The following is a 136,378-nucleotide window of genomic DNA, read 5'->3' on the forward strand; positions in this document are numbered from 1 at the left end:
TCCCTAAACAATGTTTTATTTATTTATTTACTTACAAATTTCATTGTGTATGGGCTATACTTATTTTCATTATAGATGTATTTATTGTTTTGTCTACCTTTCTCTGTTTCTACACACAAAATGTAAATTTATATATATTTTCTTAAACATTAAGAAAAATTAAGACCAAAAACATAAGAGGTAAAAAAAAAAACAATAACTCGGGGCTCATATCAAAGTCCCTTTCTTTGCTCATATGGGTTTTTATTTTGAAATCGTTTGCGCCGGTCCGCCATTTCGTGTTTTTTTTGGTTGATGCAGTTTTCACACTATGGAGTGGGAATAGCTTCAGAGAGAGAGAGAGAGAAAGGTAGAGAGAGACACGGTAGTATTTACAATGTTTCTTATTTTTTTCCCTCATAGGTCTTATTTGTATTTGTACTACATTTCCATATTGTTGTCATGCAAGAACCCCCATACTTCCTGCATATAATCTGCACTTTATAAATAGATTCATATTTAGCTTTTGCCAACCAGTAATAACGCCTCTGTTTTGATCTGTAACATTCTGTTATCATAGCTTGTTGACTGTTTGTATGATTTAGTCGTGCAACCTGTTCCGTTTTAATTAAGTAAACATTAATGCACCAAAAGTGACAAGGATTGCCATCATCTAGTGCTTATCGCGCCTTAATAAGAATATTTGAAGTGTTGGTGGATATTACTTGGTAAAAGAGAGCGAATGGAGATTAATGTGTGGTATGTGCAATGCATCGATCGTAGTTTGCTGTTGGTTTTGTCCGATCTGGGCTTTGTTTTCAAATAATTGCTTTGGTCCGTGTCTAAACATGAACTATCATACATGTGCCATACTGAACTCTAGAGCTGGAGTCTCAAACACTAACGATACTCTCGAATGGGGCCACCATCGAGCATTTTACATCCAGCCCTAGTTAGACGCACCATAATCATGTTTTCTAAATCTCTGGGGTTGTTTGAAAAAGTAAACATAAGAGTAACGTTAAACTCTGCTGCACAGTGGCCAGAAGCAGGATTTCACACTCTCCGCTCCAGTTCTTTTTGAATTGTGCTAGTTGTTCTTGCACTTTAGTACATTAAGATATTAAAACTGTTCAACTGTAATTGTTTTTTTTCTGACAGATAATACACAAGATGAATTCTCAGCAGTTTCCCAGAGCTGCGCTGCCTCCTTCTGGAGCTGGACCGGGTCAGACATCTACTGACAGCAGCGTCCTAGCCACACAACCAGGTAGGAGTCCAGACCATTGAGCTACAGATAGGGTCGTCACTATCAAAATCAAAGTTCCTGTGGTTGATGCCATAGCAAAAACAACTAACAAACAACAACTAAAATGAACTAATGCTGTTGACCAAACCCGCTTGTTACAAGAAATCCATAGCATCATCAGTTACTATATATATATATATATATAATAAATCTCTGAACAAAATTGCTGTTGTGATAATAAATAAATAAAATAAAATAAATCCAGGTTTGCTGTTCTTGTTTGTAGGGCTGTGCAGTTTGGCCAGAATTGTGAGCTTGTATATCAATATGGCTTTAAAATAATAAATTGTTATTACTAAATAAAAATAAAAATTCTATACAAAACGAGAAGTAGTAATATTGTAGTATTTCACTGTAAAATGAAAATAATTTTTAAATGATTTAAGAAAAATAATAATTGTATTTTACATTACAACTGAAAAATTACAATAAATACTATTTACCATGAACTTATAAATAATGTTTTGCAGTAGGCAGTGAGGACAGCAGCCGTGAAGTGGATCACTCTCAGGATCCTCCGCCTGGCAGCAGCAGTGGCAGTGCAGGTGGAATTGCATCGTTTCGTGACGATAAGCAGGAGACGGTGGTGGTCAGGCCCTACCCACAGGTCCAAGCTCAAAGCCAGCCTCCTGCTCTGCCCCAGCATGTGCCTATCCAGCCCAGCCCTCCTGTAACTGTGGCCGCCCCATCAGTGCAACTACTGCAGGGCCAGCAGTCCAATGTCAGCGAGGGATCAGTGAAGGTAACTTCATTTCACTTTCTTTGCTACTTTGATTTTGTTGAAATATTATGTGCTTATTTCAAATTATCAGTGACATCAAAATTTGTTTTACATCAACTTCATTCTGACATTTTGTTCAGAGAGATGGGGACAAAGCTAATTCTACTTATTAAATCACAATCCACATACTGTACATATTTTCACATTTATGAATTATATTGTGATATTGTGATACGAATTATGATCTATCTTTCTATCTACACACACACACACACACACACACACACACTTTTTTGGGATACTTTAAATGCTAGTTGTGAATCACCTTAATATTTAGGCAACTTGAACCCACAAATGATTTTTTGTTAATTCTGCAGGCTGCCCTGAAGTCTTCTATGCCCAGTCGTCTTATAGCACCTGCTCCGGCCGTTAGCCAAGGTCATATACCTGTTCCAGCCAAAGTGTCTGGACATATCGCAGTTCCCCTTGAGAGCAGCATTGCTCCAGCCTCTATACCAGTGGCAACCATCAGCAGTCAGCAGGTATGTGCTACTGGTATCACAACCAGTAGACGGCTCCTGACCGTAAATTTAGGTGGGGCAGATTATTTTGTAAACTTTATATTCTAATCTCTGAACACAAAATTTTGGCAGAGATGTCCTTGCGTTATCCTGTGGCTGGCGCGCTAATGTTGATTGACAGGCTCGAAGTAATGTTACACGCATAAAATGCTGTATAATAATTGCCTTAATATAGTATTTGTAACCTCCAAATGTTGATTTAGAATGTTACAAGTTGTGGAGCAATTCAGGTGAGAAAAGAAGATCATATGTCTATTCTCAGAATAAACATATATATATATATATATATATATATACTGCTTACTTTAAAATAGTATAGAAAATCTGAAAAATATTTGTTGCAGAATGCTGAACACATTTACAATTTATTATTGATTCAGTTTATATAGAGGTATATGCTTTGGATGAATATTTTATATATAGAAGAGCCGCGCCTGATCACAACTATGAACTACTTGTGGAGAGGTTTCTTTAGATTACACCGTGTGCTGATTCCAACAAACATTTTGCGATTAATTAATGTTTCTCCAGGGACAGAGTAACCTGCATCAACTAATGGCCACTAACGTGCAGATCTTCAGGGGCAGTGCACCTGCGCTACAGATCGCATCTCCTGCTCCTCCCCACACTTTCACATCCCATCTGCCCAGAGGTCAGCAATTTCATTCATACAAAACTGACGTTATTGCATAAAGGGATAGTTCATCCAAAATGAAACTCTGTTCATCATTTACTCTCCCTCTTGTCGTTCCAAACCTGTATAACTGTATAACACAAAAGAAGATATTTTAAGAAACGTATTGGTGTTTATTTATTTATTTTTTTAATGTAAAATGGAAGTCAAAGGTCACCAAAACTGTTCGTTTACCAGCGGTCAAAATATATTTTGTATTCTGCAGGAGAAAGTAAGCCTTACACAAAGGTGAGTAAATGATGACAGAATTTTATGAAAGAATGTCTTTTGTTATTTGTTTTTTAAAATGTCACTTGCTCATTTTTATAATTTTTCAAGATCTAGAATCCAGCAGGATGAACGTGATTTCACCAAGTGCAACATGTTCCTGGATCAACATCCTTGTTGATCCTGGAACAACAGTCAACAGACCAGTCAACCAATGAGAATTGAGGGATACGTTTATAGGAAATGTCAATTTTAGCCTTACAACCAGAGTTAGAAGCACCTTACTACACCCTTGTTATTCAACTATCATTTCCCTCTGATTTTAAATAAATATAAATTATGATAAATTATGGGTAGGATTAGGTTTAGGGGTAGGGATAGGGCAATGTAGGGCAGGTCTATGTTTTTGGGCAATAATGTTGATCCAGGATCAACAAAAAATATTTCTTTTTTTTATACAACATTTTTATGCTCAAATCATAAAATAAAATCTATTATTAGTTTAAGCAATACAGTTACTAAATATTAAAAACATATTCAATTCACTCACCAAGAGAGAAAGAGAGTGAAGACACATGGAACATTTTACAATGTAAAGATCATAATTGTAAAATGAAAATTAGATATGCTAGGATTAAATTATGTTCCTCCTTGTTGAGCTGACTTTGCATGTGCTTGTCATATTTTATGCAAAAGTTTAATGTACAATGATCAGAATGCATGGCAAACAAGTATATGACCTGTTTTTCAACTGTATTTAGCACTGAATTTGGCTTTTGGAATAACATTGTGCATTTACACACTGGATTTGTTACTTTTACAGTAGTTAGCTAGTCTATTACAAAATTTCCTTTTAAACATCAATGAAATTAGGTGTTAATTTACATCCCTGTGCTGAATTGTGTAATAATGTCACAAGTAGCTTCACGCTAAAATAGATTCTGAATGCTATTTTTGCACTCGTTTGATGCTATAAATGACACAAGTCACCTTAATGTGATGAAGGTGAATTTTCTGGTGTGTTTGTGTTTGTTTGACATGAACTGTATCCTACTGTAATAGTGTAATATTTGTGCTTGTGTTGCAGGCGCAGCTGCTGCAGCTGTCATGTCTAGCACTAAAGGCCCTACTGTTCTCAGACCAGCCGGAGGAGGAAACACAGGCCCTAGCCAACCTGCAGCTGTGCAGCACATTATACATCAGCCTATTCAGGTGCAGAGGCTTCGAAACTTACTGATCACATACAACTAGACACAACAGTCTGCTCGGATCTAAACAGCACTTAAAGTAAATGTCATGTAGGGATGTAACGGTATGAAAATTTCTTATCACGGTTATAGTGACCAAAATTATCACGGTTATCAGTATTATCACGGTATTGTTAAAATGTGCTGGAGATGTTCAAAAAGTACCGACACACAAATCACTTCACCAAGTCTTATATTTAAAAATCAACAAACAACAAATAAAATGACTTTTTGTTTGCATAATCACTAAAACAATAACGTTACCAATGATATTCGGATTTTAAATGACAATTTGACTGACAACAGTTTAATAGCATGTTCAAATATCTAATGTAAATGTTCAAAGAAAGCTTTGAAAAAATTTCATAAGATAAACCTCACATTTCAGCCTTTAAATAAAGAAAAGGGTTTAGTCAAAATGATAATTGATTAATAAATGATTATATGTATTTTATCTGCTCCATAAATAATTCTAGATAACTTATGTGAATTGTTTAAATGTGTAGATTATCCACATAAGCTTGTTTTTCATCAACCGGTCAAAATTTACAGCAGGGCATGCAAATTCGGTCCGTTTTTGTCCAGACAGAAACTGCAAACAGGCTGAATGTAAATATAAGTCTCTGTAAATCCACTCTCTGACACTAGGAGGCACTCATGGAAAAGCTGAATTACAGCTGTTTACGTTAAACTCTGTGGACAAAGCAGCACTGCGATTAAACAATTCTTTAGGAATTACATGGAGCGAAGATGAAAACAAAATGCCATCGAATCGTTTCTGAAGACAGTCAGAACCTTCAGAGGTACATTCATATAAATAATTCATTCATATATTCATTTGTATAATTCCCTCAGCACTTTTTTAAAACCTCCCAGCTTTTCCGCCATGTTTTCTCTCAAAACGAAACTACTCTGTTTCTGAAAACTGTGCTTTATGCTGGCAGTGGCGCCTCCCCTAAAATGACACTGGCCACCCCATTGGCCCCCCCCAAACAGAAAGAGTGGATTTTTTTTAGAATATTTTTTTAATATAAATTAACACGGACATTGATGAAACACGACATTAAAAATAAATATAATAAACTTGTATTATGTGTACCGTAGAATTCGCTCTCAACCCCTCCCCCTCTTTACCTGCGTTGTGGCGAGAGACTTCGCGCACTCACACAGCCGCATTATCGAAGCATACTGCAGCACATGGTCTGTTCAAGTTCGAGAGAAGCAATCAACGCGAGAGAGGAAACTTACAAGTAAAACTATTCTGTCAAACTCACATAATACAATACTGTTTGGCTATAGATTAGGTGTCACTAAGGCATTAATTAGGAACTGATCTATTGCTGTTTCTCACATGTGGAACACTTTAAGTTTTTATTAGATTAATATTACTCAGGGCTCTACAGTGCGACCATTTCAGTTGCATTTGAGACTGAAAACTAGGCTACTGCATGCGACTATGAAAAAAATATTTAGGAGAAACGTGCGACTGACCCAATCAGCATATTTGAGTTTGCGCTGAAGGAGCTTCAAAGGTTTCTAACAAAGGTTTCTGACTACAACAGTATTGCCTTATTTTGCTCTATTTCGGCAACGAAAATATTTTCCGACAAAGTAACAGCTGAGCCGCTGTGCATCTCCATTTAAACACAGCGGTGTTTTGCTTATGCATGAGCTGTGTTTTTAAACGAATCTAGTGTCAATATAGACAGAACTTCAAGTACTTCGTTCCTGAATGAATCAGCCGTTCAAAGGAATCAAATAAATGAATGATTCAGTGCTAAAATCAGTGACATGCCGCCACCTGCTGGCAGTTTTAGTTTAATTTTTAAAGTGCATTTCCTCTTATTTAAATAATTTAATATTTCTATATTCAAAAATGTATATTTAAAACATTAACCTCAACATGAATTTATGAATTTAATTGCACTCTCAGCCTCATTAAACATTTGAAAATACACCTACAAGCCACTTCTTCGGTGCCACCTCTGTAGTACAAATTTATTCCTTAAATACTGATTTCATTTGATTGATAACTTATTCTTATTATACTTTTTATTCTGTTGTTTTAATTAGAAATTTTAAAAAGCTTATACATTTTTGAACTGATAAATAAAAGATGACATACTTTTAATAAAGTTAGAAAAATGCCATTATAAAGGTAAAAAAAAAATTCCCTGTAAATCACTTTAAGGAGTCAAATATCACCTCGTAATGGGAAGGTTAATTTTTTATCAGAATTTTAAATTATTGATTAGAAGGTGATCCTAAATTTTTGACCGTGCTCCTAAAAAGAAAAGCAAGCGTAGAGCCCTGTTACTCCATCAGTTGATCTGTAAATTATTGCAGATTTGGGCAACATTTAATGCATCTTTGGCTCTTAAAGTCACATATGCAGAACAGTTTTTGTTACCCAGACAGACGAGTAGTATTTTATTAATTTATGTCTGACAACAGAAACAGAACATTTTTAAATTAAGCACTGACAGTATATTTCCACACAAATGTAGGGTTTATGATAAATAATCGAAATGAAGAGGAAAGCAGTCAACATCCACCTTCTTCAGCAAAAGGTCTGTAAATTCTGAGAACATTTAGGGCTTAATTTACTGCAACAGTCAGTGTACCAATTGTTTTGATGAAGTGATGGGTTAAACATCTATGCTTCTTGTTTACTTTTACTCTCATTTGAAATGAATTGCACTCCAAATAAATATGAGGGTACTTGCAGTTGAATTACAGAGCGACTTTTTTCTATTTTGCTCTATACAGCATTTTTATATTTTGCTCTGTATAGTAATAGCCTACTGAACTTTATATGCTCCCAGAATGAATGGTAACACCAAAAATTATTGTTTGCCATTAGATTTAGGCATGCAACACTTTTTTGTACTGTGCCACCCTAACATTTTATACTGGCCCCTTTCAGCCACCCTATTAAAAAAATTCTGGAGGCGCCACTGTATGCTGGACAGTATTTATTTATCGTGAGTTGTTCAAATCACGGTAATCTAATATGGTTTTAATGATAATTAAAATATGAAACTGTAATACTAACCGTGGGGAATTTTATCATGATTTATTCAAACCGGTAATCGTTACCTCCCTAATGTCATGTTTAGAGCCTTGACCTTTTTGACTCCAAGGCCCCCTCATTGTCCACAAAGATAATCATAGGCCACTATGACTTTTCCAGTTGTTCATGATTTACTGGATAAGGATAAAAAAAGTATATTTTTACTCACAATTTCTGCCCCATAAAATGTTCAAGAGCTTGCTATAACTTAAAAAATATATAAAAATAAAATATAAAAATGCTCATGTAATTTTGTGATTTTATTAATTTGCATACTGTTACGCACGTTAAAAGGGGGTCATATGTGATTTCAAGTTTTCATTAATCTTTGGAGTATTACAAACTGTTAACTGTTATATAAGATCCGTAAAGTTGCTAAGATAAAGGTCCCAAACCCAAAGAGGGGGTTTGGGACCTCATTTAAATAAATCTACATCACTGTGTTGGAATATTTGCATAACACCGCCCAAATGTTTACAGAAAGAAAGAAGGCGTAACTTTTATTCTCGCTGTAGTATCGTTACCGCTGCCATGTCGTGGAGATGTTGCTTGTTTCCAAATATGGTAAGGGGCGTAACATTTCCATCACACACTAGAGGTATTCGGCCAATCACAATGCACTGGATAGCTGGCCAATCAGAGCACACCTCACTTTTCAGAACGATGAGCTTTGTAAAAGAGAGGAACAGCAATAATGTACGGTACGTGGAAAATAATGTGTTTTTTTAACCTTAAACCATATAAACACATTGAATTACACCAAATACCCCAAATAATGTTATTTTTAGCATCATCATATGACCCCTTTAATCATAAGAATTTGCAACAACAATGTTCAGTACAAAAGAAAACCATACGTATATATTTGCAAGCCATAAAAAAACATGCACAAGCAGGTTCTGTTTAGTAGATTTGCTGTTGCTGCCTGTTTGCACAGTTGTGAAAGGGATATTCAAAAACTCTGCTTCATAGATCTGCAGCATCTTTCTTTAGTTTTTGAAAGTTCTTTATATTTACCCATAGTGTCTATATTCACAGTCTCGACCTTTAGGAACCACCTCGACTGCTGTTCTGCCCACTATGGTGGCTCCCATCCCAGCTGCTAGAACCCAGTCCCCAGTCATCAACACCCCTGTCACACATGCTGCAGAGATGGTTCATGGGTAAATTATTGTATCTCTTTGCTCTTTTGACTGATAACATCATTATACTGTCAAAATATTGTTTGGTGTTATTCCAATAAAATTTTGAATTTGCATTTTTAGGCGACCAGTAACCATTCACCCTCCACCAACCACCATCAACATCCAGCGTCCCCCCACTCCCCGGGACACTGCCACGCGCATCACCCTTCCCTCCCACCCAGCTATTGGAGCCCAGAAGGCCCAGCCGCCACACACCGTCACACAGGTCAGTCTTACTATGAGCCTATAGATCTAAAGTTATTTGTTTAAAACAAGGGTTTTCAAACTTTTTAAAGCGAAGGATTCCAAATTTTATGATCCTCTTCAAGGCAACCTCTTCCTAAAAAAAAAAGGCAGCTACTTTTTGGACCATGTATATAGAAGCTTTTATGCTGTATTAGAAAAAATATAAGGCATGATATTATGACAGCATGTTCTTTATAAAATTGTAAAAAAAAAATTTTTTTAATATTATTTTTGGTTACACTTTAGGTGTCTTTGTTGTAGTGTAATTATACATTTAAGTACTGAATAATATTAATTAACTACATATACTTACTATATGGTTAGGCTTAGGGTTGCATGTAATTATGCAACATTATTTGTTGTTATAATAGTAAGTACTTGCAGGGTTGCCAGGTTTTCACAGCAAAACCTGCCCAATTGCGTTCGGGGGCTAAAATGCACGTTATTGGGGTTGGCTTCAACCCACGGACATGAGTATATGTAACGTGTGTAACAAATACACCTTAAAATAAAGTGTTACCAAATTTTTTTTGTTTGAAAATTAAATATCATTATTGTTAGAGTAATATTTGTTATATAAATCTTTAAATTAATAAAAACAGATAGGATAAAATTTCTTCCTGGAAAACAAAATGTGATTACACAGTCACAATTTCTGAGTAAGAATGAAATTGTAATAATATAAAATTTGGTACATGTTTTTAAAAATGATTTAACATTTTAATTAGCATCTAGCATCCCTAAACTCTTTTCATCCCTAAACAACACATTTTGTACATTTCTTTTCTTTAAAATGTTGCGTGAACCCTCTTGTTGGCCACTTGGAGGTCCGTTGACCCTATTTTGACCCTATTTTCTCCTGTCTTAAAATATTTATACAATCATTTAGCTCTGCATGTCCAGATTGTATTTTAGCAGGATATTCAATGCTTTTGCATTAGAAGGTTATAGGGTGTTCTTGCTTTAACATAACACCACTAACTCGTTTATGAACTTTGAGGGCTTTGTTTTGTCTGCAGAAACCGATCTTCAACACTGTGACCCCTGTTGCCGCCGCCACTGTAGCTCCTATCTTAGCTACCAATACTGCTTCGTCAGCCACCACTACAGGTTACTTTTTTCCCCAAAGGTTATTCACAGACAAAATGTTTCCGTGCGGTTCATAACTTTGTGTAAACTCTGTGTACCCCAAAATAGGCTCTTCACCACATACTCAAATGACCAGTAGCACAATTGTCACCATGACAATGGCTTCTCACTCCTCCCATACAGCTGTGACCACCTCTGCCATCCCTGTCGGTAAGCACAACCCATTCACGTGTTTATAGCATTCAAGATTGTTGCTACTCTGTTTAAAGATTCTGAATCAAATCAGAAAAAGGCTTGAGGTTCAGGGCTGAGAAAGAATGTTTAATGTAACCCTGTATCTACACCAGATGCGAGCAGCGTGACAAAAATCTGTAGAACCCATTATAATCAGCAATGCAAATCAATCCAAATTTAGTCGACCAAGCCTCTTCTCATTGACTAACATTTGGTCGACTATTAGGGGCATCCCCTAATTGCATTGAGGCAGCAAACAGGAAAATTCAGCAGGCAGCAAAAATTCATAGTTGATAAGTTGATAGTTTGTTTGATAAATGGACTGATAGTTTGCTTGATGGAGGGGTAGGTAGTTTGTTTAGATAGATAGATAGATAGATAGATAGATAGATATTCATTCTAGGATTAGAATCTTAGGTAGGTTAGAACTGACTTAATGTTTCTGGCCTCTCCAGCTAAAGTGGTTCCTCAACCGATTGCCCACACTTCCCCACGCATCCAGCCAGAGTACCCTGGGGAAAGAACCAACCTGATTCCCATCCCAGGTCATCGCTCTTCTCCAAACCCTGTCACCATGGAGACTCGCAGCGATAACAGGTGAAACTTCTCTAAAAACTCTTCTTGTGATGGTTAAGCTCTGGCAGTTAATCGTGAATGAATCGGGAGTGGTGTCCAATCCTGCCCCTGGAGGACCACTGTTCTGAGTTTAGCTCCAACCCCGATTAAATGCACTTGCACCAAGGTAATCAAGGTCTGCAGGAAAAATCTGCAGGATGTAACACCTTCAGGAGTAAGATTGGACACCCCTGAATTAATTCAACTAAACCAAAGCAATCAGTTATCAATTATCAGTTAATTGTGTCATGAAGCTTGTGTCATGTTAACCGTTTGTGTTCTTCTGCAGGCCGTCAGTGCCAGTGCAGTTTCAGTACTTCTTACCCACATACCCCTCATCCCCGTATCCTCTGACCCACACCTACACCCCCATTACCAGCTCGGTCTCCACCATCCGCCCTTACCCAGGTAAACACAACATACCAGGACCTCTGTGCTAATATCTAAGGGCCTGTTTACACCTGGTCACTTCATGCATTTTCTCTGATCGGATAGCTATCCGATTGTGAAAAGATTAGGTGTAAATGCCCTTTGAAACACTTTCGAGGCGGATTTCCATCCGATGGCTCAAACCACTTCAGAAGGTGGTCTGGGCCGCATTCCAGACGAAATTGGACAAGTGTAAATGCATCTGGTTGTTGAAACCACATATGTAGATTTGTTAAAATAATGAATGTGTGAGTGTGTTTAAGCCTATATGATATGTTGTAGTGAGATATGACAGCGCTAATGCAACACGCATTGCTGTGGATGAGAAGCTTAGTATCTGTTCAAAAAGCCGATGCGCAAATTGCTGCAAATGAAACTGAAAGACGCAGACACTTATGTAGGGGAATTACGGGGAACCACAGTCCACAGTTTCACTCAACACACAATCACCTTCATTAAAAGTAGTGAGACAAACTTATCTTTACAGTGCCGACACCACACTCTCTCCTATTGCGGTTTTTGAGCTTGAAATTAGCTGATAATGAATAAAATGCTTTCGTTGATGTGAACTCTGTTTAATTTGCATATAGCGTGGGAATTGAAGATCGGATTTATATCCGTTTTGCAAAGACAAATTTATGTAGCCAAGTGTAAATGTTTTAACAAATCGTATAGATATTCGATCTGCAAAAACGCATGAAGTGACCAGGTGTAAACAGGCCATAAATGTTTCTTAGACCTCCAAACAAGACTCTGTGCTTTATTCCTCAGTCACGGCTCCAGCTCAGAGCTCAGCTCTTCCTGCTCAGGCAGGTGTTGGTGTGGCCACCACTGTGCACTTGAACCCCATGCAGCTGATGGCAGTGGATCGCATCGGCCTACAGTCTGCCCAGATCAGCACTCAGAACATCCAGCCAGCCTCTATGACTGCTCAGGGCATTCAACCTGCACCAATAGGAGTTCAGGGACTGCATGCCACTGCACCAATCAGCACCCAGAGCATACAGCAGGCTCCAGTCTCCACACAACAGCCACAGTCAGAAGCAAAACCACCAGGTAAGTTTAGCGAAGCCCTGTTCCTTTCAAATATATTCAGAAACTTTGATTGGAAAATTATTCTTTTTTAAATTGAAATTAAATACATTTTAGGTAATGTCAAAATGGATTATATAAGAGGAAATTTTGACTTGCTCACTTATTGTGCTTTATGAAATCTGTTTTGTTATACAGGTGTTGTTTTGGCTGAAAGTCCTGCTTTTGTCACAAATCCAATTGGGAGCACTTTTAGTGGCACGCAACCTGTCACTACGATGGTCCAGACACACCCCCAGGGGGCGGCTACAGGTGCACCCACACTTGTCTCCTCCCCTCGACCTAGCATCCTTCGCAAAAAACCTGTGAATGAGGGGTGAGTCAACTTTACTGAGTCAATTACTGTTTCATAGCATATGTATGGTAACTACTGAGGGGCCAATCTATCCATCAAATATAAACGGATTCTTTCATTCACCCCCTCATTACTGGCATCCTGAGAAGTAATCCAGTATCATGTGTTTACGTCTTTAAAGAACAGAGATGATGTTGATAAAATAGTGTAAGACTGTTTTGGGGTGTATTTCTAGGGCAGTGCGTAAAAGTCTGATCCCAGCGCAGCCAAGTGAGCATAACACTGGCCGAGTGGATAGTGGGATAAGGCTCTCGGGATCCCCTCGCCCAGCGGGGTAAGCCCTGCCTGAAGATCCTTCATTATCCTAATAAAAATAGGACAAAAGATGTTCCTAACACAGGGTTCCCACAGTCCTGGATGAGTGTGATTTCTAGCCCTGAGAATGAAAATTCACCCTATTTATTTTCCACATGCATGTTATGATCTTATTGTTAATGATTAATCTATGTATATTTTTATTCATAACATTTTTTGACTTTTTGATCATTTTTAATCAAAATGTCATAACCTTCCAGTAAAATTAATCACTCTCTAGTGGAATATACAGGATGTTCCCAATTATTTAGTCTGCTTAAACCTTGTCCTTGCAAATAAGCATTAATTTGCCTACATTTTCGTGCAACAACCCACACCAATGAAAAATCCAAAAAGTACCCACCTACGTTTTTTCCCCCTCTTTTTCATTAAAGCTGCCAGCCCGTAACTGTTTTTGGTTAAAAATAATCTGAAATAAATTTTTGAGTAAGTGCATAACCAGCCAGTGTTCAAAACTATTGCCTTACCTTAACCCGATTCACAACAGTAAGCTTATAAAAATGTTTTTTATTTTGAGTGGTACTGGTAGGTTTTTGTGGGAAATTCGAGCATGTCGCTGCGTGACTGAAACTAGAATATATTCCAATTAGAGATTAGACTGTACAGAAATTGAAGCCTACATGTAACGCTAATACACACTATATACACACAGTCACGCAGTGCTGATTGTTTATAACAATAACAATTTGTATAACAATAATAATAATTTGAACGTTTTTTATGTGATATGAGCTAAGCGATCGTTAGATTTAATCTATCTTTGGTAGCACGATTAATGCTTTTTTCCTCAGTTGGTCAGAACAAAAGTGGCAGACTTGTTACTTACTTTGTTCAGATGACAATATCCGGTGAAAATTCTTATTTAGGTCATATATTCCAAGACGTAGGCTAGGTTCTGTGATTTCAAAGTACAGTATCCACACCGGTGCAGTGACTGACAGCCACACATACACCTCCTCAAAACATTAGATTCATCCGTGCCGATGCACAACACACGTAAAGAAAATAATTCTGCAAATAACTGCACTTGCAGTTTTCAAACAGAGATGGCAACAAAGAGGCAAAACCTAGGGACTGCAGCTTTAATAATTTACACTCAGATGTACTGAAGAAATGATATTTCGCTATTTCTGTTTTATCACGTCCACTCCAAGCAAGGATATGAAACAGCTGTGGAAATTTCTTCTTAGTTCAGTTCTGCAGTATTTCCTCTGCTGGAAATGACAAGAAATTGGGTGTGATTGCTATAAAATGATTTTTAAAATTCCTGTTGGAAAAATAAAATGTGGGAATCCTGTTAACAGTGCATGTGATCTGATTGTCTAAAACTGGTTTTATGCATGCAGATCTGAATGTGTAATGTGGTTCCACTCTTTCTGTAATTAGAGTGAAGCCCAAATCGGATGTTCATGTTGCAATGGCGCCCCCAGTCATGGCAACCGTGGAGGCTCTTCCGAGTCACGGAGGTGAGCAGAAGACGCTGTCCACTCCTACCCAGCATCACTCACAAGTCATTCCCACCCTTCTGGCTCCACCAGCTCCAACACCTCCCTCTCAGCCCACTGCCGTTCTTTCAGCCCTGCCTGCAGCCATGGCTGTCACTCCCCCTGTGCCTGCCTCCATGGCCAATGCAGTGGCTTCTCCCACCCAGCCAGCGGCCACCAGCACTGCTTCCCTGAGCTCCACCCTTCCAGAGGTTAAAGTGAAACAGGAAACTGAGCCAATGGAGACTTCACAAGCAGGTAGGAGTGCTTGTCAAAAAAGGAGTCCAAATATTCCTATACAGTCATAAAAGCTATAAACAATTGATATTGGTTAAAGGGGTGGTTGACTCGTTTTATTCTAGGCTTGATTGTTTTTATGGGGTGCAGTCTAACATATGTTAATGCTTAGTTTTATAAAAAACACACTATTTTTCACATAATTGACCTTTATTCCACACTGCTCTGTCCCTTCTTCTTTGAACACTCCGATTATTTCCTGTTTTTATGAAGCCCCTCCCTCAGAAATACGCGATGGGCTCAGATTGGTTAGCTGGCCCAGTGTGTTGTGATTGGCTAAACCGCCTCTAGTACGCGTCTAAACGTCACTCCCAAACGGAGGTCAGAGCCAGCTCCAAATGAGTGGGACTTGTTAATATCCCCTACACCAAACCCAACCCTAAACCTACCCTCTCTTTTGGAGGTCTCAACCTACTTAAGGCGCAAGTCCCTCCCACTTGAAGGTCTCCGGGCTGCAGCGATACATAATGGCTGCATGCGCTCCGGTGTTGTAAATAGTGGTGCAACGGATCACAAAACTCACGGATCGGATCATTTTTCGGATCAGCAAAAAAAAATTTGCTTTTCATTAATTACTAAAAGCTACTAAAATTAGCCTACTTCTATACCCCAGCAGAAACTACTAGCTTAACTACTAAAGTCAGTAATAAAACAAGAACAATTACACAAATTACAGGCATATAGATAAACAGCCTACAACATAAAATTATAAATAAAGACAGTAACAGTAGTATTCAGGTGCAGAAATGTAAAAATTAAGTGTAGAACAACACAATAATGCTTACTGCATAAGTTAAATATAGATTAATCTTTGTTAAAGCTGTGGTGTTGTTTGATTAGCAGACAGAAGCAGGTATTATAGGCTGCTGTCTCTTTAAGACTAAATGCATGGACCTAATACTGACACACATCCGGTTTCTTTCTTGGCTGTATACATTAACTTAAGACATAACCGACTGTGTTTACCAGAATACTGGCCAAAACGGGTATTTTAACATAACTTTGTGTTTATGTATCCATTCGTTGAGGCGTTGTCTGAAAAGCGGTATCTGAATCGCCCTCTCTCTCTCTCTAGCCGGGTTTCCATACAAAGTTGCGAATTTAACTTATGCGCAAATTTGGAATATCGCATAAAACATTTGCGAACGAGCACCGTTTCCATCCAACAAGTCAAAGAGAACAAAATCGTCACTTCCTGGTAAACTGGCACTAAATAACCTATAGGAAACTAGGATAAGCTACTGAATATAATAATTTTCATATACGAAAAATTAATTGTGCCTCAGAGTGAGCAGACGAAACACAATAAATGCTGTCATTGCTTTCGGAGGTGAATGCTGCTGTTTGGGAACACAGTCGTGTAAGACAAAATTTGATTACAGACTGCTCAGGCATTTCAGAAAGACCATAACAACATTTCAGATGCTGTGGAACGAGATCAGTCCGCTGCTAGTCAGTTATCCCATCTCATAGCGCAAAGTCACATGACTTTCATGAGGAATTTATTCACAAAATGCATTTCCATCTCCCATTATTCGCATTAACCCTTTTTCGCACAAGTCAAAAACCACTTCAAGTGAGCGTAAAAACTTTTTTTTGCTAATTAAGGGATTTTTTTCGAAATTTGGCGTTTCCATCTCTCGTTTCTCATGCGATATTTCAAAATGCTCATTAAAACAGGGTGATGGAAACCCAGCTTCTCTCTCTGCGTGTGCGTGCTTCAGTGTGTGCGGCAGCGGCTGAGCACAGAAAACGGTGCGCGAGTACCAATTCAACTTCTCTTTCATCTGAATGGTTTAAAATTGCTTGAATGTGTAAATTGGCAAGACAAAACACGTGCAAATTATAAACTTTCACTCTATGATGGTTAAACTTAACAGTTAATCCGCGAATCACATGCGTGCCGAACCGTGGGGACTGGTCCGTATGGATCACGGATCATCTACGATCTGTTGCACCCCTAATTGTAAACAATGGCGTCATCAATATTGCTTATCAATTTGAGCCCGAATGAGACGCAGAGAATATTAGTGAAGAGGATCGCGCAGAACCTGTGCAAGCACGGCTATTATTGGTATGTTTTTTTGTAGAGGTCGACCGATTCATGGATTTTGCCGATTAATCGGCACCGATAGTTGATTGCCACCAACTATCGGTTATCGGCAAAAATCCATGCCGATAGTTTTCCGGTTTGCAACCGTTGCTAGAGTGGCTGAGAAGGGTCCAGTACAAGAAATTATACAGGACTGGAATTATACAGTACAAGAGCGGCCTCTAGAGGCGGAAATCACTGACAGCACGTGTTGTTTATTTTGACACGTGACACTGCGCGCTGCACAGTGCGGGAAACTCCAGACTCGCATTTAAATACAGCCGACAGAAAAGCCTTCCACGGAACAGAGCGCCATTCACATAGTTTTCTATTAAATTGCATTATATTTGTCCCAAATCGTTGTGAATGTACATAATGACTTCACCCTAGGCTATAAATTATGTATTGTGCATTTTTCAGCAAAACGTTTCTCTTTCTGTGGCTCTAATAATGTCTGTATGCTTCATGTAGAGAGCTGTAATACAGATCGCGTGTTCTCTTTCCGCTTGCTCTGTTTTTTGTTTTTTTTAAACACCGAACTTCAAACTCATTTATGCCACATTGTTCGTTCTTGAAGCAAACTTATGTCCATTTGGTTATTAAATAAATTGTTTTAGACCGCCACTTGATTTGAATGCAAAGCGTCTGGTGTGTGTGTGTGATACCTCTGAGTTCTCCTAGACGCAGCGCTGCGCTTTAGTGTGTGACTAATTTTTATTTATTTTTTTTCTTGATTAGATAATTATCAAGTGTTAAAAAATAAAGTGTGTGAGTACACATACAATATCCATATGTATGTAATTTTAATGCTATGGCCTTGTGTAGGTATTTAAAGATGGCCATCTTTAAGCATGACTGTTGAAATTAAATGGTAATACTTAACAATAAGAGTCCATTCCTAGCATTAATGAAAACTGTAGAAGTATGGTTCCTTGTTAGAGTATGTTCATTTCAACATTCACTATTAGCTACTAATAGGCTACATTTTTAAATTTTAAAGTTTCTTCTTTTAACATTAGCAAACTATAAAATAACTTTAATGATCAATATAGTAAATAATATTAATATTTGTATTCATTTACAAAGTATGGTTCAGTACTGTTGCTGCTTTTTTTTAAATAGTAAAGCACTAGCTCTCTTTCAGTATCCATTTTGAAAACTATCGGTTGATTAATCGGTATCGGCCAGTGTGGTCCAACCTAGCTATCGGTATCGGTAAAATCCACTATCGGTCGACCTCTATTTTTTTGTTTGTTGTTTTCTCATACTTTTAGATACACTGTTATTTGTAAATGCTACTGCTTATGTTAGCTTTTAAAATATGGTTTTATCCTGATTAAAGCTTTAATACAGCGTGACAACCGCATGTTTAACGTAAAAATATCTGTCTGTCTACGCAGAAAATGTATAATTGGAAAAGTTTATTGGAGCTGATGATCAGGGGCCTCATTTATAAAGCGTAAGTATGCTCAGATTTGATCGTAGAGTGTGCGTACGCTTAAATCCACGTCAACGTTCATATTTGTAAAAACTGGCTTTGACATGGAAAAGTGCTTAGCGTCACGTCAGGGTCTGAGCAAACATACGCACTTTTTCGGAGTACTGCAGGTTTTTGAAAGTGTAAGCTGTTCTTGCAGCTCGCTGTTCTAAATTAAATAAATTGGATGATGACTTGTGATCTTCTACATGTTAATGACATTAATTACGAGTCGTTTGCAAGGCAGAGAGCTGAAACCATTCATTTGCGCGCAAGTTCAAGATCATTTGCAATTCATAGATTTCACATCTGAAAGAGTGAAAGAGTATGTGTGTTTTCTGTACGTACGTTCATTTTATGAATCACACACGCATATTTGAGAAATGATCGTAAGATAAATTTTAGGATGGTTTCTGCGCAACATTTTATAAATGAGGCCCCAGGTGAGAGAGAGAGATGCAGAGCAAGAGGACTCGAGAAACGGGATTAGAACATTGATTTTGAATCTTGTGAATCCGTTAGAATCGTTAGAAGACAGAATCGTGATTCATATATGAATAGATTTTTTCATGCACCCCTAGTTTTGATGGCATGGCAACAACTCTCTTCTCTAAAGCAGCATGGCCTCGCCCCCTTCGTTGCATGTTCCCGGGGGCGGTGTTTATCACGGTTTGTGATAGAGATGCACCGATTGACCTGCCAGTGATCGGATTTGGCTGATTTTTCGCATGACCGGCCTGGATCGGTCAGTCTCACAATATATTTATGAGTTCTCTTTTTTTGCAGTGCCCATGGCTCCTTCTTCAACAGGTCCAGCTCCATCCCTCTCCTCCCAGGCCTCCACCCTGGCCATATCTTCCCTACCCGGAGACCTCCTGCCCGGGGCCTCTCCAAGAAAAAAACCCCGCAAACAGCAGCATGTGATCTCCACTGAGGAGACGGAGATGGTGGAGACCAACAGCACAGACGAAGAGAGAGCTAGCAGCCGAGCTCCAGGAAACAGACCTGAAAGACATGAGACTCCACCTAGGGAATATGTTGGTGAGATGATCCATGCACATATATATACCTTTTGGAAATCATTAAACAAATATTTGATAGATGCAGTCTGCACCATGCAACAAAAGTCACAAAACTGATTGTCATTAATGTCAGGAACATTCAAATTGCTGATTATGTAAAATTCCATTAAATGGGTAATTCTTTCTGATAAATGAAATAAATTGTTAATTGTTTAAAAATAAATAAATAATTAATTACACCAGTGTAAGTAATCGTGATTAATTGCACCTAACAGTAAAATAATTTTGAAAATAGCAGTATAAAGACAATATTATAAATATTTGTTTAGTTACCTTTTTTAAGTGCTATGACTGAATTCCAGTTTCACTGATACTGATGCCTCCATTACTGTAAATTGTACATTTTTTTGAACAGAACATTAAAAACATAATAGCAACTTTTAATTAAGTAAACGTGAAAATTCACATAAATTCATTAGAATAAATTATAATATATTCATACACATATATTTTTTAACAAAGCTTTCAACATGAACGTGATTTAATTTTGATCTACCTGCTTTAGCATTAGAAATGGCTTATAAATATGAACAATTTGGACCAATGTCAAAAATCATAAATAGGACCCATTGTTTCCTTCGAAAAGTTTACTTGCACTAAATATTATTTTGTATATTGAATGTTATTTTTATTCTTTTTTCAATTTCCATTTGATATTGTTTAGCAGTGTAAATTTGTAATACCCTCCAAAATGGGTGTACACTTGTTCAGTTGTAACCTTGGTTGTATTAATGCAGATGAGGACGGTGTTCGTTATGTACCAGTCCGCCCCAGACCTCCCCTCACTCTGTTGCGCCAATACCGAAACCCGTGGAAGGCTGCCTATCACCACTTCCAGAGGTACAGTGACATCAAAGTCAAAGGTAAGTACCTTTTGAACATTGTCTGCTTGCTCAGTTTTTCCTTGCTCTTTTTGATTATTGTATTGACTATTGTTATATTATATGAATCAAAACCATCTTGCTACTGTCTCCTCAGAGGAGAAGAAAGGAAGCCTTCAGGACATGGCCAATCAGAGAGGAGTAGCATGTCGAGCTCAGGGTTGGAAAGTGCACCTGTGTGCTGCACAGCTGCTACAGCTGGTGGGTTCTGCAGCTGATGGTGTCATTTCCACCAGAAGTCTCTATAGTGGCTTAATTAGAGTTTCACTGTGTTTTTATTTATATATATATATATATATATATATATATATATATATATATATATAAATAAATAAAAAACACAGTATATATATATTATGCTAACTGTCTGTTGTTGATGCAGTTAATGCTGCATATAGATAACATTTTAATGAATTTCTTTCTTGTTTGATCACAGACTAACTTGGAACATGACGTCTACAGCCGGCTGACCACCCTGCAGGAAGGCCTCATCCCAAAGAAGAGAGCTGGAGCTGACGATGACCTGCACCGCATTAATGAGCTCATACAGGTTAGTATCTCAACATTACCTACCTATGGTGGCCCAGTAGTGCACAACACAACAAAATTAGCACAACACAACGGAAACAAGCCACAACACAACTGATTTAGCACAACACAACGCTGCTATACAACAAAATTAGCACAACACAACGGAAACAAGCCACAACACAATGAATTTAGCACAACACAACGCTGCAACACAACAAAATTAGCACAACACAACGGAAACAAGCCACAACACAACTGATTTAGCACAACACAACGCTGCTGTACAACAAAATTAGCACAACACAACGGAAACAAGCTACAACACAATGAATTTAGCACAACACAACGCTGCAACACAACAAAATTAGCACAACACAACGGAAACAAGCCACAACACAACTGATTTAGCACAACACAACGCTGCTATACAACAAAATTAGCACAACACAACGGAAACAAGCCACAACACAATGAATTTAGCGCAACACAACAAAATTAGCACAACACAACGGAAACAAGCCACAACACAACTGATTTGGCACAACACAACGCTGCTATACAACAAAATTAGCACAACACAACGGAAACAAGCCACAACACAACTGATTTAGCACAACACAACGCTGCTATACAACAAAATTAGCACAACACAACGGAAACAAGCCACAACACAATGAATTTAGCGCAACACAACAAAATTAGCACAACACAACGGAAACAAGCCACAACACAACTGATTTAGCACAACACAATTCTGCTATACAACAAAATTAGCACAACACAACGGAAACAAGCCACAACAACTAGCCCAAAACCCGTAACAACTTTGCTGTAAATGCATTCATGACCTTTTGACCTGACTCTGTCTAGGGCAACATGCAGCGCTGCAAGCTTGTGATGGATCAGGTGGCTGAAGCTCGCGACACCATGATGAAAGTACTGGACCATAAGGACAGAGTCCTGAAGCTGCTCAACAAGAACGGAACTCCCAAGAAGAGCTCCAAATTAAAGCGCAAGGAGCGGGCATAGATGCCACTCCATGGTATCAGTCTTTGTCCTTCAGCATAGTCGAACACAGGAATGCTCTTCAAAAGCTGGACCTGTCATGGTTTATCAGGTTGCTATGCACAATCATCTACTTACATTTACAGTCTCAAAGAGAGAGAAAGACGCTCGTAAACCATCAAACTGTTTTTACAGGAACTGCTGCTTACTGTGGACTGTCAGACTGTCCATTGGGTATGAGGCAGCCTGGTTAACCAATGCTCTTTGTTTTTCCCGTTAAGTATTTCATTTTAGAAGAAACATTTTGTCTTTTTTTTTAAAATTTTTTAGTAGAGGCAATTCTTTTTCTGTAATGGACTTTAAAGATCAGAAAGGTCATGTTTTCTAGATGTATCTTTTGTATTTCGTTTGAATCACACCAAGTACACACTGCGCACATTCTCACCGGAGTGTGCTAGCTTTCCATGTTTTGGTGCCTTGTAACATGGGTGAAACTGTGGGATTTTTTTTTTTGTGTGTTAAATACAAAAGTTGAAGTTAATCGCTCCCAGATTAGCCAGAAATTAAGTCCACAATTAAAATATAATAGTCTTGTACTAACCAGATATGATGCCCTCTAACCCTTCTAAGTTTTCTTTTTTCATCACTGTAAACATTCAAGCGCTATAGTGACTGATGATAGTACAAAGCAGTGAAATGTGTACTTGAAAGAATCAGTATAATTATGTGAATTTATATTATATGAATGTGTGGATTGTTTTATGTTTCAGTGTAAGAAAATTGTTCTTAATGGAAGTGACGTGGTTTTCACTGAGTCTTTTTTTTTTTTTGTGCTGTTTTACAGATATAATGTTGTTCGGGGTTTGAATAATAATTTTGGATGTTTTGTACATTATTTTCAGTCTTTTATTTTCCTGTGTGTACTCTATTATGTGCTACTGCAGTAAAACTGGATACATTTACAAAGAATCTTTAGTAAGTACGTTTGGTACTAAATGCACTTCACCAGACTTCATAAATAAAATAACTTAAGAAGTTAGATTTTAGATTTTGAATATAGTCACAGCTGTAGATGCTTTTATCCAAAGTGACTTGCGTTGCTTTCAAAGTATATTTTATCAGTTCTTGCTTTCCCTGAGAATCAAACCCATCACCTTAGTGTCGTTAGTGCCATGATGTACAATTTGAGCTACAGGAAGTTGTTGGGGATCTTTTATTTATTTTTTATTTTTTCAACGGAAGCAATGAAACTTCAGATATACAGCAGGAAATCTGGCCTGCTCTTTCACTAGTACTCTTTTCATTATTGTTAGAATATTTTCCACATTGATCAAATATGTTTCTAATACTGTGAAGATCATCATTCAAAAATTACTAAGTAGTCTTTATGAATTACACTTAATCAAGGATGTTACTAGACAGATTTGATGTTTCAAACTATCTTAAAAATAGCTTAGTGTTATTTGAATTTTGTTATTAGTATTTCCTACAATGTGTAACAAATTTAATGAACTTCATGGTGTAAAAAAAAATATATATATATATATATATATATATTACAGTAAGCATTCATGCGTTGATTGTGAGAGTCCAATTTTATCTCATCTTATTTCTTTCTGTAGATTAATGTCAAATATGTTTTCAGCTGATAAGGATATATACATTTCTATAAGGTTTATTCTTTATACTGTACGTGGTTCATTCTATTGACTCTGTTGAAAGAACCTACTGCCTGTGACCTGAAAACACCACACCACATGAACTCTAATCACTGAGTTCTCGCAAAGTTTAGTATTGCCTGATGGAAATATGACTTTCCAGAATGGCTCCACCCTGGGTAACTATGACATTATGCTATTTACAACTTGATTGCCCTCTTATGATCAGAGCTCAGCCCTCCATATGTTGTCACACGGGTGCAAAGGTTCAGCACTTTACTGTTAAAAAGAAAAAAGCATTACATAAAACTGAAAATGTTCAGATTAGTAATATTGTATTTATTTCTTTATCTGTCTTAATTTTGTTCTGTAATTTGATATTTACATCACTAGTGTGTCTGTGCAGGTCTACACTGACTTTCTGTTGCAATTTTACTAACATTTACTGTAAAAGACACTTTCTCTTGAAGCTTTATTTTCTTAATATTCTCTCGTGTGCTTTGTGGTATTTATACCATCTTCCAATAACAGCTTTATTCTTTTTTGTTCTGATTTGGAGGACAGAGCTTCCTTGTGTTTATCATTATGGATGTGTTAGTCAGGGTGCAAAGTCAAAGTATCATAAACACCTGTTGTTCCCGTGCAGACACCTTAGGTCATTTCTTTTGGCTGAACACTCACACTGTGGGGATCTGTTCTGGCTTCAAAGAAGAGCGACAAAAAATACTCATAGATCAGGAGACTTCATCAAATATCCACCGGTAAAGGTAGCTCACATGGGATTTCTTATGGTTTCAGTGGTTTGGTTTAGTTATTTTGTTATACATAAATAGATGAAACTATTGTGTTGTGCTTCAGGTAATGTGTACGTGTATGTTAGACGCCATTTTGCCTTTGTTCATAATCTCCACTAATGAATTTTTCTTGGTGATATTTGACTCTAAAATGTATCCTTTGTTCTATTATTTAGGGTGGGGGACAAAAGGACTCAGTCATGGTGGTTTTAAGGAAGGTAAATTATTTGAAGTATCTCGATACGGAAATTACCATGATACTTTTTATTCTAGGTTAATTTTTATATTAAATGATAGTTAATGTAACAATAATACAAATGAATAATCAAAATTGTATTCAGTAAACATACAGGCCTGTAATTTAGATTAGAGATGATTAGATGTGATTTATTTGTATTTAATATATAAACTTGGACTGTATGAACTATAATGCCATAGATTTATCTAATCATGATTTGTCCTTTAGTTTAGGATTGAGCAGGTACAGGTACACACAATGCTGATTGTACCAATACCACGATTGTTTGATATATATGTGTAATTAAAATGGTACAGCATAATTACTGTAATCATACCATGGTACTCCAAGTTAGGATAATATTGTATTACCATGGTCCATGTTCAGAAAAGTCGGCATAGTATGAACATTTTGTCTTAAAGAAGATTTAAAGTATACTATCATCAGTTCCTTTGTCTTTATAGCATACACAGTTATTAATGTTAACGATTTAATTTAAAATATGGATCAACCACTTTAGGGAGACTATGTGTGGGTGGACTGCAGTGATGGGGTCCAAATCGGAGCTGAAGTCAGACTTTCAGACGCTGGGCAACTTCAGCTCATCGATGATGAGGGAAAGGTAATAAATATATGCAACCAGTTTTGGTTAACTGCTGCTCTTCACTGTAGAAGTGTAGCTGATGTCATCTATGGCATGATTTCCAGGAGCACAAGATTAAAAAGGACAACTCCCTGAAGCCCATGCATCCCACCTCAGTGAACGGTGTGGATGATATGATAAGGCTGGGTGACCTAAATGAGGCTGGACTGTTACGGAACCTTCTAGTGCGCTACAAAGAAGGAGCAATCTATGTGAGTTTTTAACCGCCACTATGGATTAATCATGTATACATTTAAACATATGATTTGAAATACTAGTTTTCAAGATCTGTGAACCTAAAATGACCAAAATAGGGATTAAATTGTCCACGCAATTCACCAACTTCAGTTCATTCACCAACTGTTCTTTGCGCTTCCTGTTTAACAACAAGATTGTTTCTATACAAACAGCCAGTTCCAAGTCTGATGAGTGGATCATATTGTTATACAACATTGACGTACCCGTAATATAGTAAATCTAACATTCCGCCCTGAAGTCCAGCGATATTAAAGGACTGTTTATGCACTGGGCAATAACATACTGTAGATCTCATTATAAATGTATTATACTTCTAACTGCAAAAGCTTAATAGATTTTCAACGCAGGGACTTTTTTGTAATCTTTTTTAAAGACCTTGAAACAACTTTTTTGTTTGTTTGTTTTGACAGACATACACAGGGTCGATTCTGGTGGCAGTGAACCCTTACCAGCTGCTGCCAATCTACACTCCAGAGCAGGTGGAGATGTACACAGACCGGCGGTTGGGTGATCTCCCCCCGCATGTCTTTGCCATCGCAGACAGCTGTTTCTTCAACATGCGACGGAACCGCAAAGACCAGTGCTGCATCATTAGGTCTTTCAGTCATTCATACTTGGGAGAAACTGACATTTTGTAGTTAGGGTTAAGTTAAGATTTTCTAAGTTTTAAACTTTTGGTTGTGAAAAAAAATGGACATGTCGTTGCAAACCCATTTAACTTTTCTTTTTTTTTTTTTTTTTATCCTTGTCTTAATCTAACTATTTATTTATGTTAATGGTTTAATTCACATCTTAAAATGTTGATCAACCATTTTTAGGCTCCTTCATACTTGGCCGAAACTGACATTTTGTAGTTTGATTTGAAAACTTTTTGTTTTTTGTACAAAAATCTGACACCATTTACTCATGTCATTGCAAACCCATTGACTTTCTTTATACACATCTTGATTTGACATAATTTATTAATGTTAATGGTTTAATTCACAACAGTAAAATGTTGTTTATCTGATGAAGGATATTGTGTATAAAGTATCACAAATGATAGAAAAGTAGTATAAAATTATCATACATTGGTCCATATGACTTGTATACTATAGTCATGGCCAAAAATAGGTCAGAAAATGCAACACTTCTCTCAGAAAATTGTTCCAATTGCAAATGTTTTGGTATTCACGTGTTTATTGTTTTTGTTTGCACTGCAACAACACAAAAAAAAATGGACTGGACAAAATTATTGGCACCTTGTCAAAATTGAAAGAAATAATTGCTTTTCAAGCATGTGATGCTCCTGTAATTTGTATTTAGACACACCTGTGGCAAGTAACAGGTGTGGGCAATATGGTAATCACACTTGCAACCAGTTAAAATGGAGAAAAGTTGACTCAACCTTTGTGTTTTGTGTTACACTGAGCATGGAGAAAAGAAAGAAGTGTAATGAGTTGTCTGTGGATTTGAGAGAAAAAATTGTGGAAAAACATGGACAATCTCAAGGCTATAAGTCCGTCTCCAGAGATCTTAATGTTCCTGTGTCCACTGTGCACAATATCATCAAGAGGTGTACAGCCCATGGCACTGTAGCTAACCTCCCTGGACGTGGACGGAAAAGCAAAATTAATGAAAAATTACAACGAAGGATTGTTCAAATGGTGGATAAAGAACCCCGATTGACTTCCAAACAAATCCAAGCTGATCTGCAGACACAGGGTACAACAGTGTCCGCTTGCATTATCCGTCGCCATCTGAATAAAAAGGGACACTATGGTAGGAGACCCAGGAGGACACCACTGCTGACACAAAGGCATAAAAAAGCAAGACTGGAGTTTGCCAAAACTTATGTGACAAAATCACAATCCTTCTGGGAGAACGTACTGTGGACAGATGAGAAAAAAAGTAGAGCTTTTTGGTAAAGGACATCATGGTACTGTTTACAGAAAAAGAAATGAGGCCTTCAAAGAAAAGAACACAGTCCCTACAGTCAAATATGGTGGAGGTTCAAAGATGTTTTGGGGTTGCTTTGCTGCTTCTGGCACTGGATGCCTTGACTGTGTGAACGGTATCATGAAATCTGATGATTACCAAAGAATTTTGGGGCACAACGTAGTGGCCAGTGTCAGAAAGCTGCGTCTCCACCAGAGGTCATGGGTCTTCCAGCAGGACAGTGACCTGAAACACACTTCAAAAAGCACTCAGAAATGGTTACAAACAAAGCGCTGGAGAGTTCTGAAATGGCCAGCAATGAGTCTAGATCTGAATCCCATAGAACACCTGTGAAGAGATCTCAAAACAGCAGACCTAGAGCAGTTTGCAAAAGAAGAAATGGTCCAAAATTCCAGTGGAGAGGTGTAAGAAACTCATTCATGGTTACAGGAAGCGATTTGATTTCAGTTATTTTTTCCAAAGGGGGCGCTACCAAATATTAAGTTAAGGGTGCCAATAATTTTGTCCCGTGCATTTTTTTTTTTTTTTTTTTTTTTGGGGTTCTGTGAGGAATTGTATCAGATTTGACTTTTCTTCTGTTTTTTTTTTTTTGGTGGTGTTCCAATGCAAGCAAACAAACAAACAAAAAAATAAACACATGAGTACTAAAACATTTGCAACTGCAACAATTTTCTGAGAGAAGGGTTGCATTCTCTGACAGAATTGCAAGGGTGCCGATATTTTTGGCTATGACTGTATACCCTTTTATAGCCCATTTCAAAGCATCTGTAGATGCAAACGTTATCAGTGAATAACCACCTATATTTTTCTTTCTTTACATTTCAAATACTTTGACACTTATTTTGCTCTTTGTCCCATTTTTGATGTCCTCAATTTCATTATATTGAAAAAGTGGCCTGAATATTCTTAAAAAGAGTACCTTTTTGAAGGGTTTGAAATTAACTGTTTCAGTTCATAGCAATATTGTACTGTAAATTGCAGGTTTTATGTGTTATAGGCAGCTGTACAAACACCCTGAACAAACTGGACCTGTATATCGGCAACTCCAAACATCTGTCATACATTCTGTCAGCATTATCTGTTTGATGTGTTCTGAGAGTGTCTATATGTGTTGTGTTTGTCAGTGGGGAGTCCGGAGCAGGAAAAACAGAGAGTACCAAACTCATGCTGCAGTTTCTTGCGGCAGTGAGTGGGCAGCGCTCCTGGATTGAGCAGCAGATTCTAGAAGCTAACCCTATCTTAGAAGGTAAAGATGTTTATAAAGAAACATAGAGGATGCTCCTGCATCACTCAACTTTGTAATTCCTCAGATAAGCAATTCAGTATTTACATCAAGTCTTATTTTGTAGCTTTTGGTAATGCAAAGACCGTCCGCAATGACAACTCCAGCCGCTTTGGAAAATATATTGACATCCACTTCAATAAAAATGGAGCAATCGAGGGGGCCCGCTTTGAACAGTACCTACTCGAGAAATCACGTGTTTGTCAACAGGTAAACCATCCTTATATGAGACTGTATAATGTGAAATCAAAATAAATGTCGAACTGCTTATTTGCCAAATAAATAATGGCATATTTTTGGCACAGGCCTCACAAGAGAGAAACTACCACATCTTTTACTGCATGCTCATGGGAATGCCTCCTGACCAAAAGAAGATCCTGTCTTTGGGACATGCTGCAGAATACAACTATCTCACCATGGTACTGATCATCATGAAGTCCATGCTCCCACGTTCTATGTGTATTTTACATTTGTTACAATAAAGTCATTTTGGAGTGAGAATGAACAGGTTGGATAAATTGAGATTAAAGTGATAGTTGTGCAACACAAAAGAAGATATTTTGAAATATGCTTCAGTGCTGATGTAAATGAAAATCAGTGTGGTTTGGACCCTCAAAGTTCTTTTGTGTTCCTTAAAAGAAACTCCGGTGTGGAATGAAATGATGATGAATAAATTAAACATTTTCTTTTTCATTTTTGGGTGAACTATCCTTCTAAGCATCATTACATTAAACATGATTATGTTGGCTTATAGGGTCAGTGCACTACATGCGAAGGACGGGATGACATAAAAGAGTACGCCAGCTTCCGTTCAGCAATGAAAATCCTGACATTCACAGAGAATGACACATGGGAAATTAACAAGCTTCTTGCTGCCATCCTACACCTGGGGAATATAGACTTTGAAGGTGAGTAGTAATAAAGAGACATAAACTAGAGCAAACCTTTCTGTTTTTTTTTAGAGGGAATGCTTATTTGAGCTTTATTTCCATTTTCATTATTTAAGAAACCATTATGAACAACCTTGAGAGCTGTGATGTTCTCTCCTCTACACATTTCAAAATGGCTGCACAGTTACTAGAGGTAATAATAATAATAATAAAAAAAAAATTTAGAAACCAATTTTGTCTGCGAGCAGCATGCTCAAGCCGATAGATCTGATTTTTTTGCAGGTGGCCCCAAATACCCTGGATGTGAGCTTGACACAACGCTCTTTGATGACCAACAGGGAGAGTGTGTCTAAACCTCTGACCTCAGCACAAGCAGTGGATGGCAGAAATGCCTTTGTAAAGGTTGTTCAACTGAATGTAGTTTCAAATACGGTTTAATTTCAGAACTAATACACTCCAGCATAGAGTTTTCATCATCTCTCTGTGTGCAGGCCATCTACGGAAGGCTGTTTTTGTGGATTGTGGAGAAAGTCAACAGTGCCATTTACAAACCTCCTCCTGATGACCCCAAACACGTCCGACTTTCGATTGGTTTGTTGGACATTTTCGGCTTTGAAAACTTCAACAGCAACAGGTTTGTCTTATGCATGTCGTCTTTCATGTCATAACAAAACATCTGTGGAACACAAAACATGGATTTTTGAAGAATATATAACCTGCTCTTTTCCTTTTAATTAAAGCAGAGGTGTAAAGTATTGGAGTAATTGTAACTAATTACTGTACTTGAGTATCTTTTTGGATACTTTGTAATTGTACTGAGTATCAAAGATATTAACAGCTTCTACTCTCGGTACTTCACTACATTTTTGAATGAGTATCTGTACTCTTTACTCCACTACATTTTAAATGAGTGTTGCAGTTACACATTACATTTTGCATGGTACCTAGCTTTTCTGCAGCAGTTTATTTCTGCTACAAAAGATGTGATATCGCCAACTACAGGGCACTGAAAGTACTATATCTTGTGCGTTTTGCCCTTACTCACTCAAACTCGTCAACAAGGCTACTTTACATGAATGCGAGCGCCTTAGCAAGTAGTTGTGAATCACAGGTGTTTTAGATATAAGGACATGACTGCAGTTGGAAATGAGGCTGAAACCAGCACATCCAGTGCAAGAAGACTTTGACTTTTTAATTTCATTTTTTAATTTTAATTTCTTTCTTTCTTTATTTTATTTTTTGCAATTTTGAGGTGTTCAGTTTTATATTGGTTTTAGAAAATAAATGTGATTGCTCTCTTCACAAATCAGCTCTTTCTTGTTTTTGTTGCATGTTCTCTATGCCTTGTCTTGGACTTTGTGACTTCCTGTCTCCTGTGGTGTTTGTATCTTATCTTGTTAAGCTTGTTAGCCTCCTATATATATATATGTGTGTGTGTGTGTGTGTGTGTGTGTGTGTGTGTGTGTGTGTGTGTGTGTGTATATATATATATATATATATATATATATATATAGCCCTAGTGTTTCTTTAGTTTTTTGTGAGTTGTTGAATTTAATGGTTGTCTGTTTGCCCGTCATTCTGTTCTTTGTTCCCTTTGGTTTTGGCTTATTGTTTGTTCTAGTTTTTCCATGAAATCCTTGCCTCTGCCTGTTTTCCCCAGCTTAATCAGAATACTCTAAGACTTTTACTCAGTTTGTTTTGGAATTGGTGACTTGTAACTTGTAGTGGAGTCATTTTCACTGTACTTTTACTCAAGTATGATTTTCAAGTACTCTTTACACCTCTGAATGAAAGTGAATGGAGACTGGGGCTGTTATACTCAAAAAACAAAAACACATCATAAACGTATAAAAAAAAGTTGTTTGCAGTCTTCAGTTGCCATATGATAGTGGTGTGACGAACAGACCAAAATAAGTTGTTGTTCTGTGAAAATTTTACTCCCTCTCACTGTAGATCTCATGATAAATATTACCCCATAACATGTGTCACGTCAAGTTTGAAATGTTAGTTACAATTGGTCACAAGATATGCGAGAACCAATAACGTTTGATGCTATTGACGCCCAACCAACTGATTTTAGGGCTGTAAAATAAACAAGTTTCAATAGATAAAATATATTAATGTAGCACATGACTCCACTTTCATTATAAATTCACTTTCATTAAATGGAAATGACTACAAGGATATTTTTCAAAAATTCACAGGGTTTAGAACTACATGAGGTGAACTATCTTAATCTTGTTTGTGATTTCCTGCAGCTTTGAACAGCTCTGCATCAACTTTGCCAATGAGCAGCTTCAGCAGTTCTTTGTGAAACACGTCTTCAAGCTTGAACAACAGGAATATGCCCGTGAAGACATTGTTTGGAACAACATTGAATTTAACGACAACCAGCGTACACTTGATGTTCTGGCCATAAAGCCTCTCAACGTTCTCGCGCTTATTGATGAAGAGAGTCTCTTCCCTAAGGTTCTAAAATATATTTGCTTTTATTTACAAATATAGGCTTTCTTTGATAATTCATAATCATGCAATGTGTGACTATTGATGTCTCAAAACTGCATATCTGTAATTAGTCTATAAATATTTATATACAGTTGTGAACAATTTACATTTTCTCCAGGGCACAGATGCTACAATGCTTAACAAAATGAATCAGGTTCATGCGAAGGGTGAAATCTACATGCCTCCCAAAAACAATCACGACACACAGTTCGGAATCCGTCATTTTGCTGGAATTGTCTACTATGACTGCAAAGGTAATACAGGCTATCAAAGTTCCTCAAGATGTACTTTCACATTAGTTTTTGGCTTTAAAAATATCTAAAATGAAATTTTCTGTGCATATAGGTTTCCTTGAGAAGAACAGAGATACTCTGAGTAATGATGTCATCCAGCTGATACACTCATCGTCCAATAAGCTACTAAAGCAGATATTTCACAATGAGCTCAGCACCACAGAGGCAAAAACTAGTTCCAACCACACTATCGTCACCCCAAAAAACTCACTTCGGGTATGTTAACACCAGCTAAAGGCGAATGTTGTACACTGGCATTTAGGTCATAAATACTATTTAAAAACTTTTATAAGTTATATCTAGCTGATAAAAGGCTTTTAATTTGCATTACCTTTGATTTGCTATTCCTTCAGCAAACAACAGATACAAAGAAACGTGTGCCTACATTATGTGGGCAGTTTCGTCAGTCGCTGGACTCTTTAATGAAGACTCTAACTGCCTGCCAGCCTTTCTTTATTCGCTGTATTAAACCCAATGACTTCAAGAAGCCTATGGTAAGTTCAGTTCATTTTCTCTGCCCATTGACTCACTTTTCTCTGTGACTAACCTTTCTGTCTTTGTTTCAGCTCTTTGACAGGGAACTGTGCATCCGTCAACTTCGTTACTCTGGAATGATGGAGACTATCCGCATTAGGAAGGCCGGCTATCCCATTCGTCATACATTTAATGAGTTTCTAGAGCGCTACCGTGTGCTGCTCAAGTCCAGTGTTTGTGACCCCAGAACTGTGAGAGATGCTTCTGTGTTGTTTGACATGAATTTAAGTGTTGCAGTGGTTTCTCTAATATACATTGGAACAGGTTTTGAAGGTTCTATATGCAATTTTAGCCGTTTTGCTTATGTTTGACACAGTCTGAATAAGACCAACCACATCAATGGCCATCAAAACCTCATCCAATATATGCCAACAATATATCAGCAAACACCAGCATATAAAGAGCAGAGAGGCAAAGAGCGCCCTCTCGTTGGCTTAAAAAAGGATAGGCCACTCTTTTGTTGTTATCTGCAGAGTTTAGGGCTCATTTCTGTGATCACATTTTGGTAGTAAGATCATTTTATGTGGTACCTATTAGTATTTCTGTCTTGATTTTCAGTTTCCTTTCTGCCTTGTTAACATTTGCTGATTTTAGGTTGTTGACTTTTTGCCAGAGTTTTGTGGATATGGGTGAGCCAATTCAGTAAGGGTAGCGGAAGTTAGCAAAATGGCTAAAATCTATTAGAGCACATTTATAAGTGTGCCAGTGTATTTTGCCATAAGACAAAATATATTTGTATTAAATAATATTAAATATATGGTCTTCTAAATTAAGCCTAAATATGCTTCAAGTAAATTTATCTTGTTTCAGTATTTTTTAGATGGAAAATGAGTAAAAAATGCTAATTAAAGAAGTACTTTTTTGCATTATTGCACCCGTTAATATTAATATTAACTGTAATATTGAAGGAGAGTGCCAAGCAATGCAGTGAAAGCATCTGCAAGAATGTTCTGACTGAAGAGGACTGGAAGATCGGCAAGACTAAAGTGTTTCTCAAGGTACTGAGGTGAATTTTACAGGTACCATTACAGCATTTTTAAAGTAGATCCATACTAACGTGACTCTTTTTTTTGCATCAGGATTTCCATGATACTGTTTTGGAACTGGCACGAGACAGGGCTCTCAATGAGAAGGCACTTATTATTCAGAAAGTCATGAGAGGATATAAACACAGGTAAAAAACTGAGGATAATCTCCCACATTTGTAGAGAAAGTTTTCACACATTGGTTACCAATTTGTTTTCTTGCAGGAAAGTGTTCCTTAGAAAGAGAAGAGCAGCCGTGACTATACAGAAAACCTGGCGAGGACACAAAGTCAGAAAACTTTACAGAGTGGTACGTTGTCCTGTAACGGCAGACTAACAAATTCTAAAAGTTGATAGTCATTGCTTGTACATGTATGTAGAGTGTCACTTGTCTTTCTGCAGGTCCAGCTGGGTTATGCCCGTCTGCGGGCTCAGGTGCGCTCTCGTCAGATGGCCTGGCAGTATAAACGGAAGCGACAAGCAACTGTTCTGCTTCAGGCTCAGACTCGAGGCTACCTGACAAGGAAGGAGTGGAAACGAAAGAGAGCGGCAGTGATCCTTCTGCAGGCTTACACCAGAGGAACTCTAGCCAGAAAATCTGTCAATAAGATGAAGAGAGCTGTAGGAAGTTTTCTGATGGATAGAATCACCATGTTTAGAGGACAGTTTGCTAAATATCTCAGGCTACATGTCATCTTCATCTGTTGCTGTCTCTGTTGTTTGCAGGCTTCCCTCTCACTTCAGGAACGTAGAGCAGAAGAACTTGCTGTTCTAGAGAGGCAAAGGAGGCTTGATGAAATTCTGCGGCAGAAAAAAGAGAGAGAGGCTGCTGAACAGTTGGAATCCATCACAGACCAGGAAATGGTGGATGATATCTTTGGCTTCTTGCCTAACATGGTTGGCGGACAGGAGGGCCAGGCACCTGAGGGCTTTAAGGTAAGAGATCAAACTTCTCAAAAAAGCATAATGTTAATGTTTGGATAGCAATAACACTAAAACCAAAAACTGCCTGGAAACGTTGTGTTTTTAGGACTTGGAGGGAAAGCGAGTGGTGCTTGAAGAGGTGGATCTGGATAATGCTCCAATGATGGCGATTCCAGAGGAAGACTATGATGATTTGGATGAGTACTCGTTCTCCAAGTTTGCTTCTATGGACTTCCAGGGTGCTGCCACACCCACACACATTCGCCAGAGATTACGTCAGCCTCTGCTCTACCATGAGGACGAGAATGATGTCATGGTAAAGCCACCTTTGACTTTGACCAACTTTTGGTTGATTTATGACAATGTTCTGATGTGTCACATTAACAGTAGGTGCTTACTACTGCTCTTCTCTTCTTCTCCACAGGCTTCACTAACAGTTTGGTGGATGATCTTGAGATTTATGGGTGATCTTCCTGAACCAAAGGCTCAGGGGGTCTCCAGAAGTGGGCCAGCCTTTGTAGAAGGCTCTCTTCAGAAGGATGTGGCCTCCAGACAGGATAGACGCCTCAGCCATATGGTGGGCCTGGACCAGGTGAGGAAGCTCCTTTTTATTACATATTTTACAGCTGAAAAAAACAACGGGTCAGACTAGCTGGATGGCCAGCTAAAAACCAACTTGGACACGCTGGGAGACCAGCTAAGACCAGCAATACAGGTCTTTTAGCAACTCAAAAAAAAAAAGGAGAAATCCTGCAGTCTTTTCTGAAAGTGTTGATGTCTCATTATTTCAGAGAATGAGAAATACAAGAAACTCCCCGAACAGGAAACTCAGTACAGTTCCAGAAGATGCTTCCCGCAACAGAAAGTCTTCAACTTTTACAGACATACTGGCCCGGAACAAAAAATCTGTCCAAGATGATGGTGTTCCAAGCCGCAAACTATCTGCCATACCAGAGCAGGGTCCAAAAAACAGAAAGGCTTCAACTTTCACTGACAAAATGTCTCGAAACAGAAGGATCTCCACAGCTCCTGAGGGGCCTCAATCCAACAGAAGAACCAGTAGAAAACCATCTGTTATAGCAGAAGAGGTGAGACACATTGCAAATTGGTCAATGATGTGACACTCATTATCTGATTAATTAAATGAGTAGATAGGAAAAGTGTGTGTGTGTGTGTGTGTGTGTATATATATATATATATATATTGTTGTAACGGTACGCGTATTTGTACCGAACCCTTTCGGTTTGGTTTCGCATGTGAAATTATGTGCAGTTTGCATAAAATTTCTTTTAAAATTTAATGTTGATCATTATTTAAAAATAAATAGTAATTAAATTTAAGTTTGGGTTAAGTTGTTAGGCCTAATTGTAACCTTCTAATGTAAAAGGGCTCTCTATAGTTTTAAACATAAGCTGAGGTAAGAAAATTTAAACTATAACTGAATGTATTTAAAGAAAGAGAAACTTGTTCAGTAAACCACTGTTTGTTTAAAAAAGAAAAGAAAAAAAGTTTAGTTTTTCCCCCTGCTGTACCGAAATCATAATATACATACAATTTTGTGTGTATAATTTATATATTTTTTTTTTAATTATTAGTTTAGATTATTTCTTAAGGTCATTTATTCTTATATCAAGTAATTTGACCTGTTTAAGACAAGATGCGTTTAGTTCAGGTTGTAAAAAGTCAGGAATTTATATCAGTTGATAATTGTTAAAAAAAAAAAAAAGTTTTATCTTGAAAATAGAGTTATTAAAATATGTGCAGTCACATGTATTTGGTGAAATAAAAATGTTACTTTTTACTTGATGGGTTTTACCACATTTTTAGAGAATTGAGAATATTGAAGCTGTTCTGCAAAATGGTATAAAAGTTTTTCAGAACCATATGAAACCAACATGAATACATTTCTAAGAACATTTCACGTGTTTGAAATTAAATTTTCATGAGTCTTTATTCCTTTTCTTATTTGTCAAAATAAAAGCAACATTAAAACAATTATTAAAAGGCAATGCATTACTACATTATTACAGCATATCTTAAATGCAACAAACAGATGAATAATGTATAATCTTTATAATCCCATTAACTCTTCATGTAAAGGCAGAGGATGGGACTGAAGTTCCCAGACAACCCACTGTGCAAACTATTAGCGAAGAAGATGAAATGAACGCAGATGGACTCACCCTGGACCGGCCAATGACATCTCTTGAAAAGTTGCATATCATTGTTGGATATGCCATTGTCAGACGTGACCTCAGGTTGTTAATTATTTAAAACCATAAGTCATCTATTGCTTAGTGGTCTCATGTTTCTGCTTCTAAGTCCTTAATATCTTTCATTGTTAGAGATGAAATCTACTGCCAGATCTGTAAGCAGCTCCAAGAGAACTCAAACCGCGGTAGCTTCTTCCGTGGCTGGATCCTCCTGTGCATCTGTTTGGGCATTTTTCCTCCTTCCGAGCGCTTCATCAAGGTGAATAAAGGACAGTCTTCCTTATTAAACTCTTTGATTCATGATTTCAGTATTTCTTTATGAAGTGATTTGTTTAAAATTGTCTATATATCATGTAGTCCTGAATGTGTTGTCTCATCTCCTCACAGTACCTGCAAAGTTTTCTTCGTTTTGGTCCTGTGGGATACGCGCCTTACTGCGCTGACCGACTGAGGCGCACTGTTGCCAATGGAGTGCGTGCAGAGCCTCCCAGCTGGCTGGAGCTCCAGGTAAAGACAGTTATGCCCCATTCACAAATACAGTGTTTTTGGACTGAACAACCTGCCATAGCTTTTCAAAATCATTGCTGCTAAAAATTAGATGCAGTTTGGACAAGGAATCAGTTTTCTTGTTGTTTAAAATGAAAGGGAAAGAATGTGTAAATAATGCTTTCAGGACATGAATCGTGTGTTCCAATGTTTCCATTGCTACTGCTCATTTAGATAAAATTATACACTTCTGAATATCATCATAATGATGGCAGCTCATTGAAAGTAATGACATTGTTGCAGTAAATGTGAGTATGTGAGAAACCCCTTAGGTCTTTATTCTCCTATGGTCCAGTAACAAACATCTACCATAGATTTGAAACTATAATTCATGCCCTCACTCTTTAATCACAGGCCACCAAGTCCAAGAAACCCATTGGCATCTCAGTAACTATGATGGATGGCAGGACTATCAGTTTGCCTGTAGATTCTGCCTCTACATCTAAAGAGGTCTGCCAAATGCTCTCACAGAAAGTCAAACTTCAGGACACATTTGGCTTCTCACTTTACATAGCTTTATATGACAAGGTATGAAGCCCTCACGCTCAAATTAAGAGTTTGAGTCAGATTTTCAGTATTATTAGAATTTAAAACATGGTATTGTGCTCCCTCTCTTTAGGTGTGGTCCCTAGGTAGTGGCCGTGAGCATGTGATGGATGCCATCTCTCAGTGTGAGCAGGAAGTGAAGAGGAAGGGTGGGCAGGAGCAACATGCCCCTTGGCGTCTCTTCTTCCGTAAAGAGATCTTCACACCTTGGCATAACTGCAGCCAGGATAACGTCAGCACAGACATTATCTACAGACAGGTCATCAGAGGCCTGAAATCTGGAGAATACCAGTGTGAGAAGGTGTGCTTAAGACCATGTCTGGTATCAGTTGACCAAAAAATGAAAATTGTCATCATTTACTCCCCCCTCATGTCATTCAAAACTTATATGACTTTCTGTCTTCTGTGGAACACAAAAGAAGGTATTTTAAAGAATGTTGTCAACCAAACGGTTTTGAATCCCATTGACTTCAGTAGATTTATTGACTTAAGAGAAAAATTCTATGGAAGTCAATAGGACCCGAAACCACACCAACATTCTTCAAAATGCCTTCTTTTGTGTTCCACAGAAGAAAGTCGTACAGGTTTGGAATGACTTGTGGGATAGTAAATGATGACAGAATTTTCATTTTGGGTGGACTATGCCTTTAATTTATTTGTGTACTTATTTTTTGGCAGTTATCTCAAAGTTTTTTAAAGGTGCATTCAGTAAATTTTCATATTTTGTGCTGATTAAAACAGCAGTCGTCATGGACTTGGACTTTCTAGCAGTATGAATTCAGCATCAAGCCAATTCAGTAGTTTTCCGTTACCAGTGCCAATGTAGATTTGTTTTACTCATAGTCAGACACAATTACTTTATCCAGTGGGTGAAAGAGTCCAATAAAAGGCGTTATTGAGATAAAATGAGTCATTTTTTGCTGATCTTATCCCACGGTAGTGAACCACATCGTGTCATTCATTCTACGGCATTTCACCTTTGTGTTTGTATCAGGAGGAAGACACTGTTTTGCTTGCAGCAAAGCACTTCTATGTGCAGTTTGGATCAGACATGAGTATGGAGAATACTAGGACTGTAGTTAAGGAGTGCATTTACTCCAAACTACTGGAGGCCAAGTCAGAAGAAAAGTGGACCCAGATGGTCAACACAGCACATGCGCAGGTACAGATGTTTCTATTATTGCTTATGTTAAAATAAACGTAATAATGCTTTCCACCTGTTTGAAAGTCAAAGCATTTTACAAGAATATGTCTCTTTTTGTTAGGGCCCATTAATAAACTCTCAGACCAAGTCTGATAAAGTCAAAGCAGAGGTGGTTGACTATGCTCGTCAAAAGTGGCCAATGTTCTTCTCCAAGTTTTTTGAAGTTGCCAAGTTATCTGGTATGTACTACATACTAAGATGAGTATTACACTACTGTTCAAAAGTTTTGAAAGAAATTAGTACTTTAAATACTTTTAACTATAAAAAATGACAGAAAAGGCCATTACAAAATTGTTTGTACATCTCTAAATAAATGTTTGTTTGAACTTTCTATTCATCAAAGAATCCTGAAAAAATGGTTTCCACAAAGCAGCATATTTGTTTTCAGCATTTATAACAAAATGTTTCTTGAGCACCAAATGAGCACATTAGAATGATTTCTGAAGTGTCATGTGATACTGAAGACTGGAATAATGGCTGCTGAAAATCAGCTTTGCCATCACTGGAATAAATTACATTTTACAATAAATTAAAATATAATAGTATTATTTTAAAGGGTTAGTTCACCCAAAAATGAAAATTCTGTCATTAATTACTCACCCTCGTGATGTTCCAAACCCGTAAGACCTTCGTTCATCTTCAGAACACAAATTGTTGAACTGAACTGAAATCTGAGAGCTTTCTGACCCTCCATAGACAGGAATGCAACTGACATGTTCAAGGCCCAGAAAGGTAGTAGGCCATTGATAAAATAGTCCATGTGACATCAGTGGTTCAACCGTAACTGTATGAAGCTACGAGAATACTTTTTGTTCGTCAGCATACTCTTGTGAAAGCGTGTCGAACACTGACATAGAAGAGAAGAAATTGTTGAATGAGGTTATTTTTGTTTTCTTTGTGCACAAAAAGTATTCTTGTAGCTTCATAAAATTAAAGGGATAGCTCACCCAAAAATGAAAATTTGATGTTTATCTGCTTACCCCAAGGGCATCCAAGATGTAGGTGACTTTGTTTCTTCAGTAGAACACAAACAAATATTTTTAACTCAAACCGTTGCAGTCTGTCAGTCATATAATGTCCATCAATGGGACTCACGGCTTTGAGAGAAAAAAAAAACATACACAGACAAATCCAAATTAAACCCTGCGGCTCGTGACGATACACTGAGGTCTAAAGACACGAAACAATCATTCTGTGCAAGAAACTGAACAGTTTTTATATTGTTTTTTTACCTCTGATCCGCCGCACAGTCCAACTGTCCTGAGCTCGTTCACACAACAGCTGGTGCGTGACGCGTCTTCTTCTTATATACTTAGATAGGTGGCAGCAATGCACTTATAAGTCTGCGATCCGCCATAAAGCAAGAAGACGCGTCACGTGCTGACTGTTGTGTGAACGAGCTCAGGACAGTTGAACCATGCGGCGGATCAGAGGTAAAAAACTATATAAATACTGTTCAGTTTCTTGCGCAGACCGAACGTTTAGTGTCTTTAGACCTCAGTGTATTGTCACGAGCCACAGGATTTAATTTGGATTTGTCTGTGTATATATATATATATTTTTTTTTTTCTCTCAAAGCTGTGAGTACCACTGACTGACAGACTGCAACGGTTTGAGTTCTACTGAAGAAATAAAGTCACCTACATCTTTAATGCCCTTGGGGTAAGCAGATAAACATCAATTTTTCATTTGTGGGTGTACTATCCCTTTAAGGCTGAACCACTGATGTCACAGACTATTTTAATGATGTTCTTACTACCTTTCTGGGCCTTGAACGTAGTAGTTGGAGTGACATGAGGGTGAGTAATTAATGACAGAATTTAAATTTTTGGGTGAACTGTCCCTATAAATTGTACTAATATTTCACAATGTTACTGTCAAATCAAATGCAGGCTTGATGAGAAAAACAGACTTCTTACCAACCCCAAATTTTCTGAACAGTAATTGTACATTGCAAATGACATAATTTCCACAACTAATGCAGAATAATGAGCAAAAACTTGATAAATGAGATTAAATTTGTCATTTCAATATTCAGGTCCTCCTCTACCAAAGAGCAAGTTCATCTTTGCCATTAATTCAAGGGGAATAACATTCCTAGATGAACGAGAAAAGACTCTCTTGGTGCTGTCTTACCCAGAGCTCACCGGGGTCAACGCTATCAGGTGAGTTGGACACCATCATTCAAAAGGTTAAAATATGATATTTTTGAATTGAATAAATACATGATACCTTCCCAAAAATATGTAAATTCCCTATATTCTCCCTGCATCGTCTCCTCCAGAGAAAGGAAATGTGTGTGTTTGCTGACTCTGAAAGGAGACTTCACACTGAATGCAATCACGGCCACCGACATCTCAGATCTGGTAGCCTTGTTCCTGGCAGGCCTGATACAACGTTCACAATATGCCGTGACCCTACAGGAGGTTAACAGACAAGGTCAGAAGAGGAAATATGCTGTATACATTTTTTATTTGATTGTTCATGATCTATGATTTGACTTGTTTTTGTCTAATGAAAAATGGTTTGGATGTTTTCAAGATGATAAAACATTTCTCAGCTTCAAGAAGGCGGAGCTCATCTACCTCATTAAGGATGATGAGTATTCTGTTGACCGCGGCTGGTTGAAGGGTAAGAATGAGCGGACAGGAGAAATTGGTGCAGTCCCAGCAGATGCTGTCTTGATTCTTCCAACTCTTACGAAGCCGACAAATGAAGTCCTGGTGAGAACTTGAATATGTTTTTTCTATGGAGTTCTAAGTTCTTTAGATCTGTAAAGGTCTATATATTATGGGATATTTGTCATAGTTGTGTTGGTAGCTAATGCATTCTGACTTTTTGCTCTGTTTTTAAAGAGCCTGATCAGCTTGTCTCCAGATCAAAAAAAGACCATCATAGACAACACTGTAAAAGGAACCATGACTGAAAGAGTGGCTCCTTCAACTCTAAAAGATTTCTCTGTTGAATATTTCAGGTACTTGCAGCAAATGTTTGACTAAATTCTTAAGCGTTTCAGAAGCAAACATGAATGACCTGTTGTTTTTGTCATTGTCACAGGCAGCCCATCAAAGATGTCCACAGACAGGTGATCTCTAAGAATGCAGCACCTGAGAGGCTGTGGGCCAACTCCAGGGAACCCATCAGACAGCCCCTGCTGAAGAGACTGGTGGGCAATCCAGATTTAAGCCCACTAGCCTGCAATGCCTTCACTGATATCCTTTGCCACACATATTTAAGCCTTTATCATTTATTGCACTCATATCTTTGAACATTGCTTATTGCCACAGTAGCAGTTGAGCCCTTATATTTACCAAATACATTATCTAAATGTAATAATGCGTAAAGCTGTAGAACATGGCAGCTGTTGTAGTTTGATATAGGGTTACATAAGCATTGATCCATAAGTGAAACTTACCAGCTAACCTGGTTATCCAGGTAGGATACGACCAAGGATAGTGCTGATTCCTTGACTAAATGGTGTGCACCTATTCTGAAGTACATGGGTGACTACCCCACGAGACAGATCCAGAGCCCCATGGAACTCACAGACCAAATCTTTGGCTCACCTACAGAAAATGAGGAGCTCAGAGATGAGATCTACTGTCAGATCATGAAACAAATGACCAGCAATAACAACCGGTAAACAGCATTACATGCTCAAAGTCAACACTGCATTGTCTGTTGAATGCCTGTACACTACCACACAAGTTTGGGGTCTGTAAAGAAGTCTCTTATGCTCACCGAGACTGCATTTATTTAACAGAAATCCAGTTAAAAAAACAGTAATAATGTAAAATATTAATGTTACTCCAGTCTTCAGTGTCACATGATTCTTCAGAATTATGTGCTGATTTGGTTTTCAAAAAACATACTTTTTTATAAGAGACTGTGATGCAGTTTTCAGGATTCTTCGATGAATAGGAAGTTAAAAAAACAGCGTTTATTTGAAATGGTAATCTTTTCTAACCTTAACATTATATACTATGTAAGATGTATTTTATTCATATTTTATTAACATTATAGATTCTTTACTGTCACTTTTGACCAATTTTATGCATTTTTGTGGAATAGAAGTATTAATTTTTTTTTTTTTTTTAGATGTTTCTGACCCCAGACTTTTGAATGGTAATGCACATTCAAGCAATAAATAAGAGTAATATCTAGTGCTGTCAAATGATTAATTGCAATTAATTTTATCCAAAATAAGTGTTTACATAATGTGTGTACTGTCTATTTATTATGTATATATAAATACACACACATACAGCATATATTGAAAAACATATGAAAATATTTACGTGTATTTACATGTATATATTTATATTCATATAATTTATATCATATATATATATATATATATATATATATATATATATATATATATAAACGTAACATTTTTCTTAAACATGCATGCATGTGTGTGTATTTAAATATTCATAATAAATATATGCAGTACACACATGCGATTGGATGCGATTAATCATTTGACAGCACTATAATATCTGTTGAAATCATAATCACTTGTGAACTTAATACAAAGATGAGTCAGAGGCACGGTTTCTCAATAGCTCTGTATAGTTTTCCTTTTGGGATTGTAGTTGCACCTAAGTCAGCTTGCCCTTAATAACGGTGAGGGGAACTATGCAAACTTTAACCTCTTTATCCTTCAGTCTTTTTTCTTTTAATAAGCTGCTGCTTTTTTAAAGGGGTCCTATTATGCTCTTTTACAAAGCCTTGATTTTGATTAGGGGGTGTACTAGAACATGCTCTCATGCTTGGTGGTTCGAAAATTGCATTATTTTTCACATAATTTACATTATTAAAATACCTTACTCCCCCGCCTGGCACAAACAGCTCGATCAGTTCCGGGTTTGATGAAGGCCCGCCTTCCAAAAAACAAAATGTGTTGTGATTGGTTAGCTGTCCCAGTGCGTTATGATTGGCGAACAGCTTTGTTTCAGTAGTTTCAGTACTGCCCCGCCCCTTGCCAAAACAGCAAGTTCGTCAATGTTGCCATATCAATTCAGACCCCCGAGAATATTGAACAAGAGGATGGCGCAGAACCTTTGCACGCGCGGATATTGCAAGACATATTAAAGTGGTAAAGTTGTTGTTTTTTGGCTAAATCACGTTTTAGATAGGATGTCAACAACAGCTTAAAAATAACTACATTTACTACAGATAAGTGCAAAATATAATATGCTTATTGTTCTTTAATTCTAACATTATAACATGAATTGCAGTGAAACTGTTATACAGTTGAATTTATTTATACCATAGTCCCACAGTCTTGTACTATTTGTGGCAGCATATATATGTAAATTAATTCTCTGCCAGCGGGAGGCGCTGTTGGAGCGGGAGAGAGCAAGGTTTCCACGGTAACGCTGTACACAAAGCAGAGCTCCGCTCACAAACGCTGCTTTATCAGACATTACATGCAAGATGAAATGTAAATGACATCCAGAATTTTCTGAAAACAGTCGGTTTCCATCAGAAATACAGTGATATAAAAACACCCGCACCGGGTTTTGATTTTGAAACGTGCAGTGCTCAACGAAGCTTTCTCCCCACCCGCCAACCATTCGAATTTCCGTAGGCTGTATTTATTTGAATAGGCGCACTTTAAGCGGCGCTGCGCAGAATGGTCAGTGTATGACATCAAAGTACCACCAGAGCCATTTGAAAGGATCCATCTGCTCTCTTATCACTCTCGACTCGCGGTGATATCACAATACAGGAAAACAACTTTGTAGTTTAAATGAGCCGTTCGCTGTAGTTCTTAAAAAGGGATTTTTTAAAAACGAAATATCTCCCTTTGGAGTGGACTTTGAGATTTGTAACGTTGTAGATCTTTCTATGCCCAAACATACACATACACACTGACTGAAATTCAAAAACTGAAAGAAAAAAGAAAAGAAAACCTTAATAGGACCCCTTTAAGTTTGATCTTTTAACCAGCTTATAGGTCTAGAAGCTTTAGATCACTGGTAGGCTGTATAGTTAGTTTCAATACATCCAGTCTTTAAATTTCATTTTCAGCACAGGACCAAACAATCATACTTTACAGAGTTTCAGGTGACAATGTGTTTTATCATTATGAAATTAAATAAGCAATGAGCATTTCAGAAAAAAAAAAAAAAAAAATTGTAAACTTTCATGTTAGAAACCGTAAAACCTACTACATTGAATTAGTAAGGCAAATAATTAATTCAATTCAGCGATTCCTCTGTCTGCTGTACAGGAGAGTCAACAAGCAGCAGGTTCATTGAACTGATTCATTGTTTCACTCTTAGACATTAGATAGTCTGTGAAACATGCAGTTTATGGTATATATGCCATTTCAGATGCTATGTTTATAATTACATTAGTTTATAATAAATAAATAACTGTTACGTTATTATGGTTAACATGTATAAATGTTCTTTCTCAATCAGGTACAGTGTGGAGCAGGGCTGGCAGCTGCTGTGGCTGTGCTGTGGTCTCTTCCCTCCCAGTAACTCTCTGCTGAAACATGCTCAGCGTTTCATTGAGACACGCAAACGAGAGCCATTGGCCACAGACTGCCTCCGGAGACTGCAAGGGGCTCGGAGGTATGGCCAGTATTTCACAACATATGTTTAAACATTTTATTTCAACCCAAACTTTATCATTACAAATGAAATCACATTGCTTTATGGGTATAACAACAGGAAGAAATGCGATCATGTGAGTTCAGTTAAAGAATCACTAAAAGTCACTGTATAAAAGCTTATGAGAATAAAGCCTGTATTGCTTTTTACTCTTTGAACTTTGGCTGGCTTACCTGAGAGCCATAACCTACTGGAGCTCATCTCAAACAGCATGTGTGTTATATTACTGGACTGATATAAAGCATGATTAGATAAACACCCTATTAGCAGTCGATAACAGTTTAACATGTTGAAAACAAGCTTGGCTTATTTACATGTTCTAAAACAACTTTGCATATGACAGCCACTTAACACATGCTTTCATATTTAATATAATGTAATCAAAAATGATTGTTTCTAGGTACTAGTAATTCAGTCTTTTAAAATCACGCACTGTTTCACACTATCAGCGCAGCAACACCTCTCCTTTTAGCAAGCTAACCTTTGCCAGACTGGTGCAAATGCCAGGAAAGTGTCAGGACTGAGTGATTGGATAGTACAGAATTTACAGCGGCTTCATCTGCTGTTGCAACTGTTCAAAGACTTCCACATTTGGGAAACACTACTGTAGCCCTATAGTTGAAATGGGTCCACAAGCTGGGTCACAGATGACGAGAACTACATTGTTGATTTGGTGAGCTAGTATGTTTACTGTGTGTAAGATGACATTTGTCATTGTTTTTGTGCTAGAATGGAGCCCAGAAAGCTTCCACCTCACCAGGTAGAGGTTAATGCAATTCAGCAGAACAGCACCCAGATCTTCCACAAAATTCAATTCCCTAATGACTCTCAAGAGGTAATGCAACACACAGTGCATGGATCAACACACTTTTTTTTCTGCTCCCCAGTCAGGCACTAGTGCACCATCTTTTTATTTATTTAATTTTCTTTTGAGCCCTACAGTAGTTGTTTGCACCTCAATAACTTTTATAATGTTCAAAATGGTGAAAATAATAGCAGTTGAATAAACATGAAATCTAGTCAATTTGCTGCCAATGCCAGTCATGCATTTTATTCATGGAATATACATCTAGTGTCCCTGAAATTCTTTTTTTTCTCACCCTTCCGGACAGAATTTTGAGGTGGCATCCAACACCAAGATAAAAGACCTGGTCCAGACCATTGCTAATAAACTCATGTTGTCCTCAGCTGAAGGTTTCAGCCTCTTTGTGAAAACTCCTGATAAGGTTTGTACCCGGGCTACCATGACTTATATTTAACAGTCATGGCTGTAAACACATATTCAGGATCTTAAACCAATAGTTTAAGAACTGACCTTTTAAAAATCATATATTGTTAGATCTTACATTTACATTTAGTCATTTTGCAGATGCTTTTATCCAAAGCGACTTACGACTTACTAAAGTCTCAGGCATTGTTCAAATAAGTACATGCTAGCAAGGGAAGGAATAAATAAAGAGAAAGAGAGTGTTTTTTTTTTTTACGTTTAGGATGAACTCTAGTGTCGAAAGAGATGAGTTTTCAGTTGTTGCTTGAAGATTGACAGGGATCCAGCACTCCGGATAGGGGTGGGAAGATCATTCCACCAGCCAGGAATGGTGAACGAGAATGTTCTGGAGAGTGATTTAGAGCCTCTCTGTGATGGTACCACGAGGCGTCGCTCACTAGCACATCTCAGACTGCTTCTTAGATTCTTAATAGTGAGTGCAAGTAGGCGGGTGCTGAGCCTGTGGTTGTTCTATATGCAAGCATCAGTGACTTGAACTTGATGTGAGCTGCGACTGGTAGCCAGTGCAAGGAGATAAAGAGAGGTGTAACATGGACTCTTTTGGGCTCGTTGAAGACCAGTCGTGCCGCTGCATTCTGAATCATTTGTAGAGGTTCGATTGTGTTTGATGGAAATCCAGCCAGAAGAGCATTGCAATAGTCCAGCCTAGAAATGACAAGGACCTGGACGAGGAGTTGTGCAGCATGCTCTGTCAGAAAGGGCCCGATCTTTCTGATGTTGTGTAGTGCAAACCTGCAAGATCGAGCAGTCTTTGCAATGTGCTCTTTGAAGGTAAGCTGGTCATCAAAGATTACACCAAGATTCCTGATGTTTGTTGGGGTAATTGTTGATGAACCTAACTGGATGGTGAAGTCATGCTGTAGAGTTGGAGTGGCAGGGAGGACAAGAAACTCAGTCTTTGCCAGGTTGAGCTGTAGGTGATGTTCTTTCATCCATGCCGAGATGTCCGCCAGACAGCCTGAGATCCGTGCAGCTACTGTTGGATCATCTGGTTGAAAAGAGAGATAGAGCTGTGTGTCATCAGCGTAGCAATGGTAGGAGAAGCCATGTGCCTGTATGATGGTACCCAGTGATGTAGTGTATGTGGAGAAGAGGAGGGGGTCCAAGAACCGATCCCTGAGGAACCCCAGTGACCAGTTGATTTGGATACCTCCCTTCCCCAGGCCACCCTGAAAGACCTACCAGTGAGATAGGATTCAAACCAGCGAAGTGGAATCCCAGTGATGTCCAGTGATGAGAGGGTGGACAGGAGGATCTGATGATTGACAGTGTCAAAGGCGGCAGATAGATCCAGCAGAATGAGGACTGAAATTTACTTCGTTATCACTAGATCTTAGTCTGATTATTGTGAGAGACATTGCCTCCTCAATGTCTACAGTGGTTACAGCTCTGCCAATGATCCCATGTCATGTCCTTTCATTTTTCATGTTAATTTTTACAAAGCCTTTGTCTGTATATAAATCTAGCTTTTTCTTTCTGTCAGGTTCTGAGTTTGAATGAAACTGACTACTTCTTTGATAGCCTGAGACAGATAACTGACTGGTCCAAGAGAGGAAAGAGAGTGAATCAGGGTAAGTTTTTGATAACTTCATTAGGTGTTTTTAATCTTTAGATCACTGATTGAGGGGTTGTTTACACGACACCATTTTCAACTAAAAACTTTTTTATGCGTTTTCGCTGCTCATGTACACGAAAGTGGCGTTTTGGGGGTTCGAAATGCAAGTTTTTGTAAACTATTCTATTATTGTCTCTATGTAAAAAAAAAAAAAAAAAAAAAGTGAATTTCTGAAAATGGTGACATGTTTAGTCTATATATGCTCAGGCTTGTGGTGTTTCTTTACAAATTTACATCGCTAACTACTGGCCTGGCATGAATAATACAGCGTTTGTAGACATTTTCGTGGCTCCATGTGAACGGGGATCGTTTTGAAAACATTGTCGTCTGTACCTTTTAGTACATTGTTGTCGTGTAAACGTACTGCAAAACGAACAAGTTTAAGGCAGTCACCATTGTTACATAGTTAAGTCAGATTCAAAACAACTGCTGTTGCTTATACTGTTTTAAACAGCGGGCGGTCCTGTCACTGTGTCTTACACGGTTTTCTTTATGAGAAAACTATGGTTCAACATTATCCCTGGTAGAGATGTGGAGGCAGATCTCATCTTCCATTATCCACAGGTACTGGCAATATGTGACATGTTCTTAAAAATGTTTGGAAAATGTTCCATATAGCTTCCCTGTAAGCATTAGTATTTTTCCATATCTCTCACACCATCTAGGAGTTGCCCAAGTACTTGAGAGGTTATCATCGTTGTACCAAAGAAGAAATGGTGATGCTCGGCGCTCTACTCTTCAGAGTGAAAGTGGACAATGATAAAACTCAGTTTCCCATGATTCCTAGGATGCTGAAAGACCTGGTGCCTAATGACCAGCTTAAAGCCATGTCTGCTGATGAATGGAAAAAGGTCAGTTCCAGTACACTGCATTCTGTGCATTGCTAGTGTATAAGTAATATTATGCTTCTGAAGTGTTTCTTATTCATAACTGTTTTTCAACAGCACATTTTTGCTGAGTACAACAAGCAAACTGGCACAACTGTGGAGCAGGCAATCATTGGCTTTTTAAAGATTGTCTACAAATGGCCCACATTTGGCTGTGCCTTTTTTGACGTGAAAGTAAGCAATTTGAGTCTGCAGCACAATAATACTTTTGCTAATATTACTTAAAAAACTGTTTATAAAATTATTCTTGCTATTACAGCAAACATCAGAGCCCAATTTCCCTGACATTGTGAGGATTGCCATTAGCAAACAGGGCGTCACTGTCATTCACCCCAAAACAAAGGTATCGTCAATTGATAACTCTTTTAAACAAGCTTTTTTGTCTCACTTTAACTGCTTATCATGTGTTTCCCTACGCAACATTTATATAACACCTCAGATGAGCGTTCCTATAAGCTAAAATTAGAATGTCTACTTAAAATATGAATCATGTACTGTATCGTAACTCTCTCTACTTTTAATTTTGTTGAACTAACTGAATTCAACTTATGTTTTAAGGACATTCTGGCAGTGCATCCATATAACAAAATTGCAAACTGGTGCAGTGGAAGCACATACTTCCACATGACTGTTGGAAACCTTGTCAGAGGGAACAAAATCCTGTGTGAAACTTCCCTGGTAAGTGACACAGATGTGGCTTTTTCCAGTCTTCAGTGTCACATGATACTTCAAAACTGATTCTATTATGCTGATTTGGTGTTTAAGAAAGGTTTCTTATTATTATCAATGTTTTTGCTCCTTAATATTTTTGTGGAAACCATGATACCCTACCATTAAAAAATTTGAGGTAAGTAAGATGAAAAAATTAGGAGGAAAAATATTTTTGAAGAATATTTCCATAAAATCATTTAGCAGCAACACCTGTTTATAATATTATATCAGCAAATTAGAATGATTTCTGAAGGATCATGTAACATTGAAGACTGGAGTAATATTGGCTAATAATTCAGCTTTGCCATCACAGGAATAAATGACATTTATATTAAAATAGAAAACAGTTTTTGTAATTGTAACAGTATACGTGTGTGTGTGTGAGAGTTTTGCCATTTAAAGTATAATTTTTCAGATCATAAAATAATAGAATTTTATCCTGTGTTCACAAGGGCTATAAAATCGATGACCTGCTAACTTCCTACGTCAACATGTATCTTAATGAGAAGAGAGGACAAAGACGGAATCAATACTTCGACTAAAAATAACAGACCAGCAATGACTTCACTATGTCTTTCTTTTAAATACACACATTCACATATAAAAACACAACCAATGAGAGATGTTAAAAAAAAAAAAAAGTCAATGTGATATGCTATATATACTGCAAAATGTGTGATGCCAACTGTTCTGATAAAGATTTAAAGTTATTTTTCTCAATATGTTGCCAGAATGTGAAGACTGTAATTTCAGTCAGGTTACTGGTTGACTAATATTTAATGATATAAATGAATCATTACAGTGGATTGTATTATTGGTGCATTTGAGTGAAATTGTTAAATAAATGACTATGAGGTGTAACTTGCAGCATTGTACATTGTGATTATTTGCCATAGAGCTCAATGTTTTCTGCGTGTTTTCAAAAATGGAATTCCATAAGCCTTATGCTTATGTTGTTTTGTCCTGTTTAAAAGCAAACTGTTTTAGCTCTTGAATCTGACAGAAGATGAGTTCTACTCTGGTTAACAGTCATGTTACACTGAGCTTTGCCCCCAGGGCAACAAAGACTCGAGGGGCAGCATATGAGGCTTGGAGACGTCCCAATTAAGACTTGGCACTGTATTATTTAGCCTATTCTGGTAAAATAGAGGCAACTAGATAGTGGGCTCATTCAGTAAAGCGAACTATATTAGCATATCGTTGAAGACGGGCCCAGACAGAAGAAAAAGAGATGATGTGTGTCCTACACAGCTGTGATCTTCCAGAATGAAAGACAGATTATTGCTCTTGCTGTTCGCTCGGGGCTCCACATCTGTCTGAGGATCACATGCCTTTATTTTTTCCCTCTGCTGCTCCAATGTATGATGCCCCAACAGTCCACAGCAGGGACCTTAGAAACAAGGACCCCAGTCTGTTATTCTCTGTCCTACTTGCCCTTGTGATTTCAACTCAAATTTCTTCTCACTCATTCTCTGAGTTCCAAGGGGCCTCGTCTGTCTGGCTTTCCACAGTCTACAATGGATAATCTCTGGTCTTTATTCATAAACTGCCCCATTAAATGCTCAGTTCATCTTCTGTTTATTGATATGGTTGAAGAAGGGGGGTTTCGGAGTGGTGGGGGGGGTTTATAACCTAAAGGCACGCTAGTTCCCGTTGCTATGGTCACCCACAGGCTCCACATTGCGAGCAAGGCATGCCATTATTCTCCCCCTGTCGAAATGTGCTGCTTCTTCTGACTCGGGTTATTGTGGAGCGCACAAGTGGCCCTCAGAAGAAAATAGCATTGCAAAGAAAGGCTGAGGTCAAGGGTCACATTAGAGCCTTCCCATCGCAAACCGCGTTTTGTGATCAAATTTGTTGGCGACACAAAAAGAGGCACAGTATCGTATCTCAAACACAGTTCAGCCTGAGAGAGTAGTCACTAGGCTCTATTAAACTCCACTGCCGCTCAACAGAAGTTCTCGCTTTTCAGGCAGCTGTAAGAGAGCGCAGGCAGCAGAACTCTCTCTCCTCTGCTCTGCTCTGCTCAACTCCTTCACTACTGCACTGGCTGTTGAGGGATCAACACTCTGGTGAGTCTCTCATTGACTTCATTTACTTTCTCTCGGTGTCTGCTGTCTGGCTTAATTGAAACTTGTTTGCATTTTTAATTATTTGTATAGAAACATTTTTATAGAATGGCCATATTTTGTTAGTTTGTGCAAGCCATTTGATCTATTTATTTTTATGTACTTTTATTTTTGATAGTTTTTTTGTTGTTTTTTTTAATAAAATGACTACATTGTTTTCCTAGTTTGCATGCCATTTAACTTTTAAACTGCATGCACTTTTTGTTTTTAACTATACTGTTTTTATTCAAAGTGATGCTATTATTTTTGTGTACTTTTCTAGGTTTTTCTGCAAAATGTAAAGCAACGAAGTAAAACCATATTGGGGTTTCCCAGTTTATGTGCATGTCATTTTAACTATGTACTTTTTATTGCATGTGTATTTTATTGCATCCAAGGGGAGTTTATTGATTAGAGAAGAAAGTCTTTAAAAGGTCATTTTAGAACTGCATTAAGGTTTAGGATTAGTTGGCCAAGATTTGCTCTGTTGAATGAGCAAAGTAAGTCAAAATGACTTCAGGTAATCAGATATAAAAAATGTAATACAAGAAATTTTGCTAAATTTTGTTTGCTTTCTTGTGGTCATATTTTATGTATTTGTGTATTACTGTAAAAAAAAAAGAAGGGTTTCCTATGGCTGTGTTTTACCTTGATTTCTGGAAGCATGTTGGTCTACGCTGAGCTGCATTTCAGCTTTGGTTAATCTGCACTGTGCCTCACGCCTGTGATTACTTCTGCTTCTTTTGTGTGATGCAGTATAGGAGCATTAGTGTCACATTGCAACCCAAGCTTGACCCCCACTTATTTCTTTAACACAAAAGTGATTCTGTATTGTTGCCAGCCTGTGGAGAAGCCTTGTTCTTCAAGACTTTCGGGTTTGGAGCATGTTTTCCAAGTCGACCACGGAACACTTGGACTGGTGCTGCTGGATTATAGTTTTTCATTTGAAATTCTCATATTTTGTCAGAGTAAATGTGTTTTTCCTGGACCACACGGTATAGTTTCATACCACACACCAGAGAACCACCAGAACCATTTATTAACATCTGGATTTCTCAATCGCTACTTTTTGTCTCCAAGCACAGTTCAGGACAGGTTTTTGTTTTGTTGTTCTCCACTTTTATCGGTTTAAATTACTGGAGGGTTTGGCATGTTCTGGTACTTGAAGATTTTCCTCCCCCTCAGTTACAAATCCTGCAGCACTTTCCTATGGCAGGATCTTGAGACACTCCTTTGTACACACCCACTTTGTGTTTGTCTCTAGTGTTCTGAAAATATTGATAAAGAGTCTCCTTATTATTCCAGCTCTAGTGAGAGAATATTGTGAAATCTTTTGGTAGCATATTTTAGTCATGAAGAAAGACTCTTAGTGCTTAATACAAATGGAATCCAAAGGGTGTGTACCTATTCCTTGAATACATGTGGGTTTATTTAAAAAAAAAAAAAAAAATCTAAAAAATACATTTATTTACAAATTATGATTTATTAATTTGTAAGTATCATTGTTTTGTGGGAATTGCACCACATGACATTGAAGCACCTGAACTACCCTGGAGTTGTTTTTTTTTCTTTCCTTTTATTTTTTTCTTCATGTTTATGCTTATGTCTGTATGTTAGTTGCTTGCACCATATGAATATTATTTGGCAGACACAGGTGATTTTTTTCATATTAAGTAGTGAAGCAGTTTTGTTGAAGTATTAATCATTTTTTTTTAAATGTTTTTTAAAGTCTATGGCAAAATATTTCATATTATTCATAGTTATGAATTTTATGTCCCCCAATGAATTTTAATTACGAAATAAAAAACATGCTCATTATTGGTGTTGCTATATATATATATATATATGTGTGTGTGTATATACAGTGGGTACGGAAAGTATTCAGACCCCCTTAAATTTTTCACTCTTTGTTATATTGCAGCCATTTGCTAAAATTATTTGTTCTTTTTTTTTTCCCTCATTAATGTACACACAGCACCCCATATTGACAGAAAAACACAGAATTGTTGACATTTTTGCAGATTTATTAAAAAAGAAAAACTGAAATATCACATGGTCCTAAGTATTCAGACCCTTTGCTCAGTATTTAGTAGAAGCACCCTTTTCATCTAATACAGCCATGAGTCTTTTTGGGAAAGATGCAACAAGTTTTTCACACCTGGATTTGGAGATCCTCTGCCATTCCTCCTTGCAGATCCTCTCCAGTTCTGTCAGGTTGGATGGTAAACGTTGGTGGACAGCCATTTTTAGGTCTCTCCAGAGATGCTCAATTGGGTTTAAGTCAGGGCTCTGGCTTGGCCATTCAAGAACAGTCACGGAGTTGTTGTTAAGCCACTCCTTCGTTATTTTAGCTGTGTGCTTAGGGTCTTTTGTCTTGTTGGAAGGTAAACCTTCGGCCCAGTCTGAGATCCTTAGCACTCTGGAGAAGGTTTTCATCCAGGATATCCCTGTACTTGGCCACATTCATCTTTCCCTCGATTGCAACCAGTCGTCCTGTCCCTGCAGCTGAAAAACACCCCCACAGCATGATCCTGCCACCACCATGCTTCACTGTTGGGACTGTATTGGACAGGTGATGAGCAGTGCCTGGTTTTCCACACATACCGCTTAGAATTAAGGCCAAAGTTCTATCTTGGTCTCATCAGACCAGAGAATCTTATTCAGGTGTTTTTTTAGCAAACTCCATGCGGGCTTTCATGTGTCTTGCACTGAGGAGAGGCTTCCGTCGGGCCACTCTGCCATAAAGCCCCGACTGGTGGAGGGCTGCTGTGATGGTTGACTTTCTACAACTTTCTCCCATCTCCCGACTGCATCTCTGGAGCTCAGCCACAGTGATCTTTGGGTTCTTCTTTATCTCTCTCACCAAGGCTCTTCTCCCCCGATAGCTCAGTTTGGCCGGACGGCCAGCTCTAGGAAGGGTTCTGGTCGTCCCAAACGTCTTCCATTTAAGGATTATGGAGGCCACTGTGCTCTTAGGAACCTTAAGTGCAGCAGAAATTTTTGTAACCTTGGCCAGATCTGTGCCTTGCCACAATTCTGTCTCTGAGCTCTTCAGGCAGTTCCTTTGACCTCATGATTCTCATTTGCTCTGACATGCACTGTGAGCTGTAAGGTCTTATATAGACAGGTGTGTGGCTTTCCTAATCAAGTCCAATCAGTATAATCAAACACAGCTGGACTCAAATGAAGGTGTAGAACCATCTCAAGGATGATCAGAAGAAATGGACAGCACCTGAGTTAAATATATGAGTGTCACAGCAAAGGGTCTGAATACTTAGGACCATGTGATATTTCAGTTTTTCTTTTTAATAAATCTGCAAAAATGTCAACAATTCTGTGTTTTTCTGTCAATATGGGGTGCTTTGTGTACATTAATGAACAAAAAAAAAAAGAACTTAAATGATTTTAGCAAATGGCTGCAATATAACAAAGAGTGAAAAATTTTAGGGGGTCTGAATACTTTCCGTACCCACTGTATATGTATGTATATGTTTTTTTTGTTGTTGTATTTTTAAACACACAGATCCTGACAAAACACCATGTCACTGAAATAATTTAGAAATTTATTGAAACGGCGACCTTCTATTATGCAATATTTATAACGATATTTTTTAAATATCACAAAGATAAAATATATATATATCTCCATTCTGTCAGCTACAGCTCTAGTAGTAACAGGTGAGCTTCTCCCCTGCTTTGAACCTTTCTTAAAAAGGTCTTCAGCTTATCCCTGCAGATGCTTCATTCGGCCTGATTATTAATAGAGCAACTGTTATTGGATGGCAGGCTAGAATGAATGCCTCTTCCAAACAGAGTTTGCTCACTGAATCTGAGGCAGGCTGCCCTGTGCACACGCCAATGATTTGACAAAACAGAATGCCACGAGGACAGCTGGCTCAGACTGAAAGCAGATAGCCAGGAGTGGCTCTGGTGTGGCCACCGGATGCACCAGCACCTTAATGCAGTGTAGCGTGTATGGAGGTGCGATGAGTGTGTAGTCAACTGCTCCACAGGGACATCTGCTCAGACTCCTGAGACACAAATATCTAAGCATCTAAATTGCTGCCAAACACCCAGACAGCTGTAACACTCCCTCCCTCACTACTCAAAGTGCGCAGAGAGGAAAACGTTTACTGCTGCTGGAATAAAAAGTTTTACTGGTGTATCGCTGCTGCATCCTTTGCTCCTTTTTTGTAAACATGTTTTGACAACGATCAACTTTGGAAACATATTCCCAAAAGCAGGTGCAATCTTGTTCTTTTCTGTTGATTTCTTATAACAACTTTTTGGGTTCTGTCAAATCAACTTGAATGCAGCATAGGTTGGTTTGGATATGTAATGGAAGTGTGTACCAAACATGGACATTTTTGTTGATCTATCAATTTTTAAAGTGTTTTTAATTTTTTTGTAATAATTTATAGCTAGCATGGCTGCTGCTCCCTACATAGAAATTATGCTTAAATAAGCTTTCCATTGAAGTATGGTTTGTTAGGATCGGACAATATTTGGCTGAGAGACAACTATTTGAAAATCTGGAACCTGAGGGTGCAAAAAAATCTAAATATTGAGGAAAATGCTTTTAAGGTTGTCCACATTAAGTTCTCAGCAATGCATATTACCAATCAAAAATTAAGTTTTGATATATTTATGGTAGGAAATTTGCATAATATCTTCATCGAACATGATCTTTACCTAATATCCTAATTATTTTTGTCATAAAATTGATAATTCTGACTAATACAATGTGGTGTTGGCTATTGCTAAAATAATGGCTATAACAAAATATTGACACTTTGGGCCCAATTTGGACATTTTCACTTAGGGGTGTACTCACTTTTGTGGCCAGCGGTTTAGACATTAATGGCTGTGTGTTGAGTTATTTTGAGGGGACAGCAAATTTACACTGTTATACAAGCTGTACACTCACTACTTTACATTGTAGCAAAGTGTCATTTCTTAAGTGTTGTCACATGAAAAGATATAATAAAATATTCACAAAAATGTGAGGGGTGTATTCACTTCTGTGAGATACTGTATGTATATGTACAGTATTGTTCAAAATAATAGCAGTACAATGTGACTAACCAGAATAATCAAGGTTTTTAGTATATTTTTTATTGCTACGTGGCAAACAAGTTACCAGTAGGTGCAGTAGATTCTCAGAACTCAAACAAGACCCAGCATTCATGATATGGACCCTCTTAAGGCTGTGCAATTGGGCAATTAGTTGAAAGGGGTGTGTTCAAAAAAATAGCAGTGTGGCATTCAATCACTGAGGTCATCAATTTTGTGAAGAAACAGGTGTGAATCAGGTGGCCCCTATTTAAGGATGAAGCCAGCACTTGCTAAACATGCATTTGAAAGCCTGAGGAAAATGGGTCTTTCAAGACATTGTTCAGAAGAACAGCGTACTTTGATTAAAAAGTTGATTGAAGAGGGGAAAACCTATAAAGAGGTGCAAAAACTTATAGGCTGTTCAGCTAAAATGATCTCCAATGCCTTAAAATGGAGAGCAAAACCAGAGAAACGTGGAAGAAAACGGAAGACAACCATCAAAATGGATCAAGAATAACCAGAATGGCAAAGGCTCAGCCAATGATCACCTCCAGGATGATCAAAGACAGTCTGGAGTTACCTGTAAGTACTGTGACAGTTAGAAGACGCCTGTGTGAAGCTAATCTATTTTCAAGAATCCCCATAAAGTCCCTCTGTTAAAAAAGGCATGTGCAGAAGAGGTTACAATTTGCCAAAGAACACATCAACTGGCCTAAAGAGAAATGGAGGAACATTTTGTGGACTGATGAGAGTAAAATTGTTCTTTTTGGGTCCAAGGGCCACAGGCAGTTTGTGAGACGACCCCAAACTCTGAATTCAAGCCACAGTACACAGTGAAGACAGTGAAGCATGGTGGTGCAAGCATCATGATATGGGCATGTTTCTCCTACTATGGTGTTGGGCCTATTTATCGCATACCAGGGATCATGGATCAGTTTGCATATGTTAAAATACTTGAAGAGGTCATGTTGCCCTATGCTGAAGAGGACATGCCCTTGAAATGGTTGTTTCAACAAGACAATGACCCCAAACACACTAGTAAACGAGCAAAGTCTTGGTTCCAAACCAACAAAATTAATGTTATGGAGTGGCCAGCCCAATCTCGGACCTTAATCCAATCGAGAACTTGTGGGGTGATATCAAAATGCTGTTTCTGAAGCAAAACCAAGAAATGTGAATGAATTGTGGAATGTTGTTAAAGAATCATGGAGTGGAATAACAGCTGAGACGTGCCACAAGTTGGTTGACTCCATGCCACACAGATGTGAAGCAGTTTTAAAAAACTGTGGTCATACAACTAAATATTAGTTTAGTGATTCACAGGATTGCTAAATCCTAGAAACAAAAACGTTTGTACAAAATAGTTTTGAGTTTGTACAGTCAAAGGCAGACACTGCTATTTTTTTTAACACACCCCTTTCAACTAATTGCCCAATTGCACAGCCTTAAGAGCGTGCATATCATGAATGCTGGGTCTTGTTTGTTTTCTGAGAATCTACTGCACCTACTGGTAACTTGTTTGCCACGTAGCAATAAAAAATGTACTAAAAACCTTGATTATTCTGGTTAGTTACATTGTACTGCTATTATTTTGAACAATACTGTATGTTTACGCTTCCGGCTTCGCTATTGTTCGGACGCTCCTGCTTATTGCTCTCCGCTTTGCTCTCTATTTATTTACTTTTATCAGATTTCTCTTAGATTTTAACTTCAGAATATCAGCACAGTGCTCAAACAACACAGTTTTTAAAAAAAGAAGACTCTTTGCCTCCCACTGCCAGCAGTTTACATTCCGGAGACGGGAAAACACAGCTGTCTACATTCAAACAGACGGGAAAGAAAATGCCCCTTGTGGAATCTACTTGCTGCATGAACTGCCACAGACTTCTACAAAAGATTGAAACAAAGTTACTTGCTGGACCTCCAAAACAGGTGGAACACACAGCAGATCGTCATCACGGACCCCCTCAGCATACAGCCGGTGAGTCCTGTGAATCTAGTGAATCTCAACAGTTTATACAAAGTGTAGAGGAACAAGCTGATCGACAGACTAATCGATGGCACAAACAGGGAGCGAGACCCAAAGGCACCAGAGACATCAGATTGTGTCAAGTATCTCGTATTGCTGCCGTAGCATCCTCTACCCCAGATACGGCTATGACAAGACTTGTAAACACTGGCATTCTACAACCCCCTATACATCTTGAGAACCGATTTGAAGCATTAATGAATGTGGGTGAGGAATCCCCAAATGTGACACAACATGGATCGAATCAGCCAGCAGCTAACATCGCTACTAACAGGCGCTCAAGGTCGAGCAGACAGCGGCACTCAGCTCAGAGCGCAGCCGAGCCCAGGACTCTGATAGTGGGCGACTCTATTATCAGAAACATCAGTAGCAGGACTACAACTACATGCTGCTTTCCTCAAGCAACCGTCTCTGATGTGAACAAGGAACTTCAGTACATTCTGATGAAGCACAAGACTGCAAATCGAATCATCATCCATGTGGGGAAGAATGATATTCGGAAAGAGCAGTCAGAACTGCTTAAGAAGGATTTCAGTGAACTCTTTGAAACACTTCAAAGACTTGAAGTTCAGTCGTTCATCGTTGGACCACTCCCAGCAAGGGGAACTAACATGTTTTCACGGCTGCTTGGGCTGAATACATGGCTACAAAAACCTGCAGTACAAAAGGAGTCAACTTCATCGACAACTTCAATATTTTCTGGGGCCATAGACAACTGTTTAAACTGGATGGCTTCCACCCAAACAAACTTGGTGCAAGAGTCCTAAAGGACAATATCTATTTCTCCCTCCGTCATCCTTCAGTGGTGTGTGCCAATCCACTCGGCATCAATGGCACACACACACCTGGACAGAGTATGAGTGACCACAGAACTTCATGTCAGCCTCAGAGTCATCTTGTGGTTGACACATCCCACAAGGACACTGATAACACCACGCAGCCAAAACAAGCTTTCCTCATAGAAACTATCCCGGCTGAGCCCTGCCCAAAGAGCTCATCACAGACGGACTGTGACGTACTACAACAGCTCCAAGACTCAGCACCCAAGGACAACTATCTGGAAAACAACCAGGGAAGCCAGGACAACATTTCACAGCCATCAGAAACACCAGAGCCAGAGCCCATCTCACCAGACACACTATCCCTCTCTCCAGAATCTCCACTTCTAAGCTTCTAACAGAGGAATGGTGTATGTTGGGACCAAACTCTCCCACTCGTTCGCTGCAAGCCCCCAGATATCAACTAAAAAACGGCGGGCCCCACAACCACCAAAGACTGCAGGCCCAGATCTCCCTCCTCCTGTGAGAGCTCTCCGACCGCTGCCACAACACCAGAGCCCAAACCCTCCTCCATCGGCTGTAGGTGAACCAAAAACAACTGATAACAGCTCTCAGTGATATGTGTCGGGTCCCCGCTATATTAGCAGCAACACTCACAAATGTTCACAGAACAAGCGGGAACCCAGTGTGCCTGTAGCCTTCTATATTTCTGTTTTATCACGTGATAGAAAGTCTAAGGCCTTCTCAAGCTGTACGGCTGACCCATCTAATCTGCGGCCTATAATGCGTCAATCTAAGATTGCTGTAGAGACTAAATGTAATTTCATCAAGTTAGCATTTTTAAACATTCGCTCACTAAAAAATAAATCATTTCTGATCAATGATTTAATAACCACAAACAACCTGGATTGTATGTTTCTAAATGAAACATGGCTTGAAGACAGCTGCAGTGCAACAGTCCTAAATGAAACAGCCCCTCCTAACTTTAATTTTATAAGTGTCTGTAGGACTGTTAGGAGAGGTGGAGGTGTAGCTGCTTTATTTAAAGATGTTTATCAATGCAAGCAAGTGTCATTTGGTCAGTATTTGTCTTTTGAATACCTAGGTATTGTGCTGAATCCAGAATGTGCATGGACCCACACACAATCGTGGACACACTCTAGATTTACTCATCAGTAGAGGTCTAAGCATTTCATCCATTGTTATTAAGGATGTAGCACTATATGATCACTTCTGTATTTTCTTTGATATATTGATCTCTGTTACCACTGAATCTAGATCTGTCTCTGTCAGAAAGAGATGCATTTAACACCAAGCATTTCTGCAGATTCTGTTGATCTTCTCCTGGATTTATTTAACTCAAAAGTTAAGAATGTTGTTGATGATATTGCTCCAGCAAGGGTCTGCAAGAAGAAAAGCAGACAAAAATCACCATGGAGAAAATCGACAGCAGTTCAGAGTATGAAAAGACAATGCAGAAAAGCTGAGCGGATGTGACGGCAGACAAAACTTGAAATTCACTAGCATCTATAAAGACAGCCTTCATGCTTTCAAGATAATAAATGATATTCACTTCAATTCTGATTCTGGCAAAATATCAGTGCTGGTACTACTAGATCTTAGTGCTGCGTTTGACACTGTTGATCATAACATACTTCTAGAGAGACTGGGTCGGGCTCTCTGGGATGGTACTCAAATGGTTCAGGTCATACTTAGAAGGGAGAGGTTATTATGTGAGTATAGTAGAGGTATAAGTCTAAGTGGATGTCCATGACATGCGGAGTCCCACAAGGCTCAATTCTTGCACCACTCTTGTTTAGCCTGTATACGCTCCCACTAATTCAAATAATGAGAAAGAACCAAATTGCCTATCACAGCTATGCTGATGATACCCAGATTTACCTAGTCTTATCTCCAAATGACTATAGCCCCATGGACTCTGCCAATGCACTGATGAAATAAACTATTGAACGTGCCAGAACTTTCTTCAGTTAAACAAGGAGAAAACTGAAGTCATTGCATTTGTAAACAAAGATGAAGTTCTCAAGGTGAATGCATACCTTGACTCTAGGGGTCAATCAACTAAAAACCAAAAATCTTGGGGTGTTTCTGGAGACAGACCTTAGTTTTAGTAGTCGTGTCAAAGCAGTAACTAAATCAGCATACTATCATCTCAAAAACATTGCAAGAATTAGATGTTTTGTTTCTAGTCAAGACTTGGAGAAACTTGTTCATGCCTTTATCACAAGCAGGGTGGAATATTGTAATGGTCTCCTCACTGGCCTTCCAAAGAAGACCATTAGACAGCTGCAGCTCATCCAGAACGCTGCTGCCAGGATTCTGACTAGAACCAGAAAATATGAGCATATCACACCAGTCCTCAGGTCCTTACACTGGCTTCCAGTTACATTTAGGATTGATTTGAAAGTACTTTTACTCGTTTATAAATCTCTCAATGGCCTAGGACCTAAATACATTGGAGATATGCTCACTAAATATAAACCTAACAGACCACTCAGATCATTAGGATCGAGTCACTTAGAAATACCAAGGGTTCACACAAAACAAGGGGAGTCCGCTTTTAGCTATTAAGCCGCCCACAGTTGGAACCAGCTTCCAGAAGAGATCAGATGTGCTAAAACATTAGCCACATTTAAATCCAGACTCAAAACTCATCTGTTTAGCTGTGCATTTGTTGAATGAGCACTGTGCTACGTCCGAACTGGTTGCACTATGTATAATCATTTTCTATTCTTAAATGTTTAAAATTCTTTTTAAATCAATTTTTAAATCTTTGTTTTTATTGTTGTGATTTATTATTATTTTTAATTCCTTGTTGTTATTATTATTATTTTTAATGACTATTTCACTTCCTTTGATGTAAAGCACTTTGAATTACCACTGTGTATGAAATGTGCTATATAAATAAACTTGCCTTGCCTTGCCTTGTTTATGGATGTGTGTGTATGTATGTAGGCCTATATGGTTTTACATGTATTAATTGAATATTTACATAAGTTCATAAATTCAAAAATAAAATTGATATAATTATTTTATTATAGCATTTATATTATCAGTTAAATTTAAATTAATTTAAACAATTAATTTTTTTTTTCTTTTCCTCTGTTTGCAGTTACAAAAATGGAGTCCCCCCTGACAGAACTTCCCACCTTGCTGTCCAATCAATCCATGGAGAGCTGTTCACCTGTGGACAATACAGTCGAGAACATGATCTTTGGATTCTACTACATCATAGTTTTCCTCCTGGCGCTTAACGGCAATAGCCTTGCCCTGTGGATCTTCGCCCGCCAGAGAGGCAACTCTTCTCCAGCCAACGTCTTCCTGCTTCATCTCGCTGTAGCCGACCTGTTTTACGTCTTCGTTTTACCCCTCAGAGCCACTTATCATTTAACCGGGGGACACTGGCCGTTTGGTGAAATCCCCTGCCGTCTCGCAGGCTTCTTCTTTTATGTCAACATGTACGCCAGCTTGTACTTCCTGGCCTGTGTTGCAGGTGATAGATACCTTGCTGTGGTACATGCCGTACGTTCCCTCAAGGTCAGGCGCCCTCGTTACGCTCACATAGCCAGTTTTGCACTATGGGCTTTGGTGATAGTGTCTATGGCACCCCTACTGGGCACCAAGCAGACTGCAGAAGTCAATGGCTCTACTGTATGCTTGCAACTGTACAGAGAAAAGGCCTCACGACGTGCTCTCGTCTCTCTCGTCGTAGCCTTCACACCACCTTTTTTTGCCACACTGTCTTGCTACCTGCTGATAGTGAACAGTCTGCGGAAAGGTTCAAGGTTGGAGCCGGCACTGAAACTCCGAGCTCTTCGCACCATTGGTCTGGTCATGCTCATCTACATAGTGTGTTTTTTGCCCTATCACTTAAGCCGTGCAACCTTCATCCTGGGTTACGAACACCCAGACTTATCCTGCCAAATCAAAAGAGGACTAGCCCTGGCTAACCGGCTTACTTCCTCTCTAACCTGCCTGAATGGGGCTTTGGATCCCCTGGTCTACCTGTTTGCGGCTGAGAAGTTCAGGGGAAGCGTTCGCAGGATTTTCTGCAGAGACAAGTCTGGGGGGTCGGGCGCTACAAGCGGGGACCTGAAAGGCACACATGAGAGCTCTCTGAGCGCAAAGTCTGAGTTCTGAGCAAGCACTTAAAATCGTACAGATGGTATGAATAATTTTCATTGGTTTGATTCGGCCTACACTTTCTGATAGTGTAGGGTCAGTTAAAGGTCAGAAAGCCTTATGTATAGCCAACCATGTGATTTGGACATATTAAAACAACTGTGTGTAAGTTTAAAGATCAGTTTCAAAATCACTTTTTTATGGTACACTGATTTCTAATAAGGTGAATGGCTTCTGTTTTTTCCCATAATGTCTGTTCTAGGAGTAGGCTATATAAGTTTGAGTGGATACGAAGGCCGGATTGCTTTATAAAAGCATGTGCACAGCTATCTGCTGTAATTTCCACAGTGATATATTTATGAATTTCTCTCACTTAAAGTGGATACATACAAGTAAGAATTTTCATGTATTAATCACTTTTTATTGCCAATGTGTAAAAGGCTTCTAATGACACTTAAAAAACGAGACGTTCTCCGACTTCCTAGGTTGACTGTAAAAGCTTGTGGACTGATTTTTATGTATAGGTCTCAGGACGTTTTTACCGGAAATTAAAAGCATGTGACATTTACGCGCATTCCCTAAATCTTCCGTGACACATTAAACAAAGGCTTTTGTTCAGGTTAGTGCTGAAAAAGAGCTATTCTGTACCATTATGTCAATGTGTCATACAAAAAGGGATTACTTCAAAATATAGTCTAAGTCTATAGTCTCACTATAATTTATGTTGCGTAACGTTAGGCTATTTATTTTGTTATTGAGAGGAAAGGCAAAGCGCTCACCACATTAACGTTACATATTCACCGCAACGTCGCTCTCAGCAGCGTGGTCTGCGTCTGGATGTTAGTTGCAAAGGTATTTATAAACTTTTTGTCTGCAGTTCACTTAACGGCTGTACCGGTGAAGGTTTCCGAATTCTACATGACTTATTCTAGAATTGCAGGTACATTTCAAGCTGAGAAAGAAATTTTAAATTTTCATAGAACACACTTTAAATTTAATATTTTCTATATTTGCTGATCTTAAACGTACAATTTTAAATATTTATTCTGAAAATCAATGTACTAACAGAAAAATCTGTCAACTCTGTTATAGACAAATTGGGTCAAACATATACAGTTAACAAATGTAACACAATTTAAAACCCTGTCCTCTCCAGGAGAACATCTGTCTCTTAATCCATTACTTCAACTTTAAACCTAATAATTTTTGTTTTAGAGTAAAAATATCAACACGTTCATGTAGTAGTAGTACTAATCAGGCTAATTAGCTTCTGATCAATTTGTTAACAATAAAACACATATAATTATCATTTTTAAAGCAAAACTTTAAACAAACAGAGTTGACATTGGTGGTAACAGAGTTGACATCAGAAAACAGAGTTGACCACTTGTAGTTAAAAGACCAAAAACAGCAACATTTTCTGCCAGATTCTGAAACTGAAACCATTTTAAATGTAACAACTATATAATTTTATCAAATACATGCAAATTACAGATATTTCAAGTTATTGAAAATTAACTGCATATGTCTCATGCATTACAGATCTGGAAAATAAAACGACATAGCTTCTCCCTCAGCCTGGGCATGCAAATCAGTTTTTGGCAATTTCTGCCCATATGTCTTTTAGTATGTAAATGTGCACTATGCAAGTTTTTTATAGACATAAGAGCTCTTGATTCAAGGAATAGCAGTTTGCAAGAATTTTAGATTTACTTTGAAGCTATATGTTTACATTAGTATTTCTAAACATTAGAGCAAAACAAGCTTGTATTCTGAGTAGTGGTGCATTTTTCCTTTTGTGTCGTCTATCTCTGTCTATTTTCTGCCTTCCTTACAGGGTCAGCATGTCGCTGTGCCCTCAGTTGCCCTTGCCTTTCTGCCGCTGAGAGTTTAATTTACCTGTAATCAAATTTCTTTAGCCTGTAATGATATAAAACAAATATATAATTTGCAGTAAAATGACCCAGAATCCAAAATAAACATAATGCAAAATACTTAAATGTAATTGGGTTTATTTGACTCTGTTACTCATTGTCAACTCTGTTAAACTTTTTAAACCAATAACAGAGTTGACATTTTTTCCACCATTTTGTGCTTTAGCTCAAGATGCTAACCCTCAAACCAGATACCACATGGCATGTCTAAAACAGAATTTTATGGATTTCCATCATATTATTGTTTTTAAAAAAGTGAATGAGAGATTCACTGCAAAATCAAAATAATAGATTTGACAAATAATGAATCTATTATTAGTGCATCCTAAACATTTTGTACAAATTAATGAGAATAAAGAATAAAGACATACATCGATGCCTTCCAAAGATTCCTACAAGAGGAAGTGACAACACTTGGTGCAAGTCATAAGTTTTTTCTATGAATGCTTTAAAGATTTTTATGCCTTTTTATAACCGAGGTAACAGAGTTGACCAGAACAAGACAGACACAAAATGTTTGTTTGTTTTTTAATTAATGAAATTGCAAATATTACAAAAATTAGATATTTTATGCAATTGTATATGTAACTTAATAGAGTAAACACAAAAATATGAAAATGAGATTTAATTATTTCATGATAATTCAAGCTGAATGTATGAATCAGGAGGCAAAGACAGTCAATAAAAGGTGTAGTGGCAGTCTTTCAGTTATTATTTTCCAAGACAAAATTTCCCTTAATATACATAAAAGCATTCTTTTGGTGATAACTTAATATAATTTGTGTTATTATTCAAAACTGATTCAGTGAAGTTTTTTTTTTTTTTTTTTTTTTAAATAACAGAAGGTTTACCTGGGAGGCGCAAAATGTACCCCCAATTCTAGAATTACCCACATACAGCCTCTTTTAACTGTAGGGGGCACCAAAGTTGCAAAAATACACAAAACTACATACAGTTGCTTTAAAGTGAAAGTTATTCGGGACGGTAGGTTTCAAATGGCTGTTGCATATATCAGTCAGTTGCCAGAACACAGAGGTCGGGGACTAAAGAGTCCATCAAGGATCAAGAAGGCACGAATTGTGTATAAAACTGTGTGCTGTCTTTTAAAAATTAATGTTGTGTTTTATTAGCATATTACCTGTTTGCTAATGACATGCTCTGACTTTGTACACTTTGTAAGCACTTCATTAGTGCACATTCTTAATGAAATCAGCGTGAAAATAATGCATTTCATACTTGGTGTCAAAACTACACATATACTCATTTTTAACTGTCCCCAGTGGGATTTTCTAGTTATAGCACTCTTAAGCTGTGGTAAGAATGTGTGAAGGTTATCAAACCAGTGTGGAGTCGAAATGAATACTACTTTTTTTTACATTCCTTGACGGCTTTGTTATTAAGACTGTTTAGATGCATGTGCTCTTCACACTAGTCAATAGTTAATATTCTTAATGTTAACCTTTTATAGTTTAAGGTATATAAGTACAGATTTTTTGTTGGCATGAAATACTGTTTTTTTTTTTTTTTTTTTCACTTGTTCAAGTGAAATTGATATGTATCATTATTTATATTATTTTAATTACTGTAACCAGCTGGTTTAAATACATTTTATTTTTGGTGTCATCATACATATTTCATTCTTTTTTTTTTTCTTCTGTATTTCTCAAGTAAAATCCATCCATGAGTCAATTGTTAATGCATTTAAATCAGCTGAATAAATGTAAATAAATTTAACCCCAAATGGTTTTTTGTGTTTTTTTTCCCCCTTAGGCATCAGATGCATTTTGGTGGTTGCAATTATAATATACCCCCTATTCTCATTACCACCGAAGTGACAGCGAATTTTCACATCTCATACAGCTTCCATTAGTCTTCATAACACTTGACTTTTTTGAGTGTCATCGCATGTGACTTCTGCTAATGACAATAGGCAGAATCTTGTGAAAACGTACGTTATCTACAGAATGCATCGCACACGCTCTGTCCCACCACACTGTGGCCGTCACCGCTGAGCTCTTATTGACAGCAGAACATGACCGCTTTCTTTTACGGCTGTGTGCATGCAAAAAAGACGCAAGATGGAAACCACCAGGCTAAAGCGAGACTGTGGCACTATTCAGGTTCTCTTTCACATCATGTGACTCAAACTGTGAGCTGTCAGCAGATTATTTTCTCTCTCTGTCTGAGTCTCTCTGACTTTGCTTCTCTTTCCTCATATTTGTGCAAGGTTTCCTGTCCATTAACGTAACAGGGCATCTTCACGGAGGGGGAGGGGTTTCAAAACAAGTGTAGCAGAAAGTTTACACTGCTCTTTTCCATTCACTGTGAAATTAGAAGTTTACCAGGAGTTGTCAAACTCCAAAAATGTCAAAATGCACCAGAAAAGTAGGCCATATGAATGTGGATCTTCTGAGGCTAAATTATGCAATAGCTTTGCAACAATAAAAAGCCAAAATTAAAGATGCTATTCATTGTTAATCTTTCCCCCATGCAGTTCTCAAACCTCATTCATGTTTATGTATATTCGAACATGGCACATCAAACCCAGGTTTAAGTCTGTGATGCCATGTTTTTGTTTTGTTTTCGTTCCTTTTCTCATGTGTCTTACGTTTGCATGGAAAAGAGCAGCGTGAACATCTTACTTAACATCTCCTTTTGTGTTTGATGACTAAATGATGACATAATTTTCATTTTGGAGGAACTGTTCCTAAAAAGGCAGCTTTGTTCCTTATCTACCCCTAAAATGTGCAAATTAGTACCTTGGGGTAGTAATATGTATCTTTAAGGGACTACTTTTTACATTTTAAGGTACTGCCTAAGTGACAAGCTGTTTTACCCCTAAAGGTACAATTACATTTTTTTTTTCTTTTTTTTTTTTCTCCGAGAGTGTATTACCGTATTAAGCGTACACCTGCAGTAAAAGGGAACTTGCTCCATCACGTCATGTTTACTGAACTTTCATATTCTTGTACCATCAACGCACATCTTATATAAACACAAATGCTGACGCATAACTGAAGATGTTACAAGTGTGCTCCAAAAGTCACTTCCCTTTCAGGACCAGTGGTTTCGTCAAAAAGATAAATTCATAATCTCTCAACAGAGCCTTTCACACTGTAAATGTTTATCTACATTTCTCTACTTTACATAATGGCCATTAAGTAGACACTTGCATTGGTTGTCCTCTTCACAGTTTCGGTTAGCAGGGTCAATCATTGATGTTGTACGAAATAACGTACTGAAAACTCCTACAATACCACATGCCCCTTTTTCATCTCTTTCGTGGTGAAAAAAAAGGTGTTAGGGCCGTGTGAACAAGCCTTCTGTTCGGCCTCCTCTCTTGCTCACTCTCTGTGAGTTTTTAAACTCTGTGTGCACAGAATGAGGAAGTTCACCCTTGTGTTTGTGGCAGCTTCCTTTTTGCAGCTTTCGCCCCTCTAACAGGAAGAGAGAGAAAGAGCGAGCCTAGAGCCAGACAGAGCAGGAGCGCCTATCAGTTCTAACAACGCCATGAAACAAACCGTGAGACTCTGAAGGTGGCCTCATGTTGATCTGCTCTTGAAAACTTGCCGGGGACAAAATAACCTGGGTGTCTTCAGACTGAGGAAGGGAAAAGTCTTTGGAAAGGATGTTTCCTCAACAGCCATGGTACCATGGCAATATCACTCGGTCTACAGCAGAGGACCTCCTCTCCAAAGCAGGCAAGGATGGGAGCTTCCTCCTGCGGGACAGCGAATCCATACAGGGAGCTTATGCCCTCTGTGTTTTGTGAGTATTGCTGCTGTTCGTCTCAGATGAAGGGGCATGTATGTTGTCAGTAAAATTGTCGATGAAAGTTTTGGATCTTTAAGTGTGTTCAAGTAGGTATGCATTTTAAATTTGCAGTGTTGGATCATTTGCATTGAGTCGGTCATAAATGCATAATTTCAAACATGCTCAGTTTTGCAGTGCTGACTATACAACCGTATTTGAATATATATAAACATGAAGGCTTTTGAAATCAAGTATTTTAGAAATGGCTTCCTTCTTCCTACTTTGGGTGCATATTGTCAAATTAATTACCAGGTAATATGTTACTACATATAAACTCTTTCCAAAAACTCTATTATAGTTGTTGGTATCAATATACAAAACAGAGGCCTATTTGTTTGTAAACTGACCTCAGTTTCCTTGTATGTGAGTTCAGGTGAAGTGTTTTGCAAATGTTTCTTTAAATTATGCAGTAAAAAGAAGTTTGCATTTATGTCCAGTGTGATTCCTTGTACAGTGAAATATAGTAACAAACAGTGTTGACTGAGACTGAAGGAAGTTGGCAAGGGGTTTCCCATAATTGCCTCTTTCTGCAGAATGCCCCGTTTGACTGTTTATGTTCACTTTGTGATGTATATATGATATGTTATTCTTGCATTATTTATGTTGCAGCTATGCAAATGACCTTCTCATTCTTTTGCAGGTACCAAAACTGTGTGTATACCTACAGAATACTACCAAACGAGGATAAAAAACTATCAGTCCAGGTAAGAAATTCTCCATTTTGTACCTGGTGGAAGTTGCTGACACCTGGTGTTTCATTGGCTTGAAGTGTCCTGCAGTAGCTCTGCTTTCATACCTGCGCAGACAGATGTTGCGTGCTCTGGAAGACTATTCTGAGCACTGAGGAACTTCTGCTTGTGACGTCAAGTATTCGAAAGTTGCCAGAACGATGTGTTTAGTTGTTTTAGTGAATATATAAAGCTTTTATGATGGTGCCGAAAAGTATTTGGACATTTTTGAAGCATAACTCACAGTTAAAATGATGCAATTTCATACACTGAGTACAAAATATCAATCCAAGTGGCATCTGCAAATATCTAGAGATTTTCTCAAATCTAAATTCACGATTAACCCATCGTTCCGCTCAATTTTACTAGTAAACCACAGGTGTGCTTCATCACCTCTATGTTCTATTAAATTCTGACAACTGGAAAATGTTCGCATTTTGTTGTTTATTTAGTTGGAAGTTTCTTTTTTTGAATGTTTTGCTTAAGAAAAGTGTGTTTCATTCAAATAAATGCCTAGGTTTTATTGCAATGAAATTCATACGTTTTTTAATTTGATTTAAATTTTCAGTATTTTATTGGTATTTATTATTAATTTATTTGAATTATTTGAATCTTTCTGCAACACCATTCATTTCCTGGTTGCGCTAAAAAATGAAAAAATAATCCAATAAAACCACAAAGAGCAAGAAGTGCTAATTATGTGTTGTGCTCATAGTCTGCTGGTCACTTGACAAAACACTGTCCGTCTTTATGACTAGTTGCATAGAACATCTGGCATCCTACAAGACATTTACTATCTTGTGCTTGGTAATGAATGTGTGACCTTGTGACAGTTGGCTCTTCAGCTGCCGAAGACCCCCGAGAGCGTTGTGTAGCTTGTCTGTCAAGCTAGTATCTATTATGTCCACTGCATTAAAGCAAGCATTGGTGACTGTACAGCTGCAAAACCAATTGGTGTTTTTATTCGAGCTGTTATACTCGTGACATACAAAATAGTGAAAGCAAAATGGGTGACCTTTGACTATAATTTGCATTGTTTTCTATCAGTGTTACATTTCGAAGTAACCTGCACTCAAGGGACGGGGCTAAACCGAAAACTGTAGAGTTGTACAATGCCCTTCAATGTCTTTTTACCACAGTTCTTCCTCTTTCAAGCCTGCGTTGCAGCACTGGCTCAGTTTTAAATTATCCATCAGCGTGGGTGTTAAGCAAGCCACAGGGTTCCTCTTGCACCCCGCCTTGAATGGAAAGTTTAAAAAAAAGTGTCATATTATTGAATTAGATTTGATAAATTCAATTTAAATACACCATTTGGGCTGACATTAAACCGTAGTATGAGAATGTGGGTGGTTTTCATGCTACGATTACGCTTGTCACTTGTTGTCAGTCGGACATCTTGTGATTGGCCATGCTAAGATGGATGATGTTTCAATTATTTTGTGCGCAGTATTAAAAAACGCTGCCATTTTCCCAAACGTTTCTTCCTAGCCAAATATATGACTATGAAGACACTTTCATATTACAGTTAGGGACTGTAAGCTTTGATTGGTTTACCGAAGACAAAGTATGTACTATATATGTGCTTAATTTTGATACTGTGTGGTTTTCCACATCAAATACCAATTATTAGATCATTGTTTTTGGTATTTGTTGTTACTATGTATCAAATTGCAAATAATTGGTGAAAACATTTGCTTAGCATCAAGACGTACTGTAAGTCAAATCAGGTGACTAAGAGCTTATACTCCAAAGTCCTGTGAAAACAGTGGCTTATAAAACCTACTTGGCACCAACTGAGCACTTTTTTTTTTTAGAGAAGCCATGCAAAATGAAGAAATGCAATGTACCGCTATTTGTTTCTGACAAAGGAAGAGCGACTAAGAGAGGCACTGGAAGTATTACTGAGGGTGTTGTGCATGTTTAAGCAAATAAGGAGTTTGTATATCGTAAAAAGGCCATAGATTTGGTATATCTTGTTCAGTCTTCAGAATAGCAGATCTTTCGTGTTCATCTTCTTGCAGGCATCAGAGGGTGTTCCTATTCGGTTCTTCTCTGTGCTGCCAGATCTGGTGGAGGCATATTATAAGGAGAACATGGGTCTGGTCACACATCTTCAGTATGCTGTGCAGAAAGAGGAGGAGCCGGAGGAGGAACCAGGTAAGTGAATCACAATAAGCTTTGACCATAGGTTCATGTGTTTCGAATTTTCGAATTGAATTTTTTCATTACTAATTATATCATTATATTTTTATTAGAAATTATTATTATTGCCTTAGCATAACAGTTGAAAAGTTTGATTAAAGATTGAATTCATGGCTTTTTTTTCATTATTCGTCATAATTTTTTGACCCGGTTGTATGTTTGGAGACTATTTCACAGTAAATGTAAGCTTTGAATTACATTTTTTTTCATTCATTTGGTCAAATCTCCATTTCCACAGAGCCAGTTAGTTTGCCGCCTCAGTTGCCACCGAGGAATATCACAACTAATGAATGTAAAGACAGCCATAGTGACTCGTCCAGAGGAACCGATAGGGGAACTGAGCTTGCCCGCACCTCCATCTCAGACACCTATTTCCAGCGTTTGCAGCAAATCGACATATCAAAGTACACAATTTATCTTTCTTACTTTATTCAGTGCAATTTCTTGTTAGTTAGTAGCATTGTCCTGGCGTGTTAATGATTTTGATGTTTGATATCCAGTCTACCAGAGGACCATCAGAAGGCCATCCAGGAGTATTTCCGCACTTCTGTGTGTCTGGATGCAGAGCAGGTGCAGAATGGCAACCCGACTCTGCCCCAGTTTAAAAAACTCACACAGAGTATCTGCAAAAACCTAAACAGGTACAAATAGTCTGAAAAATATATCTTGAAACACCTGGATGCCCTTATGAATTTAATCCATTGTGTATTTAATCAACTTTCACTGACATTCCTTCTATTTTTTTGTAGTGAAATTGCCCGCACACTTCCGAGTCTCGAGGCACTGCAGAAAGTTTGGGATCAACCGCTGTCTCCTGGAGCTGGGAGACTAAGGAGTCAGGTCAGTAAGAATGAGTCAAACTAGGAAGTGTTGTTCCTCATTTCAAATTTCCACCCTCCTGAAGTGACAGTAGATTCTTTAAGTCTCTGTGTAAAAATATAAAGTATTTACAGGACAAAAAAAAAAAAAGGGAGATAAGAAAATGCAATTAATTTGATAAAAACAACAACAACAAAAACATTTGATTTAATGCAAAACTTTTTGTGTGTGTGTGTCAGATACCTTGCAATAACAATACTTTTTATAATTGACTTTTTACTGATTTACACAATTTAGAGGTAAATACTAGATTTCAAAATAAGTTTTATTTGTAGCTGATAAATATTTGAATATTACATCCAATTTTGAGACACATTGCTCAATAAACCATTAAGTTACAGACGTTAGAACTAAACAAAGTATTACAACACACTGCCATTTCTCCTACAGACAAGTAAAGAAATCAAACAATCAAATACTGTATATATATATAAAAAAAAATGATTTTAGTTAATTTTATTTGATTCCCCCCAAATTTCTAAAAATATATCTGTTGGTTTTACTTCTTTTTCAGCATTCTGGAGATGCAAATCAGTCTGTGGCTTTCAAACTGGAGCAACTGACTAAGCTTATATATTCAATAGAAGACAAGGTACCACTGTTCTTTGTTTATGGATCACAGCAAATTCAACAATATTCCTATTGGAAACTTTATTGTAGACTAACATCACATCTTATTAACAGACCAAGAATGCTGTGTTTGAATCTGTGGGATATGATGGAGGGCACAGGAAGTCACTTATTCCTCCTGTGACATTCGAAGTAAGAAAGTCAATTCAACAATATTTATTAAATATAAAGGAATTGAGTTGTTTAGTAGATTAACACAAGTATATACAGTGTATATACCGTATTGTCCCGAATATAAGAGGACCCTGATTATAAGACGACCCCCCTTTTTCCAGATGTACCTGTTGTAAAAAGGCTTTTTGAAAACCAAATCTTGTTTTTTTTTTCTTCTCTCTCTGTAAAACAGATTTATTCTTAAATTATTTTCATATTGCATATTTTTCCAATTCTAATTTTTGTTTTGAAAGTATGGTAAATACTGGTCAAATGTACCAAAATTTTGATATACCATTGAAATAACAGGTAGCCCATCTGAATTATATAAGAATTAGGCTATCCAACTCATAGTAGCCTACCAAAATGTTATTATCAGTAGACGTGAAATCTTATTGTAGTCTTCAAATCTGGGTACTGTCTTATGTTTTAAAATCACTTACAGAGGAAGTTTGGTCCCATCAGGCTAACATGACAGTCACGATCATGCTGCTGTAAGCTTTTCTTTTTCCTTTGTTTTCATTCGCGATCTTTACAACACACAGTACATTACATATTTTATGGCACACTCGTTTTATGCGTTTTTGTCGCCACCTATTGTTGTGGGTGTATTACTGACATGTCAAAGTCTAGACCCTGAATATAAGACGAACGCGTTTTTTCAGATGTATTTCCAAGGAAAAACATCGTCTTATATTCGGGTCAATACGGTATATGTTGTTTGATCACTGTTCGTATTTAAAGTGAAAGCCATAACCTGTGACCTCCTTCCTGCTCCTCGTAATGATGTCATAAAAATGAAAGCAGCAGACGTTTTCACTGCTGCTGCTTTGCTCTCCAAAACCACATGCAAATTAGAAAGAGTCTAGTTTGCCTATGTGCTAGATAAGCAATGACGTTTGGGTTGGTTGCCTCCGCACACAGTCATCATAGAGAACCTTTGTAACACTATTTTAGCAACAACAGAAATGATGCACTTCGTTTGGCTGATGTGTTTTTATTGTCCTTTTCTGTGCTAACAGGTAAAATGCGACTCCCTTGGTATTTCAAACAAAATGTACCTCAAAGTAGATGTGGAAGGCGGGAAGGTTTACTTCAAGAAGTCCAAAGATGGACCTGAGGACAAATATTTTGTGCACAATAAAAGTACGCTGAACCATTCCATCACTAATACAAGCACACACAATTGAATTGAATGACAATGTTTCAGTATTGACGAGTCAGCAGAGCTTTATTGCAAAATAAACCTTGATAGGAAGATTGGAACTCAGACACAAAGTGGTCCTCATCCTGAAGGCCTGCGATAATGTGCATTATTTGAACTTATTTCATTATGTAAGACAAAAGAAATCACAGAGAAACAATGGTTTCAAGAGACAGGCACAATTGTCACATATACAACTTAGTGATGGTCAACAATCAGAATCTAGTATTCCTGAGAGCTGTGTAACCAAAATGTGTGAAATCACCTTATTAACCAATAAATGATGGGAACATGCCGAATTCTTAATTTCAGTCTTGCAGCTGGTGAAGTCACAGAAGATGCACAACAGACTAGTACTGGTGGTAGAGACAGAGAAGGAAAAAACTCAGCGCAAAGACTTTGTCTTTGATGATACAAAGGTAAAAATCCTACTGCTAATGTTACACTAGTGATGAAAAGTTTTCAGATGGAAGTTTTGTAGGCAGCCACAAAAATGAACAATGTGAGCCAAAATATACTGTTTCCATATTTTTCGTGTTTTTAATGTGACCTTGTGTGTAACTGTGTATCTCCAAACACATTTTTAGAAAAGAGAAGGCTTCTGCCAGCTTCTACAGCAGATGAAGAACAAGCACTCAGGAAAACCTGAGCCAGATATGATCACCATTTTTGTTGGCACCTGGAACATGGGTAAGATACATTTAGCCAACCTTTACATTTATTTAGTCCAAAAAAGCTTCTTGAATTCTCCTCAATTCAGACTATTTTTGAAGCTGACGCACAAGACAAAAGTGCTGTTACACTGTTTTTTTTTTCTTTTCTCACTAGCCTACCCTTGTGAAAAAAAAGAAGCATATTTTTTTAAAACGTATTTATTACACTGTACAAAAAAAAAAAGTTGAGTCAACTTAAAATTTTAAGGCAACCAGCTTCAGCAAATTTTGGAGTTTTCTCAACTTTTCGTTTTAAGTTTATACAACAAAAATTTGAGAATCTCCCACAAAAATAAGTTGAGCAAACTCAAAAATTTGCTGAAGTTGGTAAAAATATATTTTTTAAGTTCGCTCAACTTTTTTTTTTTTTTTCACAGTGTACAGAAATAATATGCTTTAAAAGAACACAGTTAAACTAACTAAATGTAATGTTTTTAGACACTTAATGGCATGTTATTTACAAAGAAAAAAAATTATTATAGTTTAAGGTTATGATAAATACAATGAGCCGACTGCTTTTTTGACCAACTTAAATTGTCTTTGAAATATAATTGTGTACTATTGAACTATTAGTAAAAGTGTACTATTGAATGTACTGAAAATCATGTATGGTAAACTAAAATAAACTTTAATTGTGTTCATTTCTAAGTTATGTCATGTATTTAAATATTTGTAATTATATAGTTGCAAGTTGGTACATTTAAAATATATTAACTATAAATGTAATATCAAATAACACACTACAGTTAAAATTATAATCAAGTACTTTACAAGTGTACTTTTTGACAAAGCATGACAAAATGTACTTTAAAATACTACTTTTAATTCGACATTTTTGCAAAGTAGACTTTTTAAACGCGTACACAAGTGTGTTACAAAACAGTCATGATAGTGTAGTCTTTGAAGTACACTTAAGTGGCCTTTAATTTTATTAATATTGTATTACCTGCAAATACAGGTTTATTTTTGGTTGCACTTTATTTTAAGGTGTCCTTGTTACAGTGTAATTATACATTTAAGTACTGAGTAATATTAATTGACTACATGTACTTACTATATGGTTAGGGTTAGGATTAGGGTTTGGTTTAGATTTACTTACATGTAATTATTCATAATTTATTGTTATTATAATAGTAAGTACATGTAGCGTGTAACAAGGACACCTTAAAATAAAGTGTTACCATTTTTTAAACACACTTTTAAGATTTGAAGTCCAGTATTAATGAAGAGTAGGCCTTGTATAATATGCTTCTTCCCTTTATTTTCAAGTCCTGACATTTGTATGGTATAAAATATGAAGTTTACAGTAACTAGAGATGAAATGAACTGTGAATTTAAGTGAAGTGAATTGTCTATTTAGGAAATGCGAATCCACCACAGAACATCACTTCTTGGTTCCAGTCAAAGGGTCAGGGAAAAACCCACGATGACACAGCCAATCAAATCCCGCATGATATCTATGTGATTGGGACACAGGAGGACCCGCTGGGAGAGAAGGATTGGATAGAAACAGTTAGGGGAGCCCTTAGAGATATAACCAACATTAGCTTCAAACAAGTAAGTGACACAAAACCCAACATGAAGGCTTTCAGGTCCCTTATGTTGTTTGCATATTATGCTAGATCATTCTTTTTTTTTTCTCTCAGTGGAGAAATGCTATGCAATGAATATCTATTTTATGTAAATATGTTGAATGACCTAGCATATAAGCCAAATGATGACAGCTGTGTGTTTGGTTTTTAACAGATAGCCACTCAGACACTGTGGAGTATAAGGATTGTGGTTCTAACCAAGCCGGAACACGAGAACCGCTTCTCGCACGTCTTCAGTGACAGTGTTAAGACTGGCATAGCTAATGCTCTGGGTTTGTTTAAAGCTTTTTTCCTTAAAAAAAAAAAATGATTAGGAATCATAGAAAACTAGCGGTGTGCTGCTCTTCCTTGTACATAAAAAGCTGATTGTGAGTGTATGTGTGTGTTTACAGGGAATAAAGGAGCAGTGGGGGTGTCTTTTATGTTTAATAGAACCTCATTTGGGTTCGTCAACAGTCACCTGACCTCAGGAAGCGAAAAGAAGCTGAGGTAAGCCACAACCCAAAAACATGTTTGTGTTGCAAATGAGACATTGACATATAATGCACAAGAATAATAAATAATTACTAACGTATTACTGTACCTTTTCTAGACGAAACCAGAACTATGTTAGTATTCTGCGTTTTCTGAATCTGGGAGATAAGAAAGTTAATCCTTTTGACATCACACATCGCTTCACACACCTCTTCTGGCTGGGGGATCTGAATTATAGGGTTGACTTACCAGCACAGGTAGGTTCAAATGAATGTGCATCACACTTTAAAAACATGCAAAATATTTAAAACGTGCAACATGCTCGAGTATATTTACAGAGAATAAAACATGCAAATTATTTAGAACATGCAATTTGCTTGAGTACATGCTGCACTGTTAAAAAAAAGAAAAATAAATTGAGCCAAATTGCATGTTGTAAATAATTTGCATGTTTTATTCTCTGTAAATATACTCGAGCATGTTGCACGTTTTAAATATTTTGCATGTTTGTATTTTTTTCCCTGTAAATGAATATACTCAAATGTTACAGGTTTAAAAAAAAATAAAATAATAATAATTATTTTCTTTTTGTATATATCAAAGTGATATAAAAAAAAAACGTATTTAAATTATTTTAATGCCTGTCAAATGCAAACAGAAAAATTATCTGTTTTCTGTTTTGTTTCAGATACTAATAATAAGTCTCTGTTTTGTTTTATCAGAAAAGTAATTCATGCTATAAAACAAAGGACTTGATATCAAGTTGACATGTCCTTTTGTGTTTACTGATTCTTTTATAATTATGTTTGCTTATATTTTGTGCTGTCAAATGATTAATCGCGATTAATCGCATTCAAAATAAAAGTTTTAATGACATGATATATCTGTGTGTACTGTGTATATTTATTATGTATATATAAATACACACACATACAGTATATATTTTGAAAATATTTACATGTATATATTTATATTCATATAATTTATATTATATATAAATATATTTAATATGTAAACGTAACATATTTTTCTTAAATATATATATATATATATATATATATATATATATATATATATATATATATATATATATATATATGCATAGGTGTGTATTTATATGTAAATAATAAATATACACAGTACACACACACATACTGTGTAAACAAACTTTCATTTTGGATGCGATTAATTGCGATTAATCGTTTGTCAGCACTACTTATATTATGAGCTCATATGAATTGAAAGACAACATGGAATACTTGTACTTTTACAAATTCATTTGTCACACCACAAGACCATTTATAATGGTCTAGTGGAGATATTTTTTCTATATTTCCACTGCAATTCATTTTTAATTCATATGAACAAGTGCCTTTAGGTTAAAGAAAAGAAAGCAGTCCAACAAAAATATACAAATCCCTGCTAAAGCTGGCAAATCTGATTTTAATACAATGTTTTTAAACGTTATGCATCAGCTACCCACATTATGATGCTTTGAGGCATAAGCTGCCTTTGTGGTTTAGAGAGCGTAGTTGTATTCAGAGCAGGCAGTTCCTCTATTAAGACCAGAGCTGTCACGTACAGCAGCTCCTAACATCAACTGACAGGAAAAGACAGAACTTTTGCATAGTTGTTTGCTTTTTGCAGGAAGCTGAGAACATTGTAATGAAGATCAAACAGCAGCAGTATCAGGAACTCCTGGCCAGAGATCAGCTGAACATAGAAAGGGAAGATGAAAAGGTCTTCTTAGACTACGGTGAGAGCACTTGTGCATGATGTTAACCTGTTCATTATAATTTCCACTATAAATTTTGACAGACTTTGATTACTCAACTACAAGGTTACTCAGTGTCATTCTTAGGTAGTCCTAGCCAAAACTCACACATTTAGTTGAGCCAATGTTGCTATGTCTGGCCAGTCAGAGAAACCGAGCAGTGTTGAAATTTCCAGAGCCACAGTGTTTACACTTCCACCTATGAATTGCTCACTTAGCATTTCTCTGCAGAGATGGGATGGAATCGGGGAGTATTTTAAGTATTTAAGTATCAAATTTAAAAATAAAAAAAAATCACAAACATCAACTCAGAACCAGTTTTTGAAGTTTAGGACCACATGCTGTTTACTGGGGGTTTACTAACTGTAATCCAAACCATTCTTTGAGGATTTATTTATTTATTCATTCATTCATTTATTTGATAGTGTGTATTATCTTCTTGCCTTTCCAGTGGGGCTAAGCACACCAAATTATCTACCAAAATTAGAAGGAACATACACTAGTTTGGGGTCAGTAAAATGTTTTTGAAAGAATTCTCTTATGCACACGAAGACTGCATTTATTTAATCAAAAATACAGTAAAAACAGTAATATTGAGAAATAGCATTACAATTCAAAATAACTTTTTCCTATTTTAATATATTTTAAGATGTAATTTATTCCTGTGATGGTAAAGGTTGATTTTCAGCAGCCATTACCCCAATCTTCAGTGTCACATGATCCTTCATAAATTATTCTAATATGCTGATTCAGTCCAAGAAGTATTTATTATTATTATCAATTTTGAAAACGGTTGTTGGCACCGATAGCCTTGTTGGCAGTGTGCTGACGTACAGTGCCGTTACGTTGTGTTCAAATCCTGACTCGAGGATCTGTCCTGTCCTGTCATAATTAAGGCAAAAATGCCAAAAATAAATCTTAAAAAAAAAAAGAAAAAGTTAGAAAACAGTTGTGCTGCTTAATATTTTGTGGAAACGATAATTCTTATACATTTATTTTATAAATCTTGTGTAGGGTTAGGGTTAGGGTTATCACGAAAAAAATGCAAAAACGTCCAAAAATATAAATATAAAAATATCCTACTGACCCCAAAATTTTTAACTACAGAGTAGAGATATGGGTATTTATGGTATATATGCCACAAGGGCATATTATGCCACATTTGATGTAGCTTGTAAGCTTGATGTTTGTATGCCATTGCACTACTTTTTAAATGTTTTTTTTATATGTAAATGTGCTAGATGGATGTCTAGCCACCTACTTCTCTTTTAACATCGACTTTCAGCATCTTCATTTTCATTTTTGACTTCCCCCCCCATTTTTCCATTCCGCATGTTTTGTTCTCAAGACCACGTGCCATCATTTTTAATCCTTGTTTCGTATGTTTTATTTTGCAGTGGAGGAGGAGATAACATTTGCCCCCACTTATCGTTTCGAGAGAGAGACACGGGAGAAATATGCCTACACTAAAGCTAAAGCCACAGGGGTACAGTGTGAAAGCCATAATCCATGTCAACAACCTTTTGAAAGTTGTATTTGTTTTTAATTTAATGATGAAAATTCTCTTTACATAAATATTCAATCTCACAAACAGACAAAATACAACTTGCCTTCATGGTGTGATCGTGTGCTTCGCAAGTCTTACCCTATGGCGCATGTGGTTTGCAACTCATATGGTTAGTTCATTTAATATAGAAAGTTCCAAGTTCCAGTAAACTATTGACACAGTTAAAACGTTACATTAACCAACATTACCTTTTGACATTTCAGGATGCACTAATGACATCATGACAAGTGACCATTCCCCTGTATTTGCCACATTTGACGTTGGTGTGACTTCTCAGTTTGTCTCCAAAAATGGTATGATCTTGAAAATATTTCACTTTGAAAACAGTCCCTCCTTTAGATATAGAACTGTTACATCCTGCCAACTGTCTTGTGCTGTCGCACTTACAAATTTTTTTTTTGCTCTTTGCAGATCTCTCAAAGGATGCTCAGGGTGCTATAAAAATCATGAACTGCGTGGCTGTTCTTTTGACTAAATCAAAGACCAAGTTCTTCATCGAGTATCACTCAAGCTGCTTGGAGAGTGAGGAGCTATAGCCATTATACTTTCAATTATTATATCATAAATGATCACAAATCATTTGAACCTCCCACTTTGTTTTTTGTAAGATCACATGAGCTACTGCAAAAAGAGAACAGTGAAGTTAAATACTTCCAATTCATTTTCTAGAATTTGTAAAGAGTCCTGAAGGAGAAAACCAAGAGAACACAGAGGGCTCGATAAAAGTACGATTTAGCGGACAAGTTGAGGTAAAAACCTTGTTTGATAAAACACATACATTTAAAGCTCAGCCACCACGTTTACATTATCTTTGTGAAATTGCTTTGCAGCTCACGCCCATCATTGCAGACCCAGAATACCTCCTTGATCAGCACATTCTAATCTGCATTAAATCTACAGACTGTGATGAGTCATATGGTATGTTTACCTAAAATGTGTGAATTTATATGCTTGTAATTTGAGCTGACCAATAGCTCTCATTATTGCTCATTGGTTTTCCATGGTTAACCTAATTTGTGTTTATAAACATTAAACTACCTATATCCACTACCTTTCAAAAGTTTGAAAGGTAGTGGATATAGTCTATATAATCAATCACGCTGTGCTCTGTCTGTAGGTGAGGGTTGTGTGGCTCTGCGTTCCGCTGAAAGCTCTTACACTGAGTTCTGTATCAAACTCACACATCACGGTGAGAGAACAGGTCGGCTAACAGGTGGCATTCAACTTCCCAAATCTGATGGAAAACAGACAGAGAAGCTGTATGGTGAGTACACACTTTGTTTCTCTACTGCAGAGCCAGTTCAAAATTGTGCTATAATGCTTTCCTCCCCGATTATCGAGGCTGTGTTCCTTTCCTCAAGATTATGTTTCTTTATTCTAGATTTCATCAAAGTCGGAGATGACCCAGGAGCTGGTAAAGGCAAATCAGGAGATAATACCAAAATGTAAAATATTTTAATCTTCCCTCTTTTTTTTTACTTGGACATTCTTCACAAAGTTTAGATTTGATTATGTTTGTACAAATAAATAACTTTGACATTCTTTGACAGGTCTTCTTCAGTCCTCGCCACTGATATTAGTAACCCCAGTTATATGGGTGTAGGCTATAAGAACAATAACCAGGCAGACAGGAGCAACATTATGCCCCCAAGAACAGGGCCATCCTCAAAAGACTTGACGCATGGCAATCTCTCCCCAAAAAAGAGTAGTTATGACCATGGTACATCCAGCCCAACTACAAAGACATCCAACCCTATGTAAGTATTCACCATATTTTTAATGTCAGAGCACATGCAGACATTTGTAACATGAATGTGCAAGGCGTCCAGTGTCATTTGCTTCCAGTTATTTTTAGCAGTACAAAACAGCTTGATATTGCAAACTTGTATTTCTTATCATATTATTTTAATGCATTGTCGTAATTGTAAACATAATGGTTTTGCCGTTGTTAAACCTTTAGTTATTTATCTACAGTATAGTGGCTAATGAATTGGAAATCTGACATTCACAGAAAATAGCTTACTTGAAAAAAGTATGTGTGTGTGTATATATATATATATATATATACATACATACATATTTTTATCTCCTTTATCTCATCAATAGATTCTTTATGTCATCTGACAAATGTTTTTGATTTAGACAAATATAGCAAAGGTTATCTTTGCCATTATGTAGCACTCACTTTAAGTTAATAATTAAAAACACTTAGTTTAATAACACTGTAACACAACACACATAATACACAAAACTAATAACACAATTTTTTTTTATTTCTTAGTAAAAATAGTATAGAATTTTAATGTCTTTTAATAAAAACAAAACAAAACAAACAAACACAATTTTAATAATACATCCCTAATATTTTTTATACATTTAAATAATTGTTTATACAATTTTCTGTCCATTTGAATTTTATAATGTTGATCTCTTACTAATACCAATTTAAAAAAGATTATTTTTTGATGACTGCTTGTTATAAGAAGAGCTGACTGTTTGCATCTTTTAAAGGGATTATAGATTGATCAACTAAATTCAATTTTTGTGGTTATTTTTGGTTTTAGATCCGAGGATGGGCAGCCTCCAGAGATGTTTGACAATCCCCTTTATGGCTCAATGAGTTCATCACGAGGAAATAAGGACCATCTCCCTCCTCCAGATGCTCACTTCTCCTTCCCCAAAACAGACCTTGATGCTGACCGCCAGCACCCTGTTCCAACCCCTCGCCTCCGCTCTTTCACCTGTTCAGAAACCAAACCCCAGTCATCATCAGCCACAAACACCATGAGCAGTGGTCTACAACCGCAGAACATCACCAAGAAGCCAGTGGTGCCTTCTCGCTCTGAAGGGGGCATGATTGGGCCTAATAGACCTCCGGTGCCTATGAAGTCTCGCCCTGGTCAGCCACAAGAGCTTCAACCAAAGCCCAGAGACTACAGAGACAGCTCTGAGCTTCCATCCAAGTTACGGCAACAAACCAGACAAGGCCAACCCAAAGACGGTATGATAACTACAGTATATTCTCCACATTCATTCTTTGTGGAAAACAGTAGATCAGGGGTTTCGAAACTCATCGGCCAACTGACAGCGAGCTGCAAGGGCTGTGTTGATTAAAATGTTTTGAAATAATGTATATTTGTAAAATTTGCCTTGATATTTCATATTTATTTAAATACCTTTCAATTGCAATTGTCTGTCCTCAGGGCATCATGAGACACAACATCCACAACTGAAGATGGGTCGGCCATTAAAATGATTTTCTACTGATGTGGCAGTGCTGGTGTGAGCTTCATATCGGATACTTGAGACTCTGTAGTACTGGGCATAAGACATAAGCTTCTTTATCTCTGAGTACTAAAATGAATAAATGTATAAACGATATCCAAATTTGGATATTGAATTTAAAATGATGAATGTTTCACAGTTTGAATGTCACTGCATATAGTCATACATAGAGCAATCATTTCTATCAGCTTCTGTTTAAACATTTCATGTTTCTTAAAACATTTTTATTAAAGAGAGAAGAGTGAACAGTTGTAATCGTATAATAAAACCAAGTGTTGTACAGTCATTTTTTTTGTCACATATTTCCATTTTTCCATCATGTTTTACAATATATGGCATTGCAGAGCTTATATTGTAAATAGAACAAGTAATGAGTCTTGCTTCTCCGATTCAAATTAGACCAACCTTACGAAAAAGAAGTTTATTCACGTGTGCTATTAGTAGGCTATACTTCTTTTAAACTAAAAAAAAAAAAAATAGGAAAGTATACTTTGTCTACTTTTATGTGCTTCTCAGAAATGGGCTTTTTGTACTTTTTAGAAATATACCTAAAATGGCATTTAAGTATACTTGACATACTTAGAAAAAAATCGAAATATATTTGAGCTATACTTGTGCTCCTAGAATCCGTGTTTTAATTGTTATACGGTAGAGGGCGCTAGTACACATCTTCTGTACAGAATTTCCAATAAAACACAAGTGAAGAAGAAACCAAAACAACAGATGCTTCCACATGTAATCTAACATGCTCATCAGACATAAAACAGCATCAAAACTGTGTAAGGTTATGGAATAAAATGTCAACCGATGAAGAGGAAATAATGACTGTCAAACTTTGGGGTGTTGATCGACTCCATCTACGTTTTGATTATCATTCTGAATCCAATTCATAATCTTTTTTCAGCTTTTTGTTAAATGTTATTTCTTTATTTTTTTTATTTATGAAACTTACCCACATTCAAGTGTTTAGAAAAAGAATGCATGAAGCTAGAATAAAATGTTGCTGTTTACAAGCAGACACTCTGTTCTTTCTTTTTATGTTGTGAATGTTCAGATATTCATATAACAAAATATATACAAATTAATACCTAATAGGGACATAGTAGTATACTTAAAGTATGATGTAAAGCTCACTTAAATTTTTTTACGAGTCAGTATAAAACTACTAAACTAGTAGTTTACTGAGACTATACTTCAAAGTGTACTAAAAATGCTACTACATGTATTTAATTAGTAAACTATCAGTATACCTATAAGTTCACTTTTAGTATAATTGTAGTACAAGCTAAAAACATTGATGTAAACTAGTTGTGTACTCAAAGTTTAATACTTAAAGTATACTTAAAAGTAGACTTTTATATACTAGAAAGTGGGCCAATTTAGTCCCAAGGAGTACTGAAATAGTACACTTACAAGTATACTACTAGTACACTGATATTTGTATACTTACTACATAAAGTATACTTAAAAATATCCTTGAACTTTACTTAAGTATACTTAATAAAATAAACTTGAAGGAAACAACTTTTTGGTAAGGGAATATAGCATCACATACATCACCAAAATAAATAATAATAATAATAAATTAAATAAATACACAAAGTTAGGACTAGTGCTGAAGAAAACGGAACTACATGTAACATTATATTGTAAGGCAGGGGTGTCAAACTCAGTTCCTGGAGGGCCACAGCCCTGCAGAATTTAGTTCCAACCCTGCTCCAACTCACATACCATATAGTTTTCAAGTAAGCCTTAATGACTTGGCCTAATAGTTAGAGAGTCGGATGAACGTAGTGAATGTGCAGTGCTCTCTCCACCTCCAATACCACGACTGAAGTGCCCTTGAGCAAGGCCCCGAACCCCCAACTGCTCCCTGGGCGCCGCAGCATATATGGTTGCCCACTGCTCTGGGTGTGTGTTCTTTGCTGTGTGTGTGTCCACTTTGGAGGTGTTAAATGCAGAGCACAAATTCTGAGTATGGATCATCACCATACTTTGCCTCACGTCACTTCACTGGATCATGCGTGTTTAATTAGGGTTGCATCCATGAGGCCCTCCAGGAACAGAGTTTGACACTCCTGTTGTAAGGCATAACTAAGAAGTTTATGCAACTACTGGACGAAAGTTAGTAATATTGGCCGTGCTTTTTTATTATTTGCCTCCATCTGCTGGTGAAAGGGTGAATTACCAGAGATTCTTGCTATTAAAGTAGGGGCCTATAGGCCGACGGGATGTAAAGCCGTGTGGACACAGTGAAAGTTCATTTTCTCTCATTCATTTTGTTATTTTTTTAAAATGTTTTTATTTAAAAAATATATATAATTTATAAGATATTTTTCGTAAATAGACTATTTCCTGTTCCGTATTTGTATGGCATTTTCCGCGATGCGTACAGATGACGCAGTCCTTCCTCCACCAATGGGAGCGTTAAATCTTCATTTGTCTAGCCAATAGAAGCACGAAGTGAAGAACCCGGCAGCTCTCTTTGATGACGTATGTGATCAGAAGCACAAAACCGCGTGAAAATGGTAAGTGTTGTTATTTAGCAATAACAAATAGTGCTTTCCGTTAAAAAAAGAAGCAATTTTGTAGTGCAATATTTAAAACGTATAACTGTTTACTGCACACCACACCACTGTTGGTGAGGAATTAATAATGGCAGCAGCCTGCTAACGGCTAACTTGTCCAATCGCAAACAATTTTTATTGATATTCTTTTAATTAAATTTTAAATCGACACCGGATATTTCTTATTACCTTGGTATTTCTGTTTTCGAATAGAGTAACCTTAATTAAGAGCCAGTGTAAACTGCTTTTGGTGTAAGTCATACAATTAGATGGCTTCGCTCGTTGTGTATAACGTTGTACTGTATCTCACATCTTAAATCATATTTTCATATCGTTTGATCAACTTTTATTCTTATATCAGGCCTTAATTTGAATGTAACATTCAAACATTTAATCCCTCAGCTCTTCTACTCGTTCTTCAAGTCCTTGGTTGGCAAAGATGTTGTGGTGGAGCTCAAAAATGACTTGAGGTAAGCACTTTGCTTTTAATATATCACGTCCTTTTAAAATATAGCATGTGCACGTGCAATTTATAATCTCGATGTCAATTTTGCAGCATCTGTGGAACATTACACTCGGTTGATCAGGTATGGCTGCACATTCCACTTTATTGAAATATAATCAAATATTGAATGAATTTCAGTTTAAATTTAAACGTGTTCTCCCTTCACAGTATCTGAACATCAAACTGACAGATATCAGTGTCACTGATCCAGAGAAATATCCGCACATGGTGAGAACTTGTAAAGTGTGTTCTTTGTTATAGATAAGGAAGTGTGTATACTATTTAAACCCTGATCACTCAACAGATTGATAAAGAGAAGTAAAACTTAAATAGCAGAAAAGAACACTTGTTCTGTGCCTAGAACCTCAGCCACTCGAGTCTGTCATGTATGAAATGTCAGAACAGATGAACGCCTTCAGAAGAACAATGTCTATATATGACTGTTTATTATTGTTTTTCTTTTAGTTGTCGGTGAAGAACTGCTTTATCCGTGGATCAGTAGTGCGATATGTTCAGCTTCCTGCGGATGAAGTGGACACACAGCTGCTACAGGATGCTGCACGCAAAGAAGCTATGCAACAGAAACAATAATGTGTTTAAATTTGAGAATAGTTTTTTTTTTTTTTTTTTGTGGGACTGTTCACAAGCATCATCTGTGGAGCCTTGTAGATTAAATGCTTTTTTTCCTACCTGAAAATTTGATGTAAAGTTTTGATCTTTTTTTTTTTTCCTAGATATTCATTTACCTCTGTTGTCATGAGGCCCATTACTGAGAGGGAATGACTTTGAGTTATTAGTGGTTTTGTACTTTTAATAATGTTTGGAAGGTTCTGTATTGCATCCGAATGACTTTTTAGTTAAGTTCTTCGACCTACTACTAATACAGGAATAAAGTATTTTCTTCCACGGTCTACTTTTTGTTATTTTAGTTCAACCATTGAAAACGTTTACTGACTGACTGCGTTCAAATTCGCATACTGTCTGAGTAAATACTTCTGTTGAATATGTAATTATTTTACAGGTGTTAAAAAAGAATGTTTCATATCATGGGTCTCCAACCCTGCTCCTGGTGAACTCCCATCCTGAGTTCTGCTTCAGCCTCAATCAAACACACACAAAACATGTTGAAGAGCCCAGGGTTACTTGATAATTACAGACAGGTTTGAGCTGAAGTCTGCAGGAAGGTAGCTCACCAGGCACAGGGTTAGAGACCACTAATATAAAACTTTTTTTTTTTTTTTAACAGGCGTAAATTATTAGTTTTAAGTCATATGAATGTAACCTGGATGTATGATGTATATCATGTGACAAACCAGTGTCGCTTGCATTGCTTCACTTTCCATTCACAAATCCTCTCTTGTGGCCTCATGCAATAGTTAAGTGTCCATCGTATGTGCACTTCAGAATCTTGCTGGAGATTACTTTTTAACCACTCCTTTTATGAATACTTTGAATTTGGACGTTCCACTTTCTCACATACATTTTTTGGCCTACTATATATAGTAGGGAAGTATGTGATTTTGGATGCAGCCAAAGCATATGTTGCACAGCTTAAAATGTTTATATACAAGTTAAGACGGGGGTGCCCAACCCTGTTCCTGGAGATCTACCTTCCTGCAGAGTTCAGCTCCAGCCCTGATCAAACACAACTGAACCAACTAATTAGGGTCTGAAGGAGCACTTGGTAATTACAGACAGGTGTGTTTGATCAGGGTTGGAACTGAACTCTGCAGGAAGATAGATCTCCAGGATCAGGTTGGGCACCCTGCAAAGGTGTAGGAACAGTGTGTATGACTTGTTAAATATGGGTGGGACACTTTTCCCCGGTTTCACAGACTAAAATGTAAGTCTGGGCTGTTTCAACTGAAAGAAACTTGCACTGATTGATCTTGAAATGTGTTAGTGCCTTTGTTTTGTCTCAAGATGAATATCAGCAATGTTTTTTGTAAGGCATGATTATAAAAATTACTTTAATGCCCTAATTGAACTATTTTTAGTCTTTATTTTTCCTTAGTGCAGTGTAGAGTTCTGTAACCATTTTAAATGGTTAGAAGCTATTTGGCATTGTGCTTTAAAACAATGAAACATCATAAGATTTAATTTTTAAATAATTTATTCAAATTATTGAGTCATTCATCTTTTTCACTATATATTTACAGTGTTTTAAAAGGTGTCCTTAAAAGTACCCCTGGGGGCAGTGGATAAGATTTCTTTTATGACATTTCTTGCTATCAACTAGTTTCTAACTAAAACTGAAGCATACTGTATTTGACACACGCACAAAACAAATAAACAAACAAAAAAACAAAACAAACGAATGCAATATTTGGCAGTAGCAGAGCGTTGCTTCATAAAAGTTTATTGTTTGTAGAAATAATAATAAAAAAATTTAACGGTCTCAAATTATATAATTTTAGCATGTTAATGTTATGAGCAGCCAATAACAAAGTGCCCTAGGATTTGCTCATTAGCTCACCAATGAACTTAAAATTTCAAATTGCTATCAGCCGTTTGTTGATTTTCCATTCGAGGCCTTACTGACACTCTCGCAGGTTTACGTTTACGTTTAAAACGATACGGAGTTTAATGAGAATGGTAGGTGTTGTTTTTCTTCTTTTCATAACAGAGTTTATGGTTCTTACAAAACTCGGCGTGACCTTAGAAAGCGTTTTGACGTTCCACGTCATTTCGAGTTCAGAACGCGCCCGTGATATCCACAAAGATGCGTTTGGCAACATTTTATTACGACTACATTTGTTTGTTCGTGTTTTTCAGTAAGTTTTATTACAATTACTACCCTGTGGCATTCGAAAAGTACTATGGGTGACTACTTAAGTCATGAATTGGGGTCGGTTTTGATTTCTGATATACCGAAAGAATACCAGACAGGTTCCAATCTTGCTAGTCTGTGTTTTCAGGAGAAATACATGAATGAGAGCTTTGACATAGATGAGTGTTGCTCTGAGCTGCACCATGGCAAAGTAAGTTTATAGATGGATAAGGAAGTTGGTCAATTATTTAATGATTATCAAAGTTTAAGTTTTACGTTCCTTGTATTGATGGCCTATTGCTTTGTCAATTAGAAGGACGAACGCATTGCCAAGAGTTCTGCTCTAAACTCCATACTCAAAGAGCTGTTAGATGAAAAGGTAGTGTTTTCTAAATAAAATGGCTTTCTTTTTTTCTTTTTCTTCTTTTTTTTTCTCTTCAGTGATCCATTTTTTTCCCTCTCTTGTTTTTTAGATTTCTACTCAGAGGAACAATCATTGGATACTTGGCCCTGAGGACCTCAATGATACTCTTGTTTATGATTTTGAGATTGAAGAAGCGGCCTGAGCTTTGTATTAATGCCTACATGGTGTTGCTTTCACATGTGAATAAATTCTGCAGGTGAAAGTGTAGTTTTTAAAAATTGCATCAGCTAAGAGTAACTTGTAAATAAAGTGTGTGTATATATATATTTACATACTGTGTAAAAATGTGTGTGTTTGTGAGGTCCTCATTATTCAAAAATGTTCTCACTGATATAGTGAAACCTGTTGAACCAATAGTGAGCTTAAGTAGCTCTTAAGTTTAGAAGCCCTGATTAACATAGTGTAACAAACAGGTGTTTATGTAGGCCTACACCATATTTTAGGGGTAAATTTGTACTTTGATGTGACCAAACCGGCAAAACTAATATTCAGGGATGTTCTTATTTGTAAAAAACGGTATAAATTTGCAAGAACACTTTCAGTTATGGTTAGGTATAGCTATGGTATACGGTATATGAAAATAGTTTATTGAATGGAAAAATTAAATATATCCAAGTAAATGTGTGTGAATCAGATTTTGCCTATCAGGGGTCACCAAACTTGGTCCTGGAGGGCCGGTGTCCTAATCTCACACACCTGAACCAGCTAATCAAGGTCACTTGAAATGTCCAGGCAGGTGTGTTTAGGCAAGTGTGGTGATGCCTGGCCTATATTGTTAGGAGACTTTTGTCCCCACAGAGAAAACTTGTACAAACAATTTGAAAATGTGGAGATGGTAGAAAAATGTTTGTTGCACTCTGAGCTATATTGTTGCATTTTTGTGTTATATTGGTTTTGAAAAAGGAAGCAAAAGAATCTCAGACCTGTTCCAGAGTAACACAACAGGATCTGATACTTTTTATGGTTTGTAATGCAGTTTTCTGATCCCTCCTCCCAACCCCTCAGAATGGCTTTTATGTTGCAGACTTGTGCTATATGGCCTTGTTAAACTGATTAATAACTTTTAGATGGATAATGATGTCTTCAGTCTGTATAACACTATACAGTAATGCAGGGTCACCAGACTAAGCTCCAACTTGCCTAAACACACCTGCATGGAAGTTTCAAGTATACTGAAACTTCAGGTGTGTTTGATTAGGGTTGGAGCTAAACTCTGCGGGACATTGGCCCTCCAGGACCAAGTTTGGTGACCCGTGCAGTAATGGTTCTATAATGTGCACACTGTAAGTCTGAGCATTATTTGTGCAGTCAAAATCATTTTGGCCAATGGTTTAAATGTCAGCATGTTGAAGCGATGTACATCTGGTTGTTGTGTAGATGGTTCAGTTTGTCACCTGTTGACTACGTGAATTAGTAGTACCTGTATAAAATAAAGCAAATCTCAATGAAAACTCTGTAGCTGAACTGTTCTGGGGCGTGTTTCCCAAAACCAACTATGGTCCCAAGTTCTGTCATTACCAATAGAGTTCGATGGAACTTACCACCATAGTTAGCAAACGCACCCCTGTTGTGTTGAACTGTGGTTCATTCTTTCTTCGTGATACTCCAGTCCTGTTTAAGGAATTGATACAACAGAGGTATGGAGCTTCCAGTGTTGCTTTTCACTACCCCAGCTTGTGGTGATTTGGTTCCCTGCTTTTTATCTCGACTCTCTAACAATTCTGCTATTGTTGTAACGTGCAAGCCTTCCCATAATGCTAAGCTTAATATAACAATTCTGCCATTGTTGTAATATGCAAGCCTTCCTATGCTGCTAAATCTATCTTATCTTATCTTATCTATCTATCTATCTATCTATCTATCTATCCTTAGTGCTATCAAATGATTAAGCACATCCAAAATAAAAGTTTTTGTTTAAATAATGTATCTGTACTGTTTATTTATTATGTGTATATATAAATACGTTGTTGTATATATAAATGTTACTATATTGATACATTTTTACTTAAATACATGCATGTGTTTGTATTTATATATACATAAATATACACAGTAAACACTCATATTATGTAAACAAAAACTTATTTTGAATTGTGATTAATTGTTTGACAGCACTTATATATAATATACAGAGCTGGGTAGTAACTGATTACATGTAATCTGGATTACGTAATCAGATTCCAAAAATTAAGTACTTGTAATTAGAGTAAGTTACATTTTAAAATAATTGTAATCAGACTTGCTTTTTTATGGATTACATATTTTTCACACAATAGCAATAAATTATTCATCATTTATTGATTCTCTCTTAATTCCTCTTTTTTTTTAATCTTTTAAATTTTCCTTTCTAAAATAGTCTACAGTTTATATACACTCAGAAAGTCCAGTTTTGTGGACACATAGACTAGTCACTAGTCAGGTGGCGACAGCATTTGACCACTGCATTTACAAAAATAATTTCAGGTTTAAGTGTTTCAACATTGCATCAACTACTGATGAACACATTCATTTTTATTTGAATCATCAATCAGTAGGTTATTTAACCATGTATTATTATGCATTAATGAAAGTCTTTTGTCTTTCAAACTCATTAAAATGCACAAATTCTCATTATTTCTTATTTGCAGACATTCTCAAACGTTTTGTCATCTTTCACCTAATATATTTACTTTAAAGGGGTGGCAAATCAGTGGTTTTGTAAAAGACAATATCTCCCTTTGCATTGAACTTTGAGCATCATAACTTTGCAGATGTTGTTTATGCTCAAACAGCAACATTACACACTAACTAAAGTTACAAAAGTGAAATCATAATCAATGACCCCTTTAAGTACCCCTGATATTTTAAAATAAATATTTTAATAATTAAGTATCACAGTTGCATGTTCACGGTTCTCTGACATTGGTTAATGGTCATATGGCGCTCAGGTAAACATAAAATATTTCTTCTTTTTTAGTAAGTGAATTATTTTGATTGTTATTTTAAAATGATCTATTTAAATTTAAAATTTTAGTGATTTAATTACATGTTTGCCTTTCATTAAACTCACAAACCCCCTGCAGTTCCTTTACGAACTCCAGTTTGGGAAACCTTGATGTAGTATAATGTTTAATGCACTTGTTGTTAATTACAATGAAAGGAATATATTTTCTCACTCTTTGTATTTTTACATCATTATGGTACAAGATTTCCTGTTCAATGTGATAAACCAGTTAGGTCAAAAGTAATCTAAAAGTAATCTGATTATATTACCTAAAATGTGTAATGTAGTGGATTACGTTACTGACTACATTTTATTTATTTTTTTGTCATGTAATTTGGAATCAGTAACAGATTACAATTTGTAAGTAATCTACCCAAAACTTCTCATGGAACATCTCACAGCAAGACCTGGCAAATCTGGTTCAGTCCATGAGGATAAGATGCACTGTTAGTACTTAAAGCAGCTGGTGGCTGCAAAAGATATTAACAGTGGCTTTTGTTCAGGGACTCGTTATTCCATTTCTGCTCATCTAATGCCTGTGAATCTTGTTCCATTTGTTAAAACATTTACACAAGAAATTTGCTGGAAATAAAAGCAGTTGAATGCAAGATGATGTTTCTTTTTTTGCTGAGTTCAGAATAAAGAGGCTTTACACAAATGTTAGACATAGAAATCCAATACTTTTATTTTACATTCATACATCTATATTTTACAGTAAGCTTAATGCATTTTTTTTATTATTTAAAAAAGCCCAATCCCAAAACAAGTCCTGAAGATGTATAGCTCACGCAATGAGTTGCATTTTTTCTTGAAGTGTGTGAAAAGCATTTATAAAGCACACATGCACACACACTCAGCCACGCTGTCCTTCTGTCACAAAAACATTCTCACATGTTTACACACTCAAAAAGGGAAAAAAGGACATGTGTTGCCCTTCAGTTGTACCTTAGTAGAGCTGGGCTGAATGAAAAGAAATTCAGACACCATTGAGAAAGGCACCTTGAGTACACAGTGTATACACAGACAAAAAGAAAAGAAAATAAAGACAATAGTATAACCTTTTACGTAGCTTACAACGACAAAACTGTAAACCTTCACTTGCCAAAAGAAATAAAAAGTCACGTTTCTATACAAATACATCTGAAGCAAAATATCTCCTTGGTCATAACATAGCAGTACCCTTTCTTTTTTATTATTATTATTATAATCATTATTACTTTTGAATGCATATGTTACCATGTAATTCCACATCGGCTCTGCCAGCAGAGAGCAATCTTGATGTAAAGTAATTACACTGTCACAATATTTATGCAGTTGCCTACATAGTGAAAGTTTATCAGTGGCAACCCACCTCATGCATGTTTTCCATTTGAGAGAGCAGCCATTATTCTCAAAAGTACACGACAAAAACCAAGTAAGATATTCAATGCTATAGTCACAGTTAGGAGTTCCTCTTACAAGACAGAGGTCGTTCCAATATAGTGTAACCTGTACATTTATATATATAAAAATCTATAGACACAATTCTTTGCTTTGCGAGAAATGTGTTTGACTTAAAATATTCCAACCTCAATCAAAATCCCCAATACCTTCAGAAAAGTATTTTTTTTTGTTAGAAAATACTGTATTTTCAAAAACCGGATTTAAATGTTTTACATTCCATCCTTCTTCCAACAAAATAAAGCTTTTTTAGTAACTCAAAACGTAAAAACACTCCCAACATTAATATATATATATATATATATATATATATATATAAAACAATAAAGTGACTACAAGAGACCATATTGTGTTTCTATGTTCAAATGTAGAGGAAACCCGTTTAGACTGGCATTTCTTGCCAGTGTTTTGTTTTTTTTTTCTTTTTTTTTTTCTTGTCCGATTAACACAGTGTGGCACTAAAATTTAGAATGATTGTACAAGTCAGGTCATATAATGCCATGGTCATGTCTGCCCCTAAGTGCTTTCTCAGCATGCCTTTGTTAAGTCGGTTGGTAGGTCTGTCGAGGACATGCGATACTGGATCTTGGTGTTGGTGATTGCACCGTGCTTCTGCCGCAGGTGTAACCGCAGCTGACTTTTGTGGCGAAAATGCAAGTTGCATTTCTCACACTGAAAAGCAAATGTGAGAACAGCGTTTAAGGTGAGCATGAACACTTTTGCACTTTATAGATACAGTTATGCTATCACTCTGTATGGCTTACATGATAGGGCTTTTCTCCCGTGTGTATTCGCAGGTGACTTTTCAGCGTCTGCAGATGGCGGAAACGAGTGCCACAGATCTCGCATGGATATGGCTTCTCTCCGGTATGAATGAGAACATGAGCCCGAAGGTGAGCAACCTGTGCAAAGAGGTCATGTTAGTCTTACAAATGTCTTTTTCTATATCTGTGCAATTGACTGGAACTCAAACCACTCACCTGCACAAATCTAGCGCCGCATGTCTCGCACTTGTATGGCTTTTCTCCTGAGTGAATTCGTGTGTGGGTTTTGAGGTTAGCTGGTCTGTTGAACTGAGCCCCGCAGATATTGCATCTATACGGTTTCTCTCCTGCAGCACAAATGAAAGGAGGTTAAGCAAAATACCGAACATTGCAGCCAAAATGACATTTGTAGCAGCGGCTGTTTATTTTTACCGGTGTGAACTGTTTTGTGACTGGCAAGGTTTCCCTTGTAGCGGAATGCTGCTTGGCAACGGTCACATTTGTATGGCTTGTCGCTGTGGACCTGAAGCGTGTGGCGTTTCAAGGCTTCCTCCTCTGCAAACTTGGAGTCGCATTCATTACAGAAGTATGTTCCATTTTCTGTGAGGCAAAGGAGAAATGGTTTTAGCTTGGTTTTGGAAGACGCAAACAGGTTTTTAGGAAACTATTTAGAAAAGTATCTCACCACAGCTGGAATCGGAGTACTCCGAGTGCATCTCAGACATCTCCTCGGCCAGACGCGAGGCGGACGTGTTGGGACAGACGTCAGGGTGTTGTGGAGACTGGGAGCCACAGGACGAGCATTTTAAATGGCTCATATAGAGAGAAGAGTGGCTGTCGCTGTTCCTCTGTGATCCCTCTAGAGTTCTGCTGAGGAAAATGCCACATTTTAGGTCTGCAGAGATATTCACTCTAATTTTTTATAGGATATTGAATGAATTTCACACATTCCTGCTAAGAGGTAAATCCTCTATGTGCTTTAAGAGGATTGGAATGGATGAAGAAAAATTCAATCTGGCTTTGTGGAGGTGGTGGGTGGAGAACCGTTCCACAAAATACTGACAAACCTGCAGTTCTGAACTTTATTGCATTAGGAAACGAGATCTTTTAATCGGTTTCTGTACACAGAGGATGACACCTTTTCGGCTGTTTAAAAGAGTCAGATTTCCTTCGGAAAAACTCACCTGTTGATGATGTTGTTGAGGCGACTGGCCTGAGGCACGGTGAAGTCCTCGCCTTGCTCGTTGATCTTTGTTGTCGCCTTCGAGTCGGGATGTTCAGAATCAACATGGTGAAGAAAAGCCGACAATCCCGGCCTCTGCGGGGAGTGCATTCCAGGGTCACGAGGACTGGTCTCCTCCTCCTTGGAGCTCTGATTGAGAACAATGAATTTGTATTTCTTCCAGTTACGAGCTTTAGGGTCTTGAGTACCTTGAGAGGTTGGAGGTTGCAAGGACTGCGCGAGGGCGGCGTTTTTGCTGCTGCTCGATTCTGTTGGGGAATTGGGCTGGCAATCTGATTTGAGGGGGCTCTGAGGACTGCTCATCAAGGTTTTGCGTCCATTAGAGGATATGCCCATGGAGTAGTGTTGGTGGCTCAGATGCTCCTCTGCCAGGGAACTTTGCTCTTTCCCAGTCTCCCTCTGCTGCTGCTCCTGGGCCAGGCTGGTGAAGCCGTGCTTTCTGGAGCTCATCCCAATCGAATGGACCACTCCCTCCAAGGTCTCCCGCTTCATTTCCTCATCCCTTCCCAGCTCTCTCGAGGAGTATGAACTGGCATGGCAAGCAGTTGAGCTCCCGCCGGTAGCGCTACGGGTGAAATCGGCCAGCACGGGGTTGTTGCCATCAGCCGGCGAGCAGTGTTTGTGATGGATGATGCCTCCCTTTGAGAAGTCTGAGAAAGTGTTTTTGGTATCTGTCAGCTTGCAAAGAGGAAAGGGAAAACCTTGCATGGGAAACTGGCTGTAAAGGTACGAGCTGTTAGGACTGTTGACCCCGTTAAACATGCAGACACCATAGGGTCTCCCATCTCTGAAAGTCGCTGCCCGTCCAGGAACGTTTTCCAGCACCTCATGGGGTCTGTAACTGTGAATGTCTTGAGGTAAAAGCAGGGGGCTGACCAGAAAGTCCTCTCTGGGAAGTTTGATGGAGGAGTCACTGCATGGAAATATGGAGCAAATTAAAAAACATCTGCTTCCTGTCATTCAAGTATAGCACTTTCAACTTAGCATGTTGTACAATTAAGGACTTGAGTGAAATTTCTGAACACAGGAAAATATACCTGGACTTTATGAATCTGTGGCAGGTGTCAACAACGTGGTCCATCTGTAAATAGATGGCTGTGTTCATGATGGCCATGATGAGGCTCTCCTTCAGTGTGAGACGTGAAGTGTACATGAACTCCAGAAGGATTGCGAAACCCTCTGGGTCAACCTTCGGGTCCAGACTGATGGCGTTCAGGTTGCATTTGTGTGAATCAGTAAAGATTGAGTAGAAGAGTCCACTGTGGAGAAATTATGATTTTAGTAAGCTTTTAGGGGTCACAAATGAACATATTTCCATTACAAGAAAGCATGCAACAAATCCAAATAGTCTTCATTTGCACCTGCATGCCATAAGGACTGTTTTGTGTGCTCGAAACTGTTGCCTGTTGACCAGAATCGTGACATCTGTAAGGATATCTCTGCTACGCAGTCGGTTCAGGTTGAGCAGAACATCACTTGCATGACGCGTGAATTGAATGCAGCTGTCGGCTGCACAAGCCATTTTTTCGAGATCTGTTAGGAAACAAAGTGAACCGTGAATGATGTAATCTGTGCTCACTGAACAACATGTGCTAAAATCAGAAAAGTTGGGTATTATTCTTACATCACAGAAATCTTTGAAGCTCATATTAGCTGTTTAAAAACTTCAGAAACAAAGGCAATGCTGTTATTCTTTGCTTTTTTTAGGGAGGTATGTCAAAACATCTATTAAGAATATAGTTTTAATCCTGTTATGCATCAAAAATTTGTCAATGTCTACCTCCTCTTCTTTTCTTTTGACAAAGGAACACAAAAGGAGACGCTATGGTGAATGACAGCCTCAGTCGCCATTCACCCTTATTGCAACTTTTTTTTTTTTTTGGATATAATAAAAGTGAATGGTGACTGAGGCTGTCATTCTGCTTGACATCTCCTTTTATGTTCCACTGAAGAAAGAAAATCATTAGGGTTTGGAACAACACGAGGGTGAGTAAATGATGACAGACTTATCATTTATTGGTGAACTATCCCTTTAATCTGAAAATCAATTAAATGTATAGTTCTCAAAGATGCCGCCAAATTTCCCACTCTCTCCCGTAGGTGGCGACAAATGATGCAAATATTTAGTTAGAGAACTGACGTCCATCCACGTGCAGTTCTGTCAGGTCTGAGAGTCATTTTTCTTCCCACCTAAAATGATCTTTTATCTGACAGCATTATCCTTCAAGTTCACAGTTGTAATGAACTTTTAGGCACTTTGCGAGGTTAGTCACAGAAAAGGTATATTCATCTTAATATGTAGGCTACCAAGTTCACTGAAATGTGCATTTACACAGTTATGCCTTCTGAAGAAAACTGCTTCTTTCCCTGCGATTTTAAAGTCTTTGTGTGGAGAATAAACTAGAATGAGTCATGGGAAAATGTCGTTAGGCTGTTTATTGCAGTACTGTGGACCGATACACTTCACTATTGAGGAATGAGTGTAATAACAGACAAAGTGGAATAGTCAACAAACGCCCCCCAAGAATTATGTTAATACTGTAGAAGAGTTTATTTTTTTTAATAGATTAATTTTTCGACAACACGTTTTCTGCTTTCCAAAGTTCAGATAATGAACGATTCACCTCAGACGGTTCTCCCAGTCACATCTGGCGCCTTGACACAAATATAGTTTCACTGGACGCCTTTAAATAGTTAGGCGAACATTTCTCACATGTTGAACATTCAGTATTCGAGATTCTGTTTCCACTTGAGCCTACATAACATCAATATCCCCGACCGCGCGCTGTCATGGTGCCAAAGTAGCTTAATCAGCCCATGATTCTTGTAATGCTCTTGTGTGAGGAGGCAAACGCGCAGATGATCGGGATTTTAACCACTGGACAAACAAATAAAAATCACACACATGCACACTCAGAAACCCACCATAACACCTAAATACACCAGCTCTTCTCTAAAAATGTTTTCTACTGACCCGAAGAACTTTTTTAGCCACGCTGATTTCATGTTCTGAACAGTTAGTTTTATTCCGTCAACTCTTTAAGAAATCTAAAGTTTTGCGTCCACGAGATGTCACCCAGAGACCGTTTTGACGTTCAGCGACGCAAAACGACACCGACAACACCTGCAACTCGCATATCAAGTCATATTTGGCAGTTTCGCCGGCATTTGGCAATCTTAAATCACTACGACCGTATAAACAACGTCAACTTCTCACGAACACAGAAAAGTGTCATATGGCAGAGCACACGCGCTCTCTGTTGAGCTCTTATTTGTCTCGCATTCTTGCTCTGTTTCCATCTTATTAAGCGTTAAATCTTATTTACCACTTTTACCCTATGTAACTGAACGCCATTAAATGTGCTCATTCCAGGAATAGAGCCCGATTCACAACACGCAAACAGCGGACAGAGATTTACGAGCCAATCGCTCAGTGCCAAGCAGTACTTTAAATATATAGTTTTTTTTTTTAATATACACATCTTTCTAATATGCTGCATTTCTGACGAGAACATTAAAACTTATTTCAAAATGAAACGCCCAACACATTGGCGACAAATAACAAATATATATATACACACACATTTAAAGTGAAAACACATGAGTACTGAGAAACTTATGCAGGTCTGCTGCGCTCGTGCTGTTTCAAGTGACAGCAACCGCAGAACGATACAAACTTTCCTATTTCATCTCTACTGCTAAACACTGTTACATTTTATAGCAGTTCAGCAAAATCTGTCACTTTATGCACTTTGACCAAAAAAACAAAAACAATAATGACAATATCAATAATGACATTAATGGGTCCCTGCGCTGCAGAAAAAAAAAAGTATAAAAAACAAAAGCAAATGGCAAACACTCGCTCAACAATTGTACAACCAAATCAGAAACCATCTCTAAGCTTGGGATGTGATTTATACCAGCATATGAAAACAGTGTGAACGGCTTCTGGCACAGGACAACAAAACCAAAACATCTAGACTAGAGACAGAGCGAGCGAGAGTGCGAACTCCGGGTTTTAAAACATGCATAGATAAAGAGTGAAATCGTTGGATGCCTTGGTTAACGCTTCTATCTGTAAATTTGACCACGCACTACACAGCCCCCGGTTTATAATCTTAACCCCCATATGCTATTTAGTCAACTTTGAAAGCTGTCTTGTTCGGAAAAATAAAACGCGCACCGCGTCTAAATTTTCACCCCTCTGCTGCCTGCAAACATACTATTTACAACCCCACGATCCCGCAGTGAGAAGCAGTGTGGTTCATGCAGGACGACCTAAACTGTCAAAAGTATTTCCACTAAGACAGACCCACTACATAAACACTCTGCTCTAAAAACTGTCCGCAAAAACACCTAAAAATCAGCCGAGATAAACATTTAACCATAAAATCCAATAAAACAGCCCAATGAACATGTGTGAGCAATGGCAACAGCGCGCCAGAGGAAAAGAATGTAAAAAAAATCACCTGGTAGTGCTTTCCTAGAAACTTCTTGCATCACCACTTCTAAGAACCCCAGTTCTAAGAATCAGGAGAGCTCAATTCTCGGAATTTGAGCTGGCGACCATACCATTTTTAGAGGACAGGGGAGTGTGATATTTTGCCTTAAGTTTGTATTTCTTCACTTATTATCAATATTTTAATTTCACACTGTTAAACTTTAATAATGAACTGCAATGCTTTTGAGTTTGATGTTTAAAATGTCAATTAAAGCATCGAATTAGCGTTATGATCGAGAAAAATATTTGCGTTCAGTGTGTAATTCCTCCTTCCTCATGGACGCGTCCAGACCGAGACGGTCACGTGGCCAGAGAAAGTGGCTTACGTACGTTGTCTCTTTAGCCCAGCCTCAAAATACTCAGAACTAATTTGCTATTCCATGACATAAGCAAAGTGTCCATTCGTTGCCTTTCCCTGTATTAAACCCACGGCCATAACCTAGTCTATACAGAACATATCTGGAGCGCTTATTCACACGGACACATTTTGTTTATTTATTGTGTTTTTCTTTTTTTGTTTTTTCAGTGATATTTTTTTTTCTCTAACATGTTATCTCTTCAGTGTCGTGGACCTGCTGGCCAGTGTGCATAAGGGTTTGTTTGACCGGGATTATATATATATATATATATACGAACATTGAGACATTGTGCTTGAATACTGGCTTTATTTCACATCTGGAATGTCCTTAATTTATTAGAATTTTTTACTTTGATTCTAACTGCTTTGTTCTCGTCGTGGTTTGTCTGTCACATGTGTATATGACCGGTAGTACGATACTAGTAGGATATAGTAGGAACTCCCCTAAGCAACGATTATCTAGCAGATTACATGTCGATAAATGTGTTCGGAAATCGATTTATATCATTGTGCTCGAGAGGAATATTGATGAATATTTATTTTACTTCTTAAGGCGCTGTTAAAAGCCACTTCGTTTCGGAATTGTTTAATATCAATGCTTTAATTGTCAGGAGGCAGCGGAGTTGAAAGTAGAACCGTACAGCACCGGTCCGCGAGTTTAGTCTTGTAAAGATGCCAGTGACAGGCAGCAATTGACTGACGAGTTAATCTCACTCTTACGCACAGCTCCGCATTACTAAACCATATTTGTGGAGCCGCGCGTTCGGTACGCATTAATTGATATCACATTCTCTGCTGTTGAAGTGTTCATATCAGTCACGCTTTAAGTCAGAAAGACAGCAGCACACAAAAGCAGCAGTTCGTACAAAGCACATGTTGTTTAGGCCCACGAATATGATGTTATTATTGCTTAATTACACGTGGTGTGGCTGATTTATTTTTCATAAACTACGTTGTGCTTATTATGTTCTGAGCAAAAGCTGAATATAATTTTATAAACTATTCTTTAAAAGTGTCGAAACTTATATGGCCACTTGAGCAAGTCAATTGAAATTAACCTGCAAATGTCAGCGCATGTTCACAGCTTAACCTCAGGCCTCCGTTTAGTAGCCTTTAGGTCACACATATTATTTTTAAGAATGCATTTTAGTATTTTTACACCTTCTTTTCCAGACAATGCTGCAAAAATGAAATAATTAAAAGTAACAAAAGCTCTGCATGTTCTGACACACTCTTCAAAGTTTCACTCGTCTTTTTTTAAGTTAGTTATTTTTACTGATGGCATTAATGCCATCTATTGTCGTTTATTCTGTCATGTGGCGAGACTGTGTTTTTGAGAAGCATCTGTCAGAAAGCATAAGGAGGAGACGACATGTCTGTTTTCCTTTTCTTCCTCTTCCAAGCGAACACGTTACTCGCTTTTCCCCGCATCTATAATGAAACGCGTACAGTCAGTTCTGGTCCAAGCGCAAGTCAGGCGTCGTGTTTTTCAACCAACTGCAGAAAACGCTCTTAAAATCTTTGTGTAGCCTCGGTGCAGCTGTCTAGGACGGTCTCTGAGTGTTCACATTCAGAGACAGCAGCAGTTAACTGCATCCCTTGAGACACAATATCACCTCATTAGAATCCCTGATAAAAAGTAGTTAAACTGACCCATCGGATGCAGTAGATAAACAGCGGTCAACGTGAAGAATGTAATATACGTCAGCTATTCAATGTTCGGTTAACACTGGCTTCAGTGTTTGTGTGAAAAATAGACACTTCTGTTTTTAGCACACATTTTTACCATTAGCCTATATTTGGGCAGATATATTGTTTTTGATGATTAATTACACATTCTTGCTGATTTATTATTATAAGGTAAAGTGCTGAGTAATACTGTTGAACAACATGAACTTAATATGTGAATATTCCCTGGGGCAGTTTATAATCTGACATTGTTATTGCTACTGCAATTACTTATATTAGTATGTAATATAGGTAACATGGGCTCCGGAATGCAAGGAACTTTTCCGCTGGGTTGTACATTTTGGCTGGCTGTGGTTTTGGGATTTGTTTTGCTCTGGACATTTTTACATCTCAGGCCTGTTTGCAGCACAGCTCAGGGACTAGATTTTGAGATGATGCTCTTTCATGCTGGTGTTTCAGCATGAGTTAACATTAGAGTCATGATGAAGATTGCTTGTAAAATTGTTACTGTGGAAAAAACGATCAAAATTAACAGCGCAGAACAAGTTTTATACTATTAAAAGCTTTTTCCTGCTTCACATCGATTTTATCTTTTACAAAAGGTGTTTATAATAATCTTATGATATATTTGTTACTTGCGCTTGTGTATTATACATGGGTTTTTTTTAAACTGTGGAATTCCTGTAGATCCATGATGACAATGATAATAAAATAGTTTTTACTGATGTCAAGTCTGCGACTTGCTTTTTCTGAAATGAAGTTCTTATGTGGCATTTATCTATTGAGACGTGAATACATAATCAGAAAATATGAGCTGAATATTCATAGTATAGAGGGAGGAAGAACTAGCTTTTTATTTTGACACATTTTCAATGTGTCATAATCACTTTTAGTTCTGTTCTGTAAAGCTAACTGTTACTGGACAGCTCTGACCTACATATGCTACTTTTTACATAACTATCACCTGCTTTATGTTTGAGCAGTCAAGAGATTTATCATCAGGATATTTGCATGTTTTATTTTGTATTTCTACCGTAGTAGTTTCTTTTTAGTTCTTCAAGGAAAACATTAAGGGGAAATGCAACAAGTAGATTTGAATATTTTTGGGAAATGCAACAAGTACAAGTTTTGTAGTGTGTAACAAAATACTGTTGTAGAAAGGATGATTGGAAGTAAAAACGAAGCCACTTGGCGAAATCACTGGATCTTTTTAATCTTCATTACTTTATTCACTTCAGATGTACTCAGCCAGGTTTGAAACGTCGACTGCTGAGTGATTCGCTTTCTGATTTGCTCACCTGGGTAACTTCGTTTGTGGCTCCAGTTGGGGGGAACTGGTCCGTCCTCCCTTGAGCCGTTTATACCCTGACACAGAAGGAGCATCTGTTGGGCTGTGGTGGAAAAAAAGGAATAATTTTAGTGCACGTTTTCCTCCTAACAGATTCAATGCATTTGTCTGGGTTTAGTTGGTGCCTCTGTACTATTTGCAGCCTTAATATTCTGCTGATTAATTTGTCGTCATAAATGACAGATTTAGGCTTATTGATTCTGATGCCGTGAACACCAAAAGACACATCATATTCATATATAATGTCATCACATACTGGACCTTAATTTGTTATCAGTTTTATTGATGCACTTTGTCTGTTTATGACCTAATTGAGTGTTGTTTACATAGGCCCACATCCATGTATGCCATTTATCTTTCAACAAAAAAAAATTATTCTTAAAAATGCATGTATCAGGCCAGAAAATATATTTAATAAAAATATTTAACAACTGCTCTTACTTAAAGGGGTTTTCTTTTTCTGCATGTGTGAAGAGGGTTTGCTATTTTTTATAAACAAATCAGAATATAAAGTGAAGAAGATCAGGTTTGTATTTATCGTTTTTCCTACTGTTCGTCTCTGTCTCAGTCTTTTTGGGTTTCATTAGTGTCTTGCTTCCTGCTTTGCATAATGCTAATGCAAACATATGATGTAATTCTATGTATTGTGAGGGGATTTTTTTATTTATTTATTTTTAAATCTGCTGGATAGCAACAGTGTCAGCATTGCAATGTTTGGGTACATGAAATGGTGGAACATCAACAGAAAAAAAAAAAAAAAATCAAACACCCTCCTGAACTCTTGTGACACCATAGCGTGACTCAAAAGAAAAAAATCTCACAAAGTAGTGAGATGGAGATCAAATCAAGAAAGTGAAAAAGTGACAGAACCTGACATATATTTTTCCTTTCTGACTCTTGGAGTTTTGTTTCAAAACAAGGTCTATCAAAAGTTGTGACTTCAAACAACTTTGAACCTTCACCTAATATACATAAGTAATGTAATAAATATGTAATAGTTAAATATACCCCTCTAAATAAAGTTGAAATGTGTTCGTATAATATTTAATGTGCTTTTACACTTGCAGCATGTAAATGCTATCGTTCATATATCCAGTAGTATTCAAGGTATCTCGCAAGAATCTATAATCTCATAATTACACTGAAAGAAATGTGCCGTTATTGTTGAAGAGTACATGACAGGAAAACATGTTCCAAAAATAGTTTGCCTCTGTGCTACCTTGGCTAGTTGTACCCCGGATTGTGTGGGCTGATTTTTTAGAACAGAGGTGGAACAGACATGCAAGATGGAACGCCTCTATACTTTCTTGTGAAGATCATGCCTAGGTAGTCATAATAGAAGCATAAAGCGACAGCATGAATATTTTTTGACCTTCTCATGACAGCCCACAATGTAGAATTTAATTTCAACAACAACCCACATAAAATGCATTTAGTGTTGTGAAGAGGCAGAAGTCATTTACTTTCCTCAGTTTAACACTGATTGACCTACTTTGTTATTTTGGCCTGAGGAGAAAATTGAATCAACGTAATAAATTGATTTTTCTGACCCACTAATATATTTTACCAGCTTTGATTCAAGTGTGTCAGTTTAGAGAACATCTAATTGTTGTAGATGGAACAGGACAGCTTAAGACAAACTCGTCTTGATGGATTTCTGTCTGACCTAATGCTGTTCTCACGTTAGGTCAAATTCAGCGGAAGCTGATGTCAAGCACTTAAAGGTACAACGTATCTCAGTCTGTCCCGTCCATGATGACATTTCTAACATCTTGTTCATAACACGTATTTAAAATGATTATAAAATATAATATAAAAACTCTGAATTGATGTTGGTTTATATACCAGTCCTAAAAATGTCATGTGGGGTAACCATACCGTGAATACATGTAAATGCACATCTTATTTAAAATTTTACAGTTTGTTTGTTTGTTTTGTTTCATTTTTACAAATACCATAACTTTAAAGTTTTTAGGAAGTCACACCCCATGACAGTTTAGGGCATGTACCTTGCTTTCCTTGTCCTTAGAAAGTCAAATTGTCTGAAGAATTAACCTGCTTTCTTCACGCACTACATGACTTTGCATTGTTGGATGAGTTTTTCATATAATAATTAGCATTGAAGCAGTTTTGTTAAAAAAAAAAAAAAAAAAATTAGATTTTATTATATATATATATATATATATATATATATATATATATATATATATATATATATATATATATAAAATATATGATTAGGCCGAACTACTAAAGCTTTTCTTTTGAAGAATTTATTTAGTTATGAGCATTTTTCTCTTCATAGTTGTACTACACCGATTTTATGCACCCCAAAAGGTACATATAAACGTGAATTCTAATACTTAAATATTTTAATATTGTATGTATAAAATGCATTTTTAATGTATTCATGAATAAATGAATAGATAGAATAAAAAACATGACATTGGCGCCTTACTTTAATGTATAGTTATGAAAAAGGAAAGACCCTGAACTGAAGAAGTGAGGTTTTCGGCCAAATTATGTTGGTAATAATTTACAGCATTACTCACCCCTGCCTTCATGATTAAAAAAACAACAACTCCCTTTCCTTAATGGAATCATACGGATATCCACCCATCTGGATCCGGCACCCCACTAAAAACACCCCAGGTGTTCTCAAACCAACAGGGGAAAGTCTCTTAAATAGTTAAGGCCCTCCTTCACAACAAGCACCGATTCAGCACTGCCAAACAAAGAGCATGTTGAGCTTCAAAACAAAGAGCAACGTCAACTTTATTTCAATCCACTGGAGGGTTGTTTAAGGCCCTCCGATGTGGTTTTGCATAATACACGGCCGTAAAAGCATCCAGGAGTTTGTAGAGAAATGTGTAATTTACCATGGCCCCCTGCAGTGCCCAACCACATGCGCATGAGATAATTACTGCAAAACCTTGGCAAACTTTTAGCCAATGAATTCCACTCAAAAATAAATGACCCACTTAGAAAAGCATTGTGGAGAAGGGGAGCCTTGATCAATACTCTATGCGTTACACAAACCGTTAGCTGCTACCGAGCAACAGGCGTGAATGACACATTGGTTAGGGTGACTTCGCTGGGTTGTTCCCAGGCCACTTTGTGAGTGACTTCTGTTTGTGTTAGAGAGGGATATGAGCTAGTGATGGCAAGAGTTTACAAATACTTATTCTTCAATATGACTCGGAGACTTTTACCACTATTCCAGTCTGTTTTAACGGCAATAACAAGCCGCATTGGCAGTGACCGTCTGTTCTGTTTTAACTTTTACTTATAAGTTGTAAAACAACTGTCTGATGATGCTGAATGGGCACAATGTGCTGCCCATTAACATTAGCCTGAGCGCCGGAAACTGCCCCACAGTCTTTTCTACACGAGCGGCAAATTTTTACCCCCATCTGATAGCAACTTTTTGTTTTTTAATTTTTTTTTGCCAGCTTCAGCCTTCATTGTCAGCGAAGTCTTGAGCCAACCGTGTTCATCAGAGGAATGATGCAACGGAGCTGTAACACGGTGCGGATCCGCTGTTAGCAAGTGCACTGAGGTCCTTTTAGTTCTTTAATGTAAAAAGACTGCTTTTGGGTTGTGAATAAAAATTCTAAAGGAAGCTTTTTCTTTTCTAAATTTCCATAGAGAATAGAAGACGTGTCACATGGATAACCAGTTTTTAAGATCAGCAATTTAATGCATAGTTTATACTGGTATCACACTTTACTTTAATACTTTACTTTTTTGTATTTATATAAAAACGTGTGTGTGTGTATATATATATATATATATATATATATATATATTGTGTGCGTGTGTGCGTGCGTCTTTGTGACAAATGAGGACATAAATTTGTATAATGACATGGGTATGACATAGGTATTACAAGGAGAAGGTGACTTATGAGGACATTGCCCCATGTCCCCATTTTTCAAAACGCTTATAAATCATACAGAGTGAGTTTATTTAATTTTTTTTTTTTTTGAGAAAGTAAAAATGCACAAAGTTTCCTGTAAGGGGTAGGGTTAGATGTAGGGTTGGTGTAGGGCAATAGCACATACAGTTTGTACAGTATAAAAACCATTACGTCTATGGGATGTCCCCACTTTTCACAAAAACAAACGTGTGTGTGTGTGATATCTTTTCTGCAATACTACACCAAATTTGTTTTTCTTGCAGATAAAATGTGACTTCACAATGTCAGAGAGATATTTAAAGCACTGTTGTGTCATCAAACATTAAAATATGAGTCAAATTGTAAATTTAGAGTCATGGCACTGATGTAAAGTGTGATTAGAATTTAGCATCTCTATGTATGAATGTGCTGTTTTACAATCATTGAATACTCTCAGTGCTATGCTTCAAGACACAGGAAATTATTTTGGTATTTTTTACTATTATTCAAATTATGCTACAGCACTAATAATCTTCCCTGTATTTTAATAGAAATGTTATAATAATCACCATTATAAGAAACTATATCGCCTGTAAACTGAACTCTTAGTTGACACTGTGTACTGAAAGAAGTTTGGCAGATTCCTGTCTGTGATAAAAGAAACCCTGAAGTGTTGGTACTGTTATCACTCACTCTTGTATCTGTTTGACTTTATGGCTGGCTCACAAAGCTATGAGAACCACACTGGTCTTCGTAAACTGTAAATATGGCCTATTTACAGTTATTTGATAACATTTCTCCACATAATTTCAATACAAGCCACTATCGCAGTGCACAATTACAGACCACTTAATTGACATTTATTCAGACAGATACTAAAAATGAGTGTGAGATTTGAAATTTGTCGTATTAGGATGACATTTTATCACCAGGTCATTAACATCTCCTACAAACACGAATTATAAGATGTTTAGAATCGAATACACCAAACAATTGTATTTTAAGAGTCCTGCCCTGTAATTTAAGTACACTTTCAAACCTCTTTATAAACTCTATTTTGTTTAGCTGCCCTTGAGTATAATGTCGTATACCAGTTATGAAGAACCTAGCATCTTCACATGATGATGAATGTCTGGGTGTTGTAGACTGACAACACCGAGTCGTTTGCTATTCTTTAACATTTAACAGGCACAACCAGAAGAAGCAAAGCTGGTATGTATTTAATGCCTACAGTGCTTCATGCTCAACTCCTCAACTGTGGTGAGAAAACCAGTCTTTCTGTGGTCTGATCTGATGTTTCAACTTTCTTACACCCCACGTCAAATTTACCATTCACGTTCTCATAGTTTATGAGAAGTTGGTGAGATTTTTGTTCAATTCAAAGACATTTGTAGACATTAAGTTAGTTTCAGGCACCAGATGCACAATGCTGACATACATGAGGAAGATCAGATTTAGACTGAAGCGTGGGCCATGCAGTCTCGAGGTTTTGCATGCGAGCTGATCAGTACAGGATGTCACAGCCCAAACAGCAGTAGGCGGGGTGGGGTAGGGTGGGGTGGGGTGGGGGGATGATGTAGAGTGGTGGAGGTACTGCTGCTTTGTCTACCTCAGTAGCATGTGTGGGTATGCTGTCTGTAAGCAGGGCCTGGCATGGGGGATTGGGGGTTGGGCGAAGGCACACAGCTGCCACATAAGCGTCCTCAAACAACCTGCTGAAGATGCGTATGTCATGCTATAAAGTTTTTAAGTTATTGATTCTTCACGATAATGGCCATTTATGTGACATGAGGTATTCTAATTTAATTGTATATATTTAGGTTAAATAAATGTTGTTATATTTTGACTTGAATAAAATGCATTAATTTAGTTGTTACCACATTAGCCCAATTTTCAGACCCACTTACAATTTGACTATACTTACATTTAAATTAATATTTGATACAATGCACTTAATATGTACTTGCAAGTTTTTACATTGCACACATTTAAAAATACCTTTCTGCAGTTACATCTGTAATTATTTTCTGTAGTTACATTTGTAATTACGTTGTCGATTCTATGCCTTCACCTTAACCCTTCCTTAAACCTAACCATATACCACCGAACCTGTCCATAACCTTAACCGTATCCCACCTCAATAGTAGCAACAGTTTTTTTTATAGTTTAGTTCAACATGAACACAACAGGTACATTGCACCACACAATTGATTATTATTATGTAAGAACATAGTAGTTAAAGACACCTAATTTTTTTTATACAAATGAAACTTTGGTTGCACTTTATTTTAAGGTGTCCTTGTTACAGTGTAATTATATATTTAAGTACTGAGTAATATTAATTAACTACATGTACTTACTACATGCATAGGTTAGGATTAGGGTTTGGTTTAGGGTTACTTGCATGCAATTATGCATAAATTGTTGTCATTATAATAGTAAATACATGTAACGTGTAAAATAAAGTGTTACCGAAACGTTTTTATTTGTTCACCTCTAGTTGCTGCTTCATTCGCAAATCTAAAACTTTGTAAATAAATAAATATTTGGAAATTTGACATTTTTACTACAAAAATAAAATTAATATGGGATTATGTTTTCAAGAAAATACAATTTCTGTCTTTTTACTTCACAATTTCATGTTTAATTCAATTACTTGCGATTTTTAAATGCTACACCAATTTTTAAGTGTAATATATATGAAGTAAAAAAAAAAAAAAAGAGAAAGCATCGGAATAAATGGTCTAACGATAATGCTTTTTAATATTACACAGTGTTTTGAAAGAGTTAAATTCTTCTCTTTCAGTAAAAGCCTGATGTGTTAGAGTGTGACGGTGGGATTTGATTACTTGAATAGCACCTGGCATCTTTTTCCGCAGATTTGAAAATTGACTTTTTAAAGGAACAAATTAATCTACAAGAGCAGTTGAAAGCAGCAGCAGTCCTCATGGAAATTAGCACAGTCACTTGGGGGAAAATCTTTAGTGACTCAGACACAGAGACACCTTGGAGGGCTAATAGAGTTTTCGAGTTTTAGTTTATGAGGTGAGTCTGCCAAAACTCAAGTGGAAATTTTTCACATTAGTGTAGGCTATAGTAGGTTTTAGCTCATGCAATTGGTTGGTGATGAATATAACAATGCTACAGTACATGATGTTAGTGTGTGTTTCTGCAAGTGTAAACATTGTTTTTACACTATTTATTTGCACATATTCTTCTCTAGGAAAAGGGTTCAGCCACCTGCATCTCCCTTCACCCTGAAATAATGTTGCCATGATCAAATGATTCTCTTGCTTGTTCATACTTTAGCACTTAATAGTTATTCTAACCTTGCATTCACTGGCTCTTTTAGTTTCTTTAGGAAAACCACTTTCAAAAACAACAACAACAAAAAGTCTAAAGGAGTTTGGGCAATTAAGAGATATATGGCAAGCTAAAAGCTAGATGTGCTGAAGGAAGGAGGAGCTGATAAGGAGCTAAAAAGCAAAAGGGGAGGAAAGAAATTCGGTGTTTTGGAATTTTTCTGTTTTTCCCCTCAAGTACAGAATGTTTTCGGAGTCCTGCGCCACCTGGTGGATTGCAAAAAAGAGTGAAAACAGTCCTCTGACATGTCAGGAGGTGTAAATTACGCACTCGTTCTGTATTTGTACAGTGTTCACTATGTAGGTTAAGACTGAGCCGTTCTTCAGAGCGTCTGCTTCGTCCTCCAGTAACAAACATCACATAGATAACGTTTAACCTCTGAAGCCTCCGTTTTAAGCAATAACAATGACTCATACTTTTCTCATTTCTTGTCGTGCTTCAGAGAACGTAGAGCGGACTGGAAGGCAGGACGCCGAAATGTGAAAATATGACTCTTTTTTTTTTTTTCCATAATCCCACCCCTTTAGGACCCTCTAAACCTATCATGAACTAGTTTTCGAAACAGCCCATTTGTTGTTGTCATTGTCTTAAAGTGTCAAGGGAGCTGGGTTGATCATTATCAGAGAAATGCTCTGTGTTCTGTCTTCAGCGTTCAGACCCGCAAACCGAATGCAACAAAGATGCGCTTATGTTTTTGTTGCCTTTAAAAATATATTATGTATTTCTGAAGGCTTGCATGTTGTGTGGTATTAAGGTTATGTACTCTCACTCCTCCAGATGTAATTAGGCGTTAATCCCAGGGAGAAGATGTCTCGAATCCATTCATTTCAACGCGTGCTATTTCTTCCTCTTCACACCTTGCCTTAAATTGTGGCGCAAGACTAATTTCTCAAACGGCCTAATCCCTTTAAGAATCGCGCTTGCGATATCATGCTCTCTTGTGGAATTAGGATTTGGAGAAATATGTTGGACTACATTTTCATGCCAAAAAGAGTCTTTCTTATCATTTGGTGTAAATGGGACTTGCTACAACAGGGAATAAAAATGCTACATATATTTGTGAGCTCATCCAGAGGAGTTATTTGAGATCTCAATTATGCGCCGTTTAAGTATTAACTTTGTCGGTGATGTTTCTCCTAAAATACACGAGAGACAAACAAGACAAATGATGTGCTATTTATATGGATAGATCATTATGTCTAGAAGAATCCGATAAGAAATGACTGCTTTCATTCTGAAAACTCTGACTTTCGATGAGATTGAATTGAGATATTGAAGAGCTATTATTCATGATTTTTCTTTCTGAAGGTTCATGCTCAAATTTTAATATATGTTACCATTCAGATTGCCATGATACATACATACATTATTTATATTTATTTTCGCAATGGAATAACATGGTTAACAGATTTTGCATAGTTACCTTAAAATTAGGCTACTGGAAATCGACACACAGCCTTACAAATAGCCTTAAAAATTAATATATTGTACACAAGTCTAGAAGGAGCTTAATCAATAAGAGTCCTCATATTGTCAAAGTGAGAACTGTCCACCTGTGCAAGGTAAGACAAAGTAGGCCTAACTCTGAAGCAAGCCTTATTAAAACTGCATATGTGAGTTTTTAAAGCTTTAAAACATGCTTTTATCCATCCACCAGTTCAAATCTCCTGCCACTGCCTGTCTGTAAATGTACCAAATCTCTTTATTTTTCATCACTGTTTAAGTCAGCTTTTTTTCATAGCTTACTGCTGGATAAAGTGAAGAGTTTGGTTTGCCCAAACATTTCTTAAATCACAGAAGTCAGGATATCAGGAAATCCAATCTAGCCGAAATGCCTCAGTGGAATATCCATTAGGCCTGTGGAGGGGTGTGGTTCTGTGTTGCCTATTTTTGGCTCTCTCCCTCCATCCATCAGAGGGAGCAAATGGAGTGTAATCCATGATAACATGGATGCAGGGGCTTTTGGCCTGGATGAAAGCAATTCCACCCAGTCCTGATTTTACTTGGATGGTCTCCAACTTTGACCAATTCTAAAAACCCAAGAGGTAGATAAACGCGTATTTCCAGAAATTTTTAATAACATATCAATTTACGTGGGATTTTGGGAGAGGATTTGCAGTAGTATATTTTGGTGGGTGGGTTATAAAATCCTTGCGAAAATACATATTTTAAAATTTATTCCTAAGTGTGTTCAGTTGGAAATTCTACTGCGGGTCACTTTCCGTGTGTCAAAGTTTTATGCAAGGTTTAAGACTGCAAAAACGATCAGTCCAATGTTGATGCAGATTACTGTTTAAAGGTATCACTTTCGTAAGATACATGATCAGAGTTTAGATGTGACACAGAGGGCATGCATTCTCTGTTGCCAGGTAACTCGCATATCTCTGTTGGAACAAGTTGTAATACCAGCTCTCTGGTAATACAGTACTGTAGTTAATTTCATTTCCAACCTTATGAAGAACTTCAACATTAGACATTCTGACTGAGGAGTTTCAAAGCACTTAGCTTGTTTGTGTACATGTTAGAGAAGATCTAGAAAAGGTAAGTGGATTAAAAATTAGTGCACAACCCTAAAAAAAGGGTATAAACAAACGTTATCTATATGTATGAGGCCCTTTTTTTTTTTTTTTTTTTTAAATCTAGTGATGTCAGTGATTTGAACTGTGCATTGGGTTAAAATGAATGTATTGTTTTTCCACTTAATTGCAGCTGGAGGTCCAGATGGCATCAACATATGTATTTTGTTCTACCAGTATTCAGATTGCATATGGACCCAGCCACCCATCAACACTTACTTGCGCTGGATTTGACTCTGACTCCCTTAAACCGTTCTGCTAATGTTTACACAAACAGATCAGCCAGAGTCAGCATCACTTCTGTGAAGCTGCACTCTTTCAGCATGTTTGCTGCTGTGGCAAGAACCTATAAACATTATGGGAATAGTGGTGCTGATCATCAACTATGAGGGATTAGCACAAATAAGGCATAATTAGCCCAACTGGAGACTCATACAGTGTAATGCTAATAGAGATTCCCATAGGGACCCATATGTATTTATATGGAGTTCAGTGACTCTATCTGAAGGTTTAATAGTTCTGCCAGTAGGTGGCGACAAGCGACTGTTATTGAGTGAGTCATTTGAATCATTTACTCAACCAATTAATTAAACAACGTAGGGAAAAAAATAAATAAATTGATTCACTGATTTGTGTATATCTGTGTATACACTGTAAAAAGCGATGTTAACTTAACTTAACTTAAAAAAATTGATAATGATAATAAATGATAATTAAAAAAATAAGTTAAGTTCACTTAACTTTTTATTTATTTATTTATTTTTATTATTATTTACTTAATTTTAAGGCAACGGGTTTCCTCAATTTTTTTAAGTTAAGTCAACTTATCACTTTTTACAGTGTATCTTCATCACCAAGCTATTGACAATGGATCTCGAAGTATGCCTTGCTTTCGATAATGTGACTGCATTATTGCTCAAACCTCTTGGAAATGTTGATATTTCTAATATGATGTTTACAAATTAATAATGTGTTTGAACATCTTAGAGTATGATTTTTGCATGAAAAGTGCATAGCTAAAATCACTTTGGTCGCTGGTTTACCTCAAGAGAGAGGTGGATAGTTTATCTGTATGCAGAAATAGAAATAAAGTCATGTGTATAAACCAAGGCTAAAGTGAGCTAGAAAAGGCAACTTTGTCTTGATATTCCAGGCAAATCGTGGTCAAGCCAGGGAGAAACAAAATAATGATTATCGAAAATAGCAAACTCAAATCAATGTCAGATCTGTGCTATGTTTCATAAGCAGCTGCTTGTACGTTTGTTCTGTACAGCTGATGATGAGCCACCTTGTCTGCTTAAGCATTCAATTATTTTATTAGTCCCTGCAGAGAAATTTGTCTCGGCAAAACAAGGTTTCTGTTACAAATACTTTGTTATTCAGTAAATTAACCGATAAAGGTGTCAGGGAAAATGTATACATATTTACTTTCTGTGCTTCTGTAACTTTTTACAAAGGATGTGATCAGAACAAGACACAATTTTCATAACGTGCCAGGAAACCCTGCTCAGATTTTGAGCATTTAGTGTTACAGATAAACTGCTACACATACTGAGATACCATGCTGAAGTATAGATTTAATTTGAATTAATATTACATACTTTTTTTCTCCAGACATTTTGATGCACTAAATATGATGATCCCTTTGCAAGGGGCCATTTATGAAAACATAGTCAGCTAAAATAAAATAAATTGATTAATAAAACATTTATTTATGTATTTGTTTGCTTGTTTCTTTAAATGTAATTTTATTATTTTATTTAGTTATTTATTTTGCAAGCACTGATTTTCTTTGAACATCAACACAGACCCCTTGTAGCTCCCTTGCAGTTCCTGGACCCCTAACATCAGCATAATGGTACTCCACAAAGTCCATTAACGTCATAATTTCTCAATTTGCACAAAAGTGTTTATTTCATAACACATGCATACTCATCACAGTTACCACAGTTCTCACCATTTTGACTACATTAGACTAGCTGTGCCTTTAGATAATTTAATTGTTAGTACTTTCATCTTTTTTTTTTTCTTTTTTTTTTACAATAATCGGTATATAAAGTATAAATAAGCATTGAGGACCTCATACACTTATTATATGCTGTTTGGAAAGAGTAAACTTTGACTTGTCATAAATGAAAGAATTCAGAGGGCTTAAACTCAGCAGACTTTAATGCATCAGAGTGAACAGAGAGCTGCCTTGAGCACGAAAGGTCCTTCAGGAAGTCTTTGTGAATGAGACAGCGGAGTGTATGTTGGAGCAGCATTTCCGATGTGAGCACATGAGTGGAAAATGAGCTTTAACTAAGCTTGTAAACATGACCATCTCCTCCATGGCTTTTAATCAGCTTCGTGACTGTCCCACTCCAGAGAATTAGACGAGAGATCTTTGCAGCTTAAGTAGTGCTCGCATACAGATACAGATACTGTACATGAGTAAGTGCATCTGCAGTGCCGTTTTGCATTCATATCTCTCTACAACATAAATTGTTTTACACACAACATTGCACGAGAGGGGATTTTTTAATGGCTATTATATCATTATATAAAAAGGAAACATCCCATGCCTGTGTTGTGAGCATACACTGACCCAACCATATTTTAATTGTCTTAAATTCATGATGCAGTGCACTTACATAAAACGTATTCACACAGATTCCCAGTGTAAATTATGCTTATGGAATGCTATGATTATGTTGTTATGCTGCTGTAGTAATTGTGTGCACATGCTTGCTATATGATTTATTTGATGAGTTATGCTAGCTAGAACATTCAGCTTTAATACCATTTACAAATGAACTAAGCTTGTGCATGTACAGAATATCTGTATTCTGAACTCAAATATTTGTTTAACAGCTAAAATAGAACCTTTTTTTTCTTCCTCCCACACTTACCTGTGACTTTCACTGTCATGTTGCTGGAACTTGAGACATTTCCACTGTTGATTCATGAGCTGTTATCATGGCAAATGCCAAATAATGTTGTTTTCATTTCTCCAACAGTTATTCCATTATCTTCTCTCTATGTGAGTTCATGGACACCCAGGTTTAATGCTTTTTGATTTGTTAATTTATCACAGTAAGCAATGTTTTGAAATTTGTCTAAGCCCACTTGTAATAAAGTATGCTTGGCAGAAAATATGTAAGGGGGGGAGCCCCTCTTTAAGATGATGTCAAATACTTGTGAATTAAATCAGAATGAATAAATAAGAGGGTCAAACATGTTCTCTTAAGAATGTGTGAGCGAATGCCAAGAAGAGAAAACACTCAATCTAAGATTAAGAGAGAGTGCCGAGTCCAAACAGCTTCAGGCACTTTCTTTCTGTTCTCCGCTTCTCTCTCCTCTCTGGTGCCTGCTCATTTTGCTCACACACTTTACATTCTTATCATATTAAAAATTCATTTCATCTTGAGTAATGGGGCAAGCTCTGGCTTTTTCTTGTGAATTTTCCCGAGCGCACATTTCAGGTAGTTTCTACTTAAAGGGATAGTTCACCCCAAAATAAAAATTCAAACCCTCATATTGTTCCAAACCTGCATGACTCAACACAAAAGAAGATATTTTTAAAAGTTACTTTTTGTGTCCATACAGAGAAAGTTAGTGGGGTTCACTGCTGTTTTGGACCCCACTGACTTTTATTGTATGGGCAAAAACAGTCCTTCAGAATATCCTCTTTTGTGTTTCACAGAAGAAAGAAACTCCTACAGGTTTGGAACGAGTTTTATGGTTAAACTAGCAGTCGTGACCTTTGAGGCTTTCAAGAATTACACTGAAGCGAGTTGCAGCTGATATTTACTAGTCAATCGCACTACTAATAATGTAAAAAGAGTTATGAAACAACATAAGACTGAAAAAAAGCAAACTTTGGCCTGTAAAAATCAAGAGTTTGAACCCTGACCTATCGAAAGTGTTTCAGTGTTGGTTTACTGAGCGTGTCAAATAAGGAAATTGCTCTGCTGGCATCTCTTTCGTTTTCTTCCCAATTAATGCGTTTGCTTTTTATTAATTTCCTTTGGACTACTTTACTGCAACCCTAGCAGAAAAAAGAAACACAGCGCTGCTGGGACTGCGAGGTCACGGAGGAGAGTAAGTAAGAAGGTAGTTAAAGAGAAAATTCTCACCGTGTTTCTGCTGCATGGAATGGGGCATGCTGGGAGATGAGAGATTACTCAGCGGTCGCGAGGAACCCCCAGATTCACCACGTCTCAAACTCTGGAGCAGGAAGTGGAACACCTCTGGACAGTCCAAAAGTCGCCAATGGGAGGCAGAAGTCTTTTTTTAAACAGTCACAGAACTCAAATGTCAGTGATGCCTTGTGGGGAAGCGGAGGACATCCGGAGTTCAACGAGAGGGAAGAAAGCGGAGCAGACTGTGACAGCTCTACAGCGGAACACGAGGATCGGTGGCAGCGGAGCTCGGATTGGCAGGAAAGCTGGCGCACGGCAGAGGGGCTCAGAGCTGAGCGTACATGCTGGCAGATGCTGAAGATGCCTGGCTGGATTGGGGAAGGCTAAGTAGGTGCTGATTCCCACCGTCTCTTCCGTTTTACAGGCAGTCGGCGGCCCCCAGAATATCCCGGCGAGCCGGAGCTGTCCCTGGTTGGATGCGTTTGCGAGTGAGTGTGTGGAGGAGGATCGGCGTAGCAGAGATCTGAAGCGAGTCGACTGAGCGTGCTCAGCGTTACAGAAGAGGTCCACAGGGCATCGGTGGCACTCTAAGCTGATAGGCCAACAGTGATCTAGCGTACATTGTTTGGTGTACGCTTACTTGGTCCACTTTCCTTGAATGCTAAAATTAAGGGGCGTGCTCCATTTCGTTTTTGGTGCGGAGGGGGGAACCCTACAGATTAAGTTATCCTAGTAATCCCAGTCTCTCTTTTGCTTTCTCTCGCTCGCTCTCTGAGGTGAAATCTGAAATCTCATTGAGTCACATGAACTTTAGACCTTGCGATATTCCCATTAATATGGAGCATCTCTTTGGCTCCGGGCCATCTGTCAGATTACAGTCTTTCATATACAGCTGTGACACATTGTTGTATAAACTGAGCTTTTATACAACAAACATTTCAGTGTCCTCTAGCATTAATCTACCTAAGCTCATCTCAATCCACAGAGCTGGATATTGCTCTTTATAACTTGTCTAGCAATTGAAGCTGATATTACATCACTCCAGATGTCACATTTCTTCACCTCTGCTATTCACGACAAGAATCTTGACTGTATTGGATTGAAAACTGGACAATACTGTACAACACTTTAAAGCGATTGACTCAAAAATGCAGTTGTGTCATCATTTTCTGACCCTCATGTCCTTGAAAGCAGTGTGATTCTTCTTTCTTCTGTGGAACACAAAAATAGTTATTTAAATCAAAGTTCATGCTGCTCTTTTCCATTAAATGAATGTGAGTCGTGACCAAAGCTGTCCAGTCAAGATTTTCTGTCAATAATGATTAATATCCAATTGTATGCCTTTAGAACATTTGAAATACAGAGAAGAAGTCATATGGACTGCATTTATGGTACTTTATTTAGTTCTTTTTGGATATTGAAATCCATTGGTCCCCATCCGTTTTCATTAATTTTATAGAAGAGAGCAGCTCTAAATATCACCTTCTGTATTCCATGGAAGAAGAAAAAAAAAAGGTTTTATGGGTTTGGAATGACATGAAGGTGAGTAAATAATGACAGGAGTTTAATTTTTGGGTGAAATATCACTTTAGTGTCACCTTTCCAACATCTTAAAGAGGCCGACCTTTAAGAACTGTGTAACAAAAGGCCATTGTTATCAGCCAGGGGTCTGTAACCTGCCAGGGGTCCCTGAAGGTACTCTTGGGCAGAGGTCTAAAAATAGGTCTATAATATTTTACATTTACAAGACAAGTCAATTATAAGCTAATTTAATTTCTTTCTGATACTTGGTTAGGCGTTGCATAGCAATGCAATATTCTTAGTTAAAGTTAAAGTGAAATAAATTTTCTATATCTATCTTTAAAAATTAAATTGTCTTTCTATATCTAATTATACTTATCTACCATTTATTTATTTAGCATATGCTTTTGTCAAACTTACATTGTATTCAAGGTGTTTGTTTGATCATTTCATACATGGGAATTGACCCTTTGATCTACTATTTGTGACCCTGGACCACAAAACCAGTCTTAAATTGCTTGGGTATATTTGTAGCAATAGCCAAAAATACATTGTATGGGCCAAAATGATCGATTTTTCTTTTATGCCAAAAATCATTAGAATATTAAGTAAAGATCATGTTCCATGAAGATATTTTGTAAATTTCTTACCGTAAATATATCAAAACTTCATTTTTGATTAGTAATATGCATAGCTAAGAACTTCATTTGGACAACTTTAAAGGAGATTTTCTCAATATTTAGATTTTTTTTTGCACCCTCAGATTCCAGATTTTCAAATAGTTGTATATTGGCCAAATATTGTTCAATTCTAACAAAACATACATCAACGGTAAGCTTATTTATTCAGCTTTCAGATGATGTATACATCTCAGTTTCCAAAAACTGACACTTAAGACTGGTTTTGTGGTCCAGAGTCACATTTGAGCTTCAGGAAAATGTCTAGTAAGACAAAAATGCATCTTCATACTGCTTTAATTTATGTCTGATTGATATTGAGAAGAAGATTAATTTGATTGAACTCGCATGTGATGTCACACATTTACTTTATGAGCTTACAAAAACGACAAGACATGTCTCAGACTTTGTGTCCAAACACTTTTAGTGCCTTACAGAACCTGCCGTCCAGCTGTCAGTGAGATGCTCTCTATCGCTGCATGTTAGCAGAGACACACATACATTTGAGGTTGAGAGTGCAGAGATGTTTCCAGATGTGCTTAAGCTATCTGAAAACATGTCTCACCTGAAAAAACTGGTTCTGACAGTTGTCTGTATCTCTTACGAACCTGATGTTCTGGATATGTCCTGATGTTCTATGATACTTTTGTGTTTTGTATAAATGCGTGACATTTATTTTCTTTTTCAGAATAATGCATTTTCTCTAGACATCACTTTTCAGATGAATGTGTGTGTATTTATGCCTTTATATGTATTTATAATTCTTGAATATCTGACCTATTTCTTTAGATTTACTCTCTTGACTGAATGTTACATCAAATAATTATATATGTATATGAACAGGGTGTGTATGTGGGTGTTCTGGAGTCTTTATGTTAGGCGTGAAAAATATGTCAGTCTGTGAGCCTTTGATGTTAGTGTTTAAAAGGCAAATGACATAAAAAGGAAATTGCCAGTTGCTTGCAATAGATTTTCAGAGAGTTCTAAACTTCTGTTGCTATCTAGAGCAAAATAGTCCAGTTTTGGAAATAATAATAATAAAAAACAAAAACATCCTATTCATAATTTCCCTATAGAAATGGACTTTTACTGATAACATATAAAACGTTCAAGACAGACCTACCGTGATCTGTGAGGTTAAGTGATATTATATGCTTTTAAATGTGTGTTTATTTGCCGAAATTCACTGTGAAATACTATATTTCCCACAATCCTACAGTAGCGCAACAATCGGAATACTTTCTGGTATCATGGAAGCAGGAACTGCTTCAATAAAGCTCCCATAATTTCCATAAAACAAATTACAAATTGTAATTATTTCTCATAATTACATTTTTTATTTTTATTTACATATTTAACACTAATACCTACTTCAAATGTGGTATTCCATAATTATAAGCCAATAAAATTCCAAAAATGACATTTGCAGTGGTTTATTGTCTCTCAGTTTGCTTTAAATTGCATGTTGTAATGTTATGATTAAAATCAAGTCTTGAATGGCAATGGATTGGGAAAAGTACTTCCAGAACAAAGGTCACTGGAAAAGTGGACAGTCACAATTGCTCTATTTTCAAGTCATTGGCGATTTGGGCTGTGAAAGTGTGCAGAAAACTATTTTCTTCAGCACAATTGTAATGAGGGAGATGGTGAACAAAGACAACAGCAGTCAATTTGATCTGCTCCTGATAAAGTTGTTTGCTTGTATCTCTCGTTTTGCCCAGGCATGGCTGAGTGACTTTTGTGGTTCTCTCAATTCCGAGTTGTCTCATTATAAACACCATCTTTTAAATATTTTATCTCCTTATATAGATGTTGTGTGTGCACACTGCAAGTCTGGAGACACTAATTAGTGCTGTCATAAACACTCCCACATGCCTGGGTGTTCACTTCACATCACACAGGGCGAGTGGGCGGCGCTCCTCCCTCTGAGTCTCGGGTCTCAGACAGAAGGTTTGGCAAACTGTTACCAATGACCTTTATCAAATCATACAGTAATGAGTTTGTCAGCTTATGGTAATGGGACTTTGCTTCAGCACTGTAGGTGAACTTTTTTGTGCTTCTTATTGTTCCAATTCAATCAAAGAGACCCGAAAATTCTGTCATTTACTCACTCTGATGTCCTTCCAAATCCATAAGACTTTCGTCATCTTTAAGATATTTTTAATGAAACCTCAGAGATTTCTGTCCCTCCGTTAAATGTCTATGCAACCATGTGATTGTCTATGTAATTGTACATGTAATGCTTATTCTCTATACGTGTTGACCAATCTTTATTTGTGAATAAAAGCCTAAATAAAATCTGTTTATCAAATAAAGCGATCACGTCTTTTCAGAAGAATAATTTGGATTTGGATTACTTTTATAACGTCTTTATGAAATTTTTGAAGCTTCAAAGTCTTGGTTGCTTGTACTTTCAATAGAGGGACAGAAACCTCTCAGGCTTCATTAAAAATGTCCTCAGTTGTGTTTAGAAGATGAATGAAAGTCTTTTTTGTGGCGATGTGAGGCTGAGAAAATTATATTAATTGAGAAAATTAGGCTGAGAAAACTTTTACCAATATTAGTCTTTAATGTAATAGTTTACACGGAAATGAAAATTCATAATTTAAAATATTATGATATTATAATATTATGAATGATAATTCATATGACTTTCTTTCTTCCCTTCACTTTGGTTTATTGAACCTAGCACTTATCAGAGTCTGTTTCAGTTTTTGCATGAAGCTGATGGTATGAACACCAATGAAGATTGTGGTGCAACCTCTCCAGGATACATTTGAAATATTGTATAGTGCATACATAGATTTATATATATATAATATATATAATGTATATATAAAATAAAATGTACTAAAGTTGTTATATTGTTTTTTTTTTTTACTAAGATTATGACTAGAAATGTTCAGAAACTTCTCAAAAACACAAATCCTGCTCATGGAACCCCATAAATGACTTTTTGCTGTTGAGAAAATTGAATCGGACAGTGAAACAAATGACCTTATCTCATCACCAGAAGGCCATTTGCTCTGACCACAGTCTCTATCCTACAAAATTTAAAGACTTCACTTGGTTTACGTGCTGTCTTGTTTTCCTCGCAATATCCAGGACCAGCTCTTCACAGATTTGCGTGGTAAAATCACTCAGGTGAGTATAATATAAATGGAGTAATGTGCTGAAAGAAGGTAAGGAGAGACAAACTGCCAGACACACTGTCTCATCAGCTCAGTGTCTCACTCTGCCTGCTACATTTGCCGCCTCTTTTTACGTCAGTGAAACCACATTCAGCTTTTCATTGCTACAAGCATGTCAAATGCAGTTATTCAGGGGTTTCTCAAACATTTTTGTCCATTTTCTCCTTCCAGCTCTTTTATAGGCCACACTAATGGAGCCAAACTTACAGTTACACTCATTTTCAAAGCAGACTTCATACATTACTTTCAGTTCTTTTCAGTTTTATAGTACTTTCTTATTATTTTTTAACACACCTCATTGACTGATGTACAGTACAGAGCCAACCCTTTTCAGGATTTCAGTCTATATACTAAACTATGTACAGGTGCATCTCAATAAATTAGAATGTCGTGAAAGTTCATTTTTTCTTGTAAGTTATTTAAAAAAAAAGTGAAACTTTCATATATTTTAGATTCATTGCTGTTACGGGGCTGATGAGACATGAGACGTGCGGATCCATCTGCAGACTTTTATTGAGCAGAGACGTGGTCATAACAGGCAGGGTCAAACAATGGCAAACAGGTATAACATGGGCGAGACAAAGAGTAAACTAAGACAAGCGTGGGTCGATGATCGGTGAACAGTATCCAAAGGGGCGAGACAGGAGAGGTAGTCCAAAACATCAGCGATAGTCCAGGCAGGGGAAAACACAATCCAACAAAGGCAAGGCTAGGCAAGGCAAGACTAGGAAAACTAACGGGGCTCTGTAGGGCAGCGATAATGCATACAATACTCGGCAGTGACGGAAGGAAAGTCCAGGGTAGAAATAGAGTGTGTGATTAGTGAGAGCTGTGTGTGCAATCAGTGCAATTGTAATATATGACAGCTGTGTGATCTGTGTGATGGATGCTGGTGAGTGAGTGACCTCTGGTGGTGAGTGAATGGAAGTACAGACCAGATTCGTGACAATTGCATGTAAAGTAAAACATTTCAAAAGTTTTTTTTTTTTTTTTTAATTTTGATGATTAAAATCAAAAGCCCCCCCCCAAAGAGCGGCTTCTAGGCGCTCCACACAGTCTATAATCCAGGAGGGAGGTGGAGTGGAGGCGGAACAGGGGGAGGGATGGAGGGCCAGGTCCCTGTGGAAGCGGAGTGACCGGGGAACAAAGGCAGAGCCGGCAGAGCAGGAAGCCAGGGCAGAGTGGACGGGACTGGAGCCCACCAGGGCGAATGAAGCCCACCAGGGCGGAGCAGACGGGACTGGAGCCCACCAGGGCCAGACAGCAGACCACCACAGCGGCGCAGCTAGAGCCGGAGCCCACCAGGGTGGAGCAGAAGACCACCAGAGCCAGATAGTGGACCACCACAGCGGAGCAGACGGAACAGGTGGAGCAGAAGACCACCAGAGCGGAGCAGACGGACCCGCAGACCACCATGGTGGAGCAGATAGAGCAGGAGCCCACCACGACGGATCAGGAACCCACAGCAGAGCCTGGGACCTAGGGAGAACGGAGACATAAGGAGAGAGAACATGCACGGAACCAAGGACCGAGGCAGGGAACACAGAAAGTTCATTGACGGCCTCCATAGGCGTGACAGGACAGAACAAAAGTTCATTGACGGCCTCCATAGCCGTGACAGGACAGAACGAGAGTTCATTGGCGGCCTCCATAGCCGTGACAGGACAGAACGAGAGTTCATTGGCGGCCTCCATAGCCGTGACAGGACAGAACGAAAGTTCACCGACGGATACCGCTGACACCTCTGGGGGTTCTGCAGCAGTTGCCGCCACCTCTGGAGGTTCTACAGCAGTAAACTCAGGACACAAGGAGAGTTTAGTAATGGTCTTTTTTCGACCGCAACACAACAGGTTGAGAGTACATTACTGAGCGCCACCACCATACAAGGGGCTGAGGTGAGCCCTGCTGCTTCTGGAGGTTCTGCAGCATGTGCCACCACCTCAGACAGTGCTGCGGTGGTGTATGCCGCCCAAACACAACATAAAGCGATCCCCATCATGGGAAGCACTTCAGACAGGGGAATCAGTTCAGGAACAGGAGGGCTAGAGTGAGTGGGTTTGGGGATACCAGCTGTGCGTGCAGACACCAGCGGGGAATCCCTCAAACTGGATATCAGACTGGAATAATGAAAGACTGACCTTGATGATCTGGGTGTGTCAGCCCGGACGTGACCCGACTCTGGAAGGTCAGCGGAGACGTGATGCTGTGACTCTGGACGAACAACTGTGACGTGCTCCTGTGACTCTGGACGAGCAGCTGAGACGTGAAGTGATTCTGGACGAGCAGCTGTGACGTGCTTCTGTGACTCTGGACGAACAGCTGTGACGTGACTTGACTTTAGGAGATCAGCTGAGACGTGAAGTGACTCTGGATGATCAGCTGAGACGTGAAGTGACTCTGGATGATCAGCTGAGACGTGACTCGGTTGATGACAACCAACTGTGACTTGGCTTGACTCTCTGACATCAACTGTGACTTGACTTGGTTCTTGAAGATCAGCTTTGACTTGGCTTGATTCGTGACGATCAACGGTGACTTGACTTAGCTTGTGAAGATCAGCTTTGACTTGTCTTTACTCGTGAAGATCAGCTGCAACTTGGCTTGACTCACGAAGAGAAGCTGTGACTTGGCTTAACTCGTGAAAATCAGCTTTGACTTGGCTTGATTTATGAAGATCAGCGGTGTCTTGGCTTGATTCGTGAATATCAAGGGTGAATTGACGGGGTTCATGACGATCAGTGGTGCCTTGACTTAGCTCATGATGATCAACTGTAGCTTGACTTAGCTCATGACGATCAACTGTAGCTTGGCTTGACTCTCTGACATCAACTGTGACTTCACTGGGCTCTTTAACAGCAACTGTGACTTGATTTGACTCTTTGACATTAACTGTGACTTGACTTAGCTCATGAAGATCAGCTGTGACTTGGCTTGATTCCTGAAGATCAAGGGCGACTTGACTTAGCTTGTGAAGATCAGCTGTGACTTGGCTCGACTCGTGAAAATTAACTTTGACTTTTCTTAACTCGTGAAGATCAACTGTAGCTTGACTTAGCTCATGACGATCAACTGTAGCTTGACTTAGCTCATGACGATCAACTGTAGCTTGGCTTGACTCTCTGACATCAACTGTGACTTCACTGGGCTCTTTAACAGCAACTGTGACTTGATTTGACTCTTTGACATTAACTTTGACTTGACTTAGCTCATGAACGGTAGCAGTGACATGACGGGGTGTTGTTGCGGCTTCCATTTTGTGAGCGTGCTCTAGCGCGGCTGTGATCATACAATTAAATGCGGTGTCACGTTCCTCCGCGACATCCACAGTAAACGCTGAACCAACAGTCACTAAAGCGTAACATATAGTCTATTAACATATAGTCCGGTAATTCAGAGCCATTAGCCAAAGCCAAATATTCCATAATGTAACCCTCGAGTGATCGTGTACCCTGCTTGAGGGCTAGCAACAAGATCGCTGCGTCCATACCTGGCAAATGTCCATTTGAAAAGCCGCTGTCGCCTCTGGCTTGCTCAGTTGGGGACACTTAATTTCTAGCGATTATCGCCGATTTGATTGCACAGATGCTATTTAAACTAAACTGAGCTAGACAATGACATCTCTGAATTCAATAATGAAATGCCTTTAACTGAAAATTGAGTGTTTAATCTTATCATTATACATTACTGACACTCTATCCTCCAATTTGATACTGTTAAGTGCTTTGACACAATCTGTATTGTAAAAGCGCTATATAAATAAAGGTGACTTGACTTGACTTGGATCCTTGTGAGGCCAAGTATTCTGTTACGGGGCTGATGAGACATGAGACGTGCGGATCCATCTGCAGACTTTTATTGAGCAGAGACGTGGTCATAACAGGCAGGGTCAAACAATGACAAACAGGTAACATGGGCGAGACAAAGAGTAAACTAAGACAAGCGTGGGTTGATGATCGGCGAACAGTATCCAAAGGGGCGAGACAGGAGAGGTAGTCCAAAACGTCAGCGATAGTCCAGGCAGGGGAAAACACAATCCAACAAAGGCAAGGCAAGGCAAGGCAAGGCTAGGCAAGGCAAGACTAGGAAAACTAACGGGGCTCTGTAGGGCAGCGCTAATGCATACAATACTCGGCAGTGACGGAAGGAAAGTCCAGGGTAGAAATAGAGTGTGTGATTAGTGAGAGTTGTGTGTGCAATCAGTGCAATTGTAATATGTGACAGCTGTGTGATCTGTGTGATGGATGCTGGTGAGTGAGTGACCTCTGGTGGTGAGTGAATGGAAGTACAGACCAGATTCGTGACAATTGCATGTAAAGTAAAACATTTCAAAAGTTTTTTTTTTTTAATTTTGATGATTAGAGCTTACAGCTCATGAAAGTCAAAAATCTGTATCTCAAATTATTAGAATATTTACATTTGAGTTTCAATTAATGACCATCCCTACAGTATAAAATCCGGGTATCTCTTGTTCTTTGAAACCACAATAATGGAGAAGACTGCTGACTTGGCAATGATCCAGAAGATGAACATTGCCGCCCTCCACAATGTGGGTAAGTCACAGAGGGTCATTACTGAAAGGTGTGGCTGTTTACAGAGTGCTGTATCAAAGCATATTAAATGCAAAGTTGACTGGAATGAAGAATTTGTGTAGGAAAAGGTGCACAAGCAACAGGGATGACCGCAAGCTTGAGAATACTGTCAAGCAAAGCTGATTCAAACACTTGTGAGAGCTTCACAAAGAGTGGACTGAAGCTGGAGTCAGGGCATCAAGAGTCACCACACTCAGACGTCTTCAGGAAAAGGGCTACCAAGCCACTTCTGACCCAGAGACAACGTCAGAAGTGTCTTACCTGGGCTGTGGAGAAAAAGAACTGGACTGTTGCTCAGTGGTCCAAAGTCCTCTTTTCAGATGAAAGTAAATTTTGCATTTCATTTAGAAATCAAGGTCCCAGAGTCTGGAGGAAGAGTGGAGAGGCGCAGAATCCATGTTGCTTGAAGTCCAGTGTGAAGTTTCCAGTCAGCGATGATTTGGGCTGCCATGTCATCTGCTGGTGTTGGTCCACTGTGTTTTCTGAAGTCCACAGTCAACGCAGCCATCTACCAGGAGATTTTAGAGCACTTCATGCTTCCTTCTGCTGACAAGCTTGATGGAGATGCTAATTTCATTTTCCAGCAGGACTTGGCACCTGCAGGACAATGACCATGGTGTTACTGTGCTTGATTGGCCAGCAAACTCGCCTGACCTGAACCCCATAGACAATCTATGGGGTATTGCCAAGAGGAAGATGAGAGACACCAGACCCAACAATGCAGATGACCTGAAGGCCGCTATCAAAGCAACCTGGGCTTCCATACCACCTCAGCAGTGCCACAAACTGATCACCTCCATTCCACGCCAAATTGAGGCAGTAATTAAAGCAAAAGGAGCCCCTACCAAGTTTTGAGTACATTATGAAGTATTCTAATTTGTTGAGATAGTGAATTGGTGGGTTTTTATTAAATGTGAGCCTAAATCATCACAATTAAAAGAACCAAAGACTTAAACTACTTCAGTCTGAGTGCATTGAATTTATTTAATACACAAGTTTCACAACTTTTCCACGACATTCTAATTTATTGAGATGCACCTGTATAGTATATATATAAAGTGAAGGTGCGTGCTTTTCTTACGTTGTGAACTGCTTATATTTCATGACTCATAAGCTTAATAAAATCAAAATGCAACAAATTACTGAGATAGACTGGATTGCGCCTGTAGTTTAAAGTCACAAAAGTCATATTTAGACATTTGATCTGTTTTATTGCCAGAGAACTTTGGATTATGCAGTTTATCTCTTATGCTAATTTGTCGTCTATCAGAATGAGGCAAACAAATAACAGCATTCTGAAACTTTCATGCCCAGAAATTGATTCGATAAAGGCCTTGACTTTGCATGGTAAATGCAACTTTCTTTTCCATGCTTAAAAAAATATATAACTCTCTAAGTGTCTCCAAAGTAAACACCAATTCCTTCTGTTCTGTGCTTAGAATCAAAAGCCACGGCCGCAGGCTTGTATCTGCTTCTGCTATCCTGATGAATATTTACATGCTTAAACACTCAAATTAGAATTCATTATCTTGTGTAATCTTGGGTTTAGATCTACATGTGCAGTTGTTTGATTAGTTGCTTGAGGATATGGGTTTTGTGCTTGGTTTGTGGGCCTTCTACCTTTTCTCACACTTGCCTTTTGATGCTAATGTCTGGCAAACGATAGGCCTGTTGTGTTTGAATTAGCATCTTTATTAGAATTGAAAAGATGTTTTTTTTTGTTGTTGTTGTTTTGAAGTTGTGTGATCCAACCTCTCAATCTAACTTAGCAGCAGTTAGCTGAAGATATGCACATCATCTTGTGGAAACATGCTTTCGTACCGGACATATTACGATGAATATTTTAAGAACAACACTGGATTTAGTTGAATGAGCACCTGCACATTAACCGGTTTAATGCAGAAGCTCCGCCGTAGCTGTGGGATTTTTACATTATTAAAGAGAAAATACAGCACGGTCGCCTTTGTCATTCTTGACATTTCCTGAAACCATCTTTGCTATTTGACAGCATTAAAGATGCATGAGAGGCCTGCGAATCCACTCTAAGAATTTTCTTTTTCCTCGAGGACTGAAATCTTGCACGGCTTTGAGTTTGTGAGCTTTAAAAGGTAAAGTAGGTTTATTCTGTTTCTGTCACGGTCAGCCTGCCGCAAAGCAGGTCACTGTCACGTTGACATTCTAAAACATGTTCTCTCTTTCCTCCACAGCTGCTTGAGGTTTATCTCGTGCAACAGAGGAAGTGGTGCGGGAAGAAGAGTGCATCGGCCCTAACGTTTTGTGTGTACAACAGGATATCCGATGCTGGAAGCGTTAGCCTCGTGTCGAGAGGTGATATAAAAGATAAATTGTCGCTTGTATTCTTAAGAAGTGCAAAAACTGTGTTTTTGTCTTTCAGCACATCTGCTGTCTCGCCATATCGCTCCACATTTTGGAGTGCAGACGTCTCATTTCAGCTTGTTGCAAGTAGTAATACAGCTCAAAAAAGTAAAAAATCTGGAACTCGTCCCTTATCATACTTGTATAGATGTTCTGTGTGCTTAAAGTGTTGGATTTACTCATAGGCGAAAACATTAATTGCCAGTTGACTGACAGCTGGAAAACACAGGGATTTCATGCTGGGGCAATGGTAATTGTTTTCAGATTTGTTTTAGAGTGTCTTTTTGATCAAATTTGTGAGAGAGCGAGTGAGAGAGAAGGAAAGAAGAAGGAAAGGGAGCCAGACACTACTCATGGGGCCCATTAGGAAATTGCCAGTAAGCAAAGTTGCAAATAAGCTGTCACAGAGTACAAATGAGATTACCTTTCCAATGTGCCCTGGAACCTGCACACCGGGGGATGCAGAACCAGTCACGGCAAAACAAGGCACAATCGTCTGATTTATCTCAGCGCTTGATCTTCTGGTGGTGTTCTTTCTGCCTCTGTTTTTCATGCATGGTGTGCAAAACAGTTTACAAAGTGCTTGCAGCACAAGTTAATCAGTTGTAGACAACCTCTGAAGCGAGTCGACATAGTGTTTCAAGTCAGGGTTTTCACTTATAGTCATCAGCGCTGAATTTATATGCATACAAAGAGAGTTGCGTATTTCTGTCTAAACTGTTTACATTTACTGCTCCTTTTCGTTGATGAATTGATGATTTACTTTCATCAGTTGAAGAGATCTGCAGGTGTCTCTTGCACTATGGGCACATTTAATAAAATGAACAGATTTAATCTGCAATTTTTTTTTTTTTTGAAAGGTCACATTAAAACCTTTTTACTGTGCCTTTGTTGTTGTTGTTGTTGTTGTTGTTTTTTTGGTGCTATTTTTTGAATGCTTTTATCTGTATAGATTTTATTGTATTTATCTTGTCCCAAATCTAAACCTTAAATCTTAAAACATGAAAATCCATATTTAAAATGTAAATTATCTAATAAACTAAACTAATCTAAACTAAACTAAACTAATTTCATATTTTATTTAATGTACTTGTCGTCGCTTAATTATAATTAATTGTCAAATTTACTAGCCATTTCAGAGTGAACACTGTTTCTACACCTATTTTTTTTTCAATGTATAAATATATATGATGGTAAGATTAAGTCTTAACAGAACCTTTTAATAAGGCATATTAAATGTATTAAATTATTAGTTTAGCAGGCACTATTTATATTTAAGTGACTTGAATGAGAATAATGAGAGCAATGCAAGCAGAAGTAATTAAATGCACAGAGTTGTTCTTACATTAATATGACCTCGAACTTGATCACCACAAGTTTGCTGATGCCTGTCATAATTTTCACTTGGATGCAAAAATTTGTCTGCCTGTCAAATACTGTGAACTCCATATCACAATCTCAAGTGTGAATACGTATGAGTCAATATGATGAAGAGAAAGATAAGAGCCTTTAACTCTGCTTACACTTTCTCTGCTTACCAATTTCAGGCTGCAAGTGTCTTTGCCTGACAATATTTCTCTTTCTAAAACACAAGGCTCATTCCAATTATGATGACTTATGAGGTTCTTATTGTTAACGATGGGACACCAATCATTGCCAAAACAGCCAAAATAGAAACTATGCCGATTTCATTGAATTCGCTGAATTTACAGTATGTGGGGTATATTTTGTGGCGAGACTTCACTTTCTTGACTCAAAGTTTGTATTGTGGTGTAACGCAAGTCTATTTTCATTTTACCGAAACGGCATTTCTGTAGACAACCGGGAGACCCTCATTAAATTCCTGCCAAATGTGTGATTCTGTCACACCCACAAAACCCCTCTAGTTGCACTGGACCCATTCTATGGCTCGATCTTGTTTATCTTTTGTAGGACTCAAAATTACTACATTTAAACTATTCTGGCGAAAGTCTGAATGAACCATGCTATTCAGATGACGATGAGGTTTATCTCAAACTGTTACCTTTAGAGTGTGTGGACACCACTGTCATCATCATTCAAAGCTATTGCGGTACATTCCCTAGCACACTAAAATAAAAATGCAGAACCAGAGCACTGCTATGATATTTGCATTGACAGCTGAACATGCAAACTTTCAGATTTGAATGCAAACTGCAGTGTGTGGTTGAGTGTTGGCGGGTGTTGAAGGGCAGGCTGAGTCTGAGAGAGTCAAGCACCCTGTCGAGTGAAGTGTGAAAGGAGATTAGACTAAACAGATCATAGTCTTATCTGTGAGGTATATTACTGAATTACTGTTATGTACACGTCTGGATTACTATTATTTCTGGTTGATGAGTGAGCATGCTGCTCTCCCTTAGAAATGCATTGACAATTTTAAAGAATCTAAATTAAATTTTAATGAGACCTGTCTTATTATCCAGATGATATTTCTGAAATTCCATTTCTGAATATATTGCAGCAGTATTGCTGAGGAAGAAAGATAGAGTTCATTAAACACACATTGGCCCGCTGGGGCTTGTTGTCACACAGCATGGGGTAAGTTGACACAATGGGATCCTGCTATTAAACAGCCAAGTATAGGTTTCTAGAGTAAGTTAAAAAGTTAAAATTAAAAAAATAAATAAACACATAATTAATACAAGTAAAACTGGTAAAAAGTAACACAGAAAAACATTAATTTGTTGTTTTTGCCAGCAAAAAATGTAATTAATAAATACACATTTAATACATGAGTCAACTTGTTGACCAATCAAACTGAAAATTATTCTTTAAATTTTTGTTAATATCTCCCTTTTTATATTGTTGACCCTAGCCTTCAAGGAACTCACCCCAAAATAAAAATGTACTCCATCCAAAATGTTTATAGATAGAGGACTCATATTTTAGCTGAAAGCAACAGTGTGAGGTTAAACATGATGGATGCATGTTGATTAGTTGTTGACTACTTAGATGCTTTTATCACATGTTTGAACTCTCATTCTGACGGCACCCATTCACTGCAGAGGACCTATTACTGTTGTTCAGATGAAGAAACATCTACATCTTGGAAGACCTTAGGGTGGGTGAATTTGAGCAAATGTAAATGTGTTTACCTAATATAATAAATATGAAAATACTGAAACTTTAGTTTGCTGCATAGAATTATTCTTCATCAAGAATTATTCCAATTTAAGAATACTGTGTTTAACATAAACATATCAAACCACTGTGACAGAAAACACATTTATATAATTGGACTTGTCAATAAAAATCTTATAGTTACTAAATGAAGTTCTTGTGACAACTCCCCTGTGCAACATCTAGCCTGGCTTTCTCTTACTAAATATATATAACAACAGAGTGCTTACACTAATATAATATTCATTCTCCCCTCTGTAGTTTTTACAGTGAATTGGTCCACAGAATATCCTTCGGCCCACAGCTGGTTGAATGAATCAAATAAAGAATTTAATTGTATTATTTGTAACACTGATTGCTTAAATTTAAAGATTGCAGCAGACACAAAGAGGACAGTGTCCAGGCCTTAATAAACAGTCATGCAACATATG

The 136,378-nt window shown here is 37.6% G+C and overlaps 6 protein-coding genes across 16 annotated transcripts; 5 read left to right on the plus strand and 1 right to left on the minus strand.

The window, feature by feature from the left end:
* Positions 1-250: 250 nt before the first annotated feature.
* sap130a (Sin3A-associated protein a) lies at positions 251-23,234 on the plus strand. 6 transcript variants are annotated; one of them, XM_058779562.1, is made up of 21 exons: positions 251-364; positions 1,141-1,249; positions 1,762-2,030; positions 2,387-2,551; positions 3,122-3,242; positions 4,579-4,703; positions 8,850-8,974; positions 9,077-9,221; positions 10,261-10,351; positions 10,439-10,540; positions 11,020-11,161; positions 11,469-11,587; positions 12,380-12,664; positions 12,839-13,016; positions 13,231-13,329; positions 14,757-15,112; positions 19,507-19,761; positions 20,540-20,665; positions 20,781-20,884; positions 21,120-21,233; positions 22,085-23,234. In XM_058779562.1, exons 2-21 carry the CDS (start codon positions 1,153-1,155, stop codon positions 22,241-22,243), a joined length of 3,177 nt encoding a protein of 1,058 aa, XP_058635545.1. In that variant the 5' UTR covers positions 251-364; positions 1,141-1,152; the 3' UTR covers positions 22,244-23,234. The 6 variants fall into 6 exon arrangements, with proteins under 6 accessions (XP_058635545.1, XP_058635541.1, XP_058635546.1 ...); XM_058779558.1 differs by having other exon boundaries at positions 1,759-2,030; positions 22,085-23,233; XM_058779559.1 differs by having other exon boundaries at positions 271-349; positions 1,759-2,030.
* A 392-nt stretch (positions 23,235-23,626) lies between these two features.
* Positions 23,627-51,705, plus strand: LOC131542666 (unconventional myosin-VIIa). Its single transcript, XM_058779557.1, has 48 exons — positions 23,627-24,644; positions 24,848-24,889; positions 25,430-25,531; positions 25,618-25,764; positions 26,221-26,405; positions 28,873-28,994; positions 29,098-29,240; positions 29,336-29,449; positions 29,785-29,938; positions 30,037-30,113; positions 30,203-30,322; positions 30,412-30,554; positions 32,179-32,389; positions 32,544-32,679; positions 32,771-32,934; positions 33,072-33,212; positions 33,285-33,443; positions 34,161-34,250; positions 34,332-34,426; positions 34,503-34,587; positions 34,680-34,898; positions 35,004-35,213; positions 35,308-35,517; positions 35,626-35,793; positions 35,993-36,289; positions 37,302-37,459; positions 37,547-37,673; positions 37,802-37,921; positions 38,315-38,488; positions 38,580-38,807; positions 39,501-39,668; positions 39,772-39,889; positions 41,749-41,875; positions 41,995-42,149; positions 42,252-42,433; positions 42,566-42,684; positions 42,768-42,922; positions 43,196-43,349; positions 46,145-46,300; positions 47,069-47,174; positions 47,452-47,565; positions 49,111-49,198; positions 49,697-49,806; positions 49,908-50,093; positions 50,187-50,303; positions 50,389-50,472; positions 50,688-50,807; positions 51,293-51,705. Exons 1-48 carry the CDS (start codon positions 24,042-24,044, stop codon positions 51,380-51,382), a joined length of 7,293 nt encoding a protein of 2,430 aa, XP_058635540.1. The 5' UTR covers positions 23,627-24,041; the 3' UTR covers positions 51,383-51,705.
* Positions 51,706-52,800: 1,095 nt separating this feature from the next.
* On the plus strand, positions 52,801-68,413 carry gpr17 (G protein-coupled receptor 17). Its single transcript, XM_058777799.1, has 2 exons — positions 52,801-52,912; positions 63,945-68,413. Exon 2 carries the CDS (start codon positions 63,953-63,955, stop codon positions 64,970-64,972), a length of 1,020 nt encoding a protein of 339 aa, XP_058633782.1. The 5' UTR covers positions 52,801-52,912; positions 63,945-63,952; the 3' UTR covers positions 64,973-68,413.
* A 1,905-nt stretch (positions 68,414-70,318) lies between these two features.
* inpp5d (inositol polyphosphate-5-phosphatase D) lies at positions 70,319-86,188 on the plus strand. Its single transcript, XM_058779961.1, has 27 exons — positions 70,319-70,656; positions 71,342-71,405; positions 73,451-73,586; positions 73,870-74,035; positions 74,132-74,272; positions 74,381-74,471; positions 75,025-75,102; positions 75,195-75,272; positions 76,316-76,439; positions 76,810-76,916; positions 77,085-77,187; positions 78,571-78,767; positions 78,957-79,074; positions 79,195-79,291; positions 79,395-79,533; positions 80,924-81,032; positions 82,448-82,536; positions 82,645-82,726; positions 82,821-82,910; positions 83,029-83,139; positions 83,287-83,366; positions 83,448-83,535; positions 83,735-83,881; positions 83,999-84,062; positions 84,168-84,374; positions 85,182-85,618; positions 85,821-86,188. The coding sequence occupies exons 1-27, from the start codon at positions 70,517-70,519 to the stop codon at positions 85,871-85,873; spliced, it is 3,336 nt and encodes a 1,111-aa protein (XP_058635944.1). The 5' UTR covers positions 70,319-70,516; the 3' UTR covers positions 85,874-86,188.
* A 2,156-nt stretch (positions 86,189-88,344) lies between these two features.
* On the plus strand, positions 88,345-90,677 carry smx5. The gene is made up of 5 exons (XM_058779232.1): positions 88,345-88,430; positions 88,872-88,939; positions 89,026-89,056; positions 89,143-89,202; positions 89,440-90,677. The coding sequence occupies exons 1-5, from the start codon at positions 88,428-88,430 to the stop codon at positions 89,563-89,565; spliced, it is 288 nt and encodes a 95-aa protein (XP_058635215.1). The 5' UTR covers positions 88,345-88,427; the 3' UTR covers positions 89,566-90,677.
* A 5,148-nt stretch (positions 90,678-95,825) lies between these two features.
* Positions 95,826-106,532, minus strand: bcl6aa (BCL6A transcription repressor a). Of its 6 annotated transcripts, none has more exons than XM_058779601.1 (9): positions 106,445-106,532; positions 99,960-100,131; positions 99,636-99,857; positions 98,540-99,511; positions 98,041-98,222; positions 97,788-97,955; positions 97,572-97,702; positions 97,356-97,493; positions 95,826-97,263 (listed from the first exon to the last, which is right to left on the minus strand). In XM_058779601.1, exons 1-9 carry the CDS (start codon positions 106,527-106,529, stop codon positions 97,120-97,122), a joined length of 2,214 nt encoding a protein of 737 aa, XP_058635584.1. In that variant the 5' UTR covers positions 106,530-106,532; the 3' UTR covers positions 95,826-97,119. The 6 variants fall into 6 exon arrangements, with proteins under 6 accessions (XP_058635584.1, XP_058635579.1, XP_058635582.1 ...); XM_058779596.1 differs by lacking the exon at positions 106,445-106,532 and adding an exon at positions 103,068-103,210 and having other exon boundaries at positions 98,041-98,225; XM_058779599.1 differs by lacking the exon at positions 106,445-106,532 and adding an exon at positions 101,524-103,053 and having other exon boundaries at positions 98,041-98,225.
* Between the last annotated feature and the right edge of the window lie 29,846 nt (positions 106,533-136,378).

This window comes from Onychostoma macrolepis, chromosome 06 (genome assembly GCF_012432095.1).
Source record: "Onychostoma macrolepis isolate SWU-2019 chromosome 06, ASM1243209v1, whole genome shotgun sequence".
Lineage (NCBI taxonomy): Eukaryota > Metazoa > Chordata > Actinopteri > Cypriniformes > Cyprinidae > Onychostoma > Onychostoma macrolepis.

Excerpts from the sequence above, each read along its gene's own strand:
- sap130a (XM_058779558.1), top strand. The coding sequence starts at position 1,153 with ATGAATTCTCAGCAGTTTCCCAGAGCTGCGCTGCCTCCTTCTGGAGCT. Across the intron at positions 4,704-8,849 it reads TTATACATCAGCCTATTCAG|TCTCGACCTTTAGGAACCAC; the intron begins GTGCAGAGGCTT and ends CTATATTCACAG. Across the intron at positions 11,162-11,468 it reads GAGACTCGCAGCGATAACAG|GCCGTCAGTGCCAGTGCAGT; the intron begins GTGAAACTTCTC and ends GTTCTTCTGCAG.
- LOC131542666 (XM_058779557.1), top strand. The coding sequence starts at position 24,042 with ATGGCTCCACCCTGGGTAACTATGACATTATGCTATTTACAACTTGAT. Across the intron at positions 42,923-43,195 it reads AGCCTGCAATGCCTTCACTG|CTATTCTGAAGTACATGGGT; the intron begins ATATCCTTTGCC and ends AATGGTGTGCAC. Across the intron at positions 47,566-49,110 it reads TTGTGAAAACTCCTGATAAG|GTTCTGAGTTTGAATGAAAC; the intron begins GTTTGTACCCGG and ends TCTTTCTGTCAG.
- gpr17 (XM_058777799.1), top strand. The coding sequence starts at position 63,953 with ATGGAGTCCCCCCTGACAGAACTTCCCACCTTGCTGTCCAATCAATCC.
- inpp5d (XM_058779961.1), top strand. The coding sequence starts at position 70,517 with ATGTTTCCTCAACAGCCATGGTACCATGGCAATATCACTCGGTCTACA. Across the intron at positions 82,727-82,820 it reads TGTGGTTTGCAACTCATATG|GATGCACTAATGACATCATG; the intron begins GTTAGTTCATTT and ends TTGACATTTCAG. Across the intron at positions 83,367-83,447 it reads GATTTAGCGGACAAGTTGAG|CTCACGCCCATCATTGCAGA; the intron begins GTAAAAACCTTG and ends ATTGCTTTGCAG.
- smx5 (XM_058779232.1), top strand. Across the intron at positions 88,940-89,025 it reads GAGCTCAAAAATGACTTGAG|CATCTGTGGAACATTACACT; the intron begins GTAAGCACTTTG and ends TCAATTTTGCAG. Across the intron at positions 89,057-89,142 it reads CATTACACTCGGTTGATCAG|TATCTGAACATCAAACTGAC; the intron begins GTATGGCTGCAC and ends CTCCCTTCACAG.
- bcl6aa (XM_058779601.1), bottom strand. The coding sequence starts at position 106,529 with ATGCTCCTTCTGTGTCAGGGTATAAACGGCTCAAGGGAGGACGGACCA. Across the intron at positions 100,132-106,444 it reads CCACAAACGAAGTTACCCAG|ATCTCGAAAAAATGGCTTGT; the intron begins GTGAGCAAATCA and ends GTTTCCTAACAG. Across the intron at positions 97,956-98,040 it reads GTACTCCGATTCCAGCTGTG|AAAATGGAACATACTTCTGT; the intron begins GTGAGATACTTT and ends TTTGCCTCACAG.